This window comes from Bactrocera oleae, chromosome 6, assembly GCF_042242935.1.
Source record: "Bactrocera oleae isolate idBacOlea1 chromosome 6, idBacOlea1, whole genome shotgun sequence".
Taxonomy (NCBI): domain Eukaryota; kingdom Metazoa; phylum Arthropoda; class Insecta; order Diptera; family Tephritidae; genus Bactrocera; species Bactrocera oleae.
Window position 1 is genome coordinate 15196376 of NC_091540.1, and position 144179 is coordinate 15340554.

Below are 144179 nucleotides of genomic sequence, written 5' to 3' on the forward strand. Positions count from 1 at the left end.
GTTGATAGTAGAAGAGGCAAGGGGAGAAAACGACCGAGTTGGAGAGAATGTTTTCAAAAGAATCAGATATACCTTACTATACGGTGATGCATTTCAAGGCTCCCTGAAGAAAATTCAAATTTAATGGGAATGTCTATTATCATTCGCAAAACGTTCTATGGCATTTTTTTTTTTGAAGATTATCTTTATCAAATGTTGGCCGCGGCTACTTCTTAGATGGTCCATCCGTTAGTCCAATTTTCAATGACTTGTTCGAGCATTTCGACTGGTAACTGGCGAATGACATGCGTGATGTTTTGGTCCAAGGTCCGCATAGACATTAGACTTTACATATTGCCACAGGAAAAAGTCTAACGGTGTAACATCACACGATCTTGGTGGTCAATCCACCGGCCCAAAACGTGAAATTATCTGCCCCCCGAAGTATTCTCTCAATAAATCCATTGATTGATGAGATGTGGCGCCGTCTTGTTGAAAACAAATGTCGCTGAGATCACAAGCTTCAATTTCAGGCATCAAATAATCGGTTATCATGGTGCGATGACGATCGCCATTGACGGTTCCGATCTTACCGGCATCATTTTTGAAGATATATGGACCGATTATTCCACCGGCCACACCAAACCGTTATTTTTTTAGATGAAATGGCAGCTTTGAATCTCTTCAGGTAGCTCTTCCTAAATGCGGCAATTTTGCTTGTTTACATACCCTTTGAGCTAGAAATGGGTCTCATCGCTGAATAAAATTTGGCTCGAAAACGTCCGGTCTTTTTGGAATTTTTCGAGATCCCATAGAGCATAGCAATGTCGCTTGGGAAGGTCGAGTGAATTCAGTTTTTGCACAAGCTGTATCTTGTACGCTTTAAATTTGAGATTTAGACGTAAAATGTGCCAAGTCGTTCCATGAGTCAGTCCGTCTTCTCCTCGACTCTCCACGGATTTCGTGTCCACTCTCAGCTACGGTCGCTATATTTCCATCACTGCATGCTGGACGTGATCTATTCGGTGGAATATTATCCAATAATGAATGCTGGGTCTCAAGATAAGTGATTGTGTTGCGAATAGTACGTTCAGACGGCCGATTATGTTGACCATAAGTTGAACGAAGCTCTCCAACACTTTCTTTACAGTACGTGAATTTTCGTAATAAAGTTGAACGATTTGTAAATGTTGTTCAGGATTGAGTCTTTCCATAATGAAATGCCAACAATTGGACCGTATGAAGGAAGCAATCGCCCAGAAGAAACCAACTTTGGCCGAGAGAATTAAGATTAAGTCAGGACAGCGTCAGGCCACACAGATTGATGAACAGGAGGTTCTTACGCATAATAGTTCGGACCCCAGTTATTACTATCTATCTATATCTTATGAAAAGCAACTGTCCCAGTTGCCAATAGGGACAAATATGTTTATGAGAGCGGCATTATGAACTTAAATTCAAAATGACAACAAGTTATCGAGCAAAGTGGTGCCACAACGGGCCTTAATCGGATCATTCTAATCACCTAAAACCTTCATTCTACAAACTCAGTAAATGCTGCTAAATTTATATATTTATTTTTCCTTTCCAGAAACTCATACAATCTCCCGCTATAATTACTCTTAATATTAAATCACCTCAAGGTCAGAACGAAAAAAGCGGAAAGAGAACGAACAGCAACAGCATTAGTTAAGCACTTCATTTCCGCATCCCATATACTGAAGTATGTATGTGTGTGTGTTTATTACTCTTTTACCCCTTTTAACTCAAGCAGAGTTGCATAATTAAGAGCCTATGACTTTGTAGTTTGGTAGTGGCTGATACGGCAAATAAAAGTATTTAAGAGTTTGGAACGGAAGAAAAGTAAGTACGGGAAGCGGAAATGAACTCGAGAGTTTAGTGTTGGAGGGCATTGAAAATTAACTGCTTTAAACGGTGTTGATAATGCAAAGATATATAGTATATGTATATGTTTAAATGATATTTATTGGAAATAATAGCCGTATCTCAATATATTGTCGCAAATAACTCAGTATTATTTTTTGCCTGACGAAAGTGGGTTCAATGTAAGATAGATTGACGAACTTGGTACATATGTTCCTTGGAGGTCAAGGAGTATTGGTATTGCAGATGGGCGTAATCGGTCTACTGACACAGCTACAGAACGCTCTTACGCGAAAAATAAAACATAACTAAGTCGCAAATTAAGATACAAAACTGTAATTTAATACAGAAGATCGCAGTAGCCAGGGTCATCTGTGGGCTGAATTTTTTTAAAAAGTGGTATCTTCCAAACCGCTTAAGCTATATCAACCAAACTTGCTAAGAAGAAGTCACTTTATTATCTCTCTTTAAACTCTGTGAAAATGGGCAAAATTCGATTATCACCATGAGATAATAATCGGAGAGAATATTTTTAGGGCAGCATGCCCTTATACAAAAAAAAAAACAAGGTAAAATCGAGTCAATACTTCCCTTAGTCCCCATATTTTCGAACTTCCGCTTGGCTTCATACCGCGACTATCGGCCAATATGAAAGATAATCTCAATGAAATTCAAAAATAATCTCTTTCTAATAACTATATCTTGCCTAAAATGGATGAAATCAGGACAATACTTCTCCTAAATACCTAATAAACGGATTTTCAAGCAAATACTTGACTTTTTACCTTATATATGGGTCAATCTGTTAAGTTTCTTGATGATTTAGTGAGCATCTCTTTCATCGGGTCAAAATGTTACCAAAAAGTAAAATCTGATGACAGCCGTAGCCCACTCTTGGCAATCTCGTCCACTATTTCATTGCCATCGATGCCTATGTCGCCTGACACCCAGTAGAAGTGACGTCGTTTGTTTCTCCCCTGCTGCCTTGCTTCTCAGAACACTTCTGCTCGATATGGCCGATATCTGATACGACGTTACTGCCTTGATTGCTGTCCTTTCCATTAATGTTATAATTTATAGTTTGAGAGAAAGATGTGTTAGCCTTACAATGCTAGTGATGATTGACAACAATATGGTCAATTGACTTGAACAAAAATTGTATGTTCTAAAGAAACCAGGTGAGCATGTTAACATAACTGTGTGATAATTACCGTTATCTCATATTAATTAGGTTCGATATCTCATAAAATAAAACACTTAATTTTCTGATTCTAGCTGAACTTCACATCTTCTTTCTTGCTTTTATTACGATTTTTGCTATTATTTGGTTTTGTGATTAGTATAAGCTCTTCTCTCTCTCTTAGCTCTTAGTATAAGAAATTTTTGAAAATTGGTAATCTAAAGAGCGCATTAGTTATGATTTTCTTTTGAATTGGTCTTTTTGAATGTATATATTAAAAAAATATTAAAAAAATTCACCCAATGACGTAAAGAATTAAAAGCAAAGTAAATCAATTACTTAATTACCCAACAAGTAAATTTTATAAGCTGAAATAAATTCTTTAGAAAAAAATGTTTTCTTAACTTCTAAAGATCCATTCCTTTCAAGGCTAAACGCTCACCAAAGCACTCAACTGAAGACAAATTATTGTTTTTGTATGATAAATAGCGGCGCATACATCAGGTATTTAAGGCGAATTTTCATGCTACACACACCCTGAATTCCACAGCAGACACCTTTAAGCAGGCATGCAGGGATCTGCATACGAGCGCCTTTCTCCACGTACATATTTGTATATATGTCGAGTTGTTCGTAATTTAGCATTTTTGCAGGCAACTAAGGGCAAAACGTTGCACGCATTCGTCAGTGTCCGTTGCTGTGGCAGCTTTATACTGATGCTCCGACGATCACACAAACACACATACATGCATACGTGTATAGAATTTCTTATCTAAAGCTAGTAAAGATGAAAGGTACTCTGGTATATGCATGTGTTTATATGTATATACATATATATACATATATGTATATGCATTTGTATAATGTGTGTGCGTTTACATTTTTATTAGCCGGCTGCTGTTGCTCTCTATTCGTCTGCTCGTTAAGTGGATAATGCATTTCGTTTCCACCTGTCTGCTTTCACCTCGTTGAGTACTTTAAAAGCACTGCCATTTCTGCACCCTTCGCATGGTGCCATGCACACACACAAATCCATTTATGTTTGCATGTGTGTGTGCATGTATAATAAAATGCGCTCATTGATGTGCAGAGCCGCCATATCCTTTCACTCTTTACTGCATTAAAACGCATGCTTGTTTATAGTAACACACACAAATATACATGCACTTTATATACATACATACATATATGTGTGTATGTGTGCGGAAATTTGATTGCATGTGTGTATTCGCAACGCCTTTGCACTTCTGTTGCTTGGACCGATAAAGGCTGAACCCGTCACATCCTCACTCTCGTTAAGGACACACATATATACTATACACATACAAACCTAACTCACACATCCCTCACACATATACACACACATATGTGTATGTATATTTGTGTATTGCCTGCCAGCTGGTAATATTTTCGCTTTCAAGACACTTCAAGGATTTCAGTGGAAGACTTCAAGTGTCACTCCCAATAGTCGTTGCCGCTGAAATAAAATACTACAATTTAAGCGAAAAGTGCGCGCGAGCATCCGCCCTCGCATGAGCGTAAAACATACGCTTACGCTTGCATTGCAAAAGTCTAACTGAATTTCTGCTCATCACATATGTATGTATGCACCTATGTGTAAATATATATATATATATATATATATATACAAGTATGTATATGTGTACTGTTAAATCTTTTTGGCGCACATATGGCCTCGCACATCAGCAGACATTTGCGAAAACTTGCAAGGGCGTTAGTGTAATTCGCTGGTGTTGTGCTCGTCTGTTTACCATTAACCCGATGAGAAAAGTACCCGCTACAGGTTATAACTTAATTCTATAAAGTCAAATGGACTTAAAAATGTCTCTCTGCACTTTAAATTGCTCTACATTTTCAGGGGCTGCCACCGAGGTTATGAAAAGGGAGTGAGTATTCAATCAATATATCAATAATGGAATGGCAAAATTAGTAGACCTTCTTTAGTTACTGGTCTCTTATAGGTAGGTCATTCCTTTCACAGAATTATTCCACATGACCTATACCACATAGCCGCTGGAACTATATTCATATGGGTCTTGGAGAGTAGTATCACAGTTGTTATGGAGAAAATAAAATACATAAAACATAACTATCTAATATGCATCGAAGATATATCAAATTACCCCTGTTTTATGTGCTTATGGGACAGCCGAACCAAGACAGAACACTGGACTAAAAAAGTTTGATCATTGAGGTTGAATTTAGTACCGAGTAGTATGAATCTGATGAATGCCTCTCGAGTAGCCAGAGGCCGCATTATATTACACTCTCTTCATGTAAAGTTAGGTCTGATAAAACAGTTTGTACAAGCTCTAATTAAGTAAGGGGAAGGTTTTAAATATATTAGTAAAATATTTCCGAAGTAGAGCACGGTAAAAATCAAAGCTGCTATTTTTGACGGTCTTCAAATTAGGGTACTAATAAAGGACCAACAATTTACTGATTGTTTGACAGATAAAAAGAAATCTGCATGAATTGGATTTATTTGGGCTGTGCAAAATTTTTTAGGAAATAAAAAGTCTCCAGACTACATACAACCCATGGAGCAGCTCATGTTGCACTTCCAGAGACTAGGATGTAAATTGAGCATCAAGATGCACTTCCTCTGCAGCTCTGCATTTAGACTGCTGCCTAGAAAACTTAGGCGACTTAAGTGAAGAACAAGAAGAACGCTTTTATTTAGATATTTGCATTATGAGAGAATGTGATTGCTGCTGGAGCGTTCAAAATCAGACTCATGCATGAAAAGCACATAACAGAAAGTTTTTTCATCTTTAGTAAGAGTATATGAATTTTAGTATTTTTGGCTAAAAATGTAATATGTTCATATTTCGAAAACTAGAGCTGCTAGAGAAAAACTGACACATTTGCAATCAGCCTGGCAAAATCATACAAAATCGAGTGAGAGTTTGAACAAAAATTTAAAACTGCCCTATCTTATAACTTCTTAACTGATTCATACGATAAGAAGTCTTCCTGATCGAAGCCTTAATTTTAATCAATTTATGTGAAGGAGTCAAGCTTAACTCCAATAGAGCTTGTTATTTTATGCAAGATTACTTTACTTACGATTTAAGTTTAGTGAGCAAACCAAATTCTGGCATAATAACTCAAAACCGATTTAATTTTGTGTCTTCCTCGGTTCATATCAAAGATTGGATGATCGTTGAGTGTCTGATCAGTATTAAATTTTACAAATCTAAATACAAATTAATGGTGTTCAAACAGTTTGTGATTATTATGCCCAATCAGTCAGACGATTCACTCAATAACTTTAAAGACAAGACTAAGTATTCCATGCCCCGGCTGTCGTGAGAGCAAGTAGCAAGAACGCCAGCTTCCCAGTTAAACTCTACCGAAGCTCTCAGCTTTAATATTGTTGCTAAACTTCGATTTTCAATTCAACATACAAGTATATAACGGAACGTACACATTTCATCAAAACCAAAGGCAAATCGTTTTATACATCAAAAATTTCCTACAGGGCCTTTTGCGCTCTTCATAGGTATTCAAAGCTATTATATATGTGTATAAACGAAAATGCACAAGAGATAAGCGTACTTTAAGATTTTCACACACGCTCTGAATTCCTCACGTACGCGTGCTAATTTTGTATCAATGGCGCATCTACTCCTGCATTTGCTTCACGACGGTGCTGATGCTATTGCTTATTTAATCCATTCAATTTTCTACGGTAGCTGCTATTATTAAGAGAAATATTCTGGAAGCCTTCACACTAAATGAATTATAAGACAACGTCAAGACACAGGTTATATAAATTTCTTGTGTTCTTGGTAGTGGAGCTCAAATAAGATTGAGAGTGAAAGCTAGAATAATTTCCTTCTAAAATTCTCAAATCACATAACATTAGCTATAAGTTTTAAATATGACCTTTAGCGAGCAGCTTAGGAATATGAACCGACCATATTTTTAGATTCGGTATTAGCAATCTTCATGTTATACCACCTCTTTCGCTAAATAATTAATGAGATTTGAAATAGCAAATATGTTTTGTCAGTTTAGCGGCATTGTAAAGAGTTACAGAGTTGATAATGAATTTCAATACGCCGATGCAGATACGTGAGCCTTATAATTTTTACTAACCAGAAGGTTAAAGTTTCCAAACCAGGTTACAGGATTGGTACACATAATAAGTATTTCCAGATATGAGAAAAAGTCTGGCTTGACCTAAAAGAGATCTCTATCTAAGTCAGCCTTTTTATAATCTGTTAATGTTTTAGTTAAAAATTTTAATCTTTAAAAGTTTCTAGCATTCATCTCTTCAAGCCATTCGGTAATATCTAGTCTCTAGATGATCCCTGAAGTTAATGCTTTTTTTGGTTTCGCTTTAAATTGGAAACTCGTACTGCCAGTAGAGTCTGTGTATGTGAGATCGCCTCTCACCCACGTGCTTATTCCCATTTGATGTCGTGCACTCCACACAATTGCTTTGTGTGGCTTACGTGTGCTTCACAGTTCGAGCTCGATGCACTCTCCTGTATGCGTGCGTCTGATCACAGTGAGTGTGTGTCAGTCAAATGTTTCTCAGCTCATTTTCTCGCCTTCTAACTCTATCTAGTGCTTCTTTCTTCCGGAGCTAATCAAGGAAATTGTGATAGCATTGTGGCACCTCAAAATGCTGCAGCTATGCGTGTTGGCGTCCAAATTGCATGCAATCATTTCATTTTTATCATGAAGACCCTGCTCTCGTTAAATGGAACATGTGTGTTGAGTTGGAAGGCATTCACTTCAATTTTGATTTTTTACTTTAAAAGCAGACACTTTTTTAAGATATGAGCTTTTGTAAGTATTATTGCTTTCAATGGATAGGATTGATTTTTGTCAAAAACCTACTTTCGACTTATAATATATATTTTTTTTATTCTGTAAAACCAGAAATTAAACTCAAGACAAAGTGTTGTTCAGCTAATTCTTTAATTATTTTTATTCAGTATTATGAAGAAATCACTTTTCTTGATCTCTACTATTTGTAAACCAATTTTGAGTAGATTGCCGGAGACTGAGATAATAATATTATGTTATGTTCCAGGTTGCCTAAGTTCTGCTTCTCAATCTAGAAAACTGTAATTTGTCTTTGCTAGCATGGTTTGTGGTTAAAGTTGGGAGAAGCTGCGCTGGGCAGGAAATATAACAGCGCTGTGTAATTCTGAAATTCAACAGCAGCGTCTCAACAGAACTATGAATGTATTTGCCAAGTTATGCCAGTTATAAAAACGGAGCTTGATGGGTCTAAACTGATAAATATAGTCACCATACAAACATTTTTAATTGTATAGTATTCGTGGTGGTGATAATGATGAGTCTGAGAGCTAACGGTATACCAAGCCCTTTGGCTTCAAAACATAAAATAGGACCATTCTGTACCAGAAATACTTGTAGCTCTAAATGCTCATAATTTCTATCTCCCGGCGTTTAAATTTTTGATGAACCATGGTCATAATTCTTTCTAAGGATAGCCTGTAGCCTAGAGTTGAGATATATAGTGAATAATGACAATAATCTCTTTTTGAGAGACATCTAAGGCTTGAGTTCAGGTTTCTGCTTACTCAGGGTCATAAATTCCTATGAGAAAAACTTGTAACCCGATATTGACTTGGGTCGCCGAGTTGCAACGACAAAGCCCCGATGTAAATGGGCAGTGTGATTTAGTGTAATTAGAGTTTGTCTGGCTATGCTTCCTATTTTAGTTCCTGCGTACTAGATTTTAGAATTCAATCAAGTAGCATTTTTTGGATTGTAAAACCGATTTGCTTGAACTTCAATGACGGAAAAATGCATAATTTTTTCGGTTAACTAAACTATAGTATCGACCATCGTTTCGACCGTATACCATATTTAGCATTTGCTTTTTTTATATGGCATTGTATCGTGTAATGTTAAATGTCTTTGACTCCATTGATTTATTGAGTCCAGAGATGAGGTGTTTTAAGATTATTTTTCTCCTTTTTGAAATAACAATATTAGTTTTATTCGGCTTAGAAAATGCATTTTCAGGAGAGCTCAGCATAAGATTTGGGATTGATTTAGATTTGCGGGTATAGAAGACTAGAACTATTCATGAACTCTCGTCGTAGGTACAGTTACGTAAACGTTTCCTTTAATTATTTTAGAAGTAGAATCGTAATTATATAAATAAAAGTCTGAGTCAGAGTCCTTGGTATTCCTGTTTAGTCAATTAACTTTACACTACCTAATGGCACAAATATGTTAAACATTATGCTTATACATTAATGAGAATTATTCCTTGAGAATCATACCTAAACGAATTTATTTTGTTTATTGTTTTTGTGCTTTTGATATTATATCATTAATATATGACGAAGAGAGAGAATACAGTGTTATTTAAATGATATGCTTGTATCCTCACAAGTCCAAATTATCCATTTATAAGTATATTTTATGAAAAGTGTAAGTAAGATAATATGGTACTTAAGCACACATGCGAATTTGTTGTAGCTTTTAGTTGTAGCTTTGACTGTTGTTAGTTGCTGGTTGCTGTCGCCGCTTGGCAAAACGCTTTGATATGGCATCATTGTGCTCCATAATTATAGAGTATATCTTCCGGTTGAGTGTTAAGCGCAAAGGAAGTCATTAAACAGATTTCTCGAGCATGTAAATCCAATTAGAATCACACCCAGGCAAGGGTACATATGTATATATATACAATAATATATATGTATATATATATACAATACAATAACAGTTAGGCAACAATAGGGTTCAATGCGCCATTCAGATAGCTTTTCCTCGTGTATTTAAGCATATTAGAGACATATACACCGGAAGAATACTGACGCACACACAATCACGCACACATAACGAGCCTACCAGCATGCTGTCATTGACAATTTGACACTGACAGTCACAGGTGCTGTGATGACACTTCTAATCACTGCAAATGACCAAATTACAAACAGATAAGCTCCCTACATTCCGCTCTTCCTCTTCGCCATGTCAGTGCAATTATCAGCATGGTTCTAATTGTTGTTGCCTCATGCGTATTCGTGCTTGCCCTTTGTAAAGTCGACATTGGTGTCGCTTTGCTGCCAATAAACATAACTGTTGTCGCCTTCGATTGTCGCCCTTCGAATATTGCCCTTTATGCGGATAATTACGTACAGATAATTTCCATTATCCACTGACGGCGTAAAGACACGCTCGCACGCAACGCACAGGTGTAAAATACCGAAACAATTCGTGGTAATTAGCAGTTAGTTGGTCGATTTTGGGTATTGGTGATATTGTGGCATTGCCACAATACAACCAAGCTCATTACGTGATTATCTCAGTTGAATTGAACTGATTTGTATTGCCGCTTATGCTTGGCGGTCTGGCTGTTGCAGTTAATTTTAGTTTAGTTTCGATATATTTGTGGAGACTACCTGTGGTAGTTGGCTTGAATTGATTGAACTTTAATTTGTTCTCAAACAAGCGTCTCACGGTGCAATCAAAACAGATAGGAAAACAAAAGTTCGTGTATATGTTAGAGTCGAACTGTATATCCAGTATCGTGGAGCACATTTCTGTAAGTTTTCTAGTAAATGAGCGCATTGTTTTCCCAGATGAAGTTCCTATCAAACCTTAAATAAGTCGCCTAAGTCTTATTTAGTAAGAAGAATATAGGTGAAGTTTAGCCGATAACACGTCTACTTAAAGCATGTCTTTTAATTATTATGACAATGTCAAACATGGGAATAGTTCTTATAATTACAAGCTTTGGAAAGTAGAGGGCTGCGGTTAATGTTTCTTTTATCAGCTATTTAAATCAGCATATTGTAATCACTAGGGAAATTTGTACTGAGATTTATCCGATACGGACGGGCCAATAGAATGCGAGTGAATACGAAGCTTTAATTATGGAACTTCCGGCAATGAGTTTAGTGATCAGAATAAACCGTTAGGAAACAAATGAGTTAAGGTAATACGAAACGAGAATCAGTTCAGTTAAGTATCGTTTTCCTCGCATAAACGGCAAGATGGACTGAAAGATATTATTGGCGATAAGATAAAAACTGTGGAAAAGGATCTACAACTGATGTTTAGAAGCTTCGTGCAAAAATTTTGGTTTTTTTTGGACTTCACTGAAGTAAATTTGTCCTCAGAACGTCTGACATTCATCTGTCTTCTTCATAGGCGGAGGAATACAATATAAACTTGAATATGCTGAGCTCTACTAAGTCGACTGAGTAACCGATAAGGTTACAGGTATACACTACGAGAATGAAGGAACGCGCTAAATGTATATATTCTCAGTACTATCCAGAGTTGAACAGCAAAAACTTATGGATTTGTCGTAGATGGACATCAACTTAGTCTAAGCTTAAACACAAATCACGCGAAATAACATTCGTTGCAATACGAGGTATTATAAGACACTTATAAATTTGTATTTTTATTCGTTTAGAGGAGGCTCGGGTCGTAACTTTGTAAAGTCTTTGCTGTAAAACCATAAAGCGTTCTTCAAAGCGGGTACTTCGGCCCAAAGTACAACTGTTCAAAGCAATGTTTACGATTTCAGCCGAGGTAACTCATTTTGACTGTAAACCATCGGTTCCTCGAGGGATGATGTCTAATGAGATGGGCATGCGATGAGCAATAGCGGTTTGTGATATAGACATAGCCTGTAGTAAATTCTTTATTCAAAATTCCACAAATAACAATTGCTGTATCATAACTCAACCGTTGGCAGTAAATAAAGTAGGGACCATTAAAAAAAAATGTAGATGCTCGAACTTCCGCTGAGTTGTAATTCTATCAAATTTGTTTTTATTAAGTACGCAGTTTTTACATCTGTTGCTATTATACCTGCAACACTAACTAAATAGAATTGGTAATTTAGATGTCAGCGTTATCACACTACTTAGAAACACAAAAAGTCTTTTACAAATTCATACATTACTCAAGTCTAACGCAACACCATTTCGCTCATACGGCAAATTATTTCAATGAAAAAAAGTGAAAAGAATACAACATTATTTAACAAGCAAACTCACTTTATTAAATGAAAACTTAATTATACACTCCAAGAGCAATGGAAAATGCCACATCAAAACCGTTTCACTCACGTTTGTGGAAAAGATACCAAAGCGCTCTTATAACGACGCGCGGTGAAAATGTAGCTTTTTCTCGTTTATAAAAAGAAATACTGCGATTGCGAGTCAGCAAAAAATAGCTGAGTGCAGGAAAGGAAAACGTCACTTATACTAAATACCAAGTAGAACTTGAAAGCGAATGAAAGTGTAGAAGCAGCTGAAGTGACACTTTTAAGACCGCATCAACGTACAACTGACAGGATAATGAATGCCGCTTATGGAACATGTTTAAAAGTATATGGCTAGGTGTATAAAGACTAACGGTTTTTGCACAGTTTTAAGTTAGTAGAGGCCGAGTATGAAAAATATTTAAAAATAGGGGAAAAAATAAAAAAAAATTAAAAAAAAAAATTTTAAAAAGGAAGGATCGCAAGCTAAGTTACACCGTGTGCACATAAATTTCATGACATTTTCTATTTTTTTTTTTAATTAGTTGAATTGCATATAGTACATTTTGACATGCCTGATAACCCTTGGGGATAAACCAACCTCAATTTTTTTGCAATCGGTGTTGTCTTTTCATTAATACTTTAATATTTTCCAAGTAATTTTTTTCGTTCACTTCCCACGATGAGTTTGGACACACCCACTTTTGATCTAGAAAAGAAATTCTTTTTTTTTAAATATATAAACCACATCAGCTTTACTGTGAGAGTCGTGGCAAAATTGACTAAACAGAGATTTTGAGAGTAATTTGTTGGATATCAAGCTTCGAGTATAAATCTTTGGTTTCTTTTTTTTTTTTTAAAAGTTGTTAAGAGATTCGGAAATAAAATAGCACCGATTTCTTGAATATTTTATTTATTGATTGTTGAAATATATTGATTTGAATTATTACTGGCCAGTTTTGTTGAAAGTCGTAGTGCCTTTGCTTACAACAATTATTTAGGTAAGAATGTTTCAACTTCATTTATGATATTATCGTGATAGGTCTAAAGGGCAGGCTGAATTCTTTCAGATCTATATCTGAAGATGAGTTCAACATTGTAAATCTATGTTGGATCTTTGAGAACACACGTTTTTTGGAGCCGGAAAAATTTAAAAACGATTCGACCCGCTTATCTAGAAGAACGGATTACTGTTTGTACAATATACTCCTTTATTGCAAAGATTTTTAAATTTTTTGCCATATTTCTCCTTGTGAAAACACTATGCAATCTCTAGTTTCCCTAGTATTGTCTCTTGAAGTCAAATGAAGCTGGCTTGCGAGCGTTGTTAGAGATTTGCGCAAATTCCTCGTGATTGGACAGCAATGGCATGACATGACATGCTAATATAAGCAGGAGACTAGCGGCAAACACTAACTGCTGACTGCACAGCCAATTATGTATACTAAGTAGTGCGTATGTGTGTTTTTTTGTTGGCGCTACACCTGCTGCTTCAATTGTCGCAACTAGCGACATTGAGTTATTGTTGCTTTACGCCATTGCCTACCGTTGGTGTTATTATGAAAATGCCACATTTTAATTTCCATTTTAATTTGTCGACATTGACCAGCGTGTGCGGCAAACAGTTAATTTGCTGAGGTGTGGCATCGGTGAGCTGCTGTAGAGTTGCAACATTGTACAAATGACGACCAGTCGTGGTTTAGAGTTGGAGTGCCATAATTGGTTGCCGGCCAGCGCTTTTACATACAAATCTTTCTATGTATGTTACCTATATATGTATATCTCTGTAGGTGTATATTCGCGTGTATGTGTGTTTGATGCTCCTCTCTCACATTCACACTCATCAACTCACGAATATTGTAATTAAAGTTAAGTAACACGTAACGGTATAATGGTATATGACGACGTTGACGTCTGCATTATCCTTTCAGTCACTAATTCTACTTCTAACATCAACTCCCTCTCTTTCACTCTCTTTTATCTATGGCATTTCTACTCGACTACTATCTACTACAAATACTTGGTATCCATTGCATAGCCATTATCAGCATTACTCGTGTTATGATTATCACTATCCTTGCCGCCCGCTGTCTGCATTCTTGCCATTGTTGTCGCTCCTCTTTTTCATAGTTTCCATTTTTATTGTCTGCTGTGCGCTACCTGCCAGAGTCGCATATTCTCATTAATTTCGTTCTTTTTGTGTGGGAGAGTTTATTGGTTTTTTTTTCTTTGTTGCAGTTGCTGAAAATCCCATTCATTAATTAATTTACTCCGTCTCGTTGGTGCATTTATCCAACTTTTACTAAAGGCACGCAAATTAAAGTTTTATTGCCAAGTTATAATTTTTTATGGGTGTTGGCTTCGTTAAAAAGTCGTTAAAAAAGTTATGTAATAAAACCGTTATATGATGAGATTGCACGAAAGCTAATTCCTATCAGATAATGAAAATTATGAGCGACAACTAGCACGTTGATTAGTGAAAAATAAAATTTTAAGGGAAATATGCAAAATAACAAATGTCCAGTGACTAGACCGAAATTACATAAAGCATACCTAAAAAGTAATCCAATATTTATACAGTTGATGGTTTTAGTAGTATGTACGAGTATCTCGCGTTGTATAAGCGCGATCTTCTTCTGCGATATAGGCGAAAACGCAAACCAGGTGGCTAAGAATGTTAATAGTGTTTATAATGCTGATTATTCAACGGCAAATCACGCGCAAATTTGGTTTCGTCGATTCCGTTCCGGTAATTTTGGTGTTAAAGCTGCACTACACTCGAAAAGGCCAATTGTCGAAAATATTGATCAAATAATCGCAAAAAAATGTATCCATTTCTGAAGCGTATAGTTACTGGCGATGTAACGTGGGTCACCTACGACAACGTCAAGCGAAATTAGTCGTCGTCGAATCGCGGAGAGACAACGTAGATGTCACAACGCCATGCCGTACACATCGATATTGACTCGCCAGCAACCGTAGGAGCTTGGTTGGGAGGTTCTTATGCATCCCCTTTAAAACTCAAAGATAGCATCAAGTAATTACTACATATTTCTGTCTATAGCGACTGATTTTGTCGGCGAATAATTCCCATCAAGAGACGGTTGTGATAGTCGACAGTCTCAGTTTTTTATACATTAGGAACTAGGGTTTCTATGACAGGGACTTTATGAAATTTGCATCAAAATAACTACAAGTTATCGAACAAAACGGTGTATATTTGCCCTAAACGAATCTTTTAAACTATGTCAACTAAAAAATGTAAATTAAACGCAAAAATCATGGATGTCTTTTTACTGCACTTTATATTTATTCCCACAAAAACATATACATAAGTACTTTTGCTTCTTTTGTAACAGTTTTAACCAAAGGTTTTGTAGACACTAGCCCAAGTTACACAAATAAACAAGTTTTTATGTTATCGATACTCGTTTTTGCCAACAGTCGATAACAGCCATTATCAATTTGACGAGATACCTTGCTGTTATTTGCAGCTAGTCACTGCGAACCTCCGCATAGAATTTTAGACCCAAAAAGCAATCGCTCGTGTTAATACCTCTAGATTACAGGGCTTTAACCTAAAGTTTTCTTAGTAAACTGATGTATTTAGTGGAAAAGTAATATTCCAAGGCTTCTGAAGGGCCAGTATGAAGCTTAGAGAGTTTTTTTCTGAGCGAATTTACTTTTTATATTATGAAGCTATACTGTTGAATGGTTCTTTCTATTAAAACTTTAAAGTAAAAGGGAGAAATGAGCTTCTCCAACTCCTCCAGGAATTACGCTAACCTCTCTTAGTTATATGATAGTAAGTCAACGGCTCAAAATATTATATACATTATACTTACTTTTTAAAGCACTCAGCCTATTTTTTATATTTCCATGAATGAACAGGTGCAAAAAGAAATTGGCTGCAGGCCATATCTACATATTTCTGGACCGCTTCCCGGCCTATCGGATATCAATTCCGAAGTGAGTTAAATGCTTTTTGTCACTCGAGAGGCGCAGCACAAAAAGGAATACGTATACTTTTATTCATAATGGCCGCATAAATCAGTTAAGACATAAAAATACGAATACTCATGTATAAGAGCTGTAAGCAGAAGCTACCAAGGGAAATCCAAATAAAAAGCAGCTGTCAATAAAGAAATATTTTTAGAGTTAAGTAGAGTGTGGAAAAGCCAAAGCAGCGGTGAGGTGCCGCATAACACGCAAATGTGTGGTAATAAAAGAAATAGAGATATGAATTTATATGCGACGAATATTCTCCGATGTGTCAGAGAAAATATTTAAATCATAAAAACCCGAACAAGCAGATCACATGCTAAGCGAGCATTAACTGAAAATGTATGTGTGGAGAGGAGTGTGGGTAAGAGAATGTGAGAGGCCAACTGAAACCAGTAAATATTTGGGTTGGTAATAATCATAACGGGCAGGCAAACAAAGGGTTAAAAATATGGGTCAGGCAGGAGCGACAACACACGCATATAGTATTACACATATATACATATATATGTATTATATCTAAAAATATTATATAAATATATATGTGTCAATATGTATGTGTGTTCATTCATAAACCCAAGTGACATCCAGCCAAGCAGCAGCGTCAGCAATACAATACAGGCGGCTATCAAATGAAGTCACCAAAGTACCTTTATCCCGTGCCATATCTCCGCAGCGCTTCACTAAGTAGCAACAACATACTGTAGCAATGATTATTCTGGATTTCTCACACTCCTCCCTATTGGCGTGTATTGCCTGGCTGGAAAGTCATTAAAATTATCACATGCTGACGTCTGGCACGAATTCTCCGGTTGCCAAAGTCCGGGTGTTAGCTAAATATAGCTGTACTTTGTGAGAACTTACCCATTTATAAATATATGTATGTGTATGCATTGCTCGGTGTCGATTATGATTTGTGACAGCGCATAAATGGGGCATTTTGAGATTGGCCCAACGTAGGTATGTTGTGTATGAATAAGTGTATAAATACAGGGTGATTCGTAAATTTAGATATTCCGTAAATTATTATCAGGAAATTATTGCGCACGGTGTTTTAGTGATTCTTTAGACTTAGTCGAGTCATTGGCGATCATAATACAGAGTACATACATAATTGAGGCACTTACCATATACATTAGATATATAGAGAAACATGGTAAACAGAATATAGAAAGAATTGCTTTTGAATGCTAGATTTGTATAAAATTTGTATAAAGCAATGTACAAATGTATTATATACCCAAGATCAAATTTCAGAATCATATAAACTGCGCACTCAAACCGAATCTATAAAAAGTTGTTTCCTTAATTGGCACAAAATTTTTCATGTTCGCACAATTAGTGTATGTTGGGCAACTGTATTTTGAATGTGTTTCCAATGGATTCTAGGCCTACGGAATCACGGAAGCATATTGGGGACTACTTTATCGCGAACATAAATCATTCAGTGAATATCATGGCTATCGAAAACTTGTCTCATTAAAAATTTGTAGATTATAAAAGAAGTAAATTTCGAGTTAAAATTTTTTTATAAGTGTTCTAGAAGCTGTGTACGCTTTCCTTACGCGTTAAAATAAATTTGGAATCAAAAACCGTCAAATTCAGCAATTTTTATACAAATGTGAAGAGATTAAAACAAAAAAAATTTTTTTTTGTCCATAAAAATTTTAAATCGAAATTTTTTCTACTTTAGCAGTGAGTCGCCTCTAGATATTAAAATTTTTTTTTTTCCAAAAACTTTCTGTTTTCATAATCTATAAATTTTGCTATCAGGCTAAGCAAAAAATTTTTTTTTTTCGCTCCACCCTAATATATTTTTTACAGAGTCGCCTACGTTTGATTTTGGGTGCTACAAACTTCGTTAATATACTCTGCTCAGGTTATCAAAAATAACAATCGAGGTTGCAATATTTTTAGTTGCTCATCCGCTGAGTACACCTGGCTTCATACTCAGAGTAAACAGCTAAAAATTTCAGTGTAGACAGCTGAATTTTATACATTTAAATTTTAGCTGACAACGCAATTTAAAATAATGAAGCAGATATTGCCGGTATGGATTCTAACCTCCAACCGTTCCATATTTCGTTAATTATCTTGTGCTTGAGCATTACTATTCAGTTGGACGTGAATTTAGTACACTCTTACTACTTAAAGAGCTTAAAATATATATTTATATGCAGTTATATTTCAACTTCCCTTTACACTTTCAGTCGCCAACACTTCACTTTGCATGTCTTACAAATATGGGTCAGCCATGTTTAACATGCGGTGTTGGGTCAGCGACCTGAACGTCAAATAAAAATTAATATACTTTAAACGCTGCAACCGCAACACAAGCAATCAAATTCACAACATTATGACACAACAACAACAATAATAAATATTATATGGTCAAAAAGTCAAGTCAGCTTAATGGCAGTGCAAAGGCTAGGAAACGCGGCGCAGTGCGGCGAGAGCGTGAACGACGTGTGATTGCGTGTCTTAACGCCATCTTAACACCCGTAGCGAAGGCGGCTAGGGCCTTAATAAAGCCACGCCATCGCTGCAAGACGGTGGCACCGGCGACGCTGTGGCAAACACAAGTAGCACATTTGTTTTTTTCTTGAATATTGTACATGTGGTAGTAACTTATGCTGCCTGCAACTGCAATATGTAATATTTTAAAAACGCTGCCATTACAGCAGCACATGCAGTGGCGTGTCATTAGAGCGTAATGACGGATTTCTCTATGCCTTTCATAGCTTTCCACAAGCGTATATAGCATGTACTGACTGTGGCATGTGGAATGTGGCATGCTTTTGACTTTGCTTCATATCACAGCTCTCGCTTTCGTTCTAACTCTCGTTCCCTACTCTCGCTTCTACAGCCTGGCGTTCAAATGTACATGCTTATCAGACAGGAAATAAGCGTTGCATGTGGTTGGCAGTTAAGCTGTACTCTGAGGCGAACGTACGGAAGCTTTGCCTCTAATATTAAATAATTTTCTTTTCCATGCCATGTTGCTAGATTTAATCTAGCTAAGATTTTACATATTCCCTTTCGGTTCAAAATGTATTCACTTTCGGTTGAAATGAAGTTACTCATACGCACTGTAGCACACGCAAGCATTTGCAAAAGCGCTTAGGTAAAAGGCAATGCTTCATAGCCCCTCTGTACGTAAGTCAAATAAATGTTAAGACATATACGAAAAAACCTACCTTCGCAGAATCTTCAAAGCATTTTAACATGCCAGTTGCCAAAGAAGCTTTAATAACGCTGCGAAAATCGTTCGCACTAATAAGCTATGCATTTGATAATTTCTTTAAAGAGATTTATGCGGGAAATAATTAAAATATATTAAAAAATGTGTACTCAAAAGTTCCTTAGAAAACTCCAGCTAGAGGTATACAAGTTGATAGGTCTTGCCCTACTAGCTCCAAATTTATTTGTCTTAAGTTGGTACATCTGTCTTGCGAACACATGCAAAGTTACAAGTAATTCTGTCAATTAAATCTTGGTTAACAAGCCATTTGAAATTGACGTGTCAAAGTATTTTTTTTAATATGGGAAAAATTTAATGTCGCGCTGTGATTAGATTTTATGCTTTGAAAGGTTTAAAAGCAAAGGAAATTTATAAACAATTGTGAGAAGTGTATAAGGAGTCCTCACCTTCAAAGCGCATGGGATTAGACTTGGATCTACCACCATGATCCTAAATTGAAACAAAAACGTTTACCAGTCAACTGTAAAGCTCGTAGCTCGTAGTTCAGCTTCAAAGTAGATCAAGTCACTAGGATCAGCAAAGAAAATTATGACATCAGTTTTTTAAATGCAAAAGAAATTTTGTTGTTTGATTATCTGCAGAAAGGTAAAGCAATTAACTCTAAACATTACGGGAGCCTTCTGAATGAACCAATTCGTGGAATAATGACCTTGCAGCACAAGAAAATCATTTTTATCAAGACAATGCAATTAACCAGTAACTTCTTTGTAGCCCAAAAGGATAACACTCAAAATATGTCTATTTTGAAATATTCGCTTTCGAAATTGCATCGTCAATAGCATTTCAAACTCGAACTTTTATGCAACTCCTTTTGTAGTTTGTGACATTAGCACGTGCATATATATTATATAAATGACAGCAAAAAGTGCGATAAACAACTGCATAAATTAATTACTCGAAGCGTTATGAACTAATATGCAAATATCGTGAAAATGCAATTATCCTTGTTAATTGATTGTAATACAGGATATCCTTGTGTAAATATGTGCCTTAAAAAATAAATAATAGCAAGAACTTAAGTTCACAGGGTGATTCAAAGGCAATGTTTTCTTTTCATATAGAGAAGTTTTTTATTTTTATGCCCTAAACAGGGTTATTAGATTCACCACAAAGTTTGTAACACCCTGAAAGAAAAGGAAGCGGAGACGCTATGAAACATATATGTATGTCATTAGCATGACAAACTTAGTCGATCTAGCCATTTCCGTATGTCTGCACATACGCAAGCTAGTCCTTCAATTTTTAAGATATCGAACTGAAATTGAACACACACCTTTTCTCTTCAAGAAGCTGATAAGATCACTGTAACATATAACTGACATATAAACTGAACGACCGGAATCAAGTTCTTGTATGGAAAACGCTTTTCTTTGACTAGACATCTTCACGAAATGGCAAGGATTATTGTCCAAGTCAACGCTACAAGAAATTGTTCAAATTGGACCACTATAGCATATAGTTTTTAAACAAACTGAGCGATCAAAATTAAGTTGCCGTATGGACATTTTTTTATCTGTGAATGGTATTATAGCTTAAGTGCAGCCGAAGTTAACGTTTCTTTACGGCTTAATTAAATTTTGTAGTGAGAGCTAGTGAGATCTCAAGTGTATAGAGAAGGCTGTATGGCAGTTGAAAATAAATGATTGTAACGGAAGAAAACCACTAGTAACTTAGAACGGCTAGGTGTCCTATTAAACTCCCTCTATCCTGCAACACAAAATTTGAACGTTTATTTTAGAAGTATTATTCAAAGTATTTTCCATCTGAATCAATTATATTTTCCTACCTATCTGGCAATTTATGGATTTCATCTCAAAAGAACTGCGGCGATTAAGAGTCATAACAAACTACCATTTGTTGTGTTGTGAAGCGGTTTTCCAAACAGTTTTTGATTTCATTAATGGTTTCATCCAGTTTAAGAAGCCCATAACACAGCACGCACTTCTGATCCCACCAAATATGGAGTACATATGCTCTGCTGCTTTGGCATCAAGAATATACGGCTTTGTCGTTAATTTGGCTGCTTGTTTAGGTTTGACATATAACTTTTTGTATTTGAGGATTTTGTGACTAATCCAGTTTTCATCGCCGGTCACAAACCGTTGCAGAAACGACTTCTTTCTGTAGCGTTCAAGCAGCATTTCTGATATTCAAAATCGTTTTTCAACGTCTCTTGGCTTCAATTTATATCGCAGCCATTTTTAAGATTTTTAAACGTTTCGAAGTAGTTGCCTGAGCGGCTTCCATTCTATCTACTAGAGCATATTTACCATAAACTTTTACTAAAATACGATGACTTTCGGATGGTGTTTTCTGCATCTAAAAGTATTGAACAAAAAACACTTTTGCAATATAATTTTATATTATATAATATTGTATTATATTTAAACTTTTTATTTGAATATATTTTACTTTGTTTAGTAATATCTTTATAAATATATTATATCTCATCTCAACCACCCGTTACCAACACTTGAATTTGCATGTTTTAATGTGCTTATGTGTTTATTGTTTTTTTCCTTGTTATACCCTGAACAGGGTATATTAAGTTTGCCACGAAGTTTGTAATACCCTAAGGGAAACGGCGGAGACCCTACAAAATATATATATAAATTCTCAACAATTTTTTAGACATTTTGCACATGTTCTTTTCTCCACAAGAAGCTGTTCAAACGCCGATATCGAATCACTATAACATATAGCTGCCATATAAACTGAACGATCGGAATCAAGTCATTGTATCAAAATCCTTTGTATTTGACGAGATGTCAGTAGGAAATTTGGTATAGAATATTTTCTTAATCAACGCTACAATATCTGAAGAAATTTTCTAGATCGTTACATATCTGATATGCAAAATGAACGATCAAAATCAAATTCATGTATGGAAACCTCGTTATTTGTGAAGGGTACTCCAGCTTCGATGCAACTGAAGTTAACGTTTTTTCTTGTTTTTTTCTCATTTCAAGCTATGCAACATGATTTTATTATGCAAATTTGTTTGCAAATGAAGCATAACAATGCAGAAAAGCGAGAATTTAAAATATAAATAAAAACTAAAAAAAATATATATATTTGGAATACCTACACACGCTCGTAAAAGTGTAAGCGAAAGATAACTGGAGCGTGCTTATGTGTGTGTGTCGTCGGAACTCTATTCAATTACAACACTTTACAGCTTTTATCGCTTTCATTCAATTTATTAACTGTATAACAATTAAATATTTGTAAGCAATATTTATCCTTGTAGTTCATGAATTGAGAGATTTGTGAAATGTAACATATCCTTCGCTGACCTTTCATTTATTCAACTGCGTGTCGATGAGCACACACACACATGTGTGCATACACACGGATATGAGGCGAATTGTGTCAACTTTACTTTGCGACCATTCATTCACTTTGTTGTTGTTAGCAAATAGCTTTAACACAGACATGTACGAGCATACATGCCTATATACATACATATATATGTTATATATTTATATATATTTCCATTTACAGCCATTCCCGTACATAAGGGACAAATGTAAATTGCGTTTATGCATATTCTCGCATATTTGCTATTTCGCATTTGCATTTCGCCACAAAACCATAAACCTTTCTGCACCACAACACATATTATTACGCTTACTTAACTGGCTGTTGCAACATTGTTGCTGCAACATTATACTTTGCTTGTTGTTTTCATGCTTGGCTACGCAGTGAAAACAGGCGTACTGGCACAAATACACTTAAGTACGTTTGCGCTTGCAATAGACACCCTGTATATATATGTAATATTATATATATATATATATATACATATGTATATCTTGTATTTATATATATTTTTTCTATTTGCTATTCATTATTGACATTATTATGGCTGTTATTACTATGATTACAAATATAGACCTCTCTTATTTGCAAACTTGTTATTGTTTTTGTTCTTTGCTTTTGCGACATTATGTTGAGTTGCTTTACTATCTGCTTGCCACAGGAGGCAAAACAGTTTGCTTTTAGGCAACACATGCAAAGAATAGCAAGGTAATTTTCACGTTTCCATTCGTATAACCTGGAAAATCATTTAAGGGTTGCCAACTGTTAACATTTTTGTGTATTTTACAAACTATGAGCTCTATGCTCGAGGCAACTCTATTAACTGGAACATAAAAATTTTTGCAACCGCTTTATAGTTTGCATATGTCAAATGAGAGATATTTAACTTTATTTCTCGAAAACAATTAAGTTCATCTCAAGCAGAGATAAAGACAATCTTCTTGCCCGTCAAATTTTAATTATTACAACCTCTATTCATTAATGGATTAACAGTGGGATTTATAACATAAATAATACAAAAAATTCGATAAAACAAAACTGATATACTAATTTTGGGGAATAATAACGGGGATTGCAGCAAGTAACATAAATTTGATTTTATAATGATAATATTGAAATGCTGTCAGATTTCAATATAAGAGACACTCAATTTATTATTTTGAGACAGGAAATGTAGAAATAAAGTTCTGTTGATTTGTTTTGTTTTACTGCTTGATGACTGGACTTGGACGTTATGTGAGCTCACTAACCGGTGAGCGCACACCAGCTCTCCTGCTGTCGCAAAGTTCTTCCGTTCTATGGTCTAGTGAGTTCCATGTCTTTCTGTCCGTTTGGCATACTTGCTGTAAGGCCAAATATTTCGCCAGATGCCTACTCGTATGCGGTGTATTAAAATCATCTATTATTCTTCTACAAGTCTATGTTTAAAAAAGCTTTATTCACATTTCTTAACCAAGCTTGGGTATAGCTGTCATAGAATATTAATGAACAGATCATGCTTAGTTCTGCATTACAGTCCGCGTCGTTTATAAAAACTTGGCAGCTCTATAGCTCGGTACTTAAAATCGTATATTTTAGAAGTGATAGAAACAATTATTTATTTGGTGTGCGTGAAAATATGTATTCTATATGTATATTCAAAAAGTCGTTAGGAGCCATCATCTGTACCATTACAAGCAGTGGATATTGTGGGATCATCTGAGAATGTGAAATATTTGGTTGCGATTAACTCTTTACCGGACAATTTTGATTCAAATACAATTTATTCATCGCTATTACATGGACAGTAGTATTATTTTTGTGATATTGTATAAAAAATCGAGCCTACGAAGCTGACCCCATGCTAAATATACTTGAGCTGTAATTTCGTACTTGTATTCGGTGCAAACTCCATTAATGACTATTGAAATTTATGTATATATTAATTTACTTTCTAGACGCTTTGATGCCACTTAGGCCTTACCATCAATTAGAAAACCACACGGTTGCATTGAGGTATATTTGTCACTCTCTTTCTCTAAGTGTGTGTGCCTGTATTATTTATTTATAGATATTTACATACTAATGCAACCGACTGTAACTTGACGATGATGTCTACGTGTTCGATTGCATAATTGGATGATGATATAATTATTTGCTTGGTCGGTAAACGCTTGAATGCCATCGCACACACGCTCTTGCTGGTCAAGACGCATTTAACTTGGCAAATACAAATACAAATACAAATGCAAAGGCATGTTTAGGTGATGATGCAGTGTTTGCAAATGTACAAATATTTATATATGTACGTATGTATGCATATATGTATACAATTATGCAAATACCGTTAGAATACAATATGTATATATGCATGTACAATACATATATATTGCACTAGCAAAAATATTTGCTTATTCTTTTATTGTCGTTGAATAATTTCTTAGTCTTATATATGGTTATATACTTATCATAAATATATATGTATGTACATCAGTACTCATATTTAAATAATTACATGCCTGAGTAATTGTTTATACTGAACGCTTTCTAATAAAATGCTTTGTAAATATGCCTACTTACACATACATACATATTCATATATGCACCTACATACACAAATACATACATCCATGCACATAATTCGAATGCCATCTTGTGGTCAATTCTTGTAATTACTCGCCAATACAGTAGTGTTGTTGCTAACTTCATTTTATCTACAAAATTATTAAATATTTAATATGTGCTTTGTGCTGTGTTTATAAGTACATACATTATACATATACCTATATATTTATTCATAACCACTGTTACTATGCTGATAAATTCCATATAAGATTGCGGTTGTTGGCAGCAATTAGTGGCAGCACTCAGTGGCCGCAAATTAAATGATTTGTGATACACAATAGGAGTGGTGGCTAGATTTCTAAACTTGAGCAGAATAATTAGTATATTCGTAAAAGTAATTAAATGGAATGAGCACTAAATATTTTTTATTAAAATGAAATTAAGATGCTGGTTGCAATATTTTGTTTTCACGTAGAAATATGCTGTTCAAACCAAATTGAATATTTATTGTGCTGCAAAACATACCCAGAACCGTAATAGCTTCTATTTAGTGCTGATAAGAGGAACAAAACTACATATAGCGATACTACAATATTTCAAATTTTTTAGAAAAGCTACAAAATAAGTTAAAATAGAGGGTTTTATAAGTTTTAGGCTGGCTTCAAACGTTTAAAATATTCTATGAGCTTCTCATTAAAAGCCGAAAACCAACAAAGGTTTGACATTGCCTACAAGTATATGTACATATTTGTCTCAATGCCTACGTTGAAGATTTAAGCTTGCTTGTTCACACACATACAATATTATGTTAGACTTTCAATTGATTTGATGGCCCATACATTTTCATTATCTAAATTAGTTTATATGATGTATAAAGAGTTGTTTGACTAAAGCATAGCTGAACACACTAAAATATTAGACAAACAAGTAAGGAAGGGCTAAGTTCGGATGTAATCGAACATTTTATACTCTCGCAAAGTCAAATCGTATACTTGTTTGAGATTTCTTTGCGGATTGGCTGATATTTTCGGTAGAAGGTCAACTATAGGCACTGGGGTCCACATATTTAGTACTTAGGGGCTTGAACAGTTTTGGTTCGATTTAGACAATTTTTGGTCACAAGATGGCATAATTTAAACGTATTATTCACGCAAAGTTTTACCCCGATATAATCATTGTTGCTTGATATGCATAGTTGAAAGTGAAAGAATCAGATGGAATTGAAAATGTGTTATATGGGAAATAGGCGTGGTTGTAGTCCGATTCCTCCCATTTTCGCACTATAACATAGAAATATGAAAAGAACGTTATGCACCGAATTTGGTTGAAATCGATTAAGCAGATCCCAAGATATGGGTTTTCACCTAAAAGTGGGCGGTGCCACGCCGACTGTCTAATATTGAACGCGGTCCCTATAAAGTAATCTCATACCATCAATGAGATAAAATTAAATGTCTCTGGTGTGTTTAGTGCTTGATTTATCACGCATTCAGTAGCATTATATGGGAGTGGGCGGAGTTGCCACATGATTTCAACTATTTTAACACTGTAGGTAGAGGTTCTAAAAAAATTTGCTTCTAGTGAATTTTTTTATTATGGCATTAGCGGCTTAGGAGATATGCACATTAAACCTATTAGGGGCGGGACCACGCCCACTTTTAAAATAATTTTTAACTGCAGTTGCCCCTCCCTATTGTAATCCTGTGTATATAATATACATATGTATATATAAGAGTCTTGTATCTTGTTGTGGAGCTTAGTTATGACAATTTATTTGTTCTTGAATAATGGCGTTTTGTAGGCGTGGCAGTGGTCCGATTGCGCCCCTGCAATACCAACCGTCTCACGGTACCCAGAAACATGGCTACCAAGTTTCATAAAGACATCTCTATTTTTACTCAAGTTAGAGCTTGCAGGGACGGACGGACGGACGGACAGACAGTCACCCGGATTTCAACTCGTCTCTTCATCCTGATCATTTATATATACATAACCCTATATCTAACTCGATTAGTTTTAGGGGATACAAACAAACGTTAGGTGAACAAAACTTATGTACTCTGTAGCAACAGGTTGCGAGAGTATAATAAGAAAACAAGTTAACTTCGGCTGCGCGCATGATATAAAATACCCTTCACAAGTGCATTTTATAGTTTAGTTTGCTTAACAGCGACATGTTATAGTGATCCGATCTAAAAAAGATTTTCGGAGATTGTAGCGCATGATTGATTTCATGAAGATATAATATTTTGTCAAATAAAAAGTTTTTCATACAAAATTTTGCTTTTGATGGTAGTTTGTATGGCAGCTATATGCTATAGTGCTCCGCTATGGGCGGTTACCACAAATGAGCAGCTTCTTGCAGATAAAAAGACGTGTGCAAAATTTCGGATCGATATCTTAAAGAGTGTTGGACTAGTTCGCGTATTACAAACATACGGCCATGGCTAAATCGACTTAGCGACATTTCCTTCTGGGTGTTATAAACTTGACCATATAATGGTTATGTTTAAAACTACTAAAAGTGTAGTACTACGCCACAATCACTCAATTTCACAACCAGAATGCTAGAGGAGGGCTTTATAGCAGCAGGTGTAAAAATTGTACAATGGATATGGCACCGCCCACTATACTTCAGGAACTACTTGACCAATTGCAGCCAAATTTGGTGTGTGAGTTTACCCAGACATGCTATCAGACACTGTGAATGTAGGTGAAATCGATGATAATCACGCCCACTTCTCATATAATAATCTTTTAAATTCCAGCTAACTCTTTCACTTTACAGTCGATAAATCAATAGCGCACTCAAAGTTTTTCATCTTACGCCCAAAATCGTCGAGATCGGACTATAACTTTTCAGAAACCCAGACACCAAATATGTAGACCACAGTATATATGACTGTTTTTCTTACCGAACATATCGGTCAATCTGTAAATTCTAGCATTGAAACTCGGGGTGAATATTTTTATGATCTTTTGCCTTTTTTTGCCCCTTTTGCTTAAAGTGGATGAAATTAATGCTTTACTTCCCTTAGTCCCCATATACGAAGAATCAAACATACGCTTCATTCTCTATACCTTATAGCATATTGGTCAATCTGTGAGCTTTTATAATGAAATTCAGAGAGCCTCTATTTCTGGTGTCGTAATATCGAAACTGGAAAAATCGGTCTAAAAATTCTTTAGCCATCATATACTTTATATAATAAAATTAATAATAATTATAAAGAAATTTTAAACTTTTGCTGGCTATATACCGAATATATCGGTCAATATATAAGATCTCTTGACAAAATTAAGTGAAAGTGAAAGATAATACTATATATACAATATTTGTTTGCCACAAATGTGTGATATCGAACCACGAATTACTGCATCTCCCTTGTAGTATTGTAAATATAATAAATAATTTTCATTGGTCCAGATCGGAATTAGGACTTCCCATCCTTTTGTTGACGTTTTTCTCATATACCCATATATTATATTAACATTTGATTGAGTTTATATCACATATACCGCATTTGAATTAATTATATTGATTTTAATATTAATACTCGTATTTTGAACATGCGAAAATTATAAAACTAATCGAGAAAGATGTAGGGTTATGTATATATTAACGATCAGTACGACGAGACGAGTTGAAATCTGGCTGACTGTCAGTCCGTTCGCTCCGCTCTCCTTCTGTCCGTGCAGGCGATAGATTGAGTAAAACTTTAGATATCTTGATGTTTTATATGTTCCTTGGCGCTCAAGGGAGGTTGGTGTTGCAGTTTGGCGTAATCGGAATACTGCCACGCCCAGAAAACACCATTAAACGTAAACCTATAAAGTGCAATAACTAAGCAATAAATTAAGATACATAACTATAATTTCGTGCAAGGAATCACAGTAAGGAGTGCCACCCGCTGGCTTAAAAGTGGGCGTGGTCCCGCCCTCTAAATGTTTTAATAAATATATCTGCAAAATTGCTGAAGCTAGATTAACCAAACTTGCTGAGAAGAATTTTTTTTAACACCTCTTCAAATAACGCGAAAATTGGTCAAAATTAAATTATAACCACGCTCACTGCCTATATAACGGTTGTGTTGAAAATTACTAAGAGTGCGTTAACGCATTTAATAAATTAGCCACAATCCGGTTAACTTTATACCGCATTTATCGGCCAATATGTTAGAAATCTAAACGAAATTCGGAAAGAAACTCTTATTGATAATCGTGTATCTTCTTGCCTGTGATTGTAAATAATGGATGCAATACTTTCTACTTTTAGCTAAAATATATGCAAAAATCGTGCGTAAGTCTTTACTTTGCAAGATTATGAGTATGTTTGGTTACGCTTGAACTTAGCTCCTCCTTAATTGTTTAAGTTTTTACTTTATTCTCGCTTAACATAATCTTTTTTGTTAGCTGATGAGTTGTAACTTACATTCAAATACATAAACTGACTTCCTACTTAATAAATTGTATCTCTAAATCACTATGTTTCTCCGTCCAAATCGAGTAAGCATTTATTATTAAATACTCTTCATGCTCGTTGCACAATCTAACAGTTTATTGAATTGTAAATAAGTTTGCAAAAGCATTTCATTCATATTATATATTATGGCATTGCCCCATTATTCTTGGCTTATATGTTATTTCTTTCATTTGACAATTGAATTCTCGGTTATTCCTTCATATAATGTTGTTTATTTAATACTCGAGCGTTTGCTTTGTTGCACAATGCGCTTGAATGTATGATGAAACAGCTGTACGGGTGTGTGTGTGTGTGTGTACTTAAGGAGTTGCTTCTTGAGTGCACGTGCGCTCATATAGTGAATTATTTCAACTCACTTAGTATGTACCGTAAGCATAGGCAAGCTTTTAAACGTTTCGGTTCGACAAATGTAAATACGCCGTTACCTCGATGTATATATATGTATACATAGATTATGTTTATATTCTTTGTATTTACATACACTTTGCATTTTAAGTGCACCACAAATACATGTGACTGCGAAGATATATATATGTGTGTATATATATATATATATGTATATGTATATGGCTGTGGCTGTGTGCTTAAATAAAAATACGAATTTGCTTGCAATTGCATTTTCAACTATTATTGTTGTTGCTGTAGTTGCATTTCGTCAATCAATTCGTAGATAGTACATTACTTCCAATACATACATACATACATATATATGTACATATATAGATATGAATCTGCTCTCTTGGTTTCGGCATCGTTCACCTCCACCTCCTGCATTGCGGTGTGAGAATGTCATGTTTTCGACTCGAATTTGCAAATGTCTACAAAATATATTGCACAATGCGTTCATGCACGTAACAACACTGTCAAGCCACGTGTTGTGTTTCAATGTACTAAACACGCATATACACGAACACCCATATAGGTATGTATGTATAAATAGTATATCTGCATCTCTGGTGAAATTTATCTCTTTTAATTTGAGCAGCATTTGCGAATAACCAAATTTTAGCATTGTAATGGTACTACTTTAGCTAACCAATCGGCATAACGACAACGTTGCACCGTTAGTTATGTAAGGAAAAAGTGCCATATATATGTGTGTGCGCCTAAAAGTAGGCTTTATTTGCTTATAAGTCATTGCATACGAAATGTTTCCGCAAATATTTGTGTGTTGAGTCTCTAGGATTTCACGAAATTATTTGGTATATTGGAAATAAGAGCAATATATTTTATTTTATTCAATTTCTGTTCAAACTCAGATGTTTTCTTTTATTGTCGCATTCTTGAGTCTGTATAGTTATAGTTTTCTAAATAAAAGGCAATTTTTTCTGGAGGTTGAAAGTGATACTATATTATATACGTAAATTTACGAGTATTAGCATGGTTCGCAACAAATATTGTTATTTTTCTCTATTTGAGAGCGTTAAGTTTGAAAATTGTTATAACATTTTTTGAAAGATATACAGAAATACAACCTTACAATTTCTTGGCAAAATAAAGACTAAACAGAAATCAATATTTGTAATAAAATTTTTCGAAAACTTTATCTATATATATCAAGAAGGATGTGTATATTATGAAGGGGAAGGTCACCACCAGGTGGCTCTGCAATATACCGACTACTATAAAGTTTAACCGATTGTTACAAAAATTAGTATGTACATGTATTTTTTCATGAAGAAAACGATTATGCTATCCCTATTGACGCAACTTGCCACCTGAAACTTGATTTTGATTTATGAGGTCTTGGTGGATTTATGAACATAGGAGAAACGCTTCCCAAAAAATTTAATAATATACAGAAGTACTCCAATACATTATAAACTCCGAAGCCGCTAGACCGATTTCAATAAAAATTTCGGACGATCTTCAAGACGGCCCAGCGAGTGATCCTGTAAAGTTTGGTGGTGACATTTTTGAGCATATACTAACTGCAACCAAATACGAAATGCCCTAAACTTCCAGCCAATTTCAGCACTATTGTACACGGAAAAAATTAATAAATTGCCTGTATTTTCCCAGTTGCACAAAATAATTATTTAAATCATAACTGGCTCGGTAATCGAGCTATATAGACAGCAAAAAATGCTGAAATTAGTTTTGATAATAACATTTTACTAAATTAAGCAGCTTATTCAATATAATTTAATTATACCTTAGTCACAGCAAGACGTGGTCGGGGTCTTCTAGTTTAAATTAAATTAACTGCTAGCTGATCGAAGCCAACTGACAGACATTTGACAGTCAAATAACAGCAGCTATTTTACCAGCATTTGTAATTATTTCCAGCCATATATGTATATATATCGAACATCAGCTACATCAAGTCCTTTAACAGCTGTTTGACAGATATCTGACAGCATGAGTGAAATCTTTGAGAAATTATGCGATGTATTGTAATTAGGGCCGCAATATACTGTGATAAAGATTAATAGAAGATTAATTCAAACATTTATTTAAATGTTCTGCTTACCTATTGAGGAACGTGATCACGAAAAAATCGACTTTAATTTTCAAAACATTGGAAAATTACAACATTCCTTTGGAAGATTGCCGTGGAGAGGGCTACGATAATGGTAGTATTATGAGCGGTAAGAAGAAGCGTAAAATTATATCCAACGTAAAATTAAGTATGCAGCTATTTTTAAGTATTTTGGTTAATCAATAAAAAAAGCTCGGTTCTTCAAGAGATCAATGCCACAATCGACGCTGAATGGAAAGCCTTCTTGTGAGGAAAACACAAGAAAAAACAAAATCACGGAAAGGACCTACATAAAGAAATTAATGAAAATTGCAGTAAAGAAGAAATTGAATTCAAGAGATATCGTTCTCATTTCTATGGCAGTTCCATGATATGAAAGATATGAAAAAAGATGAACTTAACGCATCAGCAAACAATTTAGCAAAAACAATATACCGTTGATGTATATGATGTATATGATAAATGCTCCAATGAAGCTGTTCACTTCTGACACGTTTGCGATGCAAATTTTGAAAGCCGTCTTACTACATAACACTTATTGAATGTGATGAACGTTCGTTCAGTGCTTTGGAAAGGGTCAAAAATGTTCATCGATCACAAACATCACAACGCAAGATTTCCGAACTAGCTACATTGTGCCTAGAGGCAGACTATTATCGACGCAATCGCTGCCGCCACTCGAAAAGCGCATTTCCAAGTTGAAAACAATTGAAGATTGCAGGATTTTAAAGTGCATGCTCAAAAACTTGTTCACGATATATTATATAACCGATTTTTAAAGAAGAATCGTTTCTTCACTTATTTGATCGATAAATTAATGTTTAAATGAGATATTTCTGTTTTCTTATAAACTGTCAAGCCTTGCTATCCTCATATTCATATATTCCGGTATAATCTGGAAAAATATTTTTGACTGAAATCCTATATATGAACTAATTTATACATTATTGATTTTCAAAATGCTACAAAACTAATTTGTGTGAGACAACCAACATCAACAAGAAAGCTAACTAGCAAGCTCAAGAACTTCTCTCTTCAATTCACCTTTCAAAAACTCAACTTTATATTTTACATTCCCTCCCTTACATTACCTTCCAACTACCAACTGTGTTAATAGGTTTCTGTGTGAAAAACAGTAATTTTTGTGCCTAAGCACTTCAGCAACAGATTGCGTCAGTGAATTGCGAATGAATAATGCGAATAATTTCCGTCAAGAGTCACAATACGAGCGCAATTGCAATTTTAAGCGACGTCAAGCAGAGGCAATGCCAAAGAAAGAAACTAAATGTCGCGTGGAGATCACGCACAGACAAAGACAATGCAAATGCACATGCAAATCTCCATGCATACTGATATTCGGATGGGTGTAAGTCGGTTACGAAAAGCATAAGCAGCAGCTTTTGGGCGAGACAGGAGACTTATGAAGAACAACGAATGTTTTATGCTGCTAATTTTAATACAAAAAAAAAAAAATACAAAAAACAGGAAATACGCATGCATACAATGGATTTTGTGGCAAGGCGGAGATAATAAAACCCTTCCGTTAACACAAACACTGACACACTTATATACGTATACATCACACAGGCATAATAAAACTGACAATGTGATGAAGTGGTGGGCGGGGGGAAACGAAATTGGGGAGTAAGAAATGGCACTGCTAAGGGTCATATGAAAGAGAAATATACATATTTAAGTCTGTGAAAGCTTTCACCGAAAAGCTCAAACTTCACAAGCAGGCAAGCGTTGATGTGCATATGTATGTGTCTGTGCATTTACGATTATAATCACAAAAGATGAAGTTCGCAATGGTGTTGCAACAACAAAAATATGCACTTGCATTTGTTATCATTGCAACAACAAAATCAACAGGATCAACAACATTCGTTGCAATGAAGATTTGCAGATTTCTATACCATTTATGCCATAACTTAAGCTTGGTAGTAGTTATGTTATAGGCTTAAAAGCTTGCAAGTACATTCCATGGGATTCCGCACAGAAGCGTGTTACTACCTGTATGATAAGATCACCATTCTTTTTAAAAGTTGTTGAAAGTATTATTAGAGACAACTTTGAATAAATCAACAAGTGGGAACGAAGAAAACTTGCTTCAACCGAGTTATCCGTTATTTTCTGTTAACAGCCATAACATCAAAAAAATGCCGAAAATCATATGCCATGTTCTTTGCGTTAGTATCGGAGAGGTAATAAGAGCTCTCAAAATCTATTTGGCTTCCTTCGGCATATTCTGTTTATGGTTTGATCATATGGTGGTGGTATGCTCCGTTAATCAGACGTCACTAAGCGTATGCTCTCCGGTATAACCATTACAAAATTCATCGTTTAGCTACTTTCTTTACTAGCATTGACTAGGGAAATTGTTTGAAGGACCTAAGTATAAACTAGAAACCATCTTCAGCAAAGTTCTAAATGTGATAAGTAACCTACATACCTACATATATCCCTATCATATAAAGTCAACACAGTCAGGAAAGGATTACCAGAGCTATGTATTAATTGTGCAAGCGGTCTAATGTACACCAGATTAAATGTGAACTGTTTTGACAGAGCTAACTTCAGCTTCTAACAGGTCTAACTAGGGCTTACATAAGGAAAATATGTTCACGATCTAAATTTTCATATTTCATATTATTGAGAAGCAGTTTGCAAAACTTCGTCGAAATTTTTCAAAAACTTATATGGTAGATCCACAATCGTAGTGCGTTATGGTTTTTGTAATCGATTGATATTTTTTTAATTGTCTTCAGAATCTTACGAGCAGACTGGGGTATCACAAATCATAAAGACCTATCAGACGATTAGACCTATAGGCTATGTTTGGATGCATGAAATCGTCAAGGCAGGGAGTCGTTTACCAAAGACTTACCGGGACAGAGCTTCCCTAAACATCCATACATTTGTCTTTAATTGTTTTGCATTTTTCCGGTATACTCTTTTTCGATAATTAACTATACACAGTACTACAGTACCTAGAAAATACTTGCAGTTCTGAAGAAGAAGAAGGTGCACAACATAAACAACAAAAATGTACGCGGAGTAAGGAAGAACTCAGCAACTCAACAACAACCAAAACTTAACCGAAGTAAGGAGAATGCAACACCTGAAGTGCGAAAGACCAGTGTCCAAGAAGAAGAGAGGCTCGACGAGTTCGTCCACTTAATGAAACTGGCTCCTAATCGTAGAGAGATTTCGCACAAAACGATGTACAAACAAATGCTCTTTAGAATTCTGCAGAAAGCAAAAATTGGAGGAAATCCCTGGTGTTGAGAGTATAAATATTCCTAAAATCTATTCCGCCGGTTCTTTGCTATAAGTTGAAATTCGCGAATATCTGGTCCGGTCTGGTACACGTGTGTTCAGTCGTTACATATTTATAGACTTCAACGTGAATGGTATACAAATTACAGTTACTAAGTTACTAAGCATTTCTGAGTTATACACTGTTACGTACATACATATGTCTGTACAGTATATTCGCAGATACAGTCATACTCTTACATAAGCAAATAATAGTTTCATACAATGAAACAAATAAGTAATCACAAATGCAACAAATCAGTTGCAACAACACTAACAACACACGCTAAGTGTATGGGCTAACAATCAACGTATAATGCTGCTAACTGTAAAAGTAGTGCGACAATGGCAAAAGCAACGGTATAACAACGACAATGGCAACAATGGTAATGACAACAATTGTAAAGTAGTGGCAACATTTGCCGACAAATGCGTTTCAACAATTTGCTTGTGCAAACTAACATATGTAAATGCAAACGAACACTCGCCTGAAAAAGCAGAGATATTTCCTTATTCTTGTTGCATGCAGTCGACTATTTATTGTTTATTGTTGTTGGTGTTGCACTTGCTACTACTTTAGCTGGCACGCATGATGCATACAATTACAACTTCTTTATTATTATTCTTTGGCATTGTTGCTGCTGTGACTTTATATGTACTTGCGAACATTTGACGCTTAAAATCATGTTGCATAAGTAATAAGTTCAGTGCATTAATATTATAGCTTGTAGTTAGTTGTAAATGTTTCGGAAAGAATATCTTGGAACCAAGCTTTTATTTCCGGGTATAATTAGAATCTTCTGGAGTACTTGAAAAATTTGTAAATAAGTAACAATTTATAATATGATACAGTTAGGTTAGGAAGAGTGCCCTAGCTCTGGAGACTTTCAACGTTTCTGGACCTTATTAAGGTATCGTTAGGATCAAAGTAGACATGTAAATGGCAAATTGATTTAAGAAAACCGATATATCTTGTTTGAAAAGTAGTGATTTTGGAAAAAAGTCGTTCGACAATTTGGTCCAAATATCTTATATATACCAAAATAACGCCAGAATTACCGTTTTAGGTTATGTTGGCATATATGGTACCTTAAGCGAAGCATTCAAAATTTTTATAAGGATTACTTATGCTGTAGATTTTTATCATCCCAGAAAATCGTCTATACTGTAGTCGTGTTTTCTACAAGTTCTAAAATTCTCAGCTGAAAGCCCTAGTCCGAACTAGGTGTGCTAAGCTGTTTCATACGAAAAGCACGAGTTTCGCGTTTTATACTAACTGAGATCTCGTGGTTTGTGCCTTCTTTAACAGCTTCACAGCAAAGAGAGAAGTGCTGTTTTTCCAATCAGATATGCAAATAACTAACATACAAAAAAAGAACATAAAAAAAATTATATAAATTATTTGATAAATTTTTTGTAACCAAAACGCGTCCAGCAAAATAGCTGTCAAAAATTAATTAAACATTCATTGTCATTGACATTGTGAGCATAAGTAAGGAGTATGACTGCCAACATAACACAATAAAACAAGCGAAAAACGAATATACGTATCTCCCCCTTCTCTCCCTCGCTAACTGGAATAAGACTAAGAAACGAACGCTGTTGACAAGACCAAGATAGTATGAATAATTGACGGAAAAAAATCGGAAATAGAGCGAAGAACCCTGATCACAAACAAGAACGGAATATATTGCAGTCTTAATCAAGTTGAGACATAGCTTTAGATAGATTATGGTATTTATATTACCCAGACGTCCACACTTCTTTGTTATTTTCCAAAGCACACTCTCTAACAACACTTACATTTCCTCTTCCTCTATATCTCTTTGGTTGGACGTGCAGTCTATGATTCTCTTATTAGAAATTTTGATATCGAGTTTAAAACAATTTCATCCTCTCACTTTTTGAATTGTGATTGATAGAGGCATACATTAGTTCGCGACGTCGTGATTAAAAGAAAGGAAGTTTGAAAATTGTTTCGTTAATGATGGAGCTCATCGCTTATCCACTTCTGTCTTATTAAATTTATCTATTTTTCTTGTTAAAATTCTTCATTAGAACCTTATTTTTCTTACCTAGAGAGAGATTTCTCTCTTTCTCACACACACACTCTCTCTCTCTCTTTCTGTTTGAAGGATCATCAATGTGATTAGAATGAGTGACGAAACGAACTCAAGTGATTACTTGATTGAGCGTTATATTAGTGTTGAGTGATCGTGCTGGCAAAAGCACGCACAGTCGTTAGAAAATGCAGAGCCGCCAAAATATATTTTTAAGAGCATCCAAAATCCATTATGAACAATATTTAAAGAACTATATTGTACTGATAAAACTATTATATGGTATTTTGGACTGTTAGAAGTCAAGCCAATGTGATTAAGTTTATATCTGTATACTTCAATAGCAGTTAAGAACTGGAGATAGTCTCTTTAATCCATAGTAGATACGGTACAACGCGTGTGAAAATACTCGGAAAGCCCTTCGCCGTGCATGTCTTCGTATCGAAGCCAAACGACGTTATGCCAATCAAATAATAAGATTCTATATTATTCTGTGTATCACGAATCATCAGCGGTCCACCGGTATCACCTTTACAGGCATTTGTGTCCTCGCCCATTGCGCAAGATTGCCGATTCGATGAATATATAATGCCATAATCCACACCCAAATGTTTCATTCGCACCACACACTCAACGAGATTGCGAATTTGTACAGTTGCCTTCATTTTAACTGGACTACTTCGAGCAAAATTTGTTTTGCCCCAACCGGTAACTTCTGCATTAGCATTAGCGTAACCTAATAAGTCCTGATTGTGTGCCAATGGCAAGCATATGGGACTAATAAAATCCGTATATTCAACTCTTTGTATAAGCTGTAAGAGAGCAATATTATTGGATTGCTGTTCTATATCAAAATCTGGATGAATAATTTTGTTTGCCAATTTTCTAGTGATGGGTGGTGGTGCACAAAAGGCCTCACGTTTACCGGCACGTTCACAATCCTCACTCATAGTTACATCCCATTCCCCCAGGCGGACTTCGAGGAAAAACCAACCCATTTTGCGGTTCAGATTGTCATCGACACAATTCGCTGCGGTTAGTACGAAATATTTATTAATAAGCGAACCGCTACAATATGAGCCCTTGATGTAATCTGTGACAGAACAATTTTATGTTTTTGATACCCCTTGAAGCTTCTTTTGTGTTTACTAGATACCTTTGTTTTCATATACAAGCATTACGGTCCAAGGAAACTCATCAATAAGTGTCTCACTACCACCAAAAATACGCAGATTTAGTGGAATTTTCCCACATTCTCTGCCGGTGGGCAAAGTGCTTCGCATTGCCTTTGAATCATCCAGAGGAATCCACTTAATGCTTTCCTAAAAGTATAAAAAATTATGTAAGAGTTAAAATTGGACTTAGTTACGAGGTTATAAAATGTTAGCAGATGTTCAGAAATTGCAGTAGATCTTAAGCAGTTGGGGGACAGTTCAGACGAAGTACAAAAGTTACTGTTCTCATTTCAAAATTGTTTTTAGAAAACATTGCAGTCTACCACTGAGGGTGATTTTCTGGCTATGCTCTCTAAGATCTACTTAATAAATATTATAGTAACATATATGGAATTGTATTAATAGTAAGTGGCCATTGTAAAATGTTTGGAGGGGTAGCCTTATATAATATCTTGATAACTCAGTTCGGCTGTCGAACTTGGTATTGCTTCAAAGATAAAACAGCGTTCTACGTCAGCTTGGAGTTTCTCTACTTTACTCAAACGACAATCTCATATTACCCCTGTTTTAAAATTTCAATAAAATAAGTAAAAACATTAACTTCGGTTGCACCGAAGCTATAATACCCTTCACAAATACAAACGTTTTCATACAAGAACAAGATTTTAATCGTTCATTTTGTATGACAGCTATATGTCATAGTAGTCTGATATCGTTAGTTTCGAAAAATAAGCAACTCCTTGGGAAGAAAATTTAGTTCGATATCTCAAAAACTGAGGAACTTATTTGGGAATATATATACAGACGGTCAAACGGGAATGGCTAAATCGACTCAGCTCGTTATGCTGTTGTTTTATACATACCACATACTTGTACTTATATATTTTTATTTTTATATCCCCGACGTTTCCTTCTGGGTATTACAAACTTCGTTGCAAACTCTCTCTCTTCAGGGTCCTTAGAACAGGATTATATTATATATAAAATTATAACCTTTCAAACACTCATATTGATTATGAAGTTCGGAGAGAAATATTTATAGAAGTAAATATACGAGGTCTGTTCAAACAGTATCGAGAATTTTGTATATCTTAAGAAAGTGTTTATTTATTCATGAAAATCTATTGTGTCGCCTTCAAAGTGATTACCCCTTGATACAATGCACTTATGTCAGCGTTTTACCAATCATCAAAGTAATTTTTTGTAATCTTGTTCAGCTCCTCCTTCGATGCAGTTTTTATTTCCTCAATCGCAGCGCAGCATTGTCTTTCATGAGCCTCTTCAGTTTTGGGAACAAAAAAGTCACAGGAGGCCATGTCTGGGGTATACGTAGACGGCGACACCGTTAATGTGTTGTTTTGGACCAGGTTTGTTCAAAACGCTTCGCGAATTTTGAATTTTCGTGGGCTACATGTATCTTCACCGAGATCTACTTACCTAATAGCGTAAGTGCATTATATCTAGAGGTGATTACTTAGAAGGGGACAAAATAGTTACTCATAAATAAATAAACCCGCGTATATTAAAAACTTTTATTATCTGCTTCGCTCTCAAATCAAATATTACCACAGACTCTCTTCGAAACACTTACCAAATAATTGTAAAACAATATTAGTATTAATTACAATGCCTCTATTTTGTACTCACAACTGCCGAAAAGCCAAAATAAATCAAAAGAGTAATAACTTTTGCGATAGTCATAAGCTTCTTAATTCTAGAAATATATATTTTTGCTTTGAATTTATTTAGCTACTCTTAATGAAACAAACGAGTGAAGACTAATACAATTATTTGCTCTTCTCCCACTCGAACTACATTCCTTAGCTGAAAAGCAGTATAACTGTTTCTAATTGAAGCTAATTCTGTAAATTGTGTCACGCTCAATTAATATACATAACTTGTATATATTATATAATATTTGAACGCTTACATTCAGGCTGGGATAGTCTTACCATCTACATTTATGGGGTGCATTTTGCTGTTGTTCGAATGAAAAAATGCTTATATAATTAGCTAAGCCCTTTACAAACCACTAATAAAGTTTATAAGAACCTCTTTTTGTAACGGATCGGTTTAAGAATATTGTACGGAAAAGTTTTTTATTTGACAAGGTATTTTCAACAAATTTGGCTTAGATTAACAACAGCGGTACAATCTTCGAACCAAATCTTTCGGTAAACTATAGCCTATAGCTGTCATTCAAAGTGATCGATCAAAATCAAGATATAGATTTTTTTATACCTTTTGTGCTATAAAAATGCACCTGTGATGGTAGTTTAGCTTAAACTTTAATCGTTTCAATTTCTTTGATTCGACAACTATTTGAAAAATTAGTCTTAGTCACAGGTTTAATTATCTCCGTCATTCCTAATCAGTCCAAATAACGCAAGTCCGTTGGTAACATGGTAGGCGTCTTCCATTCCACTATTTCACTCACCACTCACTTTATAAGCTATTTGAAATATACATATATTGTCATTTACTTGCTGTTCCAACCAATATCTTTCCAGTTATCATATGGAACTTATGTATTTCAGTGCTTTTTGACAGGTTATAATTGGATCTTCCACTTCCTTTATTCACATTATAATTTCTTAGTTCACAAATAGACCAAAGGAAAATCTCGCTATAACGCCAGCAAAACAAATCTTGGAGATTTCATCGCATCTTGTTATTTCATTTTACAGAAACGTACGATTAAATAACAACGAGTCCGATGGATCAGCACCGTTTTTCCTATGGCTTCTAAGGTCTAGTTTCGATCGTTTCCGGTTTTGACCGAAAATCATAAATAGTTTTGTCAGAAGAACCTTCAATTTGAATTTTTTTATTTTAATTACAAAGACATAAGTTACACTATATATTCTGGTTAAATATTGCATTCATTAATAATTACAAGTGAATGTGCTCTTTTATCCATGGCAGGTAGGCCTGGACGCGCGTGTATATACCAGGAAGATTCTTCCTATCGCATGTAATGTCCATACTGGAGAATAACCCAATCAAATAATATGCCGGTTTATTTTCATTTGAATGTTGAACCATGAGCGGTCCACCGCCATCTAGTTTACATGCGACTTTGACATCGTCCATAGCACATATTTGCAAGTCCGGAGCGAAACTGTAATGCATACCCACTGCACCATTAATTCTACTCTCACAAGCATTAAGTTCGAATATTTTTACAGTTGCTTTTTGTTTTATTTGGCTCTCATCTCTTCTCAGAGTTTCACCCCAGCCAGTGATTTCTGCTGTGCTGTTCGGCGCACCGATATATCCCTGATCTTCATGATATGGCAAACATATGGGGCTAATGAAATCGGTAAATGCAATTTTTCTTATCAAACGTAGTAAAGCTATATCATTCTGTAGCGTCTTTTTGTTGTATTCTGGATGTGAGATTATAACATCTGCTACTATATCCATATACAATGGAGCGCAAAGGGATTTGCCTCCACTAAATTTTTGACAGTCTCGTTTGTATGAAATGTTCCATTCTCCGAAACGTACACCAATAAAATTAACACCCTCTTTAGGTGCAAAGCTTTCGTCAACGCATTGTGCTATTGTGAGCACATATTGTTTGGAAATGAGTGAACCCATGCAGCCGGCGCCGAAATCTTGAGTCTCTGGAAGTAAAAATTTGCAAATTTCTTAAGAAATTTTCGGCTTAGCAACTTGTTTCTTTCAGTCATTACTTTTATTTGAGTACAGTAGCAAGGCGGTCCAGGGATATTCATCTATACTTGTGTCAGTGCCACCAAAAATACGATCTGATACACCGACTCTGCCACATTTTTGAGGATTCGGTATGATTCCATTCCTAGCCATCTCGTTCCATTCTTCTATATTCTAGAAATATATAATAAATGCGAAAGGGAAGTAGGGGACATTTAGGAATTATTGAAATTACTGTTTTGAGGTAAATATTTTCATTATAGGCAATTAGATTGAGTAAAATTACACATCTTCTTTTGTACCCAAGGGAGGTTGGTATTGCAAATGACCGGAATCGGACTATTGCTCACGCCAACAAAATGCCGTTAATCAAGAACATATAAAGTGCCATAACTAAGCACTAACTTAAGATATGAAATTTAGTGTAGGAGATCGCAGTTGCTAGGGACACCTGTGGGCCAAAAATTTTATTAAAGTGGGCGTGGCCCCGCCCCTAAATGGTTTTTTATACATACCTTCCAATCACAGTTCTATCAACCAAGTTTGCTGAGAGCAAGTCATTTTAGCACCTCTTCAAACGATGCGAAAGTGGTTAAAATCAGACAATAACCACTCTCACTCCCCATATAACGGTTATGTTAAAAACCACTAGGGAAGCGTTTTATGGGATACGTTTTAAAAATTGGACAATGGGCGTGGCACCGCCCACTTTTAGTTGAAAACCTATATCTCGGGTACTACTTCATCGATTTCAACTAAAGTGTGGATGTGAGAATACCCAAACGTTCTTAGTAGACACTATAGTAGAACAACCACACCTACTTACCATATAAAAAATGTAATTTCATCGGATTCTTTCACTTTCCAGTATGCAAATCAAGCACCAATAAATATTTCGAGAAAAAACTTTGCACAGTGTAATATAAAGTTTTATTAACATCTGATGTTTCCCAGGTTTTGACCCTTGCAAGTTCCAAAAGTTTAAGTTTAAAAGGTTACAACCGAATTTAGCTCTTCCTAACTTGTTTTTCTTTTTTTCTTTAATGCAAGTGGTATAATTCTTTCGTATCGTCTAAAGCATAAAACATATATCCTGATATATTTGATTGAGTCGAAATCTGGTTTTAATAATTAGCAGCAATCGCTTCACATCGGACCAATGGGTATCGACTTGTGTCTTGAAGCAGATGCTAGGCGTTTCAAGACCATAGATGAAACATATTTTATAAAGTAAAACATCTTGTATAACTCGCACCCGAAAGTCTCGAATAGCATAAATACGATTAGTACTATTTATGGGAAAACACCACTTTTTGTTCAGACTTAACTGAAGATTCCAAATGATAACTTTAACTCTTACTTGAATAGTTACAATAGCTCAACAATAAAACTGGTTATATCACAATAGAAACCGATTCAGCTGGGTAACAACGTAGTCAGCAGAGCTTATAAGCACTTTTAAGTATTTTTTTAATTGTTCTAGAATCGACAACCTCAATATAAAGTATTGTTATAAGCTAAGACCAGACTACTCAACTACAATGACGTTCCTAATTTCAAATAATACTCACCAATTGTGAAGCAAACGTCATCCCAAATATTAAGGGAATAATGTATTTTGTAAGCGCCATGGTGTATTTTAATTCATCACAAAATATTTTCGGTGTTGAAGCGGCTACACAAAACTTCAGCACCACCTTCTGCTAGTCGCGTATTCGAACTGTGCCGAATTTGCGTCTATTACAACTTAGGAATTCCTATTTTTTCATGCTTATATACAATTTTTGTATATATAGATATATTGTATATCTATGTATGTGGTTAAAATCTCACTGTATCCAATTTTATACATTTTGTTGCATCAGAATTCACGTTCAATTTAGAAATGTTCATTAAGAAACAAATGCGCTGCAATGATTTGGGTAAGATTTCATTGTTGAGAGCCGCTTTTACAAGCATATATTTCTCAGATTAACTCTAAAGCAAACGATTTCTCTATACAAATTAAACTGTTCTCTAACCATTCTCCTTTCTAATTCGCAGCGGAACTAACGACTTTAAACCCGTTTTTTAGATCACTAAAACGTCAAGATCTCAAACTGTCCTTTCAAACGTAGAACTATCCTACCGGTACTAGCTACTATTAACGTTTTATAAAACTCGAGAGCGAAACCTGCCAGTAGTTTTGAGTAATCTGACCTTGACAAAGCTTTTAACAAAAAAAATTTAATTTTTCGAAAGGCAGGAGGTTGGCAAATGTAAAGGCTTACCATAAAAACAAATATTTTTGCGTGAGATGATTGTGATTCATATCGAAAATCACTCGACTTTTTACTCCTTTAGATGGCGCTTAGCAGACCATTTTAAAATTATGGTGTAGCAATCTCTCGCCTTCTTATGGGAAACCCAGTATTGGAGTAGTTCACTGAAAATTGTTATCTCGCTCTTTTGCCTATATTCGTCTCTTCAAGCCTTATTCCACGATTCCACTCAGTATGGTTAACCTATAACAATAGCTGTTAAGTTTTTAATAAAACTCTACTCTCTCATATGTCCTCTGATACTCTTTTAAGGTACGACTAACATTGAAAAAGTTTGTTTTTGTTGTAAAAACATCTGGTTTTCTTTACCAATGCAAATTACATATGTATATGAGTATAACTACCAAACTATTTATCTATCCAATATCTTTCTTATCCAGGGCATGTATAGGCGAATACGCGTATAAATAGCTGGTGGCTTCCTCTCTGTACAAGACTGCTCCACACTAGAAAATATGCCAATCAAATAATAGGAAGTCCAACCAGCAGGTTTATCCATAATCATAAGCGGGCCACCTGTATCGATTTTACAGGCAATTTTACCGTCGCCAACGGCACATGATTGTCGATACGGATCATAGGTATGCCCGAAACCTATATCATCATGTGTAATATTGCTTGTGCATTCATGCAGACTGTGTATATTCACTGTGGCTTTCAATTTCTTAATGCTATATGTTTCCTTTTTCGTTTCCCCCCATCCAGCGATTTCGGCTGTGGTATCGGCAAAGCCCAGATATACTTGAGAGTCCCATGTTGGTAGGCAGATGGGACTAATAAAGTCTGTATATGTGACTTTTTGCACCAAACGTACTAAAGCTATGTCATGTAACATTTTTTTTCTGTCAAAGTCTGCATTAATTATAACTTCATCGATTCTTATATCTTGTACAGGTGGTGCGCAGAACTCTACGCCTCGGATGTCCTGCTCACAATCCCTTTCGGTGGCAACATTCCATTCGCCCAAACGTACAGACGTCAGATTTATACCGTTTTTGTAAATCATTTCTTTGTCAACACACTGTGCTGCTGTGATCACATGGAATGAGTTAATAAGCGTACCGGCGCAAACGGATCCTAGGTCGCCGTTGCCTGCAAGGAAATTTGGAAAGTTTTATGGATGTTTCAAACTTTTTTAGTTTATTTAAACAAATTTATTCATTACTTCTATTGAAGTATACAAGTAGTGCTGTCCAAGGAAATTCATCAATACGTGTTTCAGATCCACCTAATATACGATTCGATAGATCCACCTTGCCGCATTCCTTTTCTTTTGGTAATATACCAGTTTCGCTCAGATCAAGCCATGTGTTTACCTTGAATTATTAAAAAATATATAAATCTCCATTATGTAGTGTCGACAGGTAAAATTTTAAAGATCCATCAACAAGTCCTTAAACATTGCCGGATGAAGAAAAATAAATTATTTGCATTGTATCTTTTATGTTTGCTTTCACATGCTATTCTCTATTTATTAAGGACTATATTGTGAAAAAGGTATACCTATGTGACAGAAACTCTAGTTTCCGTGAATCTTCGAACTGTACAATACATTACTCAGCGTAATCCAGTTCCTCTTCTGTCTCAACTTCTCTCGTTTTATCCTCATATCTCCATCCTTGCCCATCAACCTCTATTTCTCTAGATCACTCTTCCCTCTCTCTCTCTTTTTAGTTTTTCAAAAAACAAAAAAACACAAACTCGTAACCCATAAAAGTGATGAAAAAATAACAGAGAGTTAACTCTTCACTCTTTGTTACATCACACAAAAGTGTGATGATTAGGCAGTCAGTCAGATAGTCATAGAGCTTTGTAGTAACAGGAATAAGGGTTGCCTAACTTATTCCAGCGTGAGAGTGCCTCAAAATTACCGTGTTCTATAACATTTTGCATTGTAGCCAGATCAGTCAAAATAATAATTTTTGGACATTTAAATTAAAACAACTTACATTCATTAAGATTAACAATTGTTATATTTATATCAAACATATGCAGAAAGTGTTTAAATCTTTTCATTTTGGTTTTTTTTTTTTGATGTATTGTACAATAGGTGACTTAAACGTCTTGGATCTCAATTAATACATTTTTTTTTTTATTATTTTCGATTGAAAAATAATACTACATCGCAAAAGATTGCATCACATACATTTTATTTTCGCGCTTTCTTTAATTTTTTTTGTTATATAATTTTGGTTAGTGATCTTGAATAGCGGCAACAAATATCTCTGTTCACATATATTTTTGGCAGATTTTCAATCTGGCCGCCTCTTTTTTTTTTTAATTGCGAAATGTCAAAACCACCTAGATCTAGTCAACTGTCAAAGTTCAGGAGGATTACACTCTCACTTCCAATAACATGAGAGTTGTACATCTCTTAATCTGTGTTAGTACTTTGTTCAGTCGGGTCCCAAGATTAATATATCTACCCCTTTCATGGGAGCTATCTTATTTAGGTCACCATGGATTTATTATCGTCAATCAGAACTTCTCTTCAGATACCCTTATATTAGCAGAACAAGAAAAATACTGCTCTTTACCGCTGCCAGTAATTTGCGTTTTACTTAATGGAATCTTATGGTAATGTTTAGCCAAAATATATTTCTAAATAATTTACTGAAGAACTCATGTTTTACACCTTTAGTGTGGGTTCTGATAAAAGTTCTATGCTATTTGCTCTCGATCTCTCGGCCGTATTAATTAATACAATATATGAACACATTTTTCTTCTATCTTTCCCAATTACTTTTTCGTCTCTTAATACTCACGATACACTTATCCGAGAAAAAAGCGCTGCAGCATATTATTAAAATTATCTGCTTTTTAAAAGTCATGATGTTTTCAATTTTGCATTCAGTGGTGTGAGCAAAATTTACCCGAAGTTTCAAACCTCTTACTGCTTGGCACTCTTACAAACTAACTTGAAGTCTTGATCGTAAATAATATTTCCCCGAAGTAATAAATTCTAATACACTTAAATTATTTACAATGTTGGGGAAAAATATGCGTTCAAAGTGGTTATACTCTGTATATATGGTATACCAACGCTGTATAATGGAAAACAGTTTGGATCATTGAGATATTTGGTGGCCTTCTGACGCATACCTCTTCACATACACGTATGAGCAATTGATCGTAAGCAAAAATAAAAAATATGTACCATAGTGCGAATACAGCAATGTGTTTCTCTTGGTGAATGTTTTTACTTTTAGCCAAAGAATGAAATTTCTTTTTGGAAAGAGAGTCTTCCTCTTGTACTCCTTTGGCTTTCCTTTATTTCAAGATCATTTTGTGTCCTTACTGACTTTTTCAAAATATTTGACTTAAATGAAGAGATCAGAGATCATCGCTAAAATAAATGTTTATTTTGCGGACCTTTGGAAATATTCAAACAAAAAATGAGAGAATAAAGAATATTGGTAACAAGTGGTACATGATGATTTCTATGATTTTTTGATATATCTATCTTATAAAAATTGTATTTTAGCACATTATTTGCCTCAATAGTGGCTTTGCTACACGCCAATGATTAGTTTAACTTCTCTGTGCCATTATTTTTCCGGCATTGTATATAAAAGTTAGGACAATAGTGTATCCAGATAAAAAAAAATTTATCGTTAAATATTTCACAGTTAATTTAAAATGGTTCATTATATTTAATAAACGGCCAAAATACTAAATACACGGTAAATAAATTTTAAGATAGAGATACCTAACAAACTCTACTTGCGGAGTCATTCCACGCTACCGTATGTTGTTTTAAAAAATGATTTAAGTCAAACAGGCGAGTTTCTAGTTGAAAAGTTTATCCTATTGTTATGGATCCAGAATAGGTAGAAACCGTCGATGCGTTAGATCATCTCTATAGAGTTTTCTAAAAATTGAAACATTACAATGACAGTAATCTATACTAATATTATAAAGCTGAAGAGTTTGTTTGTTTGAACGCGCTAATCTCCGAAACTACTGGTTCGAATTGAATAATTCTTTTGTGTTGGATAGTCCAGTTATCGAGGAAGGCTATAGGCTATATAACATCACGCTACGACCAATAGCAAAGATATAGTGGTAAATGTGTAAAAAACGGGAGAAATTATTTCATCTTTGAAGCCTTCCGTTGCGTGCGCCGTGAAAACGGTTCAAGATACACAAAAAATATGTATTAAAGAATAATAGAATAGAATAATTTGGTCGAAATAATTTGTTTAAGTTGTATCAACATAATAATATAATATTAATCTTTATTCAAATAAATATGTTGTTGGTTAAGAGTACTTCATTGTGAATAAAATTGTCTTTGACATAACTTAATTTCAACAAAAAACTTTAAAGATTACAATGATAAATAACTCCGAAACAAAACCAACTCGCTCTCTGCGCTGGCCGGCGCCTCGGGAGAGAGGCGGTACTTGCGGGCAAGCCGGGAGGGGGGTGTAGCTCAACGAGATACCATGCCGCGCGGCTCAAGGCACAAACAGTCACCGACGCAAAACCGTGTCCCGCATCAGCTGATGCGACCTATCTTATGAGAGCGCAATGTAAATGATCAGTCACCACTGCTTCTACCGTCCGCTACAACAGACCGTACGGTATGATATCCGCGAAAATTGGATTTTTCCCGTAAGCGGCCTTTACACGGTCATTTTTGTATGCAAGCATGTGCGGCGTGATGAGAAGTATGAGCGTGCATGTCATACATGTGTGATGGTTTTTAAAAAATTTTAAAAACATGATGTTGTTATGAACATGTTTTATGGTGTAAACGCTTGCATCATGCTCTGCTTTCACACGAGCAAAAAGAGTCCAGCGACTCGAGTATAGTTTTTCTGTCTGTTTGTGCCGTTCGAATGCGCAACACTTAAAATATGTTGCATATTTCATTTGTATGTTGGGATGGTGGTCCCACATTTTGCTTGCAATGAATTAGCATGAATCTGGTAGAACAATATGCATAATATCTACCTGCTTAATATTTCCAAGGCCAAATTTATAACAGGAATTTCCTAATATTTATGTATCAAAAATTCATAATTTCTTTGCTCAATATTTTTGGGATTTAAAAGTCTTTGTTTAAAAGGGCTAAATATTTTCAAGGCCAAATTTATAACAGGAATTTCCTAATATTTATGTATCAAAAATTCATAATTTCTTTACTCAATATTTTTAGGATTCAAAAGTCTTTGTTTAAAAGGGCTAAATATTTTCAAGGCCAAATTTATAACAAGAATTTCCTAATATTTATGTATCAAAAATTCATAATTTCTTTACTCAATATTTTTAGGATTCAAAAGTCTTTGTTTAAAAGGGCTAAATATTTTCAAGGCCAAATTTATAACAGGAATTTCCTAATATTTATGTATCAAAAATTCATAATTTCTTTACTCCATATTTTTGGGATTCAAAAGAGTATTTGTTTAAAAGGGCTAATGCACGCAGTATATTTTTCCAGTCGTAAGCAAACATCGAAGCGTAATGGCGTCCAGGATAAACGAAGAAATATCAGAGAAATAAATTATGATTGTCCTGAACGGCTGAATGCAGCGCTAATTGGTTTATGCGATATAATTATCTTCGTAATATTACTTTTTAAACACAGTTTCATTTTGTAGTTGTTTTCTATATAGTAGGCACTTTATTTGTTTTAGGATAGTATTTAGTTACACAATAATAACACTTTTTTGTTTTCATGTAGATTATTAATTTATAATTATGTGTTTTTTATAAGTATAGTATTGTTTGTTTTAAAAATAGTATTTAGTTTCCAATATTTTTTTTTGTGGTACATAATACCAGTAGGTATTCTCATTAGATTAGGGTTTAGTTTAAGCATAAAGTTAGTTTACCTTATTTTCATTTTACGGTTGTTCTTTTGACATAATCGTTAAAAATAAAAGTAATTAGGTTCTTAATTATTAATCTTCTTAATCTTAAGTTTCTTTTTTTTTTATTACGAGATACGCTTTAGTTAAGTTTTCATTTTCTACGTTTTTTCTTCATCACTATAATGCCGAGAAAAAGAACTCAGCTTTCTCGGCAGACTGCTACTGAAAAGCGGCTGCGAGTTTTGCGCAGCAATGAAACTGAGGATGAAAATATGCACAGGTTGGCTACACAACGAGCAATTACTGAACAAAACCGTGCAAGGGAATCAAGCGTTGAACGTTCGCAGCGTTTAGCCTCACAAAATTTCCGAACTTTGGCGAACCGGCAACGGGAATCGAGTGCTGATCGTTCTCAACGTTTGGCTTCACAGAATGCCCAAACAATGGCTAACCGCGATCGGGAATCGAAAGCTGAACGTTTTCAACGTTTGGCCTCACAGAATGCCCGAACATTGGCTAACCATAGACAACATAATTTATTAAATGCTGCTTTTGCTTATGATTGTACCGTTGACTATTCTGAGCTAAATGATATTGATATTGGTAGAATGGATAAAATATGCAATTTATGCCAAGCAAAAAAATGGGCAGCTGAAACTCCTGGACTGTGTTGTAGTGGTGGCAAAGTAAATATACCTATAATTCCGAAACCAACATCCGTTTTAAAGGAACTGATATCAGGCTCACATCCATCATCTAAGCATTTCTTAAATCACTCAAGACAATATAATACATTATTTCAGATGACTTCATTTGGTGCCGAAGAAATTCGTGAGGGAAACTTTATGCCCACTTTTAAAGTCCAAGGGCAAGTTTATCATTTAATCGGTGACTTACTTCCAGCTGTAGGGGCACAACCCGAATTCCTGCAAATATATTTTGTTTCCCATGCAGATCAGGTATCCTTGCGCTCAAATTTAAACCCAAGCTTGCAAATTGATCTTATCGATGTTCTCCAAACATATCTTCATGATCATAATACGTATATTCAAAGTTTCAAGTACAATCTAGAAAATAGACCACCGAATGGTTTAAAACTTATCATTCATGCTGATGTAAAACCTCCTAATGAGCATAGAGGTCGGTATAAAGCGCCGGTAGTAGATGAAGTAGCTGTTCTTATGATAGATGAAGACAAAGGTCCCCGTGATATTGTATTGACTGCGAGAGATGGTCGACTTCAACGAGTTTCTGAAATTCATAGATCTTATGACCCGCTTCAATATCCCTTACTGTTTCCCTTTGGAAACGACGGATACTGTATTAATATTCCACAGCAGAATACTACGGCTACATTTAAAACTGTTTCATGTATGCAGTTTTATGCATTTAGATTCATGGTGAGAATAAATGACTTTAACAGTATACATTATTTCAAAGGATTATTCAACCAATATTGTGTTGATATGGCGGCAAAAATGATCTCTGAGAGGCTAGACTTCAGCAAAAGAAATCAAAAAAAATTGAGAGCAGAAGAGTACATTCATTTAAGAGATGCCGTCGTAAATGATGGACATATAAACGCTTCTAATATTGGCCAGCACGTTATATTGCCGTCGTCATTTACAGGATCCCCCAGATTCATGAATGAAAAAAGTCAAGATGCCATGACATGTGTCAGGTAATTTGGAAGACCTGACCTCTTCATTACATTTACATGTACATTCATAATCCTACATCACCATGTATGAAAGAAAACGTTTGTTCTAAAAAGTTCCCTAGGCATTTTATTTCGGAAACACAAAGGGGAGATGACGGTTATCCAACCTACAGACGCAGGTCTCCAGATAATGGTGGAAACACAGCTATAATTCGTGTGAAAGGTACAGAAATGAGCGTGGATAATCGTGGGTGGTTCCCTATAATCCACTGCTATCACGAATTTTTAATACACACATTAACGTAGAGTTTTGTCAATCGGTCAAAGCTATTAAATACATCTGTAAGTATATTCATAAAGGTTCTGATCAAGCCACATTTTCGTTACAAAGTAATAACGATGAAGTAGAAAAATATCTAAATGGTCTATATAGGTTCCTCGGAGGCGTTTTGGAGAATTTTCCAATTTTCTATTCATGAACGTTTTCCGGCAGTAGTTAATTTAGCCGTTCATTTGGAAAATGGACAAAAAGTATATTTTTATAATAATGAAAATCTCCAAGATCGTGTGAACAATCCTTCATCAACGACACTTACAGCGTTCTTTGATCTCTGCAAAAGCGACGATTTTGCAAAAACCCTTTTATATCACGAAGTTCCCCAGTATTACGTTTGGCAAAGAAATTCATTTTCTAGAAGAAGACGCGGGCAAGATGTTGAGGGATATCCCGGTGTAAAAAAAAGACACAAATTTAGGCCGTGTTTATAACATTCATCCAACTCAAACTGAATGTTTTTATTTAAGAATGTTATTGCAATATGTTCGCGGTCCAATGTCATTTCAACATCTAAGAACCGTGAATGGTGTTATTTTCCAAACGTACCGAGGCGCTTGCAAGGAATTAGGTTTACTGGAGGGAGATAAACATTGGCAAAATACCATATCCGATGCTATCATATCCGAGCCAGCTACAAAATTAAGAGAATTATTTACCACTATCCTTATATTTTGCCAACCATCTGACCCTTAGAGTTATGGAATAAATTTCGTGATGCTTTATGTGAAGATATTATATATAATATTAAACAGAATGCGTAATGAGAATCAGGAAATGACATTAGCATATTATGATGATATATACAATGATGGACTAATCATAATTGAAGATAAAATTCATGAGATTTCAGATAAATCCCTAACCGACCTTGGGCTTCCTGCAGCAAAAAGAAATAATTCGCTTCTGGACCCGTTAGAAGTAGCGTTGCGAAAACCATATAACATAAATGAATTAAATGAGTATATCACACAAAATGAACCAAGATTAGTTAATGACCAGGTGACAACGTATACTTGTGTCATGAAAAGTGTTCGTTTAAATGAAGGAAGAATTTTCTTTTTGGATGCTCCCGGTGGGACCGGCAAGACGTTTATCACTAATCTTATATTAGCAAAAGTAAGGTCTCTAGGAAAGCTAGCCTTGGCAGTAGCGTCGTCAGGTATTGCTGCAACCTTATTAGCAGGTGGACGCACAGCTCATTCCACTTTTAAACTGCCCCTAACTGTGTCTTTAGAGAAAGATAGCATGTGCTCTATACGCAAAAATGGCCCTTTGGGGAAAATTTTACAAGACGTCAGTCTAATAATCTGGGACGAATGTACCATGATACATAGAGCTCACGTAGAAGCTCTAGTCAGAACTCTTAGAGATCTTAGAAGCTGTGATAAAATCATGGGTGGGATTACTGTTATGTTTGCTGGGGACTTTCGCCAAACTTTACCGGTAATAGTAAGCGGAACTAGAGCAGACATTGTGAAGGCTTGCCTTAAAAGTTCTCCATTATGGAAATTTGTAAATATTTTAAAATTATCGAAAAATATGAGAGCACATTTGGGGAGAGGTAGTATAACTTTCCCTTCAAAATTACTTTCTGTAGGAGACGGGAAAATACCTCATTCTAATAATAAAATTGAAATTGATTGCGATTTAGGAGTAAAAGTGGGTAACATCGAGGAATTAGTAACTAAGGTATACCCTGACATCAGCCAAATAGAAAACAAGGACCATCAATGGATGTGTCAAAGAGCAATATTGGCGGCAAGAAATAGTAGCGTTGACGAAATAAATGATATCATTTTGAGTAAACTCCCAGGAGATATTGTAACCTACACATCCATTGATACCGTGATGGATCAAGAAGATGTAGTTCATTACCCACAGGAGTTCCTCAATTCCTTGAACCCATGCGGCCTTCCCCCACATTCTCTTAAGTTAAAAATAGGTGCCCCAATAATTTTACTAAGAAATCTCAAACCACCAAATTTATGCAACGGGACCCGACTTCAAGTAAAATTTCTGCGCAATAACGTCATCGTTGCAATAGTTTTGACTGGTCCAGCAGTTGGTCAAACAGTCCTCATACCCCGCATCCCAATGATACCCAACGACTTACCTTTCAATTTTAAAAGAATACAATTTCCGCTTAAATTATCTTTCGCAGTCACAATAAATAAATCACAGGGGCAAACATTCAAACACGTGGAGATCGATTTACGCCAAGACTGTTTTTCGCACGGCCAGTTATATGTCGCGTTATCAAGATCGGGTTGTAGCGAAAATCAATATGTTCTTCTGCCACAAGATAATAAAACAAAAAATGTAGTATATGCAGAAGTTTTTTAAAATAATAAAATTTACTTTAAAAATTGTACAGACATAGTTTGGAACTCGACAAAAAAAACATAGGTTTTATCCTGAAAATTCTGCGGGAACTCGACCATTCCGAAAATCCCGCAAGAACGGGAACTATGTGGGAAGAACCAAAAATCTGCCGGAAGTCACTATTCCACGCGGACGAAGTCGCGGGCAAAAGCTAGTCTGTAATAAAATGGATATCCGTATGTATATGTTAAATTTCGTTCAATAGAGATTTTGTTTGTTGTTTGAGTGACAGTGAGCTCTGTTCAAGAGAAGTAGTTATTTAGTGAAGTAGTTCCATTATGATGAAATGTCATAAATTCGTACGAATGTACCGTTCCAAAGCAAAAAAAAGGTTATTAGTATAGTTCAAGGCAGGGCACCTCATCCAATAAGATTTGAGCACAAACAAAAGAGGGGAAGAAGAAGAGTTTTTATCAAAAACCTGTACAAAGGATTGAAACTATATATGTGGAAAAAAACTTCTGTTATCTAAGTAGATTCTGATAATCCTACAACATATTCGTGTCGGTGGGATTATCTGTCTACATTGTATTTACACATCGGCCCTTCGAGAATCAGAGTTTTCTTTATTGACGCTGTAAGCGCATAAGTTATATGTATATCAGTCAAATTTCAAGTCAAGCTTGCGAATGGTATCTTGCATCAAAGCTGCAGATTTATTGAAGACTCACACCGATGGACTATTAGAGATAATCCTGCCTGGATCCGATTCAGTTGCTTACAGCGATTCTATTTAGTGAAACCATGTTAGTAGGTCGAATAAGAAAAGAAAGCTTACATTTTGTTCAGATCGATCAATAAATGATATTTCTAGACTTTCTCAACTCGGTCCTAGCACTGCGAATTAGGCTCTGAAAATAGGCTGTCTTAACATTTTTTAATGGCTCTTTAGTGACCCTGAGTATAAAAACAAACAATTACTTCGACTCGGACACGCAGCGGAAAATAAAGTTCTTCCAAGTGCTTCTTAAGTTCTTTCAAAGTTTGCACTTCAGCAGTTTCTACAAAATAAAACAACTTAAATTCATACACAGGAGTTTCTATATTGATATAAGTATATATATATTTGTTAACATTGAAACTACGAATTAACGACATTTTTAATCCAATCGATTTGTGGATGAACTCGTGTATATATATTTGGGGAATTCCTTAACTCGCATGTGTCTTCCACGCTTGAGAATACACCGATCAAATAATAGGTGGTAATTTTATTTTTCGTATCTTGAATCATAAGCGGAGCACCGGTATCAAGTTTGCAGGCCGCTTTACCGTCACCCATAGCACAAGTTTGCAGAAAAGATGAATAGATGTAACCATAGCCGCCACTGCGACTAATAGCATTCACGCAATCGATGAGGTTTTGAATTTTTACCCTTGCCTTTGTTTTGGTTCGACTACGCGGTGCTGATTTATTTTCACCCCAACCGGTGATTTCCGCTGTGGTATTCGCATAGCCCAAATACTGTTGACCCTTTTGCAATGGGAGACATATGGGACTTACGAACTCTGTATATTCGGCTTTTTTGGACATACGTAACAAGGCTAAGTCATTAGTCATCTTCTCTGGGTTGAATTTCGGATGTATTATTATATTAACGATGCCTCTTTCCTCAGGTGGTGGCGCACAAAATGCTCTGCCACTTTGCGAATATTCACAATCGTTTTTCGTTACAATGTTCCATTCGCCCAAACGTACCCCTTCCAAAGTTATATCATCTTTAATCTTATTTTCACTTACGCATTGCGCTGCGGTGATCACGTAATATTGGTTAATTAGTGAACCCATGCAAAGTGAACCCAACTCGCCGGAGCCTGTAAGAGATGGTTTTGAGATTTTTAATTATTTTGTTATTTTGCAGTAACAATAGTATATGTGGCATACTCTTGTTTTTATATAACAGTAATGCGGTTCAGGGAAATTCATCAATATTGGTCTCGCCGCCGCCCATAATGCGATTAGATATGCCGACTTTGCCACATTGTTTCTGGGTTGGTAAAACTTCAGTATTTGCTAAATCAATCCAACTATTGCAATGCTAAGAGTACGAAAAAAAACCGTTAACCTTCATAGTAAATTTAAAACTAAGGCGTTGCTAATAAGGTCACAAAAAGTGTTTTGCTTGAGCATAATGTTTTCGCGATATATACCATATGTGGGTAAAGTCAACAGCCCTTGGTCGTACATAAAGCCGTGTCCGTTACCATTATATGGATTCAACTGTCATAGGCACGGTAATAAGAAATGCTTGTAACGAGTATTTGTTGGAAGCTCCGATTCAAGGAACCCATTTACTACTCACTGTTAGTGCAGAAATTATGATTCTTTGAAATAAAAAAGTTTTCAGTATCACGGTTGGTTAACAGAGACGACTTGTTAATACATTTGCTTATAACGTCACAAGTTTGAGCAATGCGCTACTATTTTGGCTAATAGATATCATCTTCACCTCACACCCATAAAAAACTTTTTTATATATTTTTCATCGTAATCATAAATATTTTTCAAAATTTCGCGTTTTTAGTTGTTTGATAACAAATGGTATTATAAATATATGGTCTGATAATGGCGAACACGGTCGTAGGAGGGCAAGGAGATGGGTTCTAGCACAACAAGTAGTCAACCAATTTTTTATATTCTTGCAACATGTTGCTAAAGAGTATAATAGTTTTGCTCACCTAACGGTTGTTTGTATTACCTAAAAATAGTAGCGTTAGATATTGGGTTACATATGTACATATAAATGATAAATATCAGGATGAGGAGGCGAAATGAAATCCGAGTGACTGTCTATACGTCTGTGCAAGCGATAACTTGCGTAAAAATTAATATATCTAAATGACTCTAGGTACATGTTCCTCAGCTAAAAAGAAATAACGAGTTCGTATATGGAGTAACCGGACCACTACCACGCCCCCAAAACGCCATTAATCGAAAACCTATAATAAGCACTAAATTGATATATAAGCCTGCAATTTGGCACTAGGAATTGCAGTACCAAAGTGCACCTGTAGGCTTAAAATCTAGAAAAAAAGGTGTGGCAACTGTCTCTAATAGGCTTAGCGTACATATCTCCTAAACCACTTCAGCTATAATAACCAAAATCGCTTAGGGAAAACTCCAAAAGAACCCCTACCAATAGTGTGAAAATAAATTCATAACTAAAAGCACCAGAGGCATCAAATTGTACACCCAGAACGATATAAGAAATCTTTATAGCAGCCGGGGTCAAAATTCGACTATGGGCGTTGCACCGCCTACATTTTGGTGAAATCTCATACATATATTAGGGCTTTATCGACCAATTTCAAACAAATTTGGTACACGATGCTATATAACATAATGAAAATAGGCGAAATCGGACTACAACCATGCCTATTTCGAATATAGCATAATTTCAAATTCCATATGAATCTTTCACTTTCCAGTACACAAATCAAGCACCAATGAATATATTCGGACAAAAGTCTAAAATTGTCAAAATCGGACCATAATTGTTCAATTATTCAGGGAAAATGTGTCTTTTATAATAATACACCCATGTGTCCAAAATGGGTTGTGATCCTAGGCCCCCATATACCTAATATAAAGATTTTCGAACTACCAGTTGACTTTGTATCACATACATCGACCAATGTGGAAGTATTTTAAGAAATTGAAAAAGCGTTTTTTTGAATAGCAATTGTGCCAAAAATGGATAAAATCGGGGCTTTCCTTGGCCCCCATATAACTGATATTGAGGATTTTGAAACATCCGACTGACTTAACTGCATATGTGTATGTATGTATACCATATGTTTATATTTATATAATTTTAAAATTGCTTGAACATATCTTTTCGAGTATACCTCCACAATGCCAAAGGTTAATGCAACAATCCCTGATCTCTCTCTGCCCCAATATACCCTATATAATTATTGTATTTCCGACTTTCCACCTGACTTTAATCCTTTTATATTCGTCAAGATGTGCAAAATTTTATTAAGTGAACACGTTTTCTTAAAAGTTATAAAATTATGTTTTTATATTGGCCTTCAATATAAATTAAATTGATCTTAATTAAACCTTATATCCCTAATAAAATTAATTTCGATCTTTTGGTTGACGTTAGTCTCAACGATTGAGTTGAGATTGTTTATAAACACAAAATCAAATTTATTTTGTCTAAGTGCTGGTACTTTAAGAAAGTGTACCATTAACTAGAAATTTATACACAAAACACTATATATTAAGTTCGCCTTTTTTACAGCTCTTATGCAATTATATCCGAATTCGATTCCAGTTAAAAAGTTAGAATATAACCAACTAAGTCCTTACCTAGCTTTTAGGATTCAGAGATGACAACCTTTACTCAGTGTGATTCCCAGTCGCAAATATGATTTCTCAGCAGAGATTTATCTTCAACGCTAAAGAAATCGTAGAATCGAGGTTCAATCAGGGGTTCTATTCAAACTACTCTGACAGAAATTTATTCGTAATGCAGTGGATGGTACAATTTTACAGCCAGCGACATTGTTGTAGTTTGGATACTATCCGCTTTAAAAAGACCGCTGTAAGCAAGCTATAATCTTAGGTAAATTTTTCCTCAAAGAAACGTTGAGTGCCAGCCGATTGTAAGCTCACGTTCCCAAAAACTCGGTTAGGGTCTTAGATAAACACTAATTTTTCATGACAAAAGTACTCACAACCAGTAAATTCTCCATCGAAAAAATAGCGCCGAAAAATAGAAGAACAACTCCCAATGCAGTCATTATGCCAGGTAGTTTTTCTAGAAATATTTTTATTAATGCAACAAATTTTAGGTTGACATATTTTACCGCTTAATATGCGAGCTGGCTCAAGATCTACTGAAATACATATCTGTAGTGGTTGAGCAATAAGCAGAAAAAATTTTTTCCCAAACGAATTCCATTCATAATAATTTGCTTTGCTTTACATAATAGTGAATATTATATATACTGCCCGCATAACTTTTTAACTGTGTCCAATCGAAATATATACATGATTCATTAACACTGCTAAATATATGTGTGTACACTAAGCAAAATACTTTGGTAAAAAACTTTACACTCACGCTAAAGTAACTCTGTTTAACAAATTATTTATTTTGATAAAAGTACCTCGGTGAATAAACAGTTGACTCTTAAGATTAGAGTTGAGATTGCATACTGCGCGTAAACGATAATTTCGATCCAGCTGGAAATCGTGTAATTCATTAATAAAATTTCATTGTTCTGACATTGCAGCATTAAATATCGTATGTAAGATGATCGAGATACCACTTAATATTCCTGAATGTCAATATTTATGGAACCTCTGATAAAGAAGGGCTTCAATACTATTCGTACGTTTATAATCAAAGTATGGTTTGGTCTAACTGTGTGAAACGTGATCTCGATTAAGGCAAAAATCTGAAGCGACATGCACATTTTCTTGTTCTCAATTTAAAATCTAATTTTAACTTCTCTGTTATCTGAATAAATCACGTTGTGCACAATCTTAAGCTTCGTTCAGATTAAAATGAATCTTTGCCAGCCATTTGGATCGAAGCGAGTACTTTAAGTTTACACCCAGTAACTAAGTTAAGTTAGGTAACACTAAAAACATTTCTTACCGTCTCCAGTTCCTTCCGTCAAATTTTGATGAATTGCCCTTAGGAAACTTCAACCTACTAGTTTGTATTGATGGCCTAAAAAGAGGATGAGTCTATTGGGCGAACATTCGCTTTATCATCAATGAAAATGTTCTTAGTAATAAACAGCCAACTCAGATTCTCTGCCAATAAAAATAGTAAAAGAATGGGGGAAAACCTGACGAAATTTGGAGTAAAAAGTTGCGATATAAGTGAATATTTACTTATTCTACTGCGAAATTGGCAATTCTTGACATTCAAGTTAATGAATAAAGTGTAAAACAATTATACTAAAATATTTACAAAGTAGGTTTTAGTTTATTAATTACAAAAACTCAACAGCTCTTACTCCCAACTATGACTAAGCACACAAAATTTTTCATAGCTTTCTGACTCAACTCAAGTCAATCCGAGTTGATGCAGAAGAACTCAAGAAATATACTTGTACGTGGTATTAATATACTTAATATTATAATCATATACTTAGGAAGCAACCTTCAATGGAATAAGTGATGAAGGTGTCAATTATAGTCTATAAATAAATCAACAAACTTTTTCTTATTAAATTCTTTGGCGGTTATATTTGTCAGAAGCGGATTTAGTAAGCGAATTTGATGAATGAATTGTAGTGAATATAAATGGATTCTTTGGCGGTTACATTTGTCAGAAGCGGATTTAGTAAGCGAAGTTGATGAATGAATTGTAGTGAATATAAATAGATTTTGTGAAACTCCAGTATTTGCAGATAAACTCTTGTTCCAGTTATGTTTTCCAGATTCTTATGCGAATTTTCGGTAGCGTATTCTCGGAAAACTGTCTGAGCTCACTCAAATCTTCTCTCTATTAAAGATCGTTGTTGATACATTCTTTTCTAATCTCTCCTAATTATCTGATAATTTAAGACATCATTTTGTCCGAGTTTCTATATTTGCTATAAATGGCATAGTGGTACCCTTAATGAATACTTACTCAAGGTTCTGTGGCAAAAGTTCAGTGTAAGGAATATTCTTTAGTTAAGAATTTTTTTCGACACAGAGTTGCAATTATTTTCATACGCATAAATTTCAAATGAGAAACATGGGGTTGACAAAAGGTACTAAAATTTGGATATGATAATATTTTTCTTCACTAGAACAGATAGTTGTGAGTACAAAATGCAAAGCATATATATATTAATAATAAGAATTAATTAAATAAATGTCATTTGCATATGGTTTGATCAAATACCCAGCTCGGCTCACAGCTGATCTTTTTCTTCCCATTAACACACAGAGAGCAAAATCCATGGACTTCCACCGACTCGTTCGATTTGTTTGAAAAAAAAAAAACAAAGGTCAATGCAGATCCAAGCAGCCACTTTATAGTCAAGGTAGTAGAATCGAATATAGTGCCAGACATTCGGAAAACAGTTTTACCAGCAAAATTCCTGTGAACTGTTATGGAATTTAGGCAAATATGTTATTTTTCCAAAAATGTGAATCATGATTCACACAGTTGTATTTCTTGTGCTCTGAGTGGAACTCGCTGTGATGTATGCGCCCGCTGTCAAGTTATATTGTATGACTAATATTTATACCCTGAACATCGTATATTAAGTTTGAAACGAAGTTTGTAACATCCAGAAGCAAACGTTGAAGACCTCATAAAATATTTATGTATAAATGATCAGCGTGAGGGGTCAATTTAACGATTTTCGTCTGTCCCTCTGTCTGTCTTTCCGTGTCCATATATATGCAAACTAGTAGCTTAGTTTTTGAGATATCAATCTACACCCGTTCTTTGCACCCGCTAGGCCTCGTATGCAAAACTGTTTTATTTGATATAATATTTAATTGTTCAAAGGAATGCTACAATTTCAAAACATCTTGTTCAGATCGGACTACTAAAGAATTAAAAAATTATGTTTAAGAAATTATGCCAAGTATCCCATAACTTAAATAATGTAACAAAAATTCCGCACCCTTGGATATCAATTTTTAACTCAAAGTCAGAAATCGAACTAGCATTCTATCGGGATAAATAAAATTGGTGTTCTTAAAAATCTCACCGAGATTCCTAAGAGTTTTCAATAATTTTGGGTCTACTAGAAATGAATTTTAAGTCAAAATGTTCGGCTTAACATAGGATTTCTCTGTAAGTAATACTCCGTGCAAAACACTACGTACAAGTATAACCAAAAAAATTGATATAATACATACAAAATAATTATAACAAGTAAGGAAGGGCTAAGTTCGGATGTCAACGAACATTTCATACTCTTGCAACCTACCATGATCAAAGCCGAAAAAATTCCTTCAATTAATCAATATTATAAATATATAATATAACTCATATATTATATAACCGACATATTGAGCATTGGGTTTGTTAGAATAACGTAAATCATTATACCTATGTGGTATAAGAGGGGTTGGATAATTCGTAGACCAATATTACATATTCTCGGCATTTTATGCACTATAATAGATTGTTATAAGAAAAACACGCTCTTTTAATTTTATTAAGTTAACTCGCATATTGACCGATATTTGCGGTATAAAGTTAGCCGGAAGTTCGCAAATTGTTCTATTAGGTATATGGAGACTAAGGAAATTATTGATCTGATCCAACCCATTTTTGGCACACGGGCATATTGATTCTCTCTGAGTTTCTATAATATATCCCACAGATTGACAGATATTTTCGATAAAAGGTTCGCAATAGAACTTGGGGTCCATATATTCGGTACCTATGGGCTTGAACAGTTCGGTTTCGATTTAGATAATTTTCGGTCAGAAGCTGTCACACTTCAAAGTCAATATTGGTGCAATGTTTTATGCCGATATATTCACTGGTGCCTAATTTGTATACTGGAAAGTGAGAGAATCAATTGGATTTTAAAATTGTGTTACATAAGAAGTAGGCGTGGTTGTAGTTCGATATCACACATTTTTACACTGCGGTATAAGAATGTGAGAATAATGCTAACTACCCACCCACCGAATGTGGTTAAAATCGGTAGTGCACGTCCCGAGATATGTGTTTCCGCCCATCGTACAATATTGACCACGGCCTCTATAAAGTCTTTTGTTGTCATCTAGGATGTAAAATTTCATGTGTTTGACGTATTTATTTATAGATTTATCGTGCTTTTAGTAGTTTTTAATAGAACCGTTATATAAGGAGTGGGCGTGGTTATCGTCCCGTCCTCATTCTCGTCCTTTCTCTTTTGCCATGGAACAAGTGTACAAAGTTTCATTACGATATCTCAATTTTTACTCAAGTTATCGCTTGCATAGACGGACGGAGAGACAGACAGTCACTCGGAATTCAACTTATCTCTTCATGCTGATCATTTATATATTTATAGAAACCCATATCCATCTCGATTAGTTTTAGGTGATACAAACAACCCCTAGGTGACTAAAACTATTATACTCTGTAGTAACATGTTACAAGAGTATAAAAATAATTGAACTGAAGGCAATCGTATTTGAGACTTCGCTTCTACACTACGTTACGCACAATATCGTTAGTGCCGATTAGTTAGGTCGAGGCCGCTGCCAAAAGTAGTCGTAAATTGCGGTAGTGAATTTCTTGATTAATTTGTTCATGGCGTTCAAGAAATATTTTGGGTTTTTGTTAAGCTTGTGCTGTGTGCATTGCTTCAATAAAATTGTTGGTGAGTCATAAAATATACGTATTTGTCAAAAAAGGAATGAAAAATTTGCAAAAAAAAAGTAAATAAATACTTTGGGATTTCCATAGGCTTAAATGGATTCACACCAAATCTAAATCTTGTAAAGTCGTTTCGCGCCTTAAGTTAGTGACAAGCATACCTTGAGGATATTCATAGACCGCAATAACAATGAAATTCCTCTATAATATTCCTATAACTCTTATCGGGGAATCTGAATTTCTACTTAAGAATATTTAAACATTTGACTTTTGCTTTGTATCGACATTTATTACTTTTACTTTATATTGCAGCCAACGCTGGTAATGATTGCCAGACTAAAAGTGGCCAGTCTGGAAAATGTATGCCGATACTTAATTGCAGTTCCTTAGTTGAACTATCTGTAAAGGTGTCCAGAACAGAAATGGAAACAGCACTTTTAAAATATAGTGTTTGTGACGTTGAAGAATTCACTTATAAAGTAAATACCATATTATCATAGTTCTGAAAGAAAATACCCTTCTAAAAATATATTTCGGATTACAGGTATACTGCCCTCAAAAGGATTACATCTCTGCTGCCCTAAATAATGATAAAATACAGGTAACGTGACGTTAGATGTGTTCGGTTAAGTTAGAATGCGAAGAAGTAGTTAGTGTCATACGGGCACTTACTAAATGCATGACATATGTTTGGTATGTCGGAGTTTAGTCAGGGTGGATTTAGACTGTAAACAGTATGATTGTCACAGTATGTAGAGCGTGTTAAAAGTGGAGAGTGTGAGAGTCGTTGTCAGTCATTGGTTATTAAAAGATAAAATATTATAAGGGAACTATGCTTTAACTATTCAATGAAATCAGTTCATTTCACATGATTCTTCATTTCCTTCTCATATCTTTAGTCTAGGGGTAATCTACCGACAACTAAGAAATGCGGGCTCGATGCCCCCAGCATAGCAAATCGTATCTACGGTGGGGTTAATACTATTAATGGTGAATATCCCTGGACTGTAGGGATTTTTTTCAAAAATAAATTAAGTATGTTGAATTTGATCTTGCATAAAAAAAACGCCACAAAATTATTAAAACATTACAATAAACAGCCTTTCCAGACAATGAAGATTTCCTTATATGTGCTGGCTCTCTTATAACCGAATACTTTGTTATCACCGCCGCACATTGTTTTTCTGATGAAAAGAAATCAGTACCGGATTATTTTGTACGTTTGGGTGCACGTATAATAAATAACCCTATGCTGGATAATGAAATAGATGCAATAATAAAACATCCGCATTATAGGAAAAAAACCTCAGTTAATGACGCAGCATTATTACATATGAAAGTTGGTGTCAAATACTCTCAAATTACACCCATTTGTCTGCCACTCGATGTGAGTCTACGTGATAATAAACGTTACGAGAAACAGCAAGCTAGCATCAGCGGTTGGGGAATGACTAAAAAAGACAACTCTGACCCTAGTAGTATTCAGTTAAAAACGCATGTTGAGATAATACCAGTCGTTCAAAAGGAAAAATATTATTATTGCAACAATTTTACAATAAGTAGCAGCAAAATGTGCGCCACGGGCAAAGATCACGATGCATGTAAAGCCGATTCTGGTGGACCGCTTATGATCAAAGAAACTTTAAATGGAAGTACGAATTGGTATCTAATCGGCATAGTTTCATACTCCAACTTGAATAACAAATGTGGAACTGATCAATCTATTGGCATTTACTCACGCGTCAATACTTTTATTGATTGGATAATACTCACCTTAAAAACATATTGTAAGTGATTCGAACAAAAGTACTGTAACCAAACAATTTTTTTGCTATGAATAAATAATTTCAGTGTAAATTTTAAAAAATTATAACAATTTATTAAGGATAAGGCCAATCTAGAGCCCTATAAAGGCCTCATTTTGGCAATTTATACTGGAAGCAAAGAGAAAGGAAACGACTTTTGTTTCTTTCAGGCATTATTAAACATGTTTTTGTTTGCATATTTTTATTATTAAAATTTTGATATAAAATAGTGGTTACCTTCTCGAAAAGCGCCTTTCGGACGACGTTAATTCTGGGAATTCATGTCATCTCAAACGGAGTGAAAAATGGAATCTTAAACTACATAAAACTTACCAGTAAAATACTTACGTTTTCAGCTTTACATCAACTTTTGGCACGACGGGTGTACCAGTTGAATTGTGTTCTTAAGATCAACAGCTCGTTTCCAATTTACAAAGACATGTTTCCTTTAATAGCTAAATAAATATATACAAAATAGTACAATACAAAAATCCATTATTATAATGCCACTCTCATAGAAACTCACGTACCTATTGGTAAAAAAACTGGAACAATAGATTTTCACAAGCTTCACTTGAGGAGAATGTTTCACCAGCAAAATCGGAGACATGAACAAGTAGTAATCACTTGGCGCCACGTCCGGATCATAAGGTGGGTGCATAAGAACCTCCCGACCGATAAGCTTCTGTAGCTTGTGGCGAGTCACTGTCGATTTGTGTGGCCTAGTGTTGTACTGATGGAACACAATTCTTTCTTGACCGCTTCTGGGCGATTGCTTCCTTCAAATGATCAAATTGTGGCTATTGTCCACATTAAGAGCTTGGCCATAGGAGACCTGCTCATAGCAGATGATTGACTGCCAATCTTAGCAAGCACCTAACAAAGTCTTCGTGATCATCAATTCAAATTGGCCACAGTATGCGCCGGACAGACCACGACCGTTTTCGCTTGACGTTGTCGACAGTGACCACCGTTACGCATCCGCTTCGGAAATTAATCAATTTTGTTGCGATTCAGAAGCAATTTAAAATTCGATCCTTGAGCTTTTTTTGTATTATGGTTACTTGTGTGACATCCATACATCGAGCTTATTTTTTTATCCAGCCATATTTCAATGATTTCAAACGGTATTGCGTGCAACGTTCAGCGGCTTCGCAATCGAAAGAGTGCTCGCACGACAATATTTCCAACAATTGGCCTTCCCAAGTATGGCGCATCAAAATTACTGGAACTGATTCAAGGAAACAAATTTACCCGTCATTGGCTGCTGCAGTATCGGGACCATAAATACTATTCACATTTTCCCAAAAGTGTCTGAGAAGATCCCATCTTGTACAACGCGCGATGCGGGTTACTGAAACAAATTTAGTCCAGGTTTAATTTTCTCTACCGAAATTTATTATATTATTATATTATATTTTCATTCATACTCAGTTGCAGATGCCACATATAAAACGCTTTTATTTAATATTAAAATCTTTGAATGGTTCCCGCAGTACGATGGATAACTTTTTTGGAAAATATAGCCGAATCATATTATAAAATGGACCTGTCAATTTGCCACCTAGATCATGTGATGTAGTTCTGTTAGACGTACATATTTTAGACATGGATGTCAGTGACCATTTGTAAACTATCGTATCGTTCAAAATTAGACCAATAGTGTAGTATTCGCAAAACACAGGCGCAATAGGTACTTAAACGTCGTTATATCTAATATCTTTCAATAGAACTGAGAGAAAAACAGAAAAAAACGCTAAATTCGTTTGCACCGAAGCTATAATACCCTTCACATATATAACTGTTTCTTATAAGAACTTGATTGCGGTTTAATTTCGTAAGAATACCTCGTCAAATAAAAAAGTTTTTCATGCAAGCACTTTATTACGATCATTCAGTTTGTATGGCAGCTATATGCTATAGTAATCTGATCTGAACAATTTCTTCGAAGGTTACATTATTGCCTTAGACAATAATCCATGCCTAATTTTGTCAAGATACCTCTTTAAATGAAAAAGCATTTGATTGCGATTGTTCGGTTTATATGGCAGATATAGTATGCTTTAGTGGTCCGATATCGGCCGTGCCGACAAATTACCAGCTTTAAGGTGAGAAAAATACAGGTTCGATAGCTCAAAAACTGAGAGACTAGTTTGTCTATATACAGACGGACGGGCAGACGAACATTGCTAAACCAACTCAGCTCATCATGCTGATTTCTTATGTATATATTTGATAGGGTCTCCGACGTTTCTTTCTTGGTGTTACAAACTTCGTGACAAACAAAGTGTATTGGTGCTAGACGTCACCCTAGTGTATGTACCTACATAAAATAGCTTTGGTAACAGTTTACTGACTCATTGCATTCCCTAAATGACTAACAACAGTCGACGTAAACGATGGCGCGTGGTTATTTCGAGCTTCATTCTGAAAGAAATAAAAAAAGCCTTAACAGTTGATTTGTTTAAACGCTCTGCCCAACATATATGTTTTTTGGTGTTTTATTCACCGCATTTTCTATTCAAAAAAATACAGGAAATAAATACTATTAGAAGAACGGTTAAAATATTCTATTATTTTTCTCTATTAATATTTTAACAGCAATGCTCCATCCCCTTTCCACTACCGCTTTTAGTATACCAACCGCTTTTAGTATACCAACCTTTTGGTTAGGATTAGCCGTATTTGGTTCTCTGCTCTGTAAGGTGTTGGCATCTATGGTGTACAAATTTTCATGCACTTATCATCTATGTATTATGTAGTATTATTAATGAACTAACAATATTTCCAACTCCTGATTTAAGAACCACCCCAATGGGGAATATTAATATACAATAATTATAATTATATGTAAAATGTTTATTATATGGTTTATTCATTTTTCACTGATAAGAAATTCATCCGCAAAACTATACTCGTATATTATGTTTAAGTAAGTATATTTGTAAGTACATATATATTAGCGAAGAAATTTTAATCAGCAAAGCTTAAGCGCACAGTTCATATCGGAACGTTGCACAAGCTGCACTTAAGTCGCGCTTAAAATTTATGTAATATTTGAAAAATGTGCGTATTTCCGAGAATACAGTTATTTATATTTTGCGCGCTTGTTTTAATCGTAAGCACTGAAGGAGGTGAGCGTTCGGCGAGATAATGCGTCTTTATGAATTTGTGAAATAAAGTTTAAAAAATATTTTCATATATATAGTGACTATAAACGTCCTAATGTATGATTTATCTGTTTTTTTTAACAACATTTAATTTGCATATAGTTTGTGCTTTCTTATTCAAGTCATACATTGCTGTAGTAATGATAAGTCGAATTGATTACAGATCTATGTACAACGCCAAACCGTGTGGCTGGCAAATGCGTAAATATTAAGACTTGCAAAACTTTAATGGCGATCGTAGAGAAGCAAGCCAAAACAGACTTCGACTATTTTATGTTACGACTTCATGCTGATGTCTGCTCCTACACAAAGCAACCATATAGTGTGAGTACTCACGATTTTCAGGCAAATAAATAGCAATAGTTCCATTAGTGTGAGTATTTTCTTAAATCACAAACGGAATGCAAGAAATAAATATGACTGAATTAAAAATTGTTTACGTGTTCTCTTAGGTGTGTTGCCCGGATGTAGAAGAGGTGTCTACAATTCCTGATGCAAGTTAGTGTGTACTATATGAATAAACGCCTTGCAGGAAACAATACGGAATAGTAGAAATACAGGGTGTGGAAACTTTTATAGCGATATGTAACAGTGCTTAAATTCATTAGACATGCGTTAAATATCGAAATTCAGTTTGTCAATATTACAGATTTTTTGTATGAAATTTTTTTGAAAACAAAACAGTGAGAGAGATGGCAACGTGCTCGAACGAACTGCTTGCAAATGTTAGAGAGAGTGTTGTCTACACTTCATAAGATAAATATATTATATATAAGAGCCCACAAAATTATTTCTGTACATCCACGGCGTTTGGAATTCAGTCATACAATTGGACGCATAGCTGACTCTGAACCTGATTTCTAGAATCACATTTTGATGAATCATTATTCTATTTAGTGCAATTAGTAAACAAAATTTCCATATTGCAGGGATACCCTATGCAAAATCCATGAAACTGAAATGCAAGAAGCAAGTTTTTTTGGCCAACTTTTCAGTCAAAAACCGTAATTGAGCCATATATTTTTAAACGAAACGAAACGAACTATATCGCTCTGTCAAACTACTCAGTTTCGAAAGAAAAAGTTCTCTGGGCACTCATTTAAAAATGAGATGAAATTAACTAGCTACCTAAATCACCAGATTTGAGAGCTATGAATTTTTGGCGGGGTCATTCCAAAAGCAAGTTTAATAATTCTTGGACCATTAGCAGGCTCAAGACAAATATTCGAACCAAAAATAGAAAACTAGACCTTTCAGTGGCCAATAAAGTCAAACGCCAATTTAAATGTACCAAATTATATATGAATACCTAGAATATAAAATACGATTATGCAATGTTTACATAGCGATATAAAAGATGGCGCACCCTGTACAAATTTGTGCATTTCGTCTCTGGTTTATCTATATTCTCATTCATTTTACGAGAAGTTGAATAAACAGCCCGAAGCAAGTCAAAATTCGACAAATTTTCACGGGTTGTAAGTTATTGTATTTACGAATGTGCGCGTTTCCGGCAGGGTATTCATGCGTTTATTAGTACCTAAACCAAAATTTTTACATATATTCGTCGAATGTTCTTTCAGCTGGTCAGGTGTGCAAATCGCCAATGGGTATGCCTGGTATTTGTTTGGACGCAAATGATTGCTTACCCATAGCAAAACTTTATGAAAAAGTTCAACCGACACAAGAAGAAATGAAATTTTTGGATGAAAGCAGATGTGGTGGTTCAGAGGAAGTGGTAAGTACATAATGTGTCTTGAGTAGAGAAACGTAAAGAGGTATCCAAGATCATGACTCACGAGTGATGGTCATTGGGAGAGAGCGATTCTACTTGAGATCTACAGAAATAAAGTGTGGGAATAATAAAGGTGCTGACTGACTAAAGGCAAAAAGTGGTTATGTGAATTAATTTTGTGGAACTTGTAAAGAAAGAAAACTAACTTATTATAATTACATCCCAGTAAAATGTGCATGAATCAGATTGATTAAGATGACTAGGAAGCTGTTATATTAAAGGTTTCACTAACTTTACGGATTATATACTGCACGCCGTCGCTTAAGTTTGGTTTTTCTTTCTTTAACTAAAAATATTTTTTTCAGTATTGTTGTCCAACGGAGGCTTACCCTGTACCAGAAGCGCCAACTACCACAACAACAGGTACTTGCTTACATACTTGTATGTACATATATATGAAATTTAACATTTTTCTTGATTTATGTGCAGTAGAGCAGGAAAGTTTACTGATCAAGAAACAAGACCTTCGAAATTTCATCTTGTCTAGTTCTTAAAATTATAAAAAACAAGTATGGAAGGGTTAATTTCGGGTGTAACCGAACAGTTTATACTCTTGCAACTTGCAAGAATCAAAGCCCGGAAATTCCTTCAGGTTGTTGGTAAAACTGTATTTTAAACAAGTAAGGAAGGGCTAAGTTCGGATGTAACCGAACAGTTTATACTCTTGCAAAATCAAATGGTATACTCGTTTTAGATTTCTTTGACCGATATTTTCGGTAAAAAGTCAACTATAGGTCCTGGGGTCCACATATTCAGTACCTAGGGGCTTGAACAGTTTTGGGACAATTTAGATAAGTTTTGGTCACAAGGTGGCATACTTTCAACGTATTATTCACGCAGTATGGATTTTCACCTAAAAGTGGGCGGTGCCACGCCGACTGTCTAATTTTGAACGAGGTCCTATAAAGTAATCTCATACTATCCCTGAGATAAAATTATACGTCTCTGGCGTGTTTAGTGCTTGATTTATCGCGCATTCAGTAGTTATCCTGTGTAATGTTATCCTGTGTAACAAATAACAGTGTTGTATTTTATTGCTTAGTTATGGCAATTTATTTGTTTTTGATCATTGGCGTTTTGTGGACGTAGCAGTGGTCGGATTATGCCCATCTGCAATACCTACCGTCTTACGGTACTAAAAAACATATGTACCAAGTTTCATAAAGATATCTCAATTTTTACCAAAGTTACAGCTTGCACAGACGGACGGACGGACAGACAGTCACCCCGATTTCAACTCGTATCTTCATCCTGATCATTTAAATATATATAACCCTATATCGAACACAATTAGTTTTAGGTGATACAAACAACCGTTAGGTGAGAAAAACTCTGTGGCAACAGGTTGCGAGAGTATAATAATACTCGCTGACCGACATATGTTAGAATAACGAAAATCATTATAAGTAGTATATTGGAGTTGGGGGTAGTATTGACCCGATTTTATAAATGTTTGCCAATACCACATACCACTAACATGCCCAAGTGATATTAGTTATATGGGTTCTAGATCAAGTGCTCGCCTAATTAAATCTATTTTAGGCAAAAGGTTACACTGTTATGATTTAAATACTTTCTCTCATTTTCATTGAGATTACTCACATATTGACCGATATATGCGGTATAAATTCACTCGAAAGTTCAAAAATTTTTATATCGGAGTTTCCAATTGGGATGATATGATTTTCAAATGTCGTTTCCGCCATTTTTACTATGTCATGATCTGTCATTTTTTTTTCATTGTATTCAGTATTGCTTACAATTTCATCATGGAAAGACATACGCAAGAACAACGTTTACAAATTATTTAATTTTATTATCAAAATAATTTATTTTAATTTTTACAAATTATTTAATTTTATTATCAAAATAATTCACCAATTGCAATTTTTTTATGAAACTCATCTTCGCCGATTAGGCTCATTTGCATCTGAGTGGTGCGGTATATAAACAAATCTGTCGATTCTGGTGCGAAGAAAATCCACAAATTATTCATGAACAACCATTACATTCACCAAAATTTAAGTTTGTTGTGATTTTTGGTCTGGTGGAATTATCGGTCCGTACTTCTTACGAAATGACGCTGGTGGCACCGTTACTGTCAATGGAGAGCAGTATAGATCGATGATAGCCAACTTTTTATAGCCGCAATTGGAAGAAGTTATTCTTGACAACATCTGGTTCCAACAAGACAAGGCTACGTGCCACATAGTATGTGGAACAACCGAATTATTGCGAGAAAAGTTTGGAGATGCGATAATTTCAAGAAATTGTGACATTGAATGTCTTTGAAGAGTTTGTGATTTAACATCATTAGACAACTTCTTGTGTGGTTATTTAAAGCCAGTGGTCTTTAGCAATAAGCCAGACTCTATTTAAACTTTAGAAGTCAATATTTAACAATTTATTCATGTCATACGACTTGATTTATAGAAAAAGTATTTGAAAATTGTGTCATCAAATTTGTGCGTGCAAATTCATAAAATAGACTTATATCAATCATATTTAAATTTTCACTCAGTTACAGCTTGCAGAGGCAGACGGACGGACATCCGCATTTCAACTCATCTCATCATCCTGATCATTTATAGGTATATATGCGAGTATATAACTCTTATCTATCTCGATTAGCTTAAATCATACAAGCAATCGTTAGGTAAATAAAACTATGATATTCTGTAACAACATGTTGCAAGAGTATAAAAAGACAAGGAGAAGCTCTTGTTTTTGCTCGCTCGTTGTTTTAAATTTCACTGTTCACGTAGCATGTCTATGCAACCTTCGCAATGAGGCTTAGATTAATGTTTTATCTTCGAGACTCTTCTATGCAATCAAAATCCAACTGTTTGATATTTGGGGTCGTGAATATGTCGCCTGAGCTGTTTTGAGAACAACCCTCTCATTCTAAGGAAGAGGAATACAGCAGCCGATCTGTAATACAACGCCTCTTTGTAATACCACAGTTATTGAGTGAGTTTCTGAATCACAGAACTCAGCCCTAGCCGATGAATTTTAAACGTTTGAATCATTAAAGAAGAAAAAATGTTAATAGAATCGAAATTCTGTTAACTTATCGGTTATTATCTAATTAGAAAATGGCCTGACTTTTATTTTATAGGAAAATACAACGAAAAATTTAATCATATTTCATAAATTATTTTTTTACTTTTATTTTTTACTGAATTTAAATTATTTTTCGATTTTTTAAGCCGCTTCTATAGTAAATAAATGTGAAACACCTAATGGTGCTGACGGCACTTGCATTTCCGTTATACATTGCGAATCGCTGATGCGAGTTCTACAGAAAACTGATTTTTATGAAAACGATGCCAAATATCTGAATGCTAGCTTTTGTGGTGATGGCACTAAATTTCCAAAAGTAAGTAAGAAAATGAAATTTTTCCAATAATTTATATAATTAACGACGCTGAAAACAGGTTTGTTGCCCAGAGTCAACGGTGACGGAAGAATTAAGTTTACCGCTGCCGCCATATTGCGGTGCAGTATTTCCAGCTGAAAATAATTTCGACCCCGGTACAATTACCAGCAGCGAAGAATATCCCTGGACAGCGCTGCTCCTATACACAAGTATGGAATTATATGTACATATACATATATATTAACCAGTATAAATAATTATGCATGACCTTACAGAAATGAGTAAAACGAGTCCTTACTGCGGCGGTACGCTTATACATGAGCGTTATGTACTCACCGCGGCGCATTGTCTGTTTCAGAATGAGCCAGAGTGGACCTTAACCGGTGTACGTTTGGGTGTGTGGGCTACACCGGTGATGCAGGATTGTCAAAATCCGGTGCTGGCCGATCAAATCGGTTGTGAGTCAATCACCATCGAATTGGCCGTGAGCAAAGTAATCAAACATCCCGAATATGAATCATTGTACAACGATCTCGCGTTGCTGCAATTGGCCGCGTCGGTACGTACCACACGTTACATAGCACCGATTTGCTTACCCTTCGAGGCCGAACACATATCGGCCAGTTTTGTTGATGGTGAGGCACTGCAGATATCCGGTTGGGGTGCGCACATGTTCAAAGAAGTAGCAGATTTCAAAATGAAATCTATTGTTTATATATCAAGTTTGGAACAGTTTAAGGATCATTTTTTGACTGAAGCGTTCATTAATTTGACAGCAAAACACGTTTGTGTGAGGGGTAAGGGTGTTGATGATAGCACAATTTTAGATTCTGGTGGCGCGCTAATGTCGCTAGCGAACGTTGGAAAAATGCAATCGCATTTTTTGCTGGGCGTCGAAGCTATGAGCTATGAAATTTCGCCAGAACATGGTTTTCCATTTATTTTTACGCGCATTAGTGGGTATTTGGATTGGATTAAAAGGGAAATTCGTGGAAATTAATTAATTTGCGGAAGTTAGTGAAATGCGTTCACTTAATTAAATTTCAAAAATAATTTGCGTCGATTATTTTGGATTTGAAAAAAAAAACTAAATAAATGACCGAAGTATTTATTAAATTAATATTAATGTATGTAACGTAGCCTTTGCTTAAAACTTGGCAGGCCTAAATTAAAGAATAAATAAAAATATTTCAAATAAATTATCAACCTTGTGTTCTTTTGTATTTTTTTCCGTTTACATCTATCCTTTTCTATCTATCTAATTGTAGTTTACTTTAAAGTTTTATAATAGTTTACCTAGTTCTTATTTCAAATAAAGTGGTAACCTCTTAATAAAATATCTATATAACATTTGTAGAATTTATTTTTATTTTAGTATTAAAAATTAATTGTAAAAAAAAGTTATAAATGTGCCAACAATATTTCATTATACTTGTATATTTTAACTGAAGCAAGTTCAAGGCAGTATTTATTTTTTACTTTTTGTCGTATTTTATTGAAAATTAAATATACATATGACAAAATGATTTCGTTATGTCTATGAAAATATTAAAAGCAACAACTTTAATACAAATTTTTAATTTATATAATATTTTGATGTTTTTATTTATTATATTTACTTCAAGATTTAATAAATATGGCAACAGCTCTATAAAATACATATATTTTAACCAACCTTTTGATTCAAATAATATGTATGCATTGTATATTGATTGCAAATTTTAATCATATAATTTCATTAATGAAAAAGAAATATATGTGGCAACGCCGTTTCATTCTTTAACTTAACAAAACTTTTGGAAACAAAAAAAATAATAGCTCGATTGAAAAAGAATTCAGTTAATAATTACTAATATTAAAATTTTGTACATGTGGCAACACCATTTAATCAAATATTTTAGCTAAATCTTTCGAAAATATCAAAATAATACTTTAATTTTAAATTCTGAATCAATTATTTTTCCAATTAAATTTAGGTGGCAATTCTATATTTAATATTGTAGCAAAACCTGATTTAAAGTAATTTTTTTATACAATACTTGCACCTTATTTAGAAGTTTTTAACTAAACGAAAATACACTAACTTAAACCGACTTAAGAAATTTAAAAAAAATTTTAAATGAAGTTCTCACCCTTGAATATAATTAGTTCTTCTCCTGCTTTCCTTATTCTTGCTACTTATCTTCATATTTTCCCATACAATTTTTCTTAAGGATTAAAGGCGCCTCCAAAAACATGGTGAATTTGATATGAAAGCTTTTACATTAGCAATGATTTTAAAGTTTTTACATGTTACGCCGAGAATCGACCTCTCTAAAAAAAACTTTCTCTTCCAAAGATTAAAATTATATGCCACGTGACTAAAGTACTGCTAAACTTTCGCAGGAAATACTTTTAATAGGTGAGCTTTTTGTGTTCTTACACTAATAAATCTACAGCTATCTTTGGTTTCACTCTTTGCGAGAATGTCCAGCGGGATCGTTACATCTATATGAAATTGGTGACCTCAAAAATAAATCGATTAAGCTCTTATTATTTTCTAGATTTTTTAAACGTCGAACGTAAATCAGGAACCGAGACATAATTATAAAAAAGGAGAACGTTTTCCGTTAGTAGCTAGAATCTCCTTAAGAAATTTAACTCGCGAATAGTTTTTATTAAAACCATCCAATGTATACTTTGAATAAGCAAAATCGGCGTCTGAATCCCACCGAAAACATATGTAAAATGACTTGAGGTTTAAGATGCTGTGCTTATCTAATTTCAGCACTTTAAAAACCTTGCAATGACCCATGAAATTAATGTTTTTAAGCAAAATCGCAGCCATTTATATCCCTCACCGCCATTATTCTCCAAAGCTACATATCCTGTTCAAAAAGTCCTGCAGCTATGTAATTCGCTTTGTAATAAAAACAGTAGTCACAGAAAAATAGATTACAACCACAGCTACGAGCGGCGATAGAGGCAATAAGCGCGACATAAAGTTTTCAACAGCCAGCACAATGGCAACAATCAATACAACAATAACAATGTGAATAGCAATAGCGTAAAGTTGCCAACTAACGCCGACAATATTGTGGTATGTTTGGCAACAACAATACAAATAACAATCAAAAGCGCCAAGCGCAACGAAACACAATGAAAGCGGAACACAATGCGCGCGAGTTGAATAAAAGCTGGGAAAAAAGAAACGAAGAACCCAGAATGACAATAACAAAGACCAGTTGCAACACTATGTTGAATAATTGCAATAGAAATAGAAATAGAAATCAACAGAGAAATTTTAAATGCAAATGTTGGCATAAAATTAGTAAGGGAGCCATAAGTGCGAGCGTAAACCGATGTATGAGTTATGTGAGCATAAAAAGTTTCCGTTCAAAAAATAACCGGTCAGGGAGTCAGTCCTCCCAAAACTTCGAACTTTAGTTCACTTGACTTTCTTCGAAGAATGCCTCCAATTATGAGAATAATAGACTGATTTTGGAATAGTCTTACTTCGAACGATCTAGGTGGGACTACTGCTCTGATGATTTCGAGTTCCAATCGCAAGGAGGAGAAAATCCTGTATAAAATATTATATATGTAGAAATAGGCCTTATCACCTTTTTTCCAGTTTTTTCATTAAAAAAATGTCTGATTTGTACAAAATTCTGATTTATTTCCAAAATTATATGAACCCAAAGAAAATATTATGATCTCTACCATATTTGCTAAATGGCCTAACCAAACAAAATCGAAGTAGATCCCAAGTGCAAAATTTTGGTTTCTGGTGACTTCTGTCAGTTCATAACCTTGTTTTGGAAGCTTTATCACTAATATTGAAAAATAATTGGATCATTAAAGACTTATTCCTACCCACTATTATCGTAGAGATCCTATCTTATGAAATTTCAATAGACTCTACACGGACGGGGTCTTACCTTTTAACTTTTGGTGAAACAATGTGCTCTGTTCTGTTACGTAGCATATACTGAAATTCCATGTTTGATTTATTTATACTAAAAAGTACGGAATATTTTTATAATAATTAAAATCTCTCTGAATAAATGCTACATTATTTTGGCTTCCAAACAATTGCTATAATATTTTCTTCTTGATAGGAAAAGTAGTAGAGTTATTTTATGTCCGTGGCTTGTTTTTTCGGCCACTCGCTAAGCTAAATGGAACTTCTACCTAAAATTATAGGTACATGCTTGAAGTTAGCAGACATTACCCTAACAAATTGCGCTCGGGTATAAGTATTCATAAAAGTGTTATTATTGGCTCATTTTAAAATGTATGCAAATAGCATATAGGGGCGAGTAAGTAATGACGGCAGTGCAATGAACCTGAAAATAAGTTTGTTGTATGAATAGATTTAAGCCAATGAAGCTACTTTACTTAGGAATGCGTTAATTAGTCTGCAGCAATCTTAAGTTGGCAATAAAGCGATGACATCTACATATAACAAAAATGCTAAATATTTATTGACAAGATTTGCCAGTTATCAACTAAAGCCGAAAAGATTCAGATTTTGATTCGAAGTTTTGTGTTGGAATTGAATAATCATTTCTGAGTGCATTACGGACAATATTATATATTTTGTATGCATATAGCAGGACGTTCTCTATTTTAACCACATTTCTGCCTTCTTTCCTTCCTCTAAATGGTCTTGCATTTACTTATGAATTACTTTTGGAGCATAGATTTGGTAATAATAAATTTTTTTCCTGGTTCTCATTTATTTTCAGGGCTTTTCGCTTCGATTTTTTACGCCACCAAAGAAAATTGGAACTGATTGTTGCTCGGTTCCGATGGCAATTACTTTCTACAATATTGGATTTGAAAAGCGCACGACGGAAAGCTCCAATCTATGAAACATACTTTGCTAATAATCGACTCATTGTGGGGTCTCTTTCGAGATCTGTATATTGTTCATTATCTTATCTATAATAGAGTTTTCCCGCGTTAAGCCATACTGATAAGATTTAATCGCTTAATTAATAGTCTGCTCAAAAATCAAATAATCTTATATGGAATAGGAAGGGACTGATTATATGATATCTTCCTAGAATTCAAAGCTCAAATCAGCAGTCAAAAATGTTCATCGACCAATCTTACAGGAAAATACAATATTTCAATTTCGTTAATAAAAATACATAAATCGTTTTGTTAATATAATAATTTTACTCGCCACTCCACAAATCTCTTCAGCTGTTATGCATTTCTTCATGTGGTCACTTTTAAAAAATCAAAATCCAGTTAACTTTAACGAACACAACACCCGCGCTATTCTCATAATTCTGCTTAGAGACGACATTGTATTCAATTTTAAAAATCAAGACGAATGTTTTTTTTTACCGCCGCTTGCGTGTCCGAATTATTCCGTTGTGTACGATTTTTGTTTGTATGTATGTACGAGTATAAAGTATAAAGAATTAAAGTTCTAATTTAATTGTCATCGCCTTTCTAGGGAGTCGTAAAGTAAATGCAATTTGTCACCAAAGCGCTTGAAACGTACTCGTCATTCCCATAGACAGTTGAAATGTTGTCGTGTAATGGCCTGGAGCTCTTAAAATTTTGCGTTTATGGTTTTTGTTGATGCCTTTGGAGCGATTTGATGGCGATTGCTAATAAACCATAAGAAAAATATATACTGGCTTGAAGACATTTTAAGCTTTTAGGTGGGGAATGGTGAGGTTTTGTTATTTGTGTGGGAAGATTGTTAATTGAAATTTTTTATTGGAAATTGGATTTAGAAGAGAGTATTACATGATATGCTTTTATTCTTCTATTGTAATACAAAGTTGGAAGTTCACATATGTATTCCTAGGTTTAGCAAGATTTTTTTATTACACGATTTTGTTTCTTTTAATCATCTATGTTGACGTCTCGATCAGAAGTTTATTCTAATAAAATCGGTGTATAATCGATACGTTGTATACAACCATTAAAGCCATTAAATAATAATCGTAAATTGAATATATAGCAGGATGAAGGATAGGCATAGGAATCTTCCTTATCATCTATTGCATCAAAACTCTGATGATCTCAAACCTCGCAGTTTACGCAACTATCATTAATCTAGGAGGGCACTTATAGAAGAGAGATTTTGTTTGATCACTAAATGCATATGACTTGTCGTGTTTCGCCATCTGATCCTTTTTTCTGTGCATTTATGTACAATACATTTGTTTAACACACCTACAGTAGCGTTGTTGATTTAATCAACGTCTTTAGACCATCACATCTTTCGATTAAACTCTGACAAAGTCGAATCGAATAAATAAATTGATCGCTTTTTTGCCATACAAATTTATTGATAAGGGATCATAGTTTAACAAGTAAGGAAGGGCTAAGTGCGTGGTTGTAGTCCGATTTCGCCCATTTTCGCACTATGACATAGAAACATGAAAAGAACGTTATGCACCGAATTTGGTTGAAATCGGTTGAGCAGATCTCAAGATATGGGTTTTCACCTAAAAGTGGGCTGTGCCACGCCCACTGACTAATTTTGAACGCGGTTCCTATAAAGCCAATTTATACCATCTCAGAGATAAAATTTAATGTCTCTGGCGTGTTTAGTGCTTGATTTATCGCGCTTTTAGTAGTTTTTAGCAGTACCGTTATATGAGGAGTGGGCGGAGTTGTCACCCGATTTAAACTATTTCACACCGTTAATAGAAGTGCTAAAAACATTTGCTTCTAGTGAATTTTGTTATTATAGCATTAGCGGTTTAGGAGATATGCACATTAAACCTATTAGAGGCGGGACCACTCCCACTTTTTAAAAAAAAGTTCTAACTGCAGATGCCCCTCCCTAATTTGATCCTGTGTACCAAATAACAGTCTTGTATCTTATTGCGGAGCTTAGTTATGGCAAGTTATTTGTTTTTGATTAATGGCGTTTTGTGGGCGTGGCAGTAGTCCGATTACGCCCATCTGCAATACCAACCGTCACACGGTACCAAGAAACATGTCTACCAAGTTTCATAAAGATATCTCAATTTTTACTCAAGTTAGAGCTTGCACGGACGGACGGACGGACAGACGGACGGACGGACAGACAGTCACCCGGATTTCAACTCGTCTCTTCATCCTGATCATTTATATATACATAACCCTATATCTAACTCGATTAGTTTTAGGTGATATAAACAACCGTTAGGTGAACAAAACTATTATACTCTGTAGCAACAGGTTGCGAGAGTATAAAAATAGCGCGCGGAGCTACAGCAAATTGAAGACAACAAATCAAAGTTGTTTTGGAAATTTCAACCGCAGAAAACGTAGTTTTGCTGCATCTATTGCATGTTACTAAGTTTCGGTGATCTCTGTAATGTCGAGAACAGAGACTGTGCTCGAAAATCATTCCTTTAAAATTGTAGAGTTATTCGACACGCTTTGAAGCGATTTACGAATCCTGTTTAAGACATGTAATCTAATATGTTAGGTAGGAAATGATTTCTTAACAACAAATAATTAGACGATACTCCAAGAAATCCAATTATTTGCTCAGTGAAACGTTCCTGGATTGAAATTGGGTCCGGATTAAAGTTTATGAGAAATGTATGTTGAACCGAGTTATGCCTTGGCTTACTTGGATTAACCCATAGACTTCACTTCTTCAGTATGAAGTACAGATTAATAAACCTTGATAGGAAAAGATATTCAATTAAATCGTTTATGAAAATATCCAGTTCGTTATTGTGGTTGAAACCGCAGGAAATATTCCCTAAATAACTTTTAGGAATGATTCTTAGTCAACGATCCCTGCTCGGATAAAAGAGAAGGTCCGTTTCGGTTACGTAGACTTATCTGTGGTGGAAATGGAATACCTTTTATATTTTTCAAAAAATTCACCCTTGCAGCGAACTTTTGCCTTTGAAATAAGGAAAAATCTTCAAATTATTTTTGGACCAGAATATATGTACATATGTATATTAGGTTGGGTCAGAAAAACGATTTTTTTTCGATTGGTAAAAATTGGTTGAAAGACACCTCTAAAAAAGGCTCTGCAAGTATGAGGTCAATATTATTAAAAAAACAAAAAAAACTGTAACGGGAGGGTCCTCCGTATAACAGTTTTCTATTTTTTTCTTGTAATCAGACATTTTTTTCGTTTACCTAACCGTTTAAAAGATATTATTGATTAAAGTTTGACTATTCTAAGACAAATTTATTTTTGTATTTTGAGTTTTATAACGCAATGAAAAAAATCATTTTAAATTGCAAATCTCATAGTCTTGAAGAAAATTTTCTGTCTGATAATAAGAAAAAATAGAAAACCGTTAGGCGGAGGACCTTACGGTTAAATTTAAAAGCTCATACTTGGAGAGTTTTTCAGAGTACCAGGCCAACAAAAAACATTAATTTTTTTTTACCCACCCTAATGTATATATTATACATATACTATTTGGACCACAATATACATATGTAATTGGTACCACCTTTTGTGTCACTTGAATTATTTTCGTAATTCAGCATTTTATTGACAGTCAAAATAAACTAAAATGAAAATAATATTATATTAAAGTTGACGCCAACGCTACTAAGCAGACTTATTATAACGTCAGTGATTTTGGTCGGGCGTACTCGGGTATTCACAGATATTCTTTTCGCATACGTATCTACACAGCCATTTGCTTGTTGTTGGAGACATTTTGTTAAACTAATAGAGGCAGTTGTCTTGCGGCTGTGTGCAAATCCTCCCCCAGGCATCAATATCTGGCATGCTTCTTCTACACGCTGTCTGCAGGCGTTCGAAGGGAAAAACAAGAAATTCCGCCTCTTTCTTCTTAGTTATAGCGGTACTTAGTGTCTTCAATAGACTGTGTGTGTGTGTGTGTTTCGAGGAATTTCACTTAAATTCCTTGTAATTTGATTTCCGTTTTTGAATTAAAATGAAATTTCAATTCGCCACTGAACGAATGAATGAAGCCATCAGCAATGACGACCAGACTCAATTGCTGCTCGCACCCTCTACACATGTATGCATGTATGCTTGTGTATGTATGTGCTGCTCTGTATCATCCGCGTTTTCATCAATGAGCTCACACTCCCACCATCACCGCCAACAACGTCCTCAATTACGGTAGTTTATTTTATTCAAGGCATATGAAAGCCAACGAGTGTGTTTGTGTGTTTATATATTTCTTGGGCGTGTGCGCCTTCATTTTGTCTTGCTGCCTGCATTGTTGCAAATAAATTATTGTGCAAATTAATCTTTGGAATTCCGTAAATTTTCGTCAATTCCACAAAAATATTGATTGAGTGCAAACACTCGCATTTGGAATGCAAAGCGACTAATCTAATCCGGTTTGTTTTTATGGTTATGTAATTGGCTTCCCAATGAATATGCAGATTTATCGAATTTCTTAAATTTTCGTAATCTACATTGCTTCTAAAAATATCGTGAATTGAAGCTGAGGGAGGATTTTAAGTGGTACATATGGATGTAGGCAGATTTATAGATCGGTTCGGATTTATTGTAGTTATTGTTATTGTTGTCATACTCACGCAACATTTTGCCACAGAGTTTACTATATTTGTTCACTTAACGCTTGTTTGTATCACCCGAAACTTATCAACATAGATAGTTATACATACATATGTATATAAATTATCATGAGATGAGTTGAAATATGGTTGACTGCTGGTTCGGCATTGCGAGCGTTGTCTTGATGAAACTTGGTCCACGTGTTCGTTGGTACCCTGTAAAGGTTGGTATTTCAGATAGGCGAAATAAGTGGAATGTGCATCTCACAAACTATTGAAGCTATATCAACTAAACTAGCTGTGAACAAGTCGTTTCAGCTATTCCTCATACACCGTGAGAATGGATAAAATTGGATGATAACCACGCCCACTCTCCATATAACGCTGAGGTCGAAAACTACTAAAAGGGCAATAATGCTTTAAATAATTAAGTCAGAAACATTCAATTTTACAGCGAAGGTGTAACAGTATAAAATTGGGAGAATGGGCGTGGCACCGCCACCTGTTGGTGAAACCATATATCACAGCAAGTATTTCACCAATTTCAACCAAGTTTGACACAAAATTAAAAATTATTCTGATATTCTTATGTTGCAGTGTAAAAGTAAATAAAATCGGGCTACAACTACTTATGTTTCCAATGAACCACAATTTTCAAATATATTTATAAGATTCTTTCACTTTACAGTATACAAAACTGGCACTAATGAAGTTATTAGAATACAACTTTCACAAATATTACTTTTAAAATAGTTCATCCCATGCCTAAATATTTTCGAAAACAGATCATAACTTTTTAAGCCCAAAAAAAAAACCGAATACTAGACTTTTTTTCAAAAAGATCATTTAAGCTGTGATATGTGTTATTGAAATTCAAGGGTCTATAGTTTTCTTGGGCCCCATATACCGAATATTAAGATTTTTTAATTTGCGATTGACGTTATACCCTATCATATACATATGTATATATGTCAATATTTGTGATATCTTAATAAAAATCAGACAACATATTTTTTGGTAATAATATTGACATATTATGCCAAAAATTTATCAAATCAGTTCACAGACTAGGCGGGGTAGTCGCAACCGTTAATATCTTTTAAACGGTTAGGTTTAAGAAAAACCCGTGAGAAACCATTTTGTAGAACAGAAAATTTCCTACAAAATCCATGAGCCGAAATATGTTCTCAAATAGTTAAAAGAGAGATATGAATTTTTCATGCGATTTGAAAAAAAAAATAGATAACGATAAAGCGGTGGACTTTCCCGTTACAATTAAGAGCTGATACTTGGTGAGTGTTTCTTAAAGGTGTCTACCAACCAATTTTTCGCAGTACTAAGCGAAAAAACAGTCGGTTTTTTGACCCACCCTGGTGTACATATGTATATATATTTTATACATACATATTTATTTACATATGTTTTTTAGACACAAAAATTTTAGTTCTAATAAAGCGCCCTGTTCGTTACTTGTATCTGTTATGGCCAATTCATATAGAACTTTTGCTTCGCTTTGCGCCAGACTTTTGTTTTGACAGAAATGTTTGATGTACGCAATTTTTATTAGGGTGAAACACTAAAAACAAACTGTTCACTGTTCTCTGCGCTTTGTTGTTTCAATATGAACTGTGAATATGTGAATGGGCCTTTAGTTTAGAGAGCGAGCTTATTTAGTCATGGCAATACTTATTACTTCGCATAAAATATAGCATACTTTTAGGCACAAGACACGAGCGAAACTTGGTACTACTGGTCATTGAACATATAAATCTTTTTGTTGCCTTAAATAAATAATAAGTAAATGGCTAGCAAATGGAAAATTTGAATTTTTTTTGTTGGTCTTTAAACGATTTCTTAAAAGTTAAAGCTGTAGAAATTTTTTCATTATAGATTATATTATTTTATTATATCATTAATTTACTTGAAAAAAGTTAAGGCATTGTCTCTAATAACGGCTGTAATAATCATTTAATAAGTTTGTGTCTATCAAATAAATTTTATATACAACAATATTCATATGCATATATGTTTATAGGTATTTATATCCATAGATCCACTTGCAACTCATATGCATTCACTAACATACATACTAAGAGTAAGAGCCTCATAAATGCGATACAATTTTGTATTCAGTCTATTGTTACATGAAACAATTAACAGATTAAATTAACCAAACAATTATGCATACAAAAGTAGTGAGACAAAAGCATATTACAAGTATATTTTAATTGGAAAGAAGTTCTAGAGCTTAGTAAGCAGTCTCTAGTCACTATTTGAGACATTTTGAAGTAAAGTCTCAATTTTCATATTCACGATACAGTCTCCAGTCTTTCGTCACAAAAAACTGTCACAAATTTGTCACCTGATAGTAGGCAGATCACTAAACTAATAAGGATTCTTGTTTTCCATTTTGAATATACTGACACTTCTCTTATGGAGATCATCATAGATATATGTATATCGATTGTCGGTTTTTATATATTGAAAGCAACTCAAATACGTAAAAATTAAAAAGAAAATCAATTTGAAATAAATTTCGTAACTACTGTGATTCAAAGTCAAAGTCACATTATTATTAAGGAGGAAACTCTTACACCCCTGCCAATCTAGAGGTAATACCGGTAGCCCCAAAACTAGGTTCCCAGAAGAAGTCCAATTTTCCACTCATCTCTCTCAACTTACGAAACCGAAATAAACAAAGGCACGAGAGCGTTAAATCATTAAAAAACTGTTCGATTCAGCTTTAATGGTCCGTGTTAGGTAAACTATACCATATATAATATATATCTATCGATATATTATTTGAGATCAGTTATTCAACATCTTCTGTCTCTCTCTCTCTCTTGCCCGTGGACATACAAAAGATTTAAAATTATCACATTTACTTCCGCCAGCAAATACAATATATAATATTATATAATATATTTATTACGAAATGATGCCGCAGCGATAATATCCGACGATGTCAAATTGGCAAGAAAACCAGGCGATACCGCATTTTTCATGTTGCAACGAGCTACAAATATTTCTGGTATGTTGTTGTTTTTGCCTGTGCGAGGCGATTATACAATCGGCAAACAAATTTCGTGTTTTAGGCAATTTTTCATTATGAAATAGCAGCAACGATTCAACAACAATGTGAACATCGTGCTGCGGCTATGCAACAAGCGACATTGTGGCATGCAACAAAACGCAGGCAATGAAAAGAAAAGCGAAGCAAAGACATGCAAAGCGAGAGATGCAGGCAATTGAGGATCAAAGCAGCCAATTCGCAATGCTGCTTGGGAATTTTCGTTTACTCACTGAAATCGTTACAATAAAAACAAACAACGATATAAATATGTATGATTTAATCCAGCGTTGCAGCTTGGAATAACCGCAGCGTGTGGTGAGCGGGAAAACGAATAATTTGTATGCACATAAGTGCAAATATCTACAAATTGTTGCATTTATGCAACGCCGCAACGTAGTAGAAAAATGCGCCCCTTTGTGAACGATGTTGCAAGTTGCGCTTGCGCACGAAGTTCGTCGTGCTTAACGTTTGCGATGGATAGTTGAGCGCATTCATGTCTTCTAGAGCTTACAGATTTACTTTATATTAACCATATATATGTACAAGTATATGTACATATATACAACCACACGAACTCATTTATTTATCTATATAAATAAATTATAAGTGCAACTCTGTCATGCAACACTCCGAGTTCATGACGATTTGTACTTAATTCCGACAAAAGCGCGGGTTATATTTGATAAATTTGCCACTTGGCTGATTCACAATCGCTTGCCATGGACAGCTGACACGCGAACTAGTCAAACGATCGGCCAGTCTACTCAATGTTGTCGGGGCAACTATGAAATGCGCACAGTGAATTTATCCAATCGGCTTGAGTGCAGCGCATAAACTGCGCGATTAACGACACGAAGCGACAACAAACTTGTAAACAATGTAATTATGTGTGATTAAAGCTGCCGAACTGATGTTACTGAAGTTGCTACTTCAACTGTGTTTCGACACCGCGATGCGGGGGTGAGTTGGTTAAAAAAATTATTTTGCATTAGTAACTCTCGTTGGTGGAAGATTAAACTGTTGGCAATTATATATATTAGTTCCAGTTTTTGGCTTTCTGACCAATGCAGCGTCTTTCAAGCGATCTACTGCTCCGGATCGCGACCTCCTTAAGAGTGGTGAATATCCACTCCGATAGTAGGGCAGCGATATTGGCTTTGAGCTCCTGACTGTGCACTCAAGCCTAGTGAAGCGATGTCTTGACTAGGCAAAAATACCTCGGATCTCATACCTTTAAACATTCAGTTGAAATATCGGAAATTGAAAAAAAGCATCTAAGCAGATTTGTGATCAGTTCATGGTGCTTTGCCGATAGCTGATATCCAACTACAGCTTTTTTTTCAGGCTTCACAAAGGACTGTACATAACAGTCTACGTGTGATCCCCCGCCATTCGGAGGGATCAGTTATCTAACCTAAAATGCATTGCTAGTTTTTTTCCGAACTGAATTAGAAGTAACTCGAAAAGGTGTATACAATATAAGAGACGAGTGTCGATAAGTTTATGTTTAAAAAACAACTTACAATTTTTACCGTTACTTTCTTTGAATCATATGCATTCACCGATCATACATAGGTTAGGTTATCAGGTTGATATTCGTGCAGGCTCGAATAATCCTACTTGGACAACTATAAGCTGGTCCGTTGCGTTTGGGATCAGAACTCTTAAGTACGCAGCAAAAAGACCAGCGCATATTAACAAAGCGTCTTAGTCCTGACATCGAACACTTTCTTGAGGGTTATGTCTCGAGGTTTATAGTATAAGTACATATACAGCATTTGTTTTCTATGTTAATAGAGGATTTAACTTATTATTAGTCTCTTTAGTCTAAGAAAACAATGTTTCGTTGTTGATGGCGGTCTCAAAGTGAATTATAACTTCAATTCGTTTGAATCGAGGAGTTCAAATTTATTATTAGGTGACAAAAGTCCATCATAGAGTACATACTTGTATAGGTATCGCATAAGGCAATTTAAATTTGCATATTATATAATTTTTTCTACGGATACTTCTATCAGTAAATTTAAAGCTAGTATTTTTAGATTATAGGAAGGATAATATTCAATCAGAGGTGAGCTACATTCTTGGAGAATTTGTTTATAAGATCATTTAGTCATAATGGTTAAGTAACAGTTGTCTTTCCAAGTTTAAGCAAGGTTCTAAAATTGCAGAAACGAACAGTTTGCTCAACGTAAATGGAAAGGATTCGAATTTATATTCGACCAAAGATTGCCAACTCGACAGAATTCCCCCTATTTTGTTTGAGAAAGGGTTTCGGCCTCTCCAACAAAAAACAACCGACAAGCGTGTCTACAATGTCTACAAATTGTATAAGATGGTTACGGATTGAAAAAAGGTGAGCAAGAAAATATTGTCACAACAAAGACGAGATGTATTTCAAATATGGAACGAAATATGAACATGCTAATGCTGTTAACGATGGTGTCGCTTATGGTGAAGAGCAAATATTTAACGGGAAATGTTTCTATTGAGGTATTATTGTTAATGTTCAAGCTACTCACATATAAATTTTGAGTTTTTGTGCATAATTCCTCTTGATTCTGAGTGGATTCATGATTTCTACTATGAAGAAACTGCCGAAATAACTCCACATTGTTGAAAAAAACACTTAATGAAACTAACCTTAATAAGTTAGGAAGGGCTTAGTTTGGGTGTGCCCGAACATTTTATACTCTTGCTACTTGCAAGAATCAAAGCTGGCGAAATACTTATAGGTGTTGGCAAAACTTCATATTAAAAAATGTTGCGAAATAAATCATGAATGAATTGCAATCGAATTGGTATTTTTTAAGTTATATTATAGGTCATAGACTCAGTTAGTTTTATAACTATAGTATATATTACTTGCCGTCATTGGGTTGATATACAAAACGTCAAGCAGAAGATCGATTGATGTGTTATTAGGGATATCAGATTGAGGCCAAGGACTAGACCAACTCTCATCATGTTCAGCAGTTTGTTAGAATAAAGGACATTATTATATATATATAGTATAATATAATTTTACATATTTTCGGCATTAAACTAATGTAAATCCAATATTAAACATTCAGTTAATTTTGCTAACATATCATACATATTGACCGATATATATGGTATGATTCTAACGGGAAGTTTCAAAATCTTTTATTAGGTATATGTTAGATTGACACGTATTTATTTATTTTTAGCATTACTATATATTATTAATAGAAACAGATGCCCTCTGATTTTCATTAAGGTGCCTCCTATACCGTCAGCAATATATAATATATATATATAAGGAGTAAAGTTCGTTTGATTGAAAATACTGATATTCGTTTAATGGGGGCTAGTGCAAGTTTTCACCCGATTTAATTTAATAAGAATTCGAAAATCACATACAGTTTTGTATCTTAATTTCCGGCTTAGTTATGGCAATTTGTAGGTTTTCGGTTAATGACGTTTTGTGGGCGAACTTGTCCTCACTCCTCCTCCTCTTTTTTGCCAAGGAACACGAGTTTCCTTAGGATATCTCACTTTTTACCCAAGTTACAGATTGCACAGACAGACAGACAGGCGGACGAACAGACAGTCGCCCGAATTTCAACTCGTCTCGTCCACCTGATCATTTATATACTTGTATATATATTTTCATATCCATCTCGCTTAGTTTTAGGTGATACAAACAACCGTTAAGTGAGCAAAACTATTATACTCTGTAGCAACATGTTGCAAGAGTATCAAAAAAAATTTCGCAAACTTCAACTGCTTTCAGTGTTGCAACCAGCTGGCAACCTTTAAACTTTTTTATTTTCAAATATTCGAGTATTACACTGAACTCTCAAAAAAAAATTAATATTTTCATGTGCTACAAGCGGCTACAAAAAAAGTTAGTCTAAAACTAAAAAAAACCATATCTTTTTAAGCAAATTATTAAATTAAGCATCTTCCACACCTTCCTCATCTGGCTTATTTGAATATTTTTGCATACCACCAAACTACGAATACTCAAACTCTGTGAAGACTATGTCGTAATAGCTCCGCTGTCTGTTTCCTGCAGCCTAATAGCGCCTTAGTCGGTAACATGTTTTTGGCGCGTAATCGAGTTGTTGCCAACGCGTCTGTATTCATTCATTTGGCCATTTAATTCGGACATGAGTTCCGCATTTGTAATAATGGTCTCAGACGCTTCGGCACTCATACGCGTACATACATACCCACAACCATATTCTGGGATTTTATTCTCAGCATTTTCGCTCATTTTATTTTATTTCTTCATTCCCATTGCTTTCCATACATTTCACGGCCTTCAGTGACTGACTAAAGAAAGCCGTTAAAGCTGCTTCAAACCAAAAGCCTCCTTAAGCAAGTACAAGTATGTATGTATATATTTACTCAAAATCCTGGAATCGCTACATAAATGTATAGTACATATATATATAACGGTGTGTGTGTAGTCTGTAAAAATAACACAAACTTGTCGGAATTGAATTTTATTAACTACTTTTGCTAAACTCATCGCCTCCGCACAACCGCCATTTTATGCGCTCCCTATCTATCTGTGCGCTTGAGGCTTTTCTTCTGCCGACAGTCTGTCATTCATAGACGTAAACGTAAATCGCGCTTAAGCTTTGGAGCATGTGAAGCCTATAAGTGTGTAATCGTACTTTTTGGGTAATTACGTTAAGTGCTGAAGTGCCTGGAAACTAAATATGGCTGCTGCCTCACACACACACACACATCCATATGTATATAGGCGACAGCAAATACTAGCTTACGAGTATATTAACACATTGAGTAGTGGTCATTAAAATGAGAACAGCAGCTTTGTTACAACAACAGAAGAGTGCATATAATTTTCCAATGCTCTGAAAAATTATGTTATACATCGTACATATTTTTTATTAGGCTATGTCGAATATTAAACCGCATTAAAACGCCTTCTTTTACTCTTATAGGGTTTCAGAAAAAACTGTACACTTTAAAACCTAACTTTTACTACGGAATCAAGACCTCTCACTCGATTTTGCAGGGAATCAATAGACTTCGATCTTGTATTTTCCAAAATAACAAAAGTTAATAAATCATTATAATGGCTTTCCGGCCTAAAGAATCTTCATAAGATCTAAGCAAAAAGTTATATTCTATATACGGGCACAGGTTGCTCGTACTAGTCTGCTCTTTAGAGCAAAAGTCGCTGGCTCGGACAAGGATAAAGTAAACTTCAACGAAAGGCAACATTTGCAAAGTATTCTAATTATATGGAGAGATAAATAATTATGAAATTCGCCAACACGTCAGACAATATGAAGCTTCTCTTTTATTCTCAGCCAGTTGAAGCAATAAATCTGAGAGACAAGCACAACAATTCTACCATCATGTATATGAAGTAATTAAGAGTTAAATTTCCATTTTCTGAGTCTTCTAACACAATCAATCAAGTAATTTTGATTGAGTTATCCACCTTCTTATATGAGTAGTAACCTGTTGAGAAACTAAAGACTGAATTTCTAGGTGCTAAACCTGGTTTTGTGATGAGAGAGTATGCAGATTATTTGTATTACATCTTATCCCGATTAAATCTTACAAAAGAGCTCTACTATTGTAGCGGGTTTAATCCATTTGCTCAGCGTGTTTTCTCAATATGAAATATCTCTTGTATTATGCTTATCTTCAGATGATCTTTACGAGAATTAATGCGGCATAATTTCAAATGTGTAAATATTTATATTGCCTACACTGTAAACGAATGCACACCAAATTCAAAATAAGTCCTGTATGACTAATGTGCTGCATAGAGAGAGAGAGACAGATAGAGAGAGTGAGTGAGGGAGAACAGTTTAACAAACGCGAGACATTATTATATTAAGGCAATTGTGGATTACGTTATCAAAGAAAACAATTTCTGAATAATGAACATTTAATTGGATATAAGGAATATATTTAACGGTAGTTAACGGCAAATGGTACTGAACTTAGCTTAACAAAGCAGAAGAAAAATACGAATTTTCTAAGAAAATACAATGAGAAATACTAATTTAAGGAATCTTTAAAGTTGAGTGTTTTTAAAACATTTGCTGGCGCTCATATAGTTAAATAAAATTATACTGCTTTTAAGGTTCTCGTTCACAAATTAACGATTTTAACTGAGATTGAATAAGAGTTCTAATAACTTTTAAAAGACCTGGTTTCTGCAGAAATTACCTTCTTTGAAATGTGACGTATGAGTTAATTTGAAACTAAGCCGATTGGATTTGGTATCTTATAAGCATGTAGCAAGGAGTTAGTTTAAATAATATATTGCTAAAATCTTAGAAGAATATCTAACAATTCTTTCGCAATCGAGAAGTAGAAGGTTTTTACATTCCAATCCAGAACTTGGGCACAGTCTGCCTCAAGAAAATGGAAATTATATAAAGGAGAAATTGCTCGGGTTTCGACATGAGTTCAAAACCTCTAAGCCTTCACTACCAGCACCGACATTTACTGAATTCGATTGATAGAAAACAGTAAACACAAGCTAACTTAAATTCTGTTGGGGATAAGAGCTGCTCTACTGTTGATATAATTACTAGAGCATTGCTGGTCCCAGTAGATTTTTACTTCAACAAATAAAGAAAGGTAGTGAAAAAAATAAATTGAATGGTTAGAATGTATATGGATAGTATTGGTCGCCTATGCAATCATGTTAACTCAGGCGGTAAAACACATTGTGTTATTGTTAAAGCTGGCAGGGATAAAGATATGGGAGCGGTAAGGTTGAGGATGTGGTGTCTAGAAAGATTTTACGAAACGCGTGGCAAACTAGTAACAAAATTCCATAAGTACTTAGAATACATTTCAGAGTGTTCTTGTGGTACCCTAATTAAAGAACTTAGGTTCACCTTGGGCACTATGGGAAAAAATATATAATATTCTTAACAATTGAGAGAATCTGGCTTCAAATAAGTCTTAGTTTTTCAAATTGCAAGAAAATAACCATTTTTAGATAAACATCTTACTACCTATTTGCTCTTAAAACGTTGACAAAATGAGTAGCAGGATTTAATGAAAATAACATACTTTCCTGCAAAATGTATCGTTATAACGGCACTTTTACATGAAACCGAGAAGATTTTCCTGAAAAATGAATAATTATGAAAGCATTTGACACTTGAAGCCGCTAAACATGTAATTCTCGTGACTCTAACTTGAACTTCACCAGCCAATATTGACCCATTCGCACAGATATTCGTTATCTACACCTTTCAAGCTTAGCTTTATCGAAGGATTAAACAACATTGTCAATACGGCAGATCTTTGAACTAGTTCCCACTACAAAAAATTTCTCCACATGCGATTATCCATCCTAGTGAGACATTGAAAAAATTAGTTGGAAACATTATTCGTCTTCCTTTCCAAGTGCGGTTAATGAATGGAAATGTCTTTATACTCTTGCGACATGTTGCTACAGACTACAACTATAATAGTTTTGTTCACCTAACGTTTGTTTGTATCACCTAAAACTAATCAAGTTAGATGTAGCGTTATATATATATATAAATGATCAGGATGAAGATACGAGTTGAAATCGGAGTGACTGTCTGTCCGTCCGTCCATTTGTGCAAGCTGTAACTTGAGTAAAAATTGAGATATCTTTATGAAACTGGGTACACATGTTTCTTGGTACCGTAAGAGGGTTTGTATTGCTGATGTACGTAATCGGCACCACCACTACCACGCCCACAAAACGCCATTAATAAAAAACAAATAAATTGTCATAACTAAGCTCCACAATAAGATACAAAATTAGGAAAGGGCATCTGCAGTTTACATTTTTTTAACTTCCCGCTAAGAAAATGGAAAATTTTCTAAAAATCGGGAAGATATTGGTTTCACCCCATTTTGCAAAAATCGAGTTCTCAACAGATCTCGACGTTCTGAGGGTCGAGGAAGCTTCCCCGAACATTTCTACGATGATGTCCGTATGTCTGTATGTATGTGTGGATGTATGTGTGTGTGTGTGTATGTATGTGACCCTCTTATAACTATTAAACTGCTCAACCGATTTGAATAAACTAAACGGCATTCCAAAGGGTTTCATTGCACTTGAATTTCGTGTAAGTTTGGACCCAATCAGACCAGTAGATTTCGAGAAATCTCAAAAATAAAAATTTTGAAAAATCGTTTTTTTCGAATTCTAATCAGTTCTAAACCTTGAAAAACACATCGTTTGCCGCAAACCGGGTCGAAATCGGTTGATTTACTTGCTAGATATCGAAAACGAAAAATTTCGAAGAGCTCAAAAGCAGTGAAAAATGCGAAATTTGAACGTTAGCGTATGAAATTAGAGGGAAGTTGCAGGGATGGCCCTTGAGGCCAACCGTTTTCCACATTTTTTTTAAAAGTGGGCGTAGTTTCGCCCCCTTATAGGTTTAATGTGCATATCTCCTTAACCGCCAAAGCTACAATAACAAAATTCACTGGAAGCTAATGTTTTTAGCATCTCTATTGACTGTGTGATAATGGGTAAAACGAGGTGACAACCCCGCCCACTCCCCATATAACGGTACTGATAAAAACTACTAAAAGAGCTATAAATAAATCACTAAACACGCCAGAGACATTAAATTTTATCTCTGGGATTGTATGAGATGACTTTATAGGATCCGCGTCCACTTTTAGGTAAAAAACCATATCTTGGGATCTACATGGTACATGCTATTCTTTTTGCTTTTCTATGTTATAGTGCGAAAATGGGTAAAATCGAATTACAACCACGCCTATTTCCCATATAACACCATTTAAAATTCCATATGATTCTTTCACTTTCCACTATGCAAATCAAACAACAATGATTGTTTAAATCGGTACTGAATATGTGGGCCCCTGTGCCTATACAAGTAGTAGACTGAAAGAAAGACTTGAAACTCATATAATAAAATAAATAAATGAAACTCTCGATAATAGTATGTATGTCTTTGTGTCAAAAATGAGTTGAATCGGATCAATACTTCTTTTAATATAACATTTTGCCAACACCTGAAGTAATTTCCCGGGCTTTGATCCTTCCAAGTTGCGAGAGTATAAAATGTTCGGTTACACCCGAACTTAAAACTTCCTTACTTGTTTTATATGAAGTTTTGCTAACACCTGAAGGTATGTATTTACCCGAGTTTGGTCCTTGCAAGTTGCAAGAATATAAAATTACTTGTTTAAAGTAAAATACATAATTTAAGGCTCTATATTATACACTAGTTTTTGGAGTCGTGTATTAGCAACTGTAGTTTGCCATATCACCGACTAGGTTCGCCACCGCGACTCTAACTATTTAACTTCGTGCAATGTATTTACCGACGTCCAATCAAGTGGAAAGGCAAATCGCATACCTCCGATTAAGAAATTAATAAATAATCACATAAACTCTGTGCACCACAACTATACCAGCAAAGCTAGTGCTCAACCAGCGCCCATAACTGTTAAATGCTTGCCTACGAGCGCAATAAATTTTCATATGTCAAAGGATCGTGTAATTGCCATCGCTTTTGTAATGACGTTAAAAATTATGAAAAGTGCCGTTTAACCCAGATACGAGAGAATTCATAGAATCGCCATGCAACATAATACCGCGTACACACGTACTCGCACTGTACGTTAATGCGGCACAGCGCGCGTTGCGGACACAGCGGGATAGTCGACGATTGTGCCGCGCCGAATGGCGAAGGGACAACAAAGCGAGCATAAATTAAGGATAACAAGTGAACGACAGCAAAAGCAGCAGCAGTCATTGAAGCAACAGCATACAACAACAAAAATAGCAATATTAATAATGTTGTTGCTGCTAGTGGCTCGTGGTGATTTTGGTGTACTCGTTCATTGGCGTCTGGCTATCGGTGTTGCGTTAGCACGCGTTGGTAGCGGCGCTTTCACGGCGCGTCCACGGCGACACGACGACCACAATCAACACTAATTTAGCGGAAGTAACGCGCGAAATTGTTGTTCTGTTTTATTCATTCCATTTCCCATTTCCCAGAACCCCTAGTCGCATTGGTCTCATTTCGGTGGCCAGTGCACGGTGCGCTGTCCGGCAAGTCAACGGCCGCTGCTTATCGTGAACTACCTCTAGTCGGCCCATCAGCCCGGCACACAGTTGGTGGTTACGTCCAACTGGGAAAAGGCGAAAATTCTTTTGAAAAAGTTCTTCGGTTATTGCTTTTTTTTAATTTTTTGTTTTGTAATTTTTTTCTGCTGCCCCATTTTGCTGTATTTGAAAGCTTACCCAAGGATCTGCCCTAGGCACAATGCAAAGGTTTTGTATTTATGTTTCCTTTTCATTTGGATTCTTTTTTCACACTTTTTTTTGGTTTTCGTTTGCTTTGTTTTAGTTATTTTTTTCTTACAATTTCACTTCCGTTCGTTTTAAATTGTACGAGTGTAATTTTTGCATTTCGCATTGAATGACAAGTACGCCGATCGGGAGTGGCACAGCGACTCCTCCAGTGTGTATTGCTTAACATGAAAACGAAGCCGAAAGCTAAAAATTGCTGCAATTGAAAGTTAAAAGCGAACCGTTGTATGCATATATTTGTTATTGTAATGCGCCGTCCAATGTTTGAATGGCTAATGGCAAATAACGCTGCGCCGTAAGCAAAAGCCGCTGCTATTACCCGAGAAATTGTTTTTAGTGTGAATGCCGACTCCTGCGGATAGAGTGGTACGTATGACCACTTTTGTTCTTACACTCCGCGTCAAGTGTCTGTTCTTGATACATATATCCGCACTAGGTGTTTAACCGAACATATCTTTGTTCTTGTATCGGTCTTCTAGATGTTATCCGAAAAACTAAATAAAAAACAAGTTTTTAATGTTCCTTCATGTCTAAAGCTCTCTCCAAGGTTAAACTGTAAACCAGAAATCCTTCAGAAAGTTTTGCATTCATTCCGATAGCCGAGTGCATGACCTCGTTAGCTATAGCAACAAACTTTCTCCAAATTACATTTGTATGCGAACCCGGTCACAGCGGAATCGTCGGAAAGAGCAAGGCAGATTAGTATGCTAAGCCGGGCAGCCTTAGGCTAATTTCATCCAATGGGAAGCACGTCGGTTTCGGATGTCTTCTTGCATTATAGCGCTGAACCTAAGGAACTTCAGTGAGCTCGGCAAGAACTGTATGAAGGAAGGTGAGGTGGAATCATCTTAATAGATCGGTATACACACCTTTCGGCGTACCCAGCAAAGTTAACTGCCTTAACAAATGTGTGGTAAACTCAAAACGCGCAGTCAATTTATGATGATCTGGTGATCCACATTAGAGAGTTTATTGCTTAGTATTTAACACAAAAGACAACATCTATCCAACTGAAACCCATTGTTTACGATCAACCCTACAACCCAACTTAACTTAACCTACAAAATTTGTTTCGAGTTCATTGCTTGGCTCATTCTACATTGCACTTACATATTTATCATTACTCCAATTGATGTTGGTAGGACAGTAAAATATTTGAAGTCAGTGCACTTTGGAAATTTTTTTTGCTCAGGATGGGAATATGTAAACTCTATATGCTGATATATCAGAGTAAAAATCTATATATTACTTTTGCATATTGATATTCGCTCGACTGTCAATTTCATGTTTACACAGTTACTATATTTCACCAGCTGAGCAAAGTGATGGAACGAAAAATTTTTCGAAAAGTTTTTTGTATTTGGTGTCTGAAGAACGTTTGTCTCATTCATCTGTCATCCAGTGTATACTTAGCAATGGTTATGGTCATGCTATTTACATTAATGCGCTGCTTTGCTTTCTATAACTATTTTGTCCATTGGTAAACTTATTTTTTGATTCGAAACAAAACAAGCGCATTTTGTGGATTTTATTGAGCTACACAGTTAAACCAAAACGCTAACTTGGCTGCCAATCGTAAAAAACAGCAAACAATTTTTAATTATGCAAAGTTTCTGATTCCTGCATTTGTTGTTGTTGCTGTTTCAGCTATTCAATTCTTTATTACCTTTTTCATTTCATCTGTTCTTGTTGTATTTATCAGGGCGAAATCTCCGCTCGACTCGCTTAGCTTAGCCTCCTTGGCACAAATGCTACAAACGAACACTAAGTAAATACATACGGGACTCGTGTTGGCTGTCCGAGTTTGAAAGCATTTCTTAATGAGGTAGAAATTTGAACTGTTTCGAAGTGGCGTTAAAGTGGAAATAAGGGAAATTAGTGTAGTTGAAGGACATTAGTCGCAAGCAGATGGAGAAATTTCAAAAGCATTACACTTAGGAAAATTCAAATGAGATTTTCGCCATAAGTTTAAAATGATTTGAAAGAATGTAAGGACATTTTAAAGAAACAACAATATGCAACAATGTTTGTAATTGCATTTTTAATATCAGATTATCCAAACTTATTGTTTGTTTCCTTGCGAAATAAGTTGATTGTGCGATAAGTTGTTAAAACAACTGTGCAGTTATTATTGTAATTAGAAAAGTATAATAGTTCATTCATATCTACGGTGGAAGTTCGAACACGTTTCGAGTAACCAGGGGGACTCGAACAAACAGGAAATATTAAAAACAGCAGATATATATGATTCTGTATAACGAATAACGAAGTAGTTATACAGCATAACTGTAATATAAAGCATAACCAGCTAGCACTCAGTAGTTAGTTCAGTAATAACATACATCCACTTGAGCTACCCATGGGAAATCTTATATCTGTTAACTTAAATGAAGTCAGCTGGGATAATTACAAGACGATTATAGAAAATCTTCAATGTCTTGCGCATTCATATAGATGCAATAATTAGCGAACACCGGTTTGGTTCATTGTTCTCAGAAATCGCAGACAGAGACTTAGAAACAAACCGCTGACTTCAGAAAGAACTCTGGTCCGTCAAATCACTATCCAGCCCGCATTGAAATTTCACTCGTCGTGCTTTGTATGAACTTTTTCTTAGTCAAAGTTTTTGAGATTTCGATCGGAAATTTGGCACACGTTCTCTTCGCATCAAGAAGCTGGTCATTTGTCGGCAACGCGATATCGGCTCACTATAGCATATAGCTGCCATACAAATGGAACAACCAAATCATGCTCTTTCTTATTTGACAAGATATCTTCACAAAATTTGGCATGGATTATTTTCCCAGCCAACAGTACAATTTTCATATAAACTGACCGTTCTAAATCGAATTCCTTAAGGACCCTTTTGTGAAGGGTATTCGGTGCAACCGAAGGTAACGTTTTATCTTGTTTATATACATATAATTAATTGCTATTTTATTTGCAATATTCGAATATTAGAAAAATTATATATACCGGATCGAAAAGTATAGGATTTCATTGATGGTCAATTAATATTAAGGTTTCCTCAGGTAGTGAGTCCTTAAAAATAATTGAATATTAATCGTTAGCTCCTTAAATTGCATGTAAGTTTATTTATGGAGAACTTTGTATGAGAGTTCAACATTCTGGAGAAAATTTCTCTGCAATGTGGTGTAAATTTTTTTATGACTCACGTGCTTTTCCACTTTGTCCGCTCGCTTGCGGTCGGTCTCTATCCCAGCGAGTCATCAATAACGGCAATTCGAGTTTCGATATCACAAACTGTTGTTGCCACACTTTGGCAACATATACACATACATTGTATGTGACAGGAAGAGTTTGATGTCTTATTGAAAAGCACAAGCACACCATACAATATATATATTTATATATATATATATATATTTATACAGGTATGTATATAAACACCTTAAAGGCATAAACTAGATTTGATGATCTGGTCAAGCCAACACTTTGCGCGCAAACCCACACACACACTCGCTCTAGAACTCTAGCTACCTTTATAGTGCCTCATTAAAAGTCACCTGGTCTAATTTTATAGCACAAAAAGACCTTTAAGTACCGAATTTTTATTACAACTACAAGAGCGGTTGTTACTGACGCTGCAGAGCGGAAATCGAGAAGGCAATCAAATTGCCATAAGCAAACTGATCACATGACAATCGTCTGGCCAGCTCGCAGTGTGTGTGCGCGTGTATAGAGTCTACTGATTTTATGAGCGAAGTCTAGCGCTTATCATCGCAATCGTAAAAGAGACTACAACTTGGTACAAATTAATTGGAGCAAAGCCACAATTTACGAGCGTTAACAATGTCTTTCACCTGTTTCACTCGACAACAGCATCAGCGGTAATCAAACCAAAACACTGTCATATAAAAGCAATTAAATTCATTGATCACTTGTTTGGTGAAATGCGTTTTTTACTCTTTGAGTATTGGCAGTAATCTGTGTATTTGTAAAGGTGTTGTGTGATCCTCAGTAACCTCTGGTGTAAAGATCAAATTTCAGCGATTTAGTTTTGTTGCTAAAATGTGCTATAAAGCATTATAAAACTATTTTAATATATCTATATACATATATATATGTTTACATGATTTCTTGTGCAAAATTTTATATCCATAAAAAGAGAAAATAAAAGAGAAAAAACAATAACTGCTTCCAATTATGCTCTTCTATACGTCTTTTCCTAAGAATTGTGACCAGGGCTGTGGTGTTCTCTTTCATTAAAAAGCTGTTACTCCTTGAAAGTCTTTTAATAACGATTAATTGATAGTTACTTGTTCGTCAGAAACTCCGAGGTTGTATTGTTTTAGAAAATGATTTAATGGAGTTTAAACACTCTTACTGCGAAGAAAGTTTATGTCGAAACTTTTGCTACACAATTCTTGAATATATCAGACCTTTCAGGGCATGAATTCCATTTTGAATGAACTTTATTCTGAACAAACGAGAACAGAAAGGTAGAAATACATTTTAGTACTAAGCCAATATTTATAATCTTTTCACATTCATATAAGTATTTATTTTATATGCTAGATTCAAGACACCATCACTACGGCAATTTATTCGAAATTTTATGTTATATCTACTGATTTTCTCAATGACGTTATGTTTTTCGAGTTTCCGAAGAACCGTTCGAAAATGTCTAACAGGGGACCACGATGAGTATGCGTTTAGTTTACGTCCCACTCCTATGAAATCCATCGAATTCAGAGATTATTAAGTACTGAGTGCTGGGTTAGTCAACAAAATCCAACTCCGATCCAACAAAACCAATTCTGACACAATATCTGTATATGACGTTGGGTGAACGATTCTCACATAGATTAATAATAAAGCGTTAGCTTTTTAATTCGATTAAATAACGGCCCTCTATGTCATCATTCTGTATTTCGGAATGAATTCTTGAATTGTAATAAGATAGTAAGTTTGGGCGACTATATATTAATAGCATGGTTCACCATAAAGATTTTTCTTAACGCTCGACGAAGCTAATTTAAATTTTCCAAACGTATTGTACAATGACTTTGCTGCCCAAATCTAAAGATAACTTTTGAAATCCATTACTGTAATAAAATTTCTTATAAGTAATCGAAAATACAATCATTTGCTGATATGCTTTACATTTATTTTCACAAATTTTATTTCGTAAGTAACGTTTTAGTTCTAAGTCCAATAAAATACCAAAAATAATTGATTTATTTATGTTCCAGTTGGACCTGTTGGTCCCGTTGGTCCGGTTGGGCCGTCAGGACCACGTTCACCGTCATAACCGCGTGGGCCACGTAAACCTGGTGCTCCTGGTGGTCCTACCACACCTGGGCTGCCAGTGTGACCACGTCGTCCAGACGCGCCTTGCGGTCCGACCAAACCAGCACGTCCTTCCGAGCCACGTTCGCCCTTTTCACCTTTTGGTCCTGGTGGACCAGGTAAGCCCGGCGGTCCTGGCGGGCCAGGTGGACCGACTTGTGTAACGAAATTGGCAGTAGCCAAAGCGATGAATCCTGCGAAAGATAATTAAATAAATGGATTAATGCTATTTATTAAAACTAATTATAAGTATATAATACCAAAACAGACGAACAGTATTGACACTCTCATAGCAAATCCGCGTTTAACGCTGTAACTGTGCATGAATGCTTATTTTATATATTTAGAAGTTTTACTGATTTATATGCGAGTTTTATGGGGTTACTGCTCCGCTGACTTTACGGGTTAAAATACCACACATACTAATCAATAAATTGGTATAACTAGCGGTCTGTGCCTCGTAAAAATTCCGTTATGATAAAATGCAAATGTGCGTGATTTATTAGCTGAGTTACTAATGGGATTTGCAGAACTTAATATTCTTGTAAGATTTGTTTTTTTTTTCGCCCTCCAAGCGCTAAGTTCAGCCCTTCTATATAAACTTGTGGATACCACACTTTAACTCAGTTTAATTTTGGACAACAATGCATATCACAACTTGTGCACTTAGCGGTAAGCGAAATATAATACTTTTTTTGTAATATTCTTTGATTTTGAAACTTTATGCTCTGGTCTTTAGCTTTTATTCTTCTGTTCGCCATCGCTCTACCCACCACTACGGGTAAACGACGTTTAAGCTCATCAGACAATCTAACTGAGCAACGCGCGCTTCTTGGTGGTCGCCAACAGCCAATAGTGTATCCTCAAACTCAATGCATTTGTTCACCTGGACCGCCGGGTCCAATCGGACCACCAGGGCAGGCGGGATTGCAAGGTAATCGTGGTGACAAGGGAGACGAAGGCTCTCCTGGACCGGTGGGACCGCAGGGACCAACTGGACAACGTGGCTTGCCCGGTAGACCAGGTATTCCCGGTCCGATTGGACCACCTGGTCGTCGCGGCAGACGTGGTTTCCCTGGTGAACGTGGACCTGCCGGACCAACTGGTCCAACGGGACCAATAGGACCAACTGGACCTGCTGCAGCAGCCGGTTAGTCGTTGCTTGGATATACGTATGCTCGCAGCTTTGCCGGATCATGAGATACATTTAAGCGAAGAGGACAAGGATATTGATGATAATGAAGAGGAAGAGTATTTCGATGAGAGAAATCGAAAGTGAAAATTTTTGGAATAACATGAAAACGAAATTATATGAATAAAATATTTTGAGAAAATGCATACTGAAATCGCAATGCTTGAGATTTCAATGATTTCAAAACTCCTTTCTCTTTCAGAGAAAACCGACGATACCTCCTTTGAGTGAGTTACCCACTAGAGTATGATTAATAAGAAAAGCTCACAGTAGCTTACAGCAAGTTCCCCTTTGAAATTATTATTTTTTAAATGTTGCGGAGGGTCTTTTCTGTATCAAGGAATAAGTCTATCATGAGTTCTTTCCGCTCAAAAAGCTACTATAGCATTTTAAGAATCGTATATTAAACCTACTATAGAAGAAAAACTGAGAGGTCGAAAATCGTCGCAGATACTCTCCAGATGTTTCATTAGATGTAATATGATGCATAGATTTAATTTTCTACGATATGTTTTGCAAAGCTTAACTTGGTACTCTTAGCGTGTTGTCAAATGTTAATTTTGTTATAAAATAAATGAACTGTGGAACAATTAGTTCATTCTTCTCGATCTGACAATTTGCATAACTTACACCACCTAATTAAAATGATTAGGCTCAGTATAGCTCAATACCAAGTAAACTTCATACATAAGCTTCAGTGTTGATTACAGCAGGAGGCATGAAAGGTATCTTATTTTCATTTTGTAGTGAGGGAGTTTACTCACCGCAGGGTTTTATTGTAAAAACACCAACAAGTTTTTACATGTCTTCTACCCATCTGCCGTTCTTCAGGCTGTATACAAAATGAAATTATGAAAATTGCTCGAGTATAATTGCAAAGCATTACTACTACTGACTAGTTGGAAAACCAACAGACCGTATCGAATGGCACATAGTGGGCAAATAATTGGTAAGTTAAACGACTTGGCTAACGTAGAAGTAGAGAAGCTGCACTACAAATGGTTATTGCCGCAACCGGAATAAAATCAGACAAGAATGTAGTAGTCTCCCAGAAGATAGAAGGTAATCGACAACGCATTGACGATACATACAAACAACAGCGGTGATGACAGGTGCTCCACAACTCAGTGGTGACTAAGGTTATAATTAATAACCTCCTGTGCTCTCACAAAAGTGCTCTAGCCTTTTCTTCATTCCCCATTTAATGCAGGCATACTATGTGGAGTATGTGTTGAAGTGCTGGATAATGGTTGTTGCTGTGTTAGCCAATCATTCAGTGACTTAAATACCGAAATCTCACAAGAACAGTACAAATTTTATCGAGGTGGTTAAGCACTGTGGTAAATGAGTTTATTGCTGGCACGTTGTAAATCTGCTTTGACACAATATTGCTAAAGTTAAAATTGTATTTCTTCGTTTTTTTTTTGTGGAGCTCGGAGCTGGTATATAGGGTCAAAAGAAATTAATTTATATCAAACTTTTTGAACTACAAAGTTACTTTAACTTCTTACATCTCCTGATTTGGATCATTCCGTCCTTTTTAGTATCGGAGTGAGTGGTTTCATCTGCTCCCATGAAGTTGACTTCAAAGAATTGTGCAATCTAACTGGGTTTCGAATTTCCTGCCATAAGTTCTGTTACAAATTCAGGCCGTTACAAAAATTAAATTGGAATAACTTTTATATTACATATATATATAGCCTGTTTTCTTAATTAATGGATATATTAAGGTAGCGATGTTCCAGCAGCATACTCAGCTTCTATTTCAACACCACTCGAACCAAATATTTTTTGAGACTCTCAAAATTTCTGTGGGGTATTTGATAGGCCATGTTATACAACTCTGTCTATTAACTGTAGTCCAATGGATCCAAATCCAGTCGGCCAATCATATGCAGCTATGTAACCAGAAATATTCCTTTTAAGCCACTGCTGATGGTTTTTGACTTGTAAGCTAGAGCAGCATTTTGCTGGAAGATTCAATGCTCACCATCGAAGAGATTCTGCTGGTGCACTTTTGCCCAGTTGTAACCTCTTTGTGGATGTATACGGTAGTCATTAGATCAATTCCAACTTATGAAGCACTGGTTTGGTGTTCAGCTTTAAAGAAACGATATAATATCAATAAATTAAATGGTCTGTGGAGGTTACCGGAACTATTAAGTTATACAAAATTCAAATTGAATGAGGAATGTTTATCATTGTTCAAAAGAACATTCTTTGGCATTTATTTTTTGAAGTTTACACTTACGTTCTCGCTGGTATCATTTTTGAAGACATATGTACCGATGATTCCACCGGCCATACCAAACCGTTGTTTTTTCTGAATGAAAAGGCAGCTCTGGAATCTGTTCAGGTTGTTCTGTGTCCCAAAAATGAGAAAATACTAAAACTTTTTTAAAAGTCGTCTTTTATTTGAAATCACCTTGAAAACTTTTAGTGCTAAAACTAAAGAGTATTTCCGATGGATTTCAGATGACTGAACTAAGCTCCTCAAAGTGAACGTACTTCAGGTCAATGATCTCTAGGTGTAAAGCATCGTGATCGACTTCAAAGTCGAATAATAGTTTGAGCATATTGTTCATTTTCTCTTTCTATTAAGAAAAATGTACGTTCAAACTAAAATCCTAAACTAGCGCCATCATGTTCAATCTGTTCTTAGCGGTAAACAACTCTGGCAATATGTTTTTAAAAAATTAAAATTTCACTCAAAATTATGGTTTGAGATTTCTTGTCATGGTTAAATGAAAATAAAGTGTGTTTATAAAGGTATAAATGTTTAATATGTGGTAAACTAACTATATAACCATAACTGTCAAACATATGTATCAAACACATGTGTTTACTTTGACAGTTGGGTTGACTTACACCCCTCTAGGAAATTATACACTTCTAAATGGCACCCTATACAATCCAAATATAAAACGCATTAAAATTAAATTCTCTCTACAACAAATTTAATTTAACAATTTCAAATAAAATTTTTTAAACTCATCACGCATTGACACTGCACTGAATGCACCACATAACTGAGCTGCATATTCGACAGCTCAACTGCTATTACACACGGGACTGGCAAATGGTGAAAAGGTGTATATAAATATTTAAAAAAGCCAAAGTTTGAGTGTGTGTGTGTTTGTCTTAACAAGTCGCATTAAAAACTTCTCCGAATTCGCAATCAATGCAGTGGGATTAAGTTGTTCAAAAACGCCAACTTGCCAGCTACGTCTACAACAATGAAACAATTAAAGCAATCACTGATTGATATTCCAGGCAGAAATGAAATGAAAAACTTAACAAATGCATGCGTGTGTGTGGGTGCTTTTGATTGAATGAATTGCTCCAAGATAGTTGCAATAAAGACACATTCACCTGCACATACTCACAGATACATGCTAAAGAATGGTCTTAAGTGCACTGATGCCTGCCAAAACGAAGCATGAGTTGCCAAGTGAAAAGAAAATCGAAAAAAACAGCAGACAATTCACTTTACGTTTGTCTTTAAACACCTACAGACGATGAAACAGCAATCACATTGTCGTTGCACATAAGTATTTAACCATAGTGATGTGTGGTTGGTGGTTCGTTTACTTTTGGGTGCTAGTGTTTCTGAAACTTTACGTATTTCCGTTTCCGTAATGTCGGAGCTGCCAGAAGAGGAATGGTGGGAGTTGAAGTGTTGTCATGCAATGAGTGAAAAAGTGAAAAGGGTGGTTCATATGCAAAACTACTCCTTTAGATCTAAACATATGTGCGTGCAGGCAGGAGGAATGGCGACAGCTCTTATCGAATGAGTTGTGCGCATGACTACCGACGACAGTGTCCCGGCTTCTAGTTCAAAAGCAGCATACTTCTTTCATACAGTGGTCGCTCTTTGTCAACTAATTTTCAATCTCCGTTTACACTATGAAATCCCTGAAAACTTTTTGGACTTTCCGCGAATATGTCAAGAGCCTAATCAAACATCTGACCGAAGAGTCTCACTATTGTAATCATATATTCGATTCCACTTGTTGCAATAGAGCTCATGATTTTCTTGTTCTTCCCTGATTGACCATCTCTCACGCCTTTGGTGATTTTAGCATCAGCTAATTTGCATAACACCAAACTTCCCCATATTATTTTTCGTCAGCCGCGATTTCTGTTGAGTGAATACACTTCTTAATGTTATATTTTGCAACTACCTACATCAACAAAACTCCATTTGCCTGGATAGAACGGGAAAACTTGTCCAACGTAAAGGCTAAATTCGTTTTTATTTTATATCCTAATGTAGGTCTCTAACTATCTTACTATACATATTAGTGTAACAGAACCCTAGGTCAATGATGTTGCCTCTCTTTAGAGGCTGTAGTGGAGAGAGTGAATGGTGTGGAAGCAACGCATTATATTCCCGCTTGTTTCCTAACTTCACTAATTTAACTACATCTGAAATTTATATAAGCAAAAATCAGTCCCAAAACGAGACCAATATCCGCCTAACAAAGTAATAAACCTAATATAACATCAGCTTAAGCAGCTTTGTTGATTGGAACTAGTTCTTTATGTTAATCAAATTTTTCTACAGTCTACCAGCGTGCCACCCTGTATAAACACATATGTATGGCTTTGTATAAGCAATCAAATAATGGAAAAAAATTTTAATTTTCCAAGAATTTGTAAGAGAGATGTACATATAGAGTTAAACCAGAGAGTAACCTTTGGCTGAGTTTGTTAAATTTATTCAACTCGACCAGTTCGACGAGGCGTGGTTTTTTATAATTATCATTAAGAAAAAATAGACTCTAACGATAATAAATGGCCGATCGGTTACACTCCTTACTATGTGCAGAAGAAACCAGATCTGTTTGCACTTGAATTTTCTTCTTCATCGGCCTTGAAAAGAACTTTAAAGAAGAACCGGCAGCAACGAAACGTGCTTTCAACGAGCCATATTTAACTTTTATATCATTCTGAGGTAAAAAATATCTAGTATCTGTATATCCCAATATGAGATCCGTCGAATTCGATATCTACCCTGAGGCAAGTGACTCCGCGCTAAAAACACATTTCGCACGGAACTTTTGTGCACCTTATTATTCTTCATCATTTTAAGTATTTTACAGTATATGCATAAAGTGCTGGTTACACAACGAGACAAGTGAATGTAGCAGCTTCTTATCAACGGCACGACACTCAATGCAGAGCTGCATTATAAAGGATTTAGTGGCAATACAGGAAGAAAGACCGATATAAAATGGAAGGAAAATGAAGAATTATATACATATGGTGTATTCCTGAGCATAAAGTAAATGTTTGCAAACGACTGCTGACAAATGCAGCGAGCGAAATCGAATAAATGCGAACAGTAAGACCCAAGTACGTACGAGTATGAATAAATATTGGGTGTGCAAACCGCAGATCTCCACGGGTGTCCATATGTCTGTAGGTACGTGCTGTAAAAAACGCTTAATTTTCTCAGCAGCAGTTGACATGCACTTTATAAGAATATTTGAGCTTTTAACACACACGTCTGAAGTTGACAGCAGCATTGTGCGAGAGCAAGTATTTCTACACGTTCCTAATTAATCCTTTATGCCATGCCATTCACCATTTGGCAATAAATTCGATTTTCAACACTTTTTATCGACATAAACCGCTCACCACGATTTCCTCGCGCTCATTTCGATTTTATGATTTAACACTTTTTATTGCTACATACTTTTATCTGTTCTCTTTTGTAGACATTCCACTCACACAGCACCATACTCAGTGAATGCAGTGAGCACTTGAGGCAATGCCAGGCGCTGTATACACATCAAATGCAGTAAATGACCATGCAACTTGACACCTGAGTTGATATGTTATGTCAGTTGTGTCAGAGTTTCAAACGTTTGACTGTAAGTGAAATTATTGCAATACGCCAATAGGGATTGTCCGCATTCTGTACAGTCAATTGTGATTGACCGCATCAATTGTTTAGAAACTTGCATAATATTGAGGGCACATGTCAAAACTCATAGTTAATGAAAATTGGCCGCCAGATCTGATTACACTACAGTCATGAACGGAGAAAAAAAATTGAAGTAGGCTTCGGGGAGAACCAAGGTTCTGAACAAAGATTTAGCTGGCACAAAGTAATCAGTATATAAACGGAATAAACTATGTATGTATGCAGAGAAAAGGACAGAGCTGAATCTGATATCAGAATATCCAGCCGAATACGCCGAGGGCTACTGCTATTTACTGGTTTTTGACCAAAGTACAATAAATGTTAGTTTTTAAAAATTTACAGCTACGTGGAAAAAGTGAATAATTTCCAAATTCCAAAAAAACGCTGTAGTGAGGATCCAAAACATTTTACGTTATCTAAAACGGTAGTCTACCGTTGATTTCTTGATTATAACTGAAAGTTTGATCAAGCTCGTAGAATTAAATGTAAGCTGCAATTTTGGATCGAAAGCTTTGCAGTCTTTCAAGTTTATTTGCTCTGGAGTAGGTTAAGAGTAGCCAGTGATCGCATAATTTTCACTTTCAAACGAGCTTCTCTCAAGAGTGCAATCCCTCTCTGACAATGGGCCCCAAAAGTAGATGCCGGCAACTACACAGAGCAACATTAAATTATTTAAGCTCTTATGACTAACTTTGGTAAATAAACAAATTTTACTAACTCCTTCCTGGAAGTATTACAAAAAAATATCAAAGCTCGTAAATTGGAAGCTACTCACAGTAAACCTTGTTGTTCACAAGATGATAAAATTATTTCGAAAAGTGAAAACGTTGCGATCCATATAACCATATGTTGAAGAATTTCTCTTATTGCGCAAAATTTTTCTTGGAGAATGAACGCTATACTTGTACTCTACGAATTGAAAGCTACTTTCTCTAGCCTTACAAAAAGGTTGACTCTTTGTCAGAGCGAAAGCTCTATATTAGCAAAAAGCTTTTGGCGGAGATTAACAATGGTTTCTATGAACTCAGAGCTTTAACAAAAGAATATCTTTTTTCGAATATACAAACTTGAATGAAAAATCCTTACAAAATATTCGCATTTACAATAAAAATGATTGCTCACGTTGCCCATGGAATTAATATCAAGCTCAATGGCCGAAAGAATAAAAGAGACAACAAGAAACGAAAGTAATACTCGTTTCCACGTCAGCTGGATTTATGTAACAATAGTTTTATACCCTGAACAGGGTATATAAACTGAACGATCGGTATAAAGTGCAATGCTGCAATCTCCGAAGAAATTGTTCAGATCAAACCACAGTAGCATATAGCTGCTATACAAATTGACCGACCAAAGTTATTGTGAGGCATCTTTTGTATATGGGATGGGTATTGTAGCTTCGGTTAAATCGAAGTTAACATTTTTTCGTGCTCAATATTATTTGGGACAATAATCACTATATGTCTTCAGAAACTTCAAATTAGATGACTCTTAGTTGTGAGATTAATTTTTTTTGGCGGAAGCGACACTCAAGTAGAAATTTCACAGTATTATAAAATGTTTGCTTATCTCTGGCTGTACACTCGGCGTGGTTCATGACTCCGGCGCTGATGTTTTTATTGTCGATACTCTTTAATACAAGCGTGTAGTAATTCCATAACTCTTTATCAACTCTCCGAATCTCTTTTAACACTTCATCAAATTAATTTCAAAAAAATCTTATATTTTGATACTGGTGAGTCGCTTGAAAGCCTTGGCACAAAAACCGTTTATTCTTGCGCTGCTTTAAACGCTTTCGAATCGCAAATTAGCAGTTAACCAATTGTATTTGTATAATTAAGCGTAATGCTATGGCAACCTTTCGTTGTCCATGTAGAAAAACTGCGTAGAAAGAAAATTTGCGTTTAAAAACGCGAAGTTGGCAGGCAATCGAATCGCTTGAAACGAACCGCTGCGCATACCGCCGCAGTGGCGGGCAAGCTGTAAGTAAGCTGGCGCTGATTGCAAGTGTTGGCAGCTGCCTTCCACTCATTAAGCGCTTTATTGAGTGCGTAATTTGCAAGGAGCTATGCAACTTACAGTTAATTGATATTAATTCCATGAGCAGCGCAGTCAACGGCGCATTTATAACACCCACTTGTTTGTTTGTTGGCCTCGGCCTCGGCAGCGGCTGTTGCCTTGGAGCTGCCACAACTGTTGCTGCCGCTGCTGCTGCGGCTCGTATAACATCATTCCAATGGCGTGTTGCAAGTGAAGCGTAAGTGGTTTGGCATTTAAGCGCGTTGCAAGCGTAAAGCTAGTGTGAAGCTGCGCGTTTGAACAGTCTTGATGTGCATTATTTTTGCACGGGTGAGGAGGTGCGTGCAACGCTTGCGGCAAATATCGGCGCTTTTGTGCTAAAACTCGTCTGTTGCAAATGCAACAAAGTCATCGTGCTTTAACTGGAGTTTACCGTTAAAAACTGTGCTTGTTTCCACGCCATACGTTCTTATTTATGCTTTGCTGCCTGCTCACTGTGGCTTGTTCTACGCTTCAGAAATTGCAATCGCGTTTCGCTTTTTGTTGCTTTTGTTGTTGTTTAGCCGAAGTGTCGACTTAATTGAATTAACATTTGTCCCATATCAGCATGAACGCCATTAATTTTCGCAGCTTGCAAATGAATTTGGCGCTTCTTGTAACAAGCGTCGACTGTCTGCCGCATCAGTGCACCGCCTGCAACCGCGCTAGAACTTCAGTTACAACGATCAATATTTTAATTATCATCTTTTATGCGCTTTCTTTAGCTTCTTTAGCAATCGTCATCGCTACAGCGTCAAGTCTCTGCCGCTTGCGGTGGCAACTCTACGCTCCGCGATTAAGTCATCACTTTAATTTGCTGCAATTTTCGTGCTTGATTTGTTGTAATTTTAACACTTTGTGTATGTTTGTATGGCGTCTTAAATTGTCTTTACACTTTAAAATTAGTTGCATAGTTCTCGCAATTAAAATTGATGACTTCCTTGTATGCATTTATTGCAATTAAGAGTAAATTTATATTTTTATAGCACAAGTTAAATCTAATGAATGCAATTTGCGATGACAAGTTGCTTCTACTTCTTGAATACAGCACTAATTAAGGTTTAAATATGATACATAGAATTATTTTTATAGTGAAACTCGTTAACAAATCAGGTTACACGTTAAACTCTTAACTCACAAGTGCATTTCTTATAGCACAAAAGGGTATAAAAAGATATTACCTTGATTTTGGGTTGGGTTGGGGTTGGGTCAAAAACTGAAGGACTAGTTCGCATATATACAGACGGACAAGGCTTAATCGACTTAGCTCGTTATGCTGATCTTTTATATACCATATATATATATAGTTTATACGGCTTCTGATATTTCCTTTTTGGTGTTACAAACATTGTGGCGAACTTCAGGATATAAAAACATGGAAATTGATGTTGGTATGCACCGCTGTGCTTTTGATTTAATAACATTATTCAATGCTTGTGATTATATGGTATGGAAGGAAGTTAATTAATCTGTCTGTAGTGTGTATTAATTGGGCGACCGATGATTTGGGTGAAGAGAGGATTCGAATTTTCACTTTCTTATTTGATCAAGAAATTAACTGTAAATCGAAAAGAGTAAGGAAGCGCACAGTTCGTGTCTTACCGAAAATTTTATACTGTTGTAAGTTGCTAGAATCAAATGCCTTCAGGTGCTGGCAAAACTTTATATTAAAAAGTTTTGCGAAAGAATTCAGCAGTAATTATTCGAAGAAATCGTGAATAAATTACAATCAAATTTGGTATCTTTTTGATTTATATTGTAGATCATTAACCTAGACTTAATTTTATTGCTATATTTAAGTTAGCAGCAGCCAAAATTATATTAAAAACAAGAAGATCGGAATTAATGATATTAAAGATATGAGGCTTGGACCAAGGTCTAGACAAATTCCATTTTAAAAACTTGTTCATTTAATTTCATCAAAATATCGCACATTTTAACCAACCTGAACGGTTTAAAGTCAGATGGAACGACGGAAATTATTGATCCGATTTAATCTATTTTTACCAATGCCAGTAAACCGCAATTAGTTATATGGGGCTAGGTCAAGATTTCACCCATATTAATCGATTTAGGGCACAAAGATACACCGTTATCAGAAGAACACGCTCTCTCATTTCGGTTGAGGTAACTCACATATTGGCCAATATATGTGGTTTGAGGTCAACAGTTCGAAAATCTTTATATTAGGTATATAGGGGGGAAGTATTGACCCGATTCAACCCATTTTTGACATTCGGTCATAATATTATCAGAAAAGGATTCTCTCCGAATTTTAATTATATATCTCACACATTAACCGATATTTTTGGTAAAAAGTCTACTATAGGTACTGGGGTCAACATATTCGGTACCTAGAACCTCGAACAGTTTTGATGCAATTTGGACAATTTTTGGTCATAAGGTGGCACATTTCAAAGGCACTATTCGTGAAAAGTTGTATACCGTTATATTAATTGGTGCTTTATTTGTATAATAGAATTTGGTTGAAATTGGTGTAGTAGCTCCGGAGATTTCAACCAAAAGTGGACGGAGCCACGCCCATCATACAATTTTGACAACGGCTCCTATAAAGCCTTCTAGTGCCATCACGTAAAGTTTAATATTTCTGACGTTTTTAGTCATTGATTAATCACACTTTAATTCGTTTTTAAAAATACTGTTATTTGGGGAGTGAGCGGGATTGTCACCTGATTTCACCCTTTTTCCCTTTGTCGGTAGAGGTGCTAAAAGCAATTGTTCTCAGTGAATTTTGTTATTATGGCCTTAGTGGTTTAGTAGATATGCCGATTAATCCTATTAGAGGGTGGAACCACGCCCACTTTTTCCAATTTTTTAAACTGCAGTGGTCCCTTTCTTACGCGATTTGTTATGCCAAATAACAGCTTTGCATCTTATTGTGGAGCTTAGTTATGGCTATTTATTAGTTTTTAATTAATGGTCTTTTGTGGGCGTGGCAATGGTCCGACTACGCCCATCTACAATACCAACCGTATTATGGTGCCGAGTAACATATGTACTAATTTTCATTTAGATATCTCAATTAAAAACTTAGGTTACAGCTTGCCTGAGCATTTAAATATATATAACCCTTTATCTAACTCGATTAGTTTTAGGTGATTATAACAATCGTTGGGTGAAAAAAAATATTAAACTCATGTTGCAAGAGTATAAAATAGATTTAGTACTTAATATAATATTATATTATATATAACCAAAACTTTTATAACAAGAGCTTAGAACTAACTAAACCCACTTAACATACTAAGTCAGCAATATATATTGACACATCAGAAATTTAAAAAATTAAAAAACAACTCCAGCTCCTACTCATCCACTGAATTGTCTCTTTTTTATATTTTTATTGCACCAATTTGGGAAACAAATTAATCTGCGGCATTTAACATGTAATAACATAAAATTGATCCACCTATCAATTAAGCGCTTCCAATGGCTACACACAAGCAAATCGATCAATTAAATGGGCTGGATTCAGGTTAACCACACAGACAAAGGTACAAATGAGAGCACACATGTGTTTACCACGAGTACATAGTCGATGCGATGCGCTGTAGGTAAAATGTAACCAAGAGTTCAATTTGTATGCTTTGCATAAACGATTTTTCAGCGAAATCCCAGAGTAAATTGATTCTAATGTTAGGACGAAAGCTTGGCTGGAATAATAAAGTATTCTGTAGTTATTCCGAAAAGAACCAGAAGTAAAATGTTTACAGACGTTTTCCTGTTGAAGATTTTTGGCTCTCATAAAGGAAATGTGCATATTAAATTCTTGGAGATAGCCGATTATTAGATGTAGCGCCTTTCCTATACTTGGAATAATAGAGCTCAACATTCTAAATCCTACGTCCTTTGTAGAAAATACAACTTTCGCTAGTTTGATATGGAACGAATGATGTGTTTGCATCCTATCAAATGAGGATTGGACCTGCCAAAACATTGCTATAAAGAACCAATTCGGTTTGCATTTCAAGACGGATTTGGATAATCTAAAACTTGTCTTTAATTACAGCTTGTAACTAAGGTGTCATAGAGTACTAGGTTACTAGATGGAGCTTAGACAAAAGTGTGTCTTTGCTGTACGTCGTCGGAAATTGAATGATGGTAAATCCGAAGAGCACAGCTAAAATATACATACATATATCGGACTACAATGCCTTGTTTCGAAATCCGAAGACTGGTAAGGCAAGTGAAGCACTTAAAAAAGGTGAATACCTCCAATTATCATATTTTTCTCAATGATAAAAGTCAATGCTGAAATTCGTAACAATACATATATAATAAAGTCAAATTTAGGATCACTCTCGAGTCTGGGCTTTGGGACCCAAAATAGTCCCACTCCTAGTCTCACATATACTTTTAAAAGCAGGTAATTAATAAGTTATAGGATGTTAGGTAAACTTCTTCTAAAGGTTCTCTCAAAACGCTCACTTTTGTTTTCGATCCTAAGCTACTTTTGCTGACAATTACTACAGTATAATAGAGAAAAAGTCTTCTGAATATAACTAAGCTTTCTTTACGAGGAGTTACAAATAAATCGAATTATAAATCTATATATTTTATATGATTATGCTTGTACGTAATAACTACTTGGTCCGGGTTCTGAATTTCTTCAAATTTCGTTCGCGATTTCTGCCCCAACCTGTCGCTTAAAAAAAATTTGACACCCGGCTTAGCAATCGGTTCATGAAGTTAAGTTTTATATGCAATAATTTTCCTACAGGGTAGCTACCCGTACAAACACAAAGTCAACAAATTTACCCCGGCATACATGTTCACCTCTATGAACTACTTCATGTGTACTTTAGTGCTCATTCTTTACACACACATATATATACTGCAAAGGTAGAAACGCGTAGATACATATATACACCTATACACTCAGGTATGTATTGAACTATGCCATATTAACTACACACATACATAGTCAAAGGTGGCAATAGTTTGCTGGTCGGTTCGGTCGCTGGTTAGTGGATGGTGGAATCGACAATCGACTGCTAGGCTAATCATCCTTTGTCAACAATTTGGTCATGCATAAATAAAAAGCCTGACCACCTACTAGCACACCCACACTTGCACAAATATGTGTGTGTGTGATTACTGGACGTTTCGCAACGCTTCGCTGAAAGCCAATAACAACACTGGTTCGATAGACAAATATACGCTAGTTTAGCGAGTTTCAGCATTGTGTGCATTCCATTTCGGCATGCAAATCGCGTTGCAGTCAAATCGCCTTTTATATGATAAATAGCTGCGTTCAATTTGTTGATTTAATGCGAAGTGGAAATTGGTGTAGTGCACTATTTAAAGGACTCGGAATGCTTGCAGCTATTAATTAGCATGATAGGGTGCTGATGGTTGTTGTAGGAATTTCACAATGTTATTCTGTACTTTTGCTTCGTACCATTTGTACTTTGGATCGCTGCTTAAAATAACAGTTAAAGTACAATTTATTAGCTATAAATCAAGCAGCATGTGTTCAAGGCCTTCTTTTGAAGCATATGTTTCGCTTAAGTTTCAATTGTAATAACATTTTGTTACCAGAATTACTTAAGTCGAGTGATAAGATTGCCTAGATACCGTTCGAATGACGGGTGCAAGGAACCACAACCGACCCTGATTTTTATATATGTGGCCAAGGAACTGTAAACTCGTCTAGTATTATTTTCTCTGATTACTATGTTTCCGAGCTAGCAGTTTCTTCTCTGGTTTTATAACTATGAGTAATGATTGGGTAGACTGGAGCTCGTAGAACAGAGTAGAGCATCTCAATGGGAAGTTTAGCCTACTAACATGAACTCTAGAACCAACACTAGTTTTAGACTCCCAATCCTTTATATTCTTTCTTTAAAGAGATATAAATGAATTTAAGGTGTAGCAGTTGATCTGCTGAAGCGAAGTGTCAGCTCTTTTTTAGGTATAAACCCAGCATCGTTGAGCCTTAGAACTCATTTCGCACCTGCTTGCAATGTCCATGGCTGCCACGTTTAAAATAGCAGTAAGTGCTATTGTTGGTGTTGTCCTTAGTGCACCGTAGATTCCGATGAGAGCTCTTTAAACACGCTCAAGCTTTTTTGTACGCGAAACCTTTTCGAGGGCTCTTCACCAGACGAATACACCATAGAACATAATTGGCTTGACTACGGTTTCGTAGAGCCAAAACACCTCGTTTGGTGAGAGTCCCTATATTTACCCTATAGCTCCTCTACAGTAATTTAACGCAACCGATGCCTTCCTTACTCTCGCCTCAATCTTTGGCCTCCAAGAAAGCTTTCTATCAAGGATAAGCCCTAGATATTTCACCCTATCAACAGGGAATTAGAAAAATATTGGAACAACATCGTCAGCGTAGGCTCGTTCCTCAATGCGGGATGCCTTGGTACTACAACACTCCGCTACGACCGTTCTGTCGCAAAGAAGACTATGTATATATATATGGTATATATGAGGACCGATTCAACCTCAAACTTTTCGAGGGCTTTAACCACCGCCACTGGCCATATGTTGTTAAAGGCCCCTCGATGTCGAGAAAGGTGCTCACAGAAAATTCCTTGTGCATAAGAGTTCTCTCCAGGCATGACACTACACCATGGAAAGCAGTGTCGACCGACCTGCCTTTGATGTAGGAGTGCACTACTACTCGGTATTCTGCTCATAATGGACAGATCCATGAGTCTCTCCAACGTTTTCAACAGAAACGAGGATAGGCTAATGGGCCTGAAATCCTTTGCACCGACGTGAGAGCTTTTTGCAGCCTCCTTGTGTATAAACGTAACCTAAACATGTCTCCAGGCTTTTGGAACATGGCCTAATCTAACGCAATTCGTGTAGATGGGGGCTAGCCAGTTGCATGACACCTTGACCGTACGTTGCAGTTGCGCCATCAGAAGCCGGGGACTTGAAAGCTTTGAATGAATAAAGCGCCCAGGTAAGGGGATGATCATCGAAAAAGCTGTACAGTCCTACCGAAGCTTCCCCATTGACACTTCTTCAGCAGAGCGATTCAACGGAAAATGAGCATCTCGCAGCTCACATACCTCTTGGCTTTCTTCAACTCGAACTTATCTTATATATAGTCAGTTCGGTCTAATACTCCGTTAGCTCCGATTTCCACCAGAGGGAAAATAATTATGTTAGGTTTATGAAGGCTAAGGGAAGTATGCACATGCTTTTAATCATTTTTGTCACAAATTATAGGGCGTGGTTATTATACGATTTTACCCATTTTCACAGATCAAATCATTAACTAAAATGACTGAGTGGAGCCATAAGAGATGTTGAGATCCTCAGCTATCTCTTTGATGACAGCACGACGACTTTCAAGCAAGCTTTCGTTGACCTACACTGAATGCTTTATGCCACTCAAATGCCTGTATTTGTAATGAAATAAACACCCTAAAATAATTCTGTAACATTTTTAAAGATTTCGTGATTTATATGATCGCCGTCATTTTATTGGAATCATAAAATTTCATGTAAACTAGTTGTTCTGGTTGTTTTTTTTTTTGTTTTTGAATGGTAAAAATCGCCAGACAAACTTTTTGCGTCGGAAACAAACAGCTTTCATACACACTAATTGACATATGGAGATCAAATTTCACACGAACTTTATGTTCTACCAATCCAATTGATTTTTTTATCGATTCACACTGTCCGCGCTTTTTGAGTGGACCAGTTCGAGTCAAATTTGATCAAATGTACAATATAACTTACATATGCTCTGATTTTTTAATATCTTCTGTACGAGGTGTGTTCAAAAATAACGGCAATTTTAAAATTTAAATTTCGCGGGATTGGAGTGAATTCTTGGCCGCTAACATTACTTTAACGATGCCCCAGCCTCCATATTTGCGAGAGATAACTCCGAGTTACTTTTTTCAAATCAAATTTCCAAAAATATTAAGAACTTAAAAGGGCCGTCGTTTTACAAGATAGATGATAGAAAAGCTGAAAGAGCTTAAGGCTATCCCAAAAATCAAGTTCGAGAAGTGTTTCGAAGATTAGAAGAAGCGATGTCATAAGTACATAATATCGAATGGCGACTATTTGGAAAATGACCACATTAATACTTGTATACACGAATGCAGAAATATTTGTTTCAAAAAATTAAAATTCTCGTTATTTTTTGAATACACTTCGTACAGTGATGATTATTCAATTTCTATTTATTAAACTAAATTACATTTCCTTTCGCCTCATTTTCATCACTCATCACACATGCCATTAAATAATTTCCACATTCTCCACCTGTCTTCATGTCCTTGTTTAATTTTTTACAAACACATATTCTTCTCATCATACCGTTTTTTCGCAGTAAATTTCTTTTAACCACTGATGATCATTTGATTTCATTTCTCTTTTTTTTCATCAATTGCCACATATCCTCTCTATCGCCTGTTGCCTGTTAGCTGTTTGATGTTGTTGCCGATGCTTGGGCGCAACTTCATTGGCTGACCTTTTGAGTGGCAAAGGACTTTTAGTTTTTGCTGCCAGCTCAACGCATACACACACATCTACACACCACACAAACAGTTTTTCCTCCAAGGTAAAAAATCAATGCTATGTTCTTGTTGTTGTTGTTGTCGTTATCGTTATTGTTATGGTTGTTGAACAAGTGCCAAATGTGTGCGACAACCGTAGACACTGTGGCGAAACTGCAACGGGAATGCAATAGCAACAGCAACAACAAAGATAACATCAACAATTTTACACCTGACACAGAAAGCAACTAACTGTACTGTCTACAGTAAATACAAGCGTGTTTGTGCGTCCGCCTATGTTTCCCCCGCATATCCTAGTGTGTGTGTATATCTGTCGGTATGCTCACTTAGGCGCGTTTGTCACAGTGTGAGCACGTCTACTCCGCTGTCTGTGTTCGTGTCGGCCAACAACCGGATGTAACACCTGGCTTCCGATTAAGCGATTATAAATTTGTGGGCAAATATCCGTTTTGTGTGCATGTGTGCGTTTATAACTCTGTACATACATAACCGTATGTATATATGCATAATATACTTACTCGTGCCATCGGCCACGTTACTAGCAAACAAAGTTTAGTCGAGCTTACCCATCGATTATTGTGCAAATATATATCTATATAGCAATATATGTATAAGCTTCCACGTGATTTTGTTTTTGTGCACTCATACTCACGGCCCATTTGTTCTGCTTCAACGACTAAAGTTGCAGCGATGCAATAATAATGCCTTAATTATGAGCGGATATGATTTGATTAAAAGCATTAGCGAGCATTTAAGCCATTGCACAGGTTAGCGAGTTGATGCACAGCACATAACTTCTTACATGTGTATGTATTATGATTGTTATGTATACATATGTATATATTCTGTTCCTAGAAATTAACAAAATATACTCTAGTGAGGTAGTTTACTGATTGACTATCGATTATAGCAACATTAACGCGCTAATTTGCGAACAAATATAATGGGTGCTTTTTTTAGACACGTCTCGGTTCTCAATCAGGTAAAAGATTTTTCGGAGTCGGTCTTTTTAACAGCTGTTACTTACAGACTTACTACGGTACAACGTGTTAATCGTGCAAATTTTTTACCAAAATAATGGTTCGATTCGCGCTACGTTTCACTCCCTGCGTCCAATATTTGGTTAATACATTCGCCGCGCCGAGCCGGTAATACGAGTAATCATCTATCGGTTTCGCACCACGTTTATTTTAGTGGAGAAGGCACATTCTCAGAGACGCCATATAGTGACCATGGAAGACGCTATTGCTGCTGTGCAGCTGCTGTGTATCAAAGAAGATCCGAATATGTCCATCCGCAGGCGAAGGGGGCCAATAAGCGAGTCACACTTCAAAAACGAGATGGGCACCAATCCCGATTTTCACAAGAAAACTTTGTTCAGCGATGTAGCTCATTTTTGGTTGAATCTCTATGTTAATACACAAAATTGTGATATTTGGAGTGATGCTAATCCACAAGCCATTGTTGAAACGCCGTTACATTCTCAAATAGTCATTGTTTTGTGTTCTCCGTGAGCAGAGGAAATCATTGTTCTATAGGTCTTCAAAATGAAGCCATAACGTTATACCCAAAGGCAAACGCTATAGAGCCATGAATAATGGTTTGGAGGATGTTGATGTGGATGAACTTTGGTTAATACAGCCAAGGAAACATGCAATTTATTGAAGAAAAATTTTGGTGAGCGCACGAGCCTGTGGCATGCCCTTTAACACCGCTGGACTATGTGAAATCGCTTGTCTACGCAGATAAACCCGAAACGATTGACGTCTTGAAAAATGATATTCGGCGCTATATTTTATAATTTTGATGATCCATATTTAAAATCGATGTTATAGACGTTTACTTTGAAGTTAATCCAGGAGAAGATATTTCTACTGAGTTTCTCACCCATCAGCACAGTTAAGGCATTATATTGTATAGATGAGTAGTTTTTCTAGGTATTTCATACGTCTGCTTTTTTATACCTTTGTAACCTGTTGCTACGGAGTATAATAGATTTGTTCACTTAACGGTTGTTTGTATCATTTGGAGTTGTTTTTAACTAGGTCTTAATCTCATATCCTTAAAATCATCAATTGCGATCTTCTGGTTGACGTTTAACACATCAACTCAATATATTAAATTTATCCACTTCGGTTAAGTTTATGTCAGTTATATTTCATTTAAGTATGATTTTAATAGAATTTACGCTGGCGGGAAGCAAAAGATAGTTATAAAGTTTATAGTTTCTATGATCTATAATATTACTAAATGATAAACCAAATTTGTTTGTAATTTATTCTCGATTTCGTTGAATTCGTACCTAATTTTACTAAATTTACCAAATATATTATTTGGGTCTTGACCTTATGTAAAAAATTACTTTCAAAGCCTTTGTAGTAGTGATCATACCTTCAAACTTATGTTAATAGCATGCATTAATGAAGATGTAGCATGCCTGGAAAAATGCATTTCCTCTGATTTATGTATTTTTTGTGTATAAAGTCAAAGTTTTCTCATTGTTGTGATTACAGTTCTAATTATTTTTAGAAAACGAAAAAACATCATTTAATTTGATAATCGCTCTGCTCCAGTGTGCACACAAATAATCATATATAAAAACATTAAAACGGTGGAACATGACATTGCGACACATATGAATATAATTTTATTTACATGCTATCACATAAAAATATATTCTTCGTACACCGTTAAAATCGAGAGCATCCACCATAAGTTATAAGTATGAACTTTTATAAATCGTTGCATACTTTTTTGCGCCATGACCACTTTCTACAGTTTCTTCTTTCTCAGTTTTGGTATTGAGCATCCAAAATCAGCAGCGCATGCAGTGCAACGAAAGAAGCAGAGAGTAGGGGAGGATGTGAGTTTTTGCGCTACAGGTGACCCCACCATAACCATAGTAACAGGATGCCCTGGCATAAATAATTTAATGAGCAAAAGCTCACGTAACACCTTAACCAGCGAAATACGTGTATGAAGCGGTTTAAGTAAAAAATCTGAATTTTGGATGTACACACATGTACGAACATATCGTATGGACTACGGTGTGTGGATAAATGCTGGCGGACAACGTTAATTGTGTAACGGAAATGTGTTATTATATGGAAATTTGTCGAGGATTTTCTTTTACTATTTACATTCGCTGAGCTCTTGCATTCTCATATCCACTGAAAGTTTGCTGTAGATTTCGGTAAATGCTACTCACCATAAATTTTTGTATATTCTTTAAAAATTCGCCAGCAATAAGAGCTGGTGGGCCTTGAACTTAAAGTGTCTTGTTCAGAGGAAATACTACCACCTGCTTAAACCCTAGAAGTATACTTGTATTATCGTTTTATTTTTCAACAGCGGTCGTCTCTGACAATTAAGGTTAACGCTAGTATTAGTAGTTGGCCTTCCAAAATTTCTTTAACTGTATGTATAAGAAGATTATTATTAGAAGGATCCAAAAAGTTCAAAAAGTTTTCCCCCATCTTTTCATCTTAAATAAAAGTAGCACATGATTTCTAATGCGATATGTTGCTCTACATATTTTAAGTTGGGGCTTAAGAATGTTAGAGCCCGCATATCTTCTCATTATGCTTTTGCAAGGTATTGGCGTTGTGTTTCAACCACGGGCTCGAAACTTGCTAATTTATACCAATATCGCTTATAGCAAGTGGTTGCATGGAATGCTTAATATGGACATACAAGAAAATGAATGCTAATTTAATTATTAAGGGACCAGGTGGGGAAGTTTCTTTGCCCTTTTGTGGTTAAATATTGGACAATTCGATTATTTGACATTTTATTTTTGAAATTTCTTCATCCTTATTCTGGAAGTTTGCAAGAACAAAATTTAACCATATTAGCTTCTTTTTTCAAGCAGTGGAATTAGTCGAATTAACTTGTGACGGAATTTTAGTCGATATATGAACCTTTTTACAGTCTTAAAGGCAAATTGGCTTAACTAAATTGGGACAACTATATCAAACTACCCGCGTTACGTCTAATAACTGCAATATGTTGTCAGCGGCCGTTTTTCATTTCTACCCCTTTCTTCTGTCTATTGTGCATGTGAGTTTCCGATGATCTTTATTTATTGCTATTTTCCCGCTTTTTACTATACAGTTTATGAGTACCAAGCCTTCGATAAGGACAAAGGATCCGAGTAGATGTTGGATCCCGAATTTCACGCATCTCTAGAATACTAAAAAAATATCTTCAACCGTCGAACTAACTATAAACGATCATGCCACTTGACGCATCTTCGCTTATTGTTACTTGGTACTAGAAGAATATCTTAAGGTGCAATAAAAGTAGATTCGGCCCATTCTAAACCAGAGTTTTTCGTCGTGGAGCTGATTTTTTCTTTTTCAAGAAGTAACACATGTCAATGTAGAAGTATTGATAATTACATACATGCAGTTGCCATTATGGAAGAGAACATAAACTACAAGTGTTTTTGTTATGGATAAAAAAATTTGTTATGATTTTTTATGGATAAAAAGCTTAGGAAAATGAAGAAGAGAATTAGTTTAAAGATAAGTCCATTCGGCTGAAACCTTTATGATATGAATCAGAAGAGCCGGTTTCTTTGCTATAATATATCAAATCTTATTGAACATCTTCTTATTATAGATTCAAAAGCTCTTACGGTTAATCGTTGCAAGTTTTATCAAAACATTTTTATTTTCCTTGAAATGAAGTTTGGTAAAAAAGCAAAATTGGCAACTTATGCCTTAAAAACTTACAATAACAAAGCGCCTATGACACATTAACGTCTTTATACACACATGCATACTTTTTAACAAAGCTGTATACGTAAGTATATAATATATGTATATATATATATATATATATATATATATATATAATCTGTGCGTTAAACTTTCCCTCCCCTCTTCACCTTAATTATTCTTTGCGCATACACAACGGTGCCGTTAATTGCGTTTGCTTCATTGCTGCAAATAAAAGTTTCGCGCTCGCAGCTGTGTATTTTCTGAAGCGACGCACACACACACACATGCATACATTTGAGTAACAGCAGACGCATGCATGCAGCGGTGAAGCATATTTAGGCCACTTTCAGCACGCAAAGTACCCTCATCATTTCTGGGCATGTACAAAAGCTCGAGAGCCAGGGGAAAAAGCACTAGAGGGAAAGTGGCAACGAGCGGCAAGTGCAAAGAACGCATTGTAGTTGCGTGAGAAAGTCACTGCTGTCAAATAATTAACGCGTGCACACACATAAGTATGTACATATGCATGTACGCCAGCAATGCACACAGCGTGGGCGTGGCCGCTGGTATGGCAACAAAGCGGTGCTTGAATGAAAGACGGCAAGGATTTCTATGTGATTATATGAAAACGTGTGTTTTTCTATGTATGTGTGTATACACATGCATACATATGTACATATGGGTACACAGTACTCACTTATGCTAATGTGCCTGCAAGGTGGAGCCCTATGATCCACGCCAACTTAGTGGCACATATAATTTTTTCTACATACATACATATATAAATAAACAAAATCTGTTTATATTCATACCTATATACTCTTTATATGTGTATAATCACTTACATCCCTTACCTCATTTCATATTTCACTATCTATCTACCAACACTTGAACTCCCACTTCTGGCACGCCATATTTACGCACTTATCTACGCGCTGTTAAATGAAAAAGTGACAAGTTTTAAATGCAAAAATGTCTTTAGCGATAATTATGTTAAAACTTTGTCATAACAAATTTTATAGGCACACCAATGCGCCTTGAGGCACCGCGTCGTGAAATGTTGCAGGCACCAAAAACGTTATATTTACCGTTGCCAAATGTAAGTATGCGGCTGACATAATTCGCTGTGAGTAGTTTTAAAACATTATTTGTAAATTAAATACATTAAAAGTTGGAGATACTTAAGTGTAAATAATGTCATCGCTTTCGTAGAGGCTATATTAACAAGGCAGTCCATATGGACCGTAGTATTGTTGTTTTAGAGCTCGCTGCAACACTCTTCATTGCACCTCTACAAGAAATAGAAAAAATTCGAATATGCTTTTCAGCAGCAAGAACCATGTGAAATCAACTGGCCGTTCGAATGTGGCTTGAAAAATTAGTGACCTTAATTTTTTTTACTAAGTTTCATCGTAACAAAAACTATACCATCTTTCAAGCAGGAATCAGTCGCATCCGGAAAATTTTAATCAATACGATTGATTTTTTCCAATGTATTATGATTAAAAATAAAAGTAAAGAAGGTCAAAGTTCGGGTGTAACCGAACATTTTATACTCTTGCAACTAGGAAGGATCAAAGCCGGGGAAATACCTTCAGGTGTTAGCAAAATTTCATTTTAAAAATTGTTGCTAATGAACTCAGCATTCATCGCTCGACGAACACGTGAACGGACTATTTACTTCTAATGGGTGTTTTTTTTCGTGGTATAGAACTTTAAGTTGGCATTACTGTTCAAGATGGCGACCGATTTAATAGCTGTCAAGTGATTTATTCTCAGTTTGGTTTGGCAATTCAACACAAATAAATTCAACATAAACGGAATACGTATCGCGCACTACGTTCACTTCATCGTATGATGCGATGAAGCGCACTTCTGGTGGAATGTCTACGTCAACAAACAAAACTGCCGCATTTGGAGTGAATCTAATCCTAATACATCCAGAAAAACTGACTGTTTGGTGCGCTTTATGGGCTGGTGGAATCATTAGTCCGTACTTCTTCAAAAACGATGATGGCCAGAACGTTACAGTCAATGGTGATCGGTATAGAGCCATGATTACTAACTTTTTCATTCCTGAATTGAACAACCATGATGTCCAGGAGCTGTGGTTCCAACAAGACGGCGCAACATGTCACACAGCTCGTGCCACAATCGATTTATTGAAAGACATGTATGGTGACCGCCTAATTTTACGTTTTGGATCTGTGAATTGGCCTTCAAGATCTTGTGATTTAATACCGCTAGACTACTTTCTGTGGGGTTATGTAAAGTCATTGGTCTATGCGCATAAGCTACAAAGGCCTAAGAGTTTGGAAGACAACATTCGCCGTGTTGGCAAATGTTGGAAAAAGTCATCAAAAATTGGACTCCAGATTGAACTACATCCGAGCCAGCCGTGGCGGTCATATGCCAGAAATCATATATAAAATGTAATGCCACAAGATTATCTTTCGGATAAATAAAATGCACGTCAATCTAATAATTCGTCGTTGTTTTATTGCAATTTAAAGTTCTATACCTCTAAAAAAACACCCTCTATTATAAGTCATATACTCATATAGTTTTTTTGCTATAATTTACTTCGCATCAGTAAAAATTATAACAAAATTATCCTCAAATGAGATACCTATATGTGATATAAACTCAACCAAAAAGATATAGATAAGTTTTAGGTGATATAAACAACCGCTAGGTGAACCAAACTATTATACTTGTACTCTGTAGCAACATATTGCAAGAGTATAAATGTGATGAATACTCGCGTAAATTACTATGAGATTTTTTGGATAATATAATATATCTGGCGGTGTATACGCGCAATCGAGTTACGTTATATACAGTTAGAAAAACAAGATTTTGTACCAAAAACCCTCTCAAACAGTTTTGTGATTGCTTGACTCAATTTTACTTGAGAATGCATTAAAAATTATCACTAGCAAGGAGAAAATGAGCCATATTTTACAGTTTTTCTTCAATAAAAGCGAAAACGTAAGCCAGACGACTGAAAGGGATATTGTTAATGGTCTTGAGACCCTAGCATTCCGGTAATTTTGAGATCAAAGAGGCACCAAGCTCTGGATTTGACGGTCAGAAAGGTTTTAATATGTGTGTGGTCGGAAGCAATCGCCCAGAAGCGGCCCACTTTAGCCAATAAGAGTGGAATTATTTTCCATCAGAACAACACCAGACCTCACAAATCAATAGTGACTCACTAGGAGCTCCAGTGGCTTGGTTGCGGAGTTTTTTTGACTTCAACTTACAGTCCAAAACTGTCACGAAATAATTACTACCTGTCCCTGTCTATGGCGAATGATTTTACTGGTAAAAATTTCGCCTCAAGCGAATCATTTGAAATTCAACCATTGTTTAACCAATATTTACGAGGGTTTCTTTGGAACTTGCACTATGAAATTGGCTTCAAAATGGCAAAAAGGTTATCGATCGTTTAATTTCAACTAGACTAAAATGGATTTTTTTTAAATAGTTATTTTAACAATTTGTTTGCTGAATCACCCCTCCTTGCTGACAGCTATACTTTTTCCACAGTGAACTCCCACATTTTTACAGCTTTGAAAGCTAAAAGGAATCAGAAATGGATCTCTTTTTGAAACTGATATAATTAAGGTGCAAAAAGCTTATAGAACCTTTTTGATAGACGTTGAAAGAATAAAAAAATGGATATTGGTGCCGTGAATGTAAATTAGACACTCATTTACTCTGTTGTCTCCGCGTGAAACTATGAAGAGGCGTCGTTCCTTTCATAAGCATTTTTTAAATTTTGTAACGAAAGTACTTGAAGCAGACATTACAAATGCGAACACCTACAGAATTGGAATATTGTTGAATATGGAAATCGCAAAGACAATAATTGCTGTTTTCACGTAGAAACTTGTCCACTTCGAAAACCGCAAACTGATGCTAGTGAAATTTGAAAGCTTTAATGAATTCCATGTACATTACTACATATAATCAAGTCTATTGCATTAAATATAAACCACTTGTCATTTTTAAGTGAAAGTCCTTCAACTATTCTCTGTCTTTCAATGACAGCTAAGTGCTGAAAGGCAATGCATTTATGCAAATATTTTCCACATACATATATACCATAAATTCACATATATACAAATATGCAACAATAAACTAAAATAATTGTGCTCCATAGACGCATTAATGCCGCAACGCCTATACGCACTCAGATTTGGTTTAATTATTTTGTTTAGAGTGTGGCGAAAATTTAATAAAATGTTGCAAATTTCAAGTGCCTTATATACAGACAGGCTTGACAAGGTTGCCGAAGATGCCGTTGATGGAATTTGTAGAAGCAACTCAAATGCTTTGGCTAAAATATTGCACTTGGGAGTGTATTGGTGAAGTGTACTAAGTGCATCTGTCGTAAGTGTGTTATTGGTGAGAGTTAATACTTGTAGCACTTGTTTTCTATTTATGTATATTTACATAGCTCTATATGTATTTAAAGATGAGATGATGATGCATTCCAAAATAAATTTGTGGCTTTTCGAATGCGATAAAACTCATAATTTAGTTACTTAAGTATTAAAATTTAATGACATTAACTATATATAAGGGATCTGCTATACGAGCAGAGTAACCACGTCCGTCTGTCCATCCCTCTGTCTGCATATACGCGCACTAGTACCTCTTTTTATGAGATATCGATTTGAAAACGTCACGTCTGCACACGTTTTTTCCTCCCCAAGAAGCTGCTCATTTGTCGGAACCGCCGATATCGGAGCAAACCAAAATTCCTGTATAGAGAATTTTTTATTTGGCGTACCTTGCCTTGTTCACGAACTTTGACATAGTGTATTATTCAAAACAACGCAATAATATCCGTTATAATTGTTCAGATCGAACAACTATTAAATATAGCTGCCATTCAAATTGTTGGATAAAAATCAAGCCTTTTTATGGAAAACTTTTTTATTTGACACGATAGACTCATGTACTTCGGCACAGTTTAGTGTTCAATGCATGGTTAAAATCCAAGAATATATTGTTCAGATTGGGCCACTTTAGCAATTAGCTGTCAAACTGACCGTCCGAGTCCGACCTAGCTAAAGATCTTCATAAAAGAAATTTTTTGCTTATTAAGTAATCTTAATTCCAATTGAAGGTTCTTTATATATAACAATGTGGCTGGAAAGAGCTAGCCGTTGGATTTTCGTTGGATGCAAACCGTTAACCGGATACGGTTTCAGATTTAGTTATACCTACAAAAGAAATACACATGTAAAGCATATTAAAGCTTCTGTACAGCCGAAGCTTACTTTGTTTTTTATTTTCTAATTACATTTACCTTCATTCTAAACCTTTTTCTGCCATTAACTATGTGCTTAACCTATACCAATTTATATAGATTGTCAGTCTATAACTAGCGACGTTACAGAGACAGGGTTACGGAGCAACATGAAAAGAATTTATTGGTTTGGTTGGCAAGGTGAAAGCAAAATTAAAATATGTATATGAAGTTTGGTATTGTAAATAAAGCTAATACTATTTTCAAACCTGCATAATTGAGTTGAAGGGGCTGCCTACTGAAGTCTGAGTCTGAGTGAGTATTAAAGAAGACCTTCCTGAGAGAGTATGTGTGGGGCAAATATATAAAATTGAGAAAATTAATAAAAAATTTCTAAGCTATGGTTACGCATCATTTTACGCAATGTAACAAAGATTAAGTGTTTTCTTCTAAAAATTTATGTTTAACTAAAATAAACCGCGTGTAATCAGAAGCATAGCCTAAGAGAGCTGCTAGAGTTCATGCGAATCAGATGGCCCCGTCTAATAGCTGTGTGATATTTTGCATACCTGGAAAAGCGTTGCAGTTAATAACGGTGTTTAGATTGATTTAAATCTTTCGTAGAGCTTTTAGAGAGAAAAAATGCTGAAAATATTTATTATTTAGTCCTAAACCGCTGCGCTATGAAATTCCCCATGAATACTCAATTAAACATCTACAAATATGATTATACAAGTATACCCTAGTAAAACTTCAATATTCACCAAGTTTGTGCATATGTGTGAGATTTATGTGTACTTATATGTATGTGTAACATTCATACTTATACGGCTTACAATGCCAAAAAACACTTCATGCTTGCCGTTTGCGAAAGTGCTCGAGCAAAAAGCTTAACAAACTTCAAGCTCGTCTACAAACTTTACGTTTATTATGCTTGGCTAAGAGTCCTACAAGCCGAGGAGTCTGAGTGTGGGTGATCTTTGTGTGAAAAACAAAACACACATACACACATATGTGCATATGTGCATAACCTTTTGCTGTCAGCTATTAAAATTGCTGGTTTCTGTGCAATTTTCCGTAGAAAATTATCGAACACTCAAACACACACGCACACACATATAATGCGTTTAAAGAAGCAAGAGCACTTTGGCTAACTTGCTATGCTTCGATGGGCGTACGAGCAAATTGTCTACCAATGACACGGCGCTCTGGCAAGGCTGTGGTCTCATATGCATACATTTGCACTAATATGCGTGCATATGAATATGTGCGTGTGTGCTTTTTTTGTTGACTATATGAATATATTTAATAGTATGGCTTGCTTTTATATTTCCTGCCATGCTTCAAAGGGCATAACAAATCAATGTTGTCTGTAACACACACTGTCCCACACACACATGCAACCACAAATGGTCACATGCATATGCGAAGTACTTTCGTGCGGCTGTCTGCTCGCCTGCTTGTTCGCCGGCGACAAGAAATTCATTTTAAAAGCAAATTTCCTACGCGTGTATTTTTCAGCATTTGACTACTGTTTCCACATTGCAACATAATTTTATGTTGTTGCGCTCTTTCATACTTCTCTGATTTTGCTTTTTTCCTTCTTCATGCGATGCACGCCACAGCAACCTTTCTCATACTACTCATTTTCCTAATCGACTCCACCTTTCTTCTCACATTCATCACATATTCACTGTTGTGGAAGTGTCGTAAGTCAGCGCTGACACCGTTATCAGCTTAACAATACCAGCATTGTGTTTGCTATTTGACGTTTACAACAGCACTTGAAGTACCGTTATTTCATATATTGTCACAATAATGCCGGCTAACAGATCCTAGAGCGATTAGCTCTGCTGGCAACTAGGCAACAATTAATTAAACGCTAAACACACAGCAATATGAAACTTTTGCGGCCTAAATAATTTCACATAGATTAAAAGCGTATGTAAGCTGATATCATTGTTGCTTTGGTGTGGCTAGAGAAAAACTCTTACATATACTTCCGTACACTTCAAAATAAATAATAGATCAGAGTAGATAATTTTTGTAAACAAAAAAAAAATCAGAGTTATAGAAAATCCATCGGAAACGAAAGCTAAACTAACAAACATCAATGGAAAAATTATTAACGAGAGATCTATGGTCGGGAAACCGGTTCGTTTCGATTTTCGTCAAAACTACTAGTCCTAAAGTAAAAAATTGTATGGCAATGTTGTAGGTAATGAAAATATCTATAACTTTTGTTCAAATTTTTTTTTACATAATCTCAAAATTTATGTGAAAAATTCAAATAACCAAGTTTCTGGGATTTTTACTTATATCTTGAACAAAAAATTGTTTGCTTTAACAAAATTTGTTGTAAACTTAACTTCTTTTATCAAAAATACACTGAATTTTTTCTGATTTAAAATATTTATTTTTCTCCTCTATTTTGACCTGATATCGAAAAAATATCCTAATTTTCAATGAAATATTCTCAAGTCAAACTATCAGCATTTTTAAAAATTCAGTAAGCTTTATATTCGAGCGACAGAAAATATTTGGGGGTATTTTTAGATAATCCAAGCCAATTTTCTTTCAGCTTGAGGTGTGGAAATCTTTATTGGCCTTCTGCTACCAACAAGTCGCCCAACTTCACAAATTTTTTTGAATTTAACATACAATTTTGACAAGACTGTTCTATTTCCTTTTGTCCTCTTACCGTTGTTGGACTACCAGAACTTGTAAATCTGAAGATGCTTGTTTGCGCAATAAATCAATAACGAAATGCGTCAGAGATATTGAATTTTACCAACGAGATGGTAAAAGAGGACTTCAGAGGAGCCGAGGTCGAAATTAGATGGGCGTGACACCGCCTACATTTAGGTAAAACCCACATCTCGGGATCACGTAAACCGATTACAACAAAATTCTATAGGTAGCATTATTCAGACATTCTTACGCCGCAGTGTTAAAAAGGGACGCTATCGGACTACAACATCGCCTACTTTTCATATAAGACAATTTTAAAAACCATCTGATGCTTTAATTTTTCAGTAAACAAGTTAGCCACAAATGAATGTATCGGGATAGAACTATGCATGAATACCGACTTCAACATGTACCACCTTAAGGCCAAAAATTATTCAAATCAAACCAAAACTGTTTAAACCTCCAGGTACCGAATATATGGACCACAGTTTCTATTGCACACTTTTTATCAAAAATATCGGTTAATCTGTGAGATATATTATAGAAACTCAGAAAAATTCTTTATCTGATATCAATATACCCGTGAGTCAAAAATGGGTTTAAACGGATCAATAATTTCTTTAGTCCCATATACCTAATAAAAAAATTCTAGAACTACCGGCTTCTGACTGATTTTCTACTTAAAATCACTTGAAAATTAGTGAGTCCAGTATAGTATACCGAAGCGATTACTCTATCAATTTAAAGTGAGCGAAATATTGGTACTAGAAAAGTAACAATAAAACAAAAAATTTATATGAATATCCTAAGAATATTTAAGTCCATAATAAAAATTGCTTGGAACACCCTACCTTTCATCTTGACTAAATCTATGCTACACGTTTAAACAGTGCGTCAAATGGATTTAATGTAAGTTGTAATTTTAAAACAGTGCGTTAAACTTAACGGACGAATCTAGAATGTCCAGATCTCTGCCTATTCAAGTTTTAACCTTTACAATTGAGAGCTGATGAGCTAATTTAGACTTAAACTTTCTTCGACGAATTTGAAACTGAAGCTCAGTACACCTCGTTTGAGACACTTAAGAAAAACCGATTATATGAAATGCAACATAAATTTTCAAACTGACAAAGCAAATTTAGGTTAATTAAGGCAAGATATTGAGAGCGATAATTTGTTAGTTTGACACAAAGAGCTATTTTAATAGCCGCAATCATAATGACAAGATATTTTACAAAAGTTTAGGAAAGATAGAAAGCCAGATAATTGAACTATTTGAAAATTATAATTATTAAAAGAAGTGATAAGAAGGAACCACATAAACAAAACTTGGATCCTGTTCTTTGTATTGTATATAGGCTAAGTTACAATGAATTAAAAAACCATTATTTACCAATAATTAATTAATGAATGCTTAATCGGGTGTTTTTACTATGAATTGCGGCCAAGTGGGAAAGAAATAGAGTTTACGACAATTTCGTCACGTTACGTTTTTTGGAGTGTGCTTGACAAAAAATATACTAGTTCGTGACGTCATTAAAGAAATTTGGAGTTTTGTTAACATTTACTAAGAAAGTCTGATAGTTCGTTTGTTTTACGACGCCTGTTTGCCTTTAGCATTTTTGGCTTGAGTCAAAGATAAAGGTTATTATACTAAGCAGAATCTGCTGGAACTAAGCAGAACTTCAACAAACCAAAACTTAACCAAAAGGTAGCTTAGGTACCTAGGATTATGAAAGAACATACGTTTAAATACCCTAACGGTATCAGATATTCTATTTGTTAAGATATGAATATATTTAGAAAGCAAAACAATTTCTATTCATAGCTTCACTCACTCATCCACTTTGCGAACATTATACCTGCTTCTCTCTTCCCCGAATAGTTTAGCAATAAATTTCGCTTAGTATTTCTCACAGTGTGCTATTGCCATCGGCATACGCGAGACCATTGCTGGTCATTAGCGACGCGAAATAGAAAATAAGGCACCACCAACGCGCAATCGGCGGGCATTATTTACAATCTACTTTGAGGCGCATTCAACTGGCGAAATTTCGACGACACAAGCAGTCCCAGGCAAATGCGTGTATGCATAACGTTGGCAATTTGTTGCTGCACACATTATTGTCAACGTGTTTGTTGTTGCAGCTGTTGCACACGCCTGTGTCGCTTCCGGTATCACTATTATTGTTGCTGCAATTATTGTTGTTGTAGCTTTTGTTGCTGTGGGCATTCATACAAATTGTAGTAGCTGTGAAAATATGCGCGTCGCGCCAAGCTATCTCGCCATGCACTTGCAACATGTTGCACGGCGCGTAATAGTTTGCGTTGTATTTATATACTATAAAGAACTGTATATGTTTGTATGTATACAAATACTGCATTGTTGTTGGCAAAACAATGAACTTGATATAATTGCGCCCGTTATTGCCAGCAACTTAACAACTTAACGTGTTACGCTGCGACGCGTCGGCAACAAAATCCGCGCTAACGACCAACTATCAACAGCAGCAACGGGCTGCTTAACAAAAGCGGCATAAAGCAGCATAACAACAAGAACAACAAATTACAAATAATATAGATAGATAATAGCTGAAACAATATCGTGCTGTGTTCACACAATTTTCACTGATTTCCTAGCTGTTGTTTTTGTTGTTATTTGTGCACTTGATGGATTTGCAAACTCTGTTCACATAGTTACAACATTTGCCGCTGTTGTTTTTGTTACTTTTGTCGCTCAACACGGTTGCTGCGCCATTGTCACTTAATGCCTTTAATAAATGCCAACAAAACAGGCGCAGCCGTGTCGTGCAATGATGAATAGCTGTGGCAACCGAAGTCGGCCGACGAGTGCAGCGCAGCAGTCAGCGCGCCAAATAGTTAGTGATAATAGTTTTAATGTTGATGATTGGATCACATGACACCTCTCCCTTTGGTGAAGACTTTAGATTGCTTTAGTGACTGGTTGTTGTTGTTGTTATTGCTGGTTGTTTCTTGCACCATATTCCATTAATTCTAAACGTCAATGAACAATTAAGCAATTTCGATTCATTTATTCTATGTGTTTGTGAACAGAAAATTGGTGCTGAACATGAAGCTTTGGTGCACAGCAAAGCTGAGGAACGGTGTGAGCTGTTCCAAATAATAGTTCCCGGCTTATAATAAGTATGTATATGGTGGCGTTTGAGTTATGAAATTCTTGTGATGCGGAAAATTTGTGTAAAATTTCGTAGGAGCGACTAGTTAAAATCCGGACGTGTTTCTGTCCGTCTGTTCGTCTGTGCAAGCAATAACTTGAGTAAAAATTGAACTTGGTACAAGTGTTCCTTGGCAAAAAGTGGCACTTGTGGGCTTAACATTTTGAAAAAGTGGCATAGCTCGGCACTCTAAGAGCTTTAATGTTTACATTTCCCAAACTATTTAAGTTTTTATAACCAAACTCGCTCAGGACAAATCCCCTAATCAGATTATAACTCTATCCACTCTCAATATAACGGTACTGTTAAAAGTACTAAGAGCGAGAAAAATAAATTAAATTTTACACCCGATATGGTATGAGAGGACCTGACCCCTTAATCACTCAACCTCTGATATAAATTATTCTTCAATGTATGAATCTTTTGGCGGGGTAAAGGTATGAAGCTTACGTGTTTTCAGTGATATTTAAGTTGGTCCAAGTATCTGATTTTTGCTAACGCCAGCCGTAGCGAAATTCTCATTGGCTATAACCGCTTATTACCCTCCATCTTTCATCTATTGATAACATAAGATACGCAGAGACTGTATACGACTTTTGGTGTACTAAAAACTCGATCTTTAATTATTTGCATAACTTTAATAATAAGAAGACGATCGACATAGCTGACTGAATTGAGTTCATGACGAGCAAGCAGTGTTCAAAATCCTAAGAAAGAATCCATAACTGCTTGAAAAACTTTGTTGCGTCACGGAGAATTCTTTTGAAAACTGATAGGATAGGGTTCAGAGGAGCTTAGCTTTATCAACCAGTATTAAAGGAGATATTCAATATTTTCTTAATGCATTTGTGTGTGCCTACAACGGTCTGTAATAAAATTTAAAACTTTCCTTTTCACTTGAGTAGACTTCGTATAAAAATACTTACAATGTCTACTACTAGGTATAATATCATATAAAATATAAAACACTCATTGCTCTTACATACTTTTTGTTTATTATTCAGAATGAACGAGTTACAATTTATCTTAAATAGTTAGTCAACATAGCTGCAAATGCCATTTAATATAATATATCCAGGTTCATTGCAATATGCAATGTACATTAGGGTGAACATTAAAGTCAAATTAACTAATTCTTTCGGCTTATTTTCTATTTTGTGGTACATCGAAATCCGTTCAAGACCCAAAAGATACTATTGCATGATCAAAAAGTGACTTTTTGCGACCAAGGTTTATTCGAAATCTTCCTTAGCTGAAAAAAAAAATTCAGAACTAAAGTTTACAAAAGGTGCCACTGGCCACCAAGATATCCAGATTTGACTTTCTGTTTTTTTTTTTGTGGAGTTGTTTGAACCGGAATTCCGCGAACCATTGACGTAGTCAAGGCAAGTATTTGCACCGAAATTTTTATGTGACTAATAAAGGTGGTTATTTTATTAAAGTATATACATATTTAAAAAAATAAAAAATAGTTCCAATAAATTGTAAAATGTCCGTCCATCTACCTGTATACACGCGAACTAGTCCCTCTGTTAGAAGAAAAAATCTATCCGAAATTTTACACACGTCCTTTAATCGCCAAGAAACTATTCATTTGTCTGAACTGCCGATATCGCACCATTATAATATATAGCTGCCATACTAACTGAACGATCAAAGCTACAATTTAATTTGATGAGATATCTTCACAAAATTCGACATGAATTATTGTCCGAGGCAACGGTGCAATCTCCGAACAAATTGTTTAGAACGGATTACTACAGCATATAGCTGCCATATAAACTGAATGATCGGATATAAGTTCTTGTAAGTAACGTTTTGTATTTGTGAAAGGTATTATAGCTTTGATGCAAACGAAATTAACATTTTTGCTTGTTTTTGTGTAATTTGAAGTTCAAGCTCTATTGGATTATAGATGAAAATGTCAGTTACTAATTTTCTATTCCACTTTTATATTCTGTGGCAACTCGAATTAAAACTCGATTTTGCCATATTTATGAACCACCCCAATGCGCATACAAAATTGATTATTATAACACTGAAACATATTCATATTTTAAGTTTTTTTACCTAAATTCGTTGTAAATTTAAATACTGCCAAAGGCCATTGAACGGTTGAGCGCTTCTCACTTATTTTAAATGAATGCAAAGTAATTGCAAATAACACATCCTCGTTGTTGTTGTATGAATGCAAATGTGCATGGGTATGGTAATGCAAATGTGTTATCAATACATACATATTTATGCATAAAAAGCTCAATGTGTGCATTTGTAGAAAGTTTTTGAGCCTTTAAATTATTCAGCTCTGAATATATACTACATACATACACATAGTAAATATTCTTTATACATATCTGCAAACAACTGCATTGCGTTCACATTGAAATAGCTGGAATCAATAACAAAAAGTTCTAGTTTTTAGTTGAAAAAAATAGTTTTTCTTGTTGTTGCACATATTAATATGCTGGTCGCATTCACATATTGGCATTTTAAATGTAAATACAGCTGCGCATATTCACAAGCTTTTCCTACTTATGCACCCACACACACCGTTAGATGCCAAATGAACTGCAGCGGAGGCATTACGCTTGCATTTCATTTGTCAAATGTATGGACTTTTTGCGCTCGCCATTTCGCCGCTGCATTTGTGTGTGTATGTGCTCTCTGCAGTTTACCATACTAAGGCTTTATAATGGAAATAGCTGTCAGCAATTAACGCACGCATTGTATGGCATAGCTTTAGTGCAGCTCATTTTACTTTTAGAAATGCACCTGTCATCCAATAATTTCCGTGTGTCTAGTATAGTTGCAACGTTTACCGTTATTAACAATTTCATTCAAAATTCTGACTTTAATAAAAGTCGACTCAAACAACAATTTATTCTTTAATCATAAAGACGCTTTGATCAGCCACTGCCGTGTGATTATATAATATAAAACTATAGCAGAGGAAGAACCTGGACTCTTTAATGTTGACTCAGGTGTCAGCAAAGAGTAGAGTTACCATAAATTATAGGTAGATCCCATAACACACGAGGATGAGTACTTTGCGTGGAATAGAAGAATAAATAAAATTTTAAATTGTGACTAGGTAGAAGTCTGATCAAGCAGCTTTTTCAAGTCGTCAATTTGTTAAGGGCATAAAATCAACAATTTCAACTTTTTTTCCGAAATATAAAAATATTCAAAAGGTATGGAGTCTTCCAAAAGAAGATACACTGAATTACAAATCATTTAATAAACTCCAGCTGGGCCACACTCACAGAATGTACAGCATTTGTTATACAAGTTAAGTCCGTAGAATTGTTTTTAATGAATGGGCTGACCTTAAGTAGAAGCACTGATCTGTTCCCACGACAGTCGGGTCTAAGTAATCGGAATGAACCCGGATTTTTATAAGGCGAAGGACTGTCAACTCGGCACCATTCCTCGAAATTACTTCAGCAATATTTTCTACCGCTACAGCAACAACAAGATGCATTGATTTAAAGAACACTCAATTTGTAACGACACGTTTCTTTCCAAATAGGTATATACCTACTGTTATCGCTAGTGCCTTAGTAATCGTTAACGACGTAGTTAAGAGACGTAAGACAGTAAGAAATTAGCTGCTTCTTGAGAATGAACAACGCCGCTGTAATTACTCTCTAAGATTTGAGTATATGTTTAAAAATTTGTAACACCGTGAAGGAAATGCTTGATTCTATGATTTTGTCGATTGAGCACGGCCATTAACACTAACTGCCTAGAAATTATTTTATATTTGTGTATAAGAATTAATTAAGAATCAATTGTGGAAACATCCGAATGAAGGCTCAATGAAAATGAATGAGTAATCTCCGAAAACTGTGTAGATTTAATAGAAGAAACAAAAAAAAAAAATTAACTTCGGTTGCTCAGAAACTATAACACCCTTCACAGGCTTATTTCTCACAGCATAAAGAGGTAAAAACATCTTTAACTTGATTTGGATCGGTCAGTTTAAATGACAGTTAAAGCATATAGTGGTACGATCAGAAAAGTCTTGTCGAATATTGTAGCGCTGCCTTTGATAATATGCTTTGCCGAATTTCGTGAAGACATCTTGTCAAATGAAAAAGTTTGCTATAAAAAACTTGATTCTAAATCGTTTAGTTTTTATGTATGGCAGCTATATGCTTTAGTGATGGGATATCGGCGGTTCTAATATAAGCAGATTTATGAAGAGAAATGGATGGTGTAAATTTTAGTAGTAGTAGAGTAATTAGCTCAAAAACCAGTCAAATTAAAAGAGATGTAGTGCGGTATACAAAGGTAACTAGTAAGAGTTAGTTCAACTATATATTATAATATCATCCTGTCCAGCTTTGGAGACAAATTTTCGGCGAAAGGTTTGTCGTGATGATGTATGAGACACACAAAACAACCCAAATTAATGAATACTGAACCATTCAATAGTCTTCTACATATAAGAAAGAGGAATTTGAGTAATATGGTAGAGGTCATCATAGAGCGCATACCGCTGTGAACTCACCTTCAGCAGCGTGGTAAAGCGGACTCGGCAGAATGTATGGTAAAGCAATTGTAGAGAATGTTGAAACGTTAGCAATGGATTGCAATGCAGTCGTGAGAACATTCGATAATAAACAAAATACACTTCTTTATATGCGTCTAACATAGTCGGTTGAGCTAAAGATGAAAACATAACATTCTACATAAGCAAATCTGATGATGAATCACAAAATCAGTAGATAGCAACTCAAAATGTCAATAGAGCATTGAACCGTAAAATATTGGATAGCTTTCAATCAATTCTGCAATGTGTATATCGCGAAAAAGTTACACCGTTCAAATATGCACTTTTTTTTTAAGTATTTGTGGAAGTACTGTTATTTAAATTAGCTAATTTCACTAACTCATTCTCTTTTTTCGACAATTATTAAGCTGTGCAACTAACTTTTCGAAGTAGTAAATATGCAATTAAGAAAACCCCACTTCTAAATGCCATATTCTACGCTTATAATGTACTTTCAGCATAACGAAATGCAGCAATTAGCGGAAAAATACCAGAAAAGCAATGCAACAAAAGCAATAGACAACACAATTTCAACTGCCTTTTACTGGGACACCAAAGCAAAGACCAACAATTTAAGATTGTGAGCTGATGTGGCAAGGTAAGTGGTTAAGTCTATCAAGTTGGTCAGCTGACTTTCATTTCATTTGCTTGTAATGTTGGTGTTACTGTTGCTGCTGATGTTATTGTTCTTGCTGTTGTTGTTAAGCCGCACCTTTCACTCTTGCAGTATTGCAGCGGGTGCACTTTGTTGACTGCTAAATATTAAAACTTCAATATACTTTTTTGGACTTTTGCATTTGTTGTTCTTTGCTTACATTTGTTGCTGTTATTGAGTGGACTCTTGTTGTAGCTGAACAAATTTTCACTATGTTGACGGCGCGTTAAAAGCAAAACATTTGCAAATGCACGAATAGAAAGTTTGGCGTTGCAATTTAAGGTCGATAAAAATAAATGGCGACCACAAAACGGCTCAAAACTAAAATCAGCAATAACAAAGGCAAGTTCATAGTATATATGTATGTATATAGGGTGGTCCTGATAAAAAATACCGTTACGGATATGGCAACTGTCATTTTCAACTTGAACAGATAGCTTCTACCATTTTTCTAACAGCTGGGACTCGTCAATAACTTGCTCACATAACTTCACAGGATCTCTCCGTCAACCCACCAAAATCCTAACAGCATTAAATCAGCGTTCTGCAGTTGTCTTATCGAATGATATGCGCAAGTGATGAGTTCTTCATTCGACCGCAATTCTCCCTTTCAACTATACAAACTGGAGTTTAGGGCTATTTTTTATTAGCACACTTAGTGGCCCAAGCATAAGTGCTTCATTACTTTCATTGGAAATATTTTTCTACAAGCAATCCAGCTGTATGAAACACCCTATATTTTGAACTATTGCAAATTGCAAACGCCAAAGAAATCCAATATGAACAAAAGCAGAATCTGCAGAATATACACAAGAGCGTGCCACAAAAAACTACATGCAACAGCTCAACCTCAACAGTTGGAAACTGCAGAAACTAGTTCAATTTGTTATGCCCAAGCGAAAACCAAAACATGCCGACGACCAAAAGATTGAGAAGATTGATGCAAAAGACGCGGCTGCTAGGCCAGTTTGGAACAAACAAAATTGGAGCACGATAGAAGATAGTAGTGTGTGTACTTATGTATATATGTATGTACACATATGTTTATGTCTTGCAGGAAATCACGAAATCTAGTGAGGCTCACATCGACTAAATTTCGGCAGAATTCACCAACGCCTTTGTTAACTTGAGCGCTTCAACTTTGCAGCGGTATCTATACTCTGCAGATATGTACATATGTAGCCACTGGTTTAGTACAACAATGAAATAAATATTGCTTACTTCTTTTAATCCTGCATTGCTGAAAACTTCTAAGCTATGGCAATATTTGGTTTTGGGAAAATTTCCTTTCAGTTTCGTACAGTTCAACTTCTTCCTGCTAAGGCAGCCTTTTCATTTAGGAAATCAGGTCAGCATTTCATAACACCTACTCGTTTATACTTGTATAGACTCAAAGAAACCCGTATACTTATTCGTATTACCAAAGGTACATTTATGGCAAGAGGTCAGAACATTGCCTGATATAATTGACTTGTGCTAAACTGGCCAGCTTTTAATGCTTCAGCTGAGATTTGAAGGAAAAAACTGCTTCATGAAGCCGAAAAATCGGTAGTTGAGTGTCAATGTAGACATGAAATATTTATCAGTTATTAGTTTCAAATTTCAGTGCTTTTCGTATTGAATGTTCAATAATTTAACAGCTGTCAATAGTAGCAGCGAGTTCTTTTTCGGTTGGTTTCATTACCCAAACTTCAACGAAATTAAAATAAAAACTCGTAAGAAAAATGATTTGTAAAGTTCTTAATGATCTTACAGGAGGAATTGAATTATACCTTCATCATCATAGATCAGGGATCGGGATAGACATACACTTTTCGCTGCAGCTTCGAACAACGTTTTAAATGTATTGGGTTCAGTGATTATTGAAGATCACCTGAAAAGAATAAAAGAGTTTTCCGACTCTTAGATACTCTTCAAAACGACGCCATGAAATTAAAATTAAGTCTAAGTTTACAAGCTCTTAAAACTCTTCGAGCTGTTTCGACACTTTAATTAACAGTTCTTTTAGTATATACTGTAGTCTCTATTTTATTACAAATCTAGATCCAAGTATACTATACTCCTGCAACTTCTTTCGTTTTCACTCGACTTTAACCGGTACCAATTCTATCAAGAATACCGTAGCTTAACAAGTTCATCAATGGATGTAAGATGAAGGCTATATAAACATACATATATATTTTTATTCTTATAACCTCAATAAAAATCTACTAACATATGTATGTCATATATGGTTCATTTCACATATTCATACCAAGTATATTCCTTAAGTCCGTGTCAGAGTTTTTTCACACACACTTTTCAGACTTTTTTACTGATAATGATTTACTGAGGATAGTGAAATCGTTTTTTTTTTTTTCTTCAACTTTCGGAACAACTACAATACATATGTAGGTTCCTTGGTTACATATCCTTGATTTACACAGCAGTCCCACTGTTGTTTTGCAATATTTGTACTATATCACATTGATAGTCCCTCTCTTCTTCAACAGTTCTCACCAATCACTGTAGAGTCTCCTTTTACTTCAACTGAGCTCGCAATTTGTAAACAGAAAAAAAGGGGAGGCTATTTGGATAGATTCCCCTCCTCAAACGCGGTTCATTTTGAATTTGAATATTCATTAGTTTCTTTGAAAAGTAGGCGATTTCTTAAAGATCTATTAATAGAAAAGATCCCCCACTCTAACTTTATTGTATTTGGTTTCAACAGCGTATTTCTTTCAGCACGGAAACATCACATTGCGATTTGCATGACATTCGATAACGGTTTCTATTGTCATCAAGATAAAAGCTTTTTTGCTTGATCTATCTAAAAAAAATGCCCCAGTGTAAAAATCCATTCCCAGCCATATAGGCAGATGTGTCCGTAGGAAAAT

General features: G+C 35.4%; 7 protein-coding genes across 7 annotated transcripts; 4 read left to right on the forward strand and 3 right to left on the reverse strand.

Moving 5' to 3' along the window:
- Nucleotides 1-37672: 37672 nt before the first annotated feature.
- On the reverse strand, nucleotides 37673-47642 carry LOC106618572 (transmembrane protease serine 9). The gene is made up of 10 exons (XM_014236368.3): nucleotides 47477-47642; nucleotides 45877-46027; nucleotides 45067-45803; nucleotides 43962-44093; nucleotides 42411-42564; nucleotides 41609-42341; nucleotides 40954-40975; nucleotides 40360-40461; nucleotides 38694-38859; nucleotides 37673-38630 (listed from the first exon to the last, which is right to left on the reverse strand). The coding sequence occupies exons 1-10, from the start codon at nucleotides 47540-47542 to the stop codon at nucleotides 37885-37887; spliced, it is 3009 nt and encodes a 1002-aa protein (XP_014091843.2). The 5' UTR covers nucleotides 47543-47642; the 3' UTR covers nucleotides 37673-37884.
- Nucleotides 47643-50712: 3070 nt separating this feature from the next.
- LOC118682310 (uncharacterized) lies at nucleotides 50713-54697 on the forward strand. The gene is made up of 3 exons (XM_070111407.1): nucleotides 50713-51216; nucleotides 51334-51489; nucleotides 54689-54697. The coding sequence occupies exons 1-3, from the start codon at nucleotides 50713-50715 to the stop codon at nucleotides 54695-54697; spliced, it is 669 nt and encodes a 222-aa protein (XP_069967508.1).
- A 1235-nt stretch (nucleotides 54698-55932) lies between these two features.
- On the reverse strand, nucleotides 55933-63618 carry LOC106621752 (serine protease easter). The gene is given in 4 exon segments (XM_070111408.1): nucleotides 55933-56724; nucleotides 56795-56948; nucleotides 63330-63391; nucleotides 63522-63618. Coding segments are annotated over 4 exon segments (1047 nt in total). The 3' UTR covers nucleotides 55933-55990.
- Nucleotides 63619-64083: 465 nt separating this feature from the next.
- LOC106621748 (CLIP domain-containing serine protease B4) lies at nucleotides 64084-66066 on the forward strand. The gene is made up of 5 exons (XM_014240721.3): nucleotides 64084-64203; nucleotides 64512-64678; nucleotides 64744-64800; nucleotides 65099-65234; nucleotides 65300-66066. Exons 1-5 carry the CDS (start codon nucleotides 64134-64136, stop codon nucleotides 65992-65994), a joined length of 1125 nt encoding a protein of 374 aa, XP_014096196.2. The 5' UTR covers nucleotides 64084-64133; the 3' UTR covers nucleotides 65995-66066.
- A 2938-nt stretch (nucleotides 66067-69004) lies between these two features.
- On the forward strand, nucleotides 69005-75547 carry LOC106621751 (phenoloxidase-activating factor 3). Its single transcript, XM_014240725.3, has 8 exons — nucleotides 69005-69138; nucleotides 69338-69498; nucleotides 69627-69672; nucleotides 70758-70912; nucleotides 71275-71332; nucleotides 74179-74348; nucleotides 74407-74557; nucleotides 74624-75547. The coding sequence occupies exons 1-8, from the start codon at nucleotides 69069-69071 to the stop codon at nucleotides 75346-75348; spliced, it is 1536 nt and encodes a 511-aa protein (XP_014096200.3). The 5' UTR covers nucleotides 69005-69068; the 3' UTR covers nucleotides 75349-75547.
- A 26794-nt stretch (nucleotides 75548-102341) lies between these two features.
- On the reverse strand, nucleotides 102342-102833 carry LOC106621749 (collagen alpha-1(I) chain). The gene is made up of 2 exons (XM_014240722.3): nucleotides 102781-102833; nucleotides 102342-102714 (listed from the first exon to the last, which is right to left on the reverse strand). Exons 1-2 carry the CDS (start codon nucleotides 102809-102811, stop codon nucleotides 102413-102415), a joined length of 333 nt encoding a protein of 110 aa, XP_014096197.1. The 5' UTR covers nucleotides 102812-102833; the 3' UTR covers nucleotides 102342-102412.
- Nucleotides 102834-103164: 331 nt separating this feature from the next.
- LOC118680537 (collagen alpha-1(XXVI) chain) lies at nucleotides 103165-103917 on the forward strand. Its single transcript, XM_036360587.2, is given in 3 exon segments — nucleotides 103165-103192; nucleotides 103260-103672; nucleotides 103674-103917. Coding segments are annotated over 3 exon segments (567 nt in total). The 3' UTR covers nucleotides 103800-103917.
- The last annotated feature ends 40262 nt before the right edge of the window (nucleotides 103918-144179 follow it).

Excerpts from the sequence above, each read along its gene's own strand:
- LOC106618572 (XM_014236368.3), bottom strand. The coding sequence starts at position 47,542 with ATGACTTTTAAAAAGCAGATAATTTTAATAATATGCTGCAGCGCTTTT. Across the intron at positions 46,028-47,476 it reads TTTTCTCGGATAAGTGTATC|GTAAACACATGGCTTGATCT; the intron begins GTGAGTATTAAG and ends TAATAATTCAAG. Across the intron at positions 40,462-40,953 it reads GCATTTTTATAGCACAAAAG|CTAAATAAATTCAAAGCAAA; the intron begins GTATAAAAAAAT and ends CATTAAGAGTAG.
- LOC118682310 (XM_070111407.1), top strand. The coding sequence starts at position 50,713 with ATGCCGAGAAAAAGAACTCAGCTTTCTCGGCAGACTGCTACTGAAAAG. Across the intron at positions 51,217-51,333 it reads TGTGTTGTAGTGGTGGCAAA|ATGACTTCATTTGGTGCCGA; the intron begins GTAAATATACCT and ends ACATTATTTCAG.
- LOC106621748 (XM_014240721.3), top strand. The coding sequence starts at position 64,134 with ATGGCGTTCAAGAAATATTTTGGGTTTTTGTTAAGCTTGTGCTGTGTG. Across the intron at positions 64,679-64,743 it reads TTGAAGAATTCACTTATAAA|GTATACTGCCCTCAAAAGGA; the intron begins GTAAATACCATA and ends TTCGGATTACAG. Across the intron at positions 65,235-65,299 it reads TTTTTTCAAAAATAAATTAA|CCTTTCCAGACAATGAAGAT; the intron begins GTATGTTGAATT and ends TACAATAAACAG.
- LOC106621751 (XM_014240725.3), top strand. The coding sequence starts at position 69,069 with ATGTGCGTATTTCCGAGAATACAGTTATTTATATTTTGCGCGCTTGTT. Across the intron at positions 69,499-69,626 it reads ACACAAAGCAACCATATAGT|GTGTGTTGCCCGGATGTAGA; the intron begins GTGAGTACTCAC and ends GTGTTCTCTTAG. Across the intron at positions 74,558-74,623 it reads AGCGCTGCTCCTATACACAA|AAATGAGTAAAACGAGTCCT; the intron begins GTATGGAATTAT and ends ATGACCTTACAG.
- LOC106621749 (XM_014240722.3), bottom strand. The coding sequence starts at position 102,811 with ATGAGAGTGTCAATACTGTTCGTCTGTTTTG. Across the intron at positions 102,715-102,780 it reads AATACTGTTCGTCTGTTTTG|GATTCATCGCTTTGGCTACT; the intron begins GTATTATATACT and ends TATCTTTCGCAG.